This window comes from Gossypium arboreum, chromosome 11 (assembly GCF_025698485.1).
Source record: "Gossypium arboreum isolate Shixiya-1 chromosome 11, ASM2569848v2, whole genome shotgun sequence".
Classification (NCBI taxonomy): domain Eukaryota; kingdom Viridiplantae; phylum Streptophyta; class Magnoliopsida; order Malvales; family Malvaceae; genus Gossypium; species Gossypium arboreum.
Window position 1 is genome coordinate 1,347,973 of NC_069080.1, and position 128,087 is coordinate 1,476,059.

General features: G+C 31.0%; 17 protein-coding genes across 34 annotated transcripts; 6 read left to right on the forward strand and 11 right to left on the reverse strand.

Moving 5' to 3' along the window:
- Positions 1–466: 466 nt before the first annotated feature.
- LOC108457359 (hydroxyproline O-galactosyltransferase HPGT1) lies at positions 467–4,120 on the forward strand. The gene is made up of 12 exons (XM_017756377.2): positions 467–887; positions 1,008–1,071; positions 1,144–1,193; positions 1,309–1,502; positions 2,012–2,075; positions 2,160–2,232; positions 2,361–2,481; positions 2,555–2,642; positions 2,723–2,773; positions 2,980–3,051; positions 3,138–3,250; positions 3,750–4,120. The coding sequence occupies exons 1-12, from the start codon at positions 772–774 to the stop codon at positions 3,770–3,772; spliced, it is 1,029 nt and encodes a 342-aa protein (XP_017611866.1). The 5' UTR covers positions 467–771; the 3' UTR covers positions 3,773–4,120.
- Positions 4,121–4,613: 493 nt separating this feature from the next.
- LOC108457360 (uncharacterized) lies at positions 4,614–6,881 on the reverse strand. Its single transcript, XM_017756378.2, has 5 exons — positions 6,553–6,881; positions 6,424–6,476; positions 6,177–6,341; positions 5,913–6,014; positions 4,614–4,901 (listed from the first exon to the last, which is right to left on the reverse strand). The coding sequence occupies exons 1-5, from the start codon at positions 6,761–6,763 to the stop codon at positions 4,767–4,769; spliced, it is 666 nt and encodes a 221-aa protein (XP_017611867.1). The 5' UTR covers positions 6,764–6,881; the 3' UTR covers positions 4,614–4,766.
- A 593-nt stretch (positions 6,882–7,474) lies between these two features.
- Positions 7,475–10,438, forward strand: LOC108453970 (ubiquitin-conjugating enzyme E2 10). Its single transcript, XM_017752239.2, has 5 exons — positions 7,475–7,809; positions 7,902–7,979; positions 9,119–9,246; positions 9,732–9,836; positions 9,998–10,438. The coding sequence occupies exons 1-5, from the start codon at positions 7,611–7,613 to the stop codon at positions 10,139–10,141; spliced, it is 654 nt and encodes a 217-aa protein (XP_017607728.2). The 5' UTR covers positions 7,475–7,610; the 3' UTR covers positions 10,142–10,438.
- A 408-nt stretch (positions 10,439–10,846) lies between these two features.
- On the reverse strand, positions 10,847–13,158 carry LOC108456373 (probable WRKY transcription factor 53). The gene is made up of 3 exons (XM_017754966.2): positions 12,389–13,158; positions 11,695–11,820; positions 10,847–11,583 (listed from the first exon to the last, which is right to left on the reverse strand). The coding sequence occupies exons 1-3, from the start codon at positions 12,718–12,720 to the stop codon at positions 11,043–11,045; spliced, it is 999 nt and encodes a 332-aa protein (XP_017610455.1). The 5' UTR covers positions 12,721–13,158; the 3' UTR covers positions 10,847–11,042.
- Positions 13,159–15,462: 2,304 nt separating this feature from the next.
- Positions 15,463–18,141, reverse strand: LOC128284328 (uncharacterized). The gene is made up of 6 exons (XM_053022323.1): positions 17,614–18,141; positions 17,293–17,365; positions 17,053–17,202; positions 16,767–16,893; positions 16,156–16,495; positions 15,463–16,080 (listed from the first exon to the last, which is right to left on the reverse strand). The coding sequence occupies exons 1-6, from the start codon at positions 18,139–18,141 to the stop codon at positions 15,463–15,465; spliced, it is 1,836 nt and encodes a 611-aa protein (XP_052878283.1).
- Positions 18,142–25,716: 7,575 nt separating this feature from the next.
- LOC108455109 (putative RING-H2 finger protein ATL21A) lies at positions 25,717–28,809 on the reverse strand. The gene is made up of 2 exons (XM_017753718.2): positions 28,057–28,809; positions 25,717–26,272 (listed from the first exon to the last, which is right to left on the reverse strand). Exons 1-2 carry the CDS (start codon positions 28,745–28,747, stop codon positions 25,845–25,847), a joined length of 1,119 nt encoding a protein of 372 aa, XP_017609207.2. The 5' UTR covers positions 28,748–28,809; the 3' UTR covers positions 25,717–25,844.
- A 717-nt stretch (positions 28,810–29,526) lies between these two features.
- Positions 29,527–30,388, reverse strand: LOC108454628 (uncharacterized). The gene has a single exon (XM_053021982.1). It carries the CDS (start codon positions 29,985–29,987, stop codon positions 29,637–29,639), a length of 351 nt encoding a protein of 116 aa, XP_052877942.1. The 5' UTR covers positions 29,988–30,388; the 3' UTR covers positions 29,527–29,636.
- Positions 30,389–31,454: 1,066 nt separating this feature from the next.
- Positions 31,455–34,681, reverse strand: LOC108454648 (uncharacterized). Of its 3 annotated transcripts, none has more exons than XM_053021980.1 (6): positions 34,375–34,680; positions 34,216–34,269; positions 32,878–32,951; positions 32,375–32,492; positions 32,077–32,135; positions 31,455–31,660 (listed from the first exon to the last, which is right to left on the reverse strand). In XM_053021980.1, the coding sequence occupies exons 1-6, from the start codon at positions 34,462–34,464 to the stop codon at positions 31,630–31,632; spliced, it is 426 nt and encodes a 141-aa protein (XP_052877940.1). In that variant the 5' UTR covers positions 34,465–34,680; the 3' UTR covers positions 31,455–31,629. The 3 variants fall into 3 exon arrangements, with proteins under 3 accessions (XP_052877940.1, XP_052877941.1, XP_017608667.1); XM_053021981.1 differs by lacking the exon at positions 31,455–31,660 and adding an exon at positions 31,725–31,961 and having other exon boundaries at positions 32,375–32,487; positions 34,375–34,681; XM_017753178.2 differs by lacking the exon at positions 31,455–31,660 and adding an exon at positions 31,725–31,961 and having other exon boundaries at positions 34,375–34,679.
- Positions 34,682–36,392: 1,711 nt separating this feature from the next.
- On the reverse strand, positions 36,393–39,421 carry LOC108454259 (uncharacterized). Of its 12 annotated transcripts, none has more exons than XR_008274637.1 (6): positions 38,967–39,418; positions 38,762–38,855; positions 38,565–38,674; positions 38,139–38,196; positions 36,852–37,678; positions 36,393–36,628 (listed from the first exon to the last, which is right to left on the reverse strand). XR_008274637.1 is itself a non-coding variant. In XM_053022178.1 (5 exons), exons 3-5 carry the CDS (start codon positions 38,880–38,882, stop codon positions 36,553–36,555), a joined length of 480 nt encoding a protein of 159 aa, XP_052878138.1. In that variant the 5' UTR covers positions 38,883–38,892; positions 38,967–39,032; positions 39,198–39,421; the 3' UTR covers positions 36,393–36,552. The 12 variants fall into 12 exon arrangements, 7 of the variants coding, with proteins under 7 accessions (XP_052878138.1, XP_052878137.1, XP_052878135.1 ...); XR_008274638.1 differs by having other exon boundaries at positions 38,762–38,858; XR_008274639.1 differs by lacking the exon at positions 38,762–38,855.
- A 1,494-nt stretch (positions 39,422–40,915) lies between these two features.
- LOC108456886 (uncharacterized) lies at positions 40,916–47,622 on the forward strand. The gene is made up of 5 exons (XM_017755619.2): positions 40,916–41,948; positions 43,966–44,869; positions 45,133–46,492; positions 46,581–46,664; positions 46,917–47,622. Exons 1-5 carry the CDS (start codon positions 41,420–41,422, stop codon positions 47,589–47,591), a joined length of 3,552 nt encoding a protein of 1,183 aa, XP_017611108.1. The 5' UTR covers positions 40,916–41,419; the 3' UTR covers positions 47,592–47,622.
- Positions 47,623–49,878: 2,256 nt separating this feature from the next.
- Positions 49,879–56,594, forward strand: LOC108456733 (uncharacterized). Its single transcript, XM_053020897.1, has 5 exons — positions 49,879–50,953; positions 52,879–53,782; positions 54,040–55,399; positions 55,490–55,573; positions 55,763–56,594. The coding sequence occupies exons 1-5, from the start codon at positions 50,434–50,436 to the stop codon at positions 56,456–56,458; spliced, it is 3,564 nt and encodes a 1,187-aa protein (XP_052876857.1). The 5' UTR covers positions 49,879–50,433; the 3' UTR covers positions 56,459–56,594.
- Positions 56,595–57,339: 745 nt separating this feature from the next.
- LOC108456734 (uncharacterized) lies at positions 57,340–59,972 on the reverse strand. The gene is made up of 4 exons (XM_017755362.2): positions 59,578–59,972; positions 58,256–58,756; positions 57,915–58,061; positions 57,340–57,674 (listed from the first exon to the last, which is right to left on the reverse strand). The coding sequence occupies exons 1-4, from the start codon at positions 59,680–59,682 to the stop codon at positions 57,585–57,587; spliced, it is 843 nt and encodes a 280-aa protein (XP_017610851.1). The 5' UTR covers positions 59,683–59,972; the 3' UTR covers positions 57,340–57,584.
- Positions 59,973–84,670: 24,698 nt separating this feature from the next.
- Positions 84,671–88,210, forward strand: LOC108457501 (probable pectinesterase/pectinesterase inhibitor 34). Its single transcript, XM_017756616.2, has 3 exons — positions 84,671–85,900; positions 86,389–86,525; positions 87,386–88,210. Exons 1-3 carry the CDS (start codon positions 84,915–84,917, stop codon positions 88,081–88,083), a joined length of 1,821 nt encoding a protein of 606 aa, XP_017612105.1. The 5' UTR covers positions 84,671–84,914; the 3' UTR covers positions 88,084–88,210.
- A 4,158-nt stretch (positions 88,211–92,368) lies between these two features.
- Positions 92,369–96,955, reverse strand: LOC108454331 (calcineurin B-like protein 4). Of its 5 annotated transcripts, none has more exons than XM_053022338.1 (9): positions 96,724–96,955; positions 94,923–95,071; positions 94,315–94,397; positions 94,159–94,218; positions 93,886–93,994; positions 93,420–93,472; positions 93,266–93,346; positions 93,062–93,174; positions 92,369–92,685 (listed from the first exon to the last, which is right to left on the reverse strand). In XM_053022338.1, the coding sequence occupies exons 2-9, from the start codon at positions 94,999–95,001 to the stop codon at positions 92,601–92,603; spliced, it is 663 nt and encodes a 220-aa protein (XP_052878298.1). In that variant the 5' UTR covers positions 95,002–95,071; positions 96,724–96,955; the 3' UTR covers positions 92,369–92,600. The 5 variants fall into 5 exon arrangements, with proteins under 5 accessions (XP_052878298.1, XP_017608238.1, XP_017608235.1 ...); XM_017752749.2 differs by having other exon boundaries at positions 93,949–93,994; positions 96,719–96,954; XM_017752746.2 differs by having other exon boundaries at positions 96,719–96,954.
- Positions 96,956–109,588: 12,633 nt separating this feature from the next.
- Positions 109,589–111,902, forward strand: LOC108456771 (pentatricopeptide repeat-containing protein At3g49240, mitochondrial). Its single transcript, XM_017755426.2, has one exon. It carries the CDS (start codon positions 109,728–109,730, stop codon positions 111,633–111,635), a length of 1,908 nt encoding a protein of 635 aa, XP_017610915.1. The 5' UTR covers positions 109,589–109,727; the 3' UTR covers positions 111,636–111,902.
- A 387-nt stretch (positions 111,903–112,289) lies between these two features.
- Positions 112,290–114,762, reverse strand: LOC108456772 (E3 ubiquitin-protein ligase SINAT5-like). The gene is made up of 3 exons (XM_017755427.2): positions 114,138–114,762; positions 112,886–113,272; positions 112,290–112,808 (listed from the first exon to the last, which is right to left on the reverse strand). The coding sequence occupies exons 1-3, from the start codon at positions 114,405–114,407 to the stop codon at positions 112,455–112,457; spliced, it is 1,011 nt and encodes a 336-aa protein (XP_017610916.1). The 5' UTR covers positions 114,408–114,762; the 3' UTR covers positions 112,290–112,454.
- An 827-nt stretch (positions 114,763–115,589) lies between these two features.
- On the reverse strand, positions 115,590–126,025 carry LOC108455111 (structural maintenance of chromosomes flexible hinge domain-containing protein GMI1). Its single transcript, XM_053022182.1, has 37 exons — positions 125,604–126,025; positions 125,479–125,511; positions 125,141–125,227; positions 124,991–125,046; positions 124,416–124,499; positions 123,993–124,065; positions 123,784–123,839; positions 123,567–123,672; positions 123,382–123,450; positions 123,146–123,232; positions 122,706–122,756; positions 122,447–122,582; positions 122,276–122,337; positions 122,079–122,207; positions 121,775–121,865; positions 121,633–121,667; positions 121,297–121,372; positions 121,008–121,190; positions 120,692–120,850; positions 120,544–120,565; positions 120,344–120,452; positions 120,132–120,248; positions 119,709–120,026; positions 119,491–119,600; positions 119,146–119,323; positions 118,956–119,064; positions 118,763–118,857; positions 118,461–118,559; positions 118,239–118,305; positions 117,972–118,057; positions 117,607–117,888; positions 117,392–117,535; positions 117,196–117,310; positions 116,831–117,035; positions 116,531–116,722; positions 116,087–116,407; positions 115,590–115,981 (listed from the first exon to the last, which is right to left on the reverse strand). Exons 1-37 carry the CDS (start codon positions 125,943–125,945, stop codon positions 115,693–115,695), a joined length of 4,773 nt encoding a protein of 1,590 aa, XP_052878142.1. The 5' UTR covers positions 125,946–126,025; the 3' UTR covers positions 115,590–115,692.
- Positions 126,026–128,087: the final 2,062 nt, after the last annotated feature.

Below are 128,087 nucleotides of genomic sequence, written 5' to 3' on the forward strand. Positions count from 1 at the left end.
TATTAATTGAATTTTGTGTAATATGTAAAATGTCAAATTGACATGATATTACATTTGCAATAATATATTTGCCGTATTAAATTTTGAAAATAATAAAATTTTGTGTAACAAATTTAAGAACTATCATTTAGTTAAATTTAAAATTTCAAATGTCAAAAGTATAAAGATTAAAAATATCAAATTAAAGTAAATAGATTAAATCAATAATTTATAATGTAGTATAATGACTAATAGCTAAATTTAATATAATTCAATTGTATTTATATATTGTATTATTAGGTAATGCACCTGAGAGGTCCTTATATTATAAGGATTAAAATCAAATTAGTGCTTTTATGATTAAATTTATCAATTTAATCCATACAGTATTAAAAAAATAGAATAATGTCAGATTGAAATATAACTAATATTTACTCTCTAAAATCACTGTTTAATAAAATTAATATTTTAAAAAAATTAAATGAAATATTAAGTCGAATGATATTACAGTATTATCATGTCCTGATCCAAGTTTCCAAGTGTATTTAAAACCCAGAAAATCCTGAAAGATTTGAGGCTTTGCAGTTGCAGGGCGTTGCACTGAAAACCCGAAAAGACAAGACCGACAACCTCGGAGAATTGCTTTCAACAGTGACAAGTCATCTTTTAGCCAGTCCCTGAACCATACTACGATACGATACCAGATCATTGAAAAAAAACCCAGTACTTGGACTTGGATCTACTTCTCATTTACATCACTGAATCTGGGTATTTTTTCTTCCATTCAAGAAGATGATGCAGAGTAAGGGATCCAATAGCAAAGTATCAAATAAGGTGTTTCGAACACGAATCTCTTCGTTGTTGATCTCCATGTTCGCCATTTTTGCTTCTTTTTATGTTGCTGGCAGGTCAGTTCTTTAATTTCTATCAGACCCAAGTTTTTTAAATTGTAATTTAAATTCATTTTACTGATTAAAAATCCTTCTTTTTTTCTTTTTCTTTTTTTTCGGCTTCTATGTGGAATTTAGATTATGGCAGGATGCACAAAACAGGGTTTATTTGATAAAGGAACTTGATAGAGTAACAGGGCTGGTGAGAATTTAGCTGTTTTTTTTTTGGTTGGTTTTGATTTAATTGATTGAATTGCTGACTATTACACTTTAGGGTCAATCTGCTATATCAGTGGATGATACTTTGAAAATCATTGCTTGCAGGTAAGGTGGAATTTTGTTTTATTTTGACTTTTGAGTACTAATTTACAATGGGAATTTCTATTGCAATTTTCAACATTAATATTTTGTTGAGGATTGGCTTCTTTTTTTTGTATAGGGAACAACACAAGACATTATCTGCCCTTGAAATGGATCTAGCTATAGCTAGACAAGAGGGTTTTACTTCTAAGCGTTCATCGGATACTAGCGGGGCTGTTTCGAATAGAAAGCCGCTGGTAGTAATCGGAGTTTTAACAAGATTTGGCCGTAAAAACAACAGAGATGCTCTACGTAAGGCTTGGATGGGAAGCGGTATGAACACTACTTCATTCATTATTGTATTTGTTATTGGTGTGTAAATGGATTTATGTTCTTTCAGAAATTGGGAAACGGTACGACCACCTGCTCAAAATGCTTGTTTAATAGGTCCCATTTGTAGCTATTAGTCTTTAAGGGGATATATATGCATCCCCGACTGACAATTTATGTGCACACAAATGGGAAGCGCTATGAACACTTGGCTTTCCATTACTCGTTATTGTATTATCTGTTGGGTTAGATTTTGTTTGCATTAGCGGATTGTTGTGTAAATGGATTTATGTTCTTGTCGGAACTTGGGAAGCGGTATGAACACCTGTTCATAATAGGTCCTGTTTGTAGCTATTAGCCTTTAAGGGGACAAGTTCAATATATGCATCTTCAACCAACAATTTAAGTGCACACAACTAGTTTAACATGTATGCTGTATCATGCATTAGTACTGAGGGACAGTAAGAACGATTTTGAGATTGCATTGATGACCTGAATTGTTAATTTTCCAGGTGAAACTTTGAAGAAAATGGAGAAAGAAAAAGGTGTAGTTTCACGATTTGTCATCGGAAGAAGGTATAATTTTCTCTTTCAATAGGGTCTTGCAAATTTATGATGATGGTAGAGCTAGAATCATTCTTAAGTTGCATAGCTTTCCAGTGCCGACCTTGGGGACAGTTTAGACAGGAGCATCGATGATGAAAATAGGCAAACAAATGACTTTATCATTCTCGTAAGTCAACAGAACACTCCTTATGCAAGTATTACTTTCAGAAGTCGGTCAAAAGCAGTTGGTATTGTTTCAAAAACTCGGTTACCAATTCATCCGTATAACCATTTCTATATACTTCCCTTAAACAGGACCAAGTCGAAGCACCCGGAGAGCTTCCAAAGAAAGTCAAAATGTTTTTTGCTCTTGCTGCAGATAAATGGGATGCTGATTTTTATGCAAAAGTCAATGATGATGTTTATGTAAATATCGGTTAGTATCACAATTGATGTGATACAGAATTCTCAATTTTGAATCTTCACACTCTCGACTTGATGTTTTCCAGATGCCTTGGGAGCTACACTTTCGTCTCATCTAGACAAACCTCGTGTTTATATTGGCTGTATGAAATCTGGCCAAGTTTTCTCAGAACCGTGAGTTCAACTTAGACATATATGAGTTTGATATATTTGAATAGCCTTTATTTCTTCTCATGCTTGCAAAATATTGGCAGGAGCCATAAATGGTATGAACCAGATTGGTGGAAGTTTGGTGATAAAAAATCGTAAGTTTTACCGCCATTGATATCATCTTTGAATTCTAGACCAATATCTGTTAATATTACTTATTGCCTACACTGTCAAGATCCGTGTTATCAGTTTAGTTGTAAAAGCACTTCTGCTTTCCTGATTCTTGTACTGGTTATTGTATATTGATATTTGTTTTCCTTCCATGGAGTACGTTCTCTTATTTTTTTCGGGTGTTGGACAGATATTTTCGCCATGCTTCTGGCGAAATGTATGTCATATCAGGTGCTTTGGCTAAATTTATTTCGATAAATAGGTCAGGGCCTTTACTCTTTGGTGTTATGACTACTTAAGTTAGGCTGTTATAAAGCAAGAAGTTGATCCTATTTCGTTGAATTGCAGATCTCTTCTGCGCACTTATGCCCATGACGATGTCAGTGCTGGGTCGTGGTTTATAGGTCTCAATGTCAAACATGTAGATGAAGGGAAGTTTTGTTGCTCATCTTGGTCCACAGGTCTCTTCCTCTTTCTCCCTTTTTCTATTTGATGGCATCATGGTATGCATAATTAATATAGATATTAGTATCCAAACTTTACTACAAAGAACAAGCTACGTTGCTCCAACTCTTCATTTTTTTTGAAATATTCATATTTGACTCCTTTTTTCCGACCCATATGTGGACATGGGTCTGTGGATATACCTTCCTAGAACCCTCCAATGCGTGAAAGAACTTTATACTCCTGTCACATGCATATCCATGTTTGAAACTTACACTCAAGTCTGAGTTGCTCAAAGAACAAGTAACAAAAGTAGGAAGTATTATTTTCCTTACTCCTTAGTGATAGCCATCAGATAGTTTCAGGTATAGAGATCCCAAAACAGAGAACATTCTTCTTGATAGATCCTATGTACTCTTCATTCTCCTAAAGTTCCCATGTCTGACATTCTTGCATCGGTCTTCTCAAGGTAAACTAACATGTATTTCCTTTGTTTTCCATTGGATGTGATTTCAGGAGCTATTTGTTCTGGAGTATGAGTTTATTTACCGATCCCGGAAAAGCAATACGAGCCCCAATGTTATATATATGAGAGGATGTATCTTATTTTGATAAAAGAATTGCTCCTTAGAGTTTTGATTAGAGGGCTTATTACTTGCTCAATACAAGTTGTTTTAAACTGCCATATGATGAGCCATTGAGAGCATGGTTTGAAACTGACACAGTGAAGGGGCTTATAGATAATAGTAGATTTAAGAGGGTTATATTATTCATTTTTCTTGTATAAGTTCATTCTTTTATACAGGTAGAACATATTGGATACATGATTTATTCTAATGTTAGGCATCGTTTGGATTAATATATTAAGTAAATCTATCTTACCCCGACTCGAAACTAGTGTGGATACAAAATTGTGCTCTTTTTCTCTCATGTTTTCTCGTATGATGGAAATATAATATTTATATATTCAAACATTTTCATATTCATGTTGGTAAAAGTTTCATGAAAGTCCTACTAAAAGGAGGTAGATTGTAATCTATCTTTTCTACTCAAAAAATAAATAAATTAATCTCTATATATGAGATTGACAGAATAAAAATTGACATGATTGATAAAATAATCAAATAATGATACATAACATGCTATAGATCAAATTTTAACAATAGATATTAATAAAATTTTTAACAAAAAGATTTGTTTGTTCTTTAATCTACATGCAGGGGCCAATTTAGCCCTTCATTTGTCGATTAAAAGGGAAAATGCAATTTGACCCCAGTTTTTGGATGATGATTGGCAACAACTTATAAATGTATTCTCCAGAACAATACTTTAGGGGGAACAATACACCCATACATACAATTAACAACAAAGAGGCAATAGTTATAATAGTAATGTTTGTTCTTTATTAGATACGACAAATATTGTAGGATGACTATTTGTACAATCTCTTTCAAAGCAGCAAAACACATAGATGGCAGATTATCATTCCAGTTTTCATTGGCATACAAACTATTTTGGTTTATTTTAACATACTCATGATGAGCTGTTAAGGAAATGAGCCAATGCCTTGTCTGTGTCATTGTCATACATGAGTAAGGCTTCAGCCACATTGTTTGATGAGAACCCCATTTCTCGCAGTAGGTTGTAACCGGTGACAAATTCCCGAACCTATCAAAGGACCGAAACAACATAAATATATATATATGAAAGACGTGCTTTAATGAACACTTTATGAAAATGCCAGCTGCATATCCAGAAGAATTGATGAAATGAAACTATTCAAGCTAAAGCACTTGGAGAAATTTTCACCCCCATCACGATATGCAAGGAAACTAAGACATGGATCATGAAAACCAGTCATTTCTCCTAGAACCTTATGGAGCCAAAAGAGAAAGAAGATGGGGTAGCAGTAAAGAATCTGAGCATGCCATTAAACGAAATTACTCTCTGCTAATCATGAAAATGCAGGTAGACAGGATCCTAATCATCCCTCCAAATCTAGAGCATAAAACACATGTTACAATTATTTCGTGTATCCCCAACAGGATATAAAGGAAACCAAGTAATGGATCATGAATATAAAGGAAACCAAGTCATGGATCATGAAAGCCGGTTATTTCTCCCAGAGAGGTATGAAGCCAAAAGAGAAAGGAAACAGAGTATAACAGTAAAGAATCCGAGCATGCCATTAAACCGAAATTACTATCTGCTAATCAAGAAAATGCAGATAGGATCTTAATCATCCATGATGACTATGTATCCTAATCTCAAGCATAAAGCACATGTTACAACTATTTCGTGCATTCCCGACATGCTACAAAGGAAACTAAGTCATTTATAATGAAAAGCAATTAATTCTCCTAGAGCAGTATGAAGCCAAAAGAGAAAGAAAACACAGCAACAGTAAAGAATCCAAGTATGCCAAAAAACCGAAATTACTCTCTGCTAATCAAGAAAATGCAGGTAGATAGAATCCTAACTATCCATGACGATTATGTATCTGAATATCAAGCATAAAGCACATCTTGCAAAATAAAGACATCTGAGTGATGAATGTTTCAAAGTAGACCCAATCAAGCTCTAAATTAGGACTATGATTAACTCATACACTAGATTCTAATAACAATTATCATCAGGTTTTTCTACTACTTTGATGAAGGAACATCTTTCAACACATACCTTGGTTGGATTGTCGCCATAATTTGCAACCGCAACGGTCACTGCTTCTCGGCTGAGTCCAGAGGCAATGTATTTGCTCACCACAGGATCTGAGTTTGCACCCTGCACATTCAAATCATTGTTCTGTTTCTTCAAAGAGAATCCCTTAAAAGCTCAACCAATATGAACCAATTTCATTAAAACAAAATCCTAAAAAATGTCATCACAGATAAACCATCGAACAGACAGGTTACAACGTTAATCAAAGACAGGTCTAAAGCGTACCGTTGAAGAAGAAGTTTCGATAGGCTTGGAAGAAAGGTTTTCCAAGCCAAGCTTACTCCAATTCATGTTTTCTTTTTCTGCTTCAGCCAAAATTTTCCTCTCAAACTCGAAATCAAACTGAAAATTGCTTCGAGGAATATCCCCAACTTGGGGAGACAACTGAGGCTGCAAGAAAGACAAATTAATTAATAGGATAAACATATTCATCTTATTAAAAACCCCCAAAATGAAGCGACTGAGAGCTTACCGGAGGTGTAATACGATATTCTGGTTTCAAAGCAACCCTAATGCCCAATCCCGCTGTCATAAAACAAAATTAGAAAAAAGAAATGAAAAAAAAAGTAAAAAAAAATTATTTTTAGGGGAGATAGTTTACAGGAAGAGGAAGGCGAAGAATTCTGGTGGAAAGAAGAGGCGCGAGTGGTGGGAGGGGCAACACTGTGAGCGGCGGGTTGACCACCGATCCTCGGGTACATTGAAGATCCGTACATCGGATGGGTAGATGACGATGAAGTGGGTTGTTGCCGGTAAATCGGGATCTGCGCCTCGTACGGTGGACCCGTTCTGTTCCTGAAATCGTAATCCATTGCGAATGTGATCGGAGAGGATGAAAGAAAATTTTGAAATAAAGGAGGAAATTATTAGGAAAATGAGAAAATGTCTCAGTTTGCGAAGCCTTTACATTTTCTTCGATGATGATCTGACGGTTACGTACGCGCCTACGCAGTCAGGGAAACAACTATTGGGTTAATTTTTATTTAGTCCCGAAGTTTTGTAATCAGTTATCACTTTGGAATTTGAAGAATATTTTTATTCAATTAGGCCCTTAAAAGTCGTAAAATGTTATACTCCTTAATCCAAAATTTTCTGCCCTTAAAAAATTAAAGCTGATATGGCGAGCTAGGAAAGCATCGCTTTGCATTAAATATTTATTATATGAAATAAATTATAAAAAACTACATCCAATATCATTATACTATAAGTTATATTTTGATTATTGTAATTCAAAAATTATAAAATAAATATTAAATTATTCAAAATATTTATTTAAGTTATTGAATAATTAAAATCGTTATCATATAACATTTTCTATTTCCATCGCTGCCACTGCTTAAGACTTTCATTCCTTCTCTTTTTATAATTCAAATTTTTTCGTATAATATTTTTAAATATTATAAATTTATAAATCAAAATTTAAATAATTTTTATTATTATTTAATTATTAAATTAACTTAAATCTAAAAATATTCTATTACTCTTCGATAAATACTGATACATTAGGACGATTATCAAATTGTCCTTTCAATCACGTCTCGTATTTGAAAATGACGAATTCCTATGTATTTTTATATTATTATATAATAGAAGAATTATAATAAAATACTCTCGTTTATTACTGAAAAAGAAAAACTCCCGTAAAATGAACGCCAAGTCATGGACCCACAAGAGAATAATAACTCAATCAGAAACGCACAACAGAGGCCGGTCCACCCATTTATAAAATACCGCCACTGCAAGCGATCACAAATTCTCTCATCTTTTGTATTTCGCCGTGGTTTTTCTTCTTCATTTTCCCCTTTCCTCGATCAAAATCCTCAGCTCTCTTACCGCCAAAGGAGGATCATCTTTTCAGGTTCGGTATCTTCGTTTCTCGCTTTTAATTGTTCCTTCTTTATTTTTTTGCCTTTTTTTTTTAAAAATTGATCTATGCCGTATGGATTGTAGGTTTTACGATGGCATCGAAGCGGATCTTGAAGGAATTGAAGGATTTACAGAAGGATCCTCCTACATCTTGCAGCGCTGGTATTGCATTCTCTCTCTGTCTCTATGTATATGATTTCCTTTTTCGCTGTTTTTATTTTCATTTTCTCGATTATTGAATTTTTTTGTTCTTATATTATTGTAGGACGGTAGATTTCTTGGTATATATGTTTCGGATTTAATTGAGGATTGAAAAAATTATTTTTTGGTATAATTATCAGTGATTTTCTTATAAAAAGTTAATAAAAATAATAGTGATATTTATTTGCGATTATTTGGAAGTGATTTCGATTTCATGTTACTGTTTTTGCCTCATATCCGTGTTGTCTGTGTAAGTTGTTTTATTCTAAAAATCAGTCAAGGCCCATCATCAAAAAGAGGAGCAAATGTAATTTTAAAATGTCTGAGAGAATGGAAAAAAGGTATTTCAGTATGTTCAAATGGAACCTTTGATGAATTAAATTTGTCCATGTACATTGTCTTATCGTGTTTCAGTCGATGTTGACAAAGGAATTTGATACATTTTAGATACTGTATGAATTGATGATAATGATTGCATTTTCATCGTGCGAAAGCATCATCAAATGGAAGTCTTTTGCTTTGGTTTAAGGTTTGAAAGTGTGCCACTTCAAAGACAGAGTGGTTGGAAGGAATATATATATTTCCCCTTTTCAGCTTATAATAAGAGAAAGGGAAGTGAAAGCTTTAATATATTTTTGTCAGATGATCCTCAGACCGTATCTGTATCTGATATGTCTTGTATCGGCCTGATAGGGTGAACTAGGAAGAAAGCCTGTAGTTTGTCCCAACCTCTCTCTGTTATTTAGTTTATGACCATAGTTGATTGCTAGTGCCTTAACGTCCATCAAGTTGAATAATAGTTCTAAACTGGGTTTCTTGTTGGGGCTATGGTTCCTTTGTTGACTGTTTGTTCTGTTTTATGTGCTTTTCTCAAGCAGCTAAGAATCGTGACTGAATAGCAGGAAAATAGTTTTCTCGGAATATGAATTATCGTCTAGTTTCTAGATAAGCAATGTGATTATCATTTTGCTTGTATGGTTAACATTGCATACTATATTTTCTATATGCACATGGATATTGTTCTGTATGTATAAGTGTTCTGAGTATCATTGAACTGTTTTACTTATATATTGCTTATGGTTCATCGGACAATGTTGCAGGTCCTGTTGCTGAAGACATGTTCCATTGGCAGGCAACAATCATGGGTCCACCAGACAGTCCTTATGCTGGGGGTGTTTTCCTGGTGACCATCCATTTTCCTCCAGATTATCCCTTCAAGCCTCCCAAGGTACTCTCTATTTGCATCTTTTGTCTACAACAGTCGTAGGTTTTTTACTTTTGTGACATTTGCAAGTGCATGGAGAATTCTTTTGTTGTTTAAATGCTTTTGAGGCATTGATCATTCGCATTTATTCTATGTTCAAAGCTACCTCTACAATCCAGTATTCCATCTTTCTCTGGTATCTACTTTTTATCAAATTTTGAATAAATTAAGGAGTGTGCAATGTGATGTATGACCTTTAAGAGTGAGAAATGCTTTAATGAGCATGATTGAAGCCTTCATTACCATTAATCGGTTTTTAAGCTCAGGTTCACATGAAAATTGGAATGCTATTATTTGGTTAATATTCTGAAAAGCTTGAAACGGTGGAAAATATACAAAAATGAAAACCGACATTGCTCTGGACGGGTAGATTTCTTTTATGTTGGTTGACCAATGATATTGTAAGAAGTTTCTCTCTAACATTTTCCATGTGATGATGGATTTTGCAGGTGGCATTTAGAACGAAAGTATTCCACCCTAATATTAACAGCAATGGGAGCATTTGCTTAGACATCTTAAAGGAACAGTGGAGTCCTGCGCTAACGATATCCAAGGTGATTGTCCTTGAAATATCTCGATATTCATATTCGAAACTTCTTTTATACATTTAGCACGATCCGACCATAGTGAGCTACACAAACCTGCTCATCTCAAAATATGAACTCAATGCTAAAGCTAATGAGAAATGACCATCTGTTTAATATGTTCTTGTTAGGTACTGTTATCAATCTGTTCTTTACTGACGGACCCAAACCCTGATGATCCATTGGTGCCGGAGATTGCTCACATGTACAAAACCGACAAGAACAAGTACGAGACAACTGCAAGGAGCTGGACGCAGAAGTACGCCATGGGCTAACGAGCATTGTTGTGTGCAAGGGGAAACCCCCTTTTTTTTTTTTTTTCTTTTTTCATATATTCTGGTTTTTAAAAAAGGTCTATGCATAATGAATGTTTGTTCTGTCATTTGAATCCTAAAACGAACTTAAAAGGAGGTCAACAACATGGCTTGAGTTTGAAAAAAGAAGAAGCAATTGTTGCTTTTTCTAATGTTGAATGTATGCATAAATGTGAAACTTTGGAACAGAGAAATTTGTGTCCTAACTCTGAAAATGTTAACAATTCTCCTTAATCATCATAGTTATATATTTGATAATTTGGGTCAATGTCACGGATAGTTTATACTTTGGAATTTCTTTAGTTGATTCTAATTGATTAAAAATTCGTTGGACCGTTGATTATTTTACGACTCTGTTTCTTTTTTTTCAACTCAAAACAATTCAGTCTTAGTCAATATTCATTGATTGAGATTTAATTATATTTTAATATTTCTTGAACATTGATATCAGTTTCTGGCTAAAAGACGTTAATATAAGCTTTCAGATTGTTTAAAATATGATGAGTTACTTGAGGTTGTATAATGTATTTATCTATCTATACTTAATTATAATGAATTCAATATTTGAGGCTAATGTATAAAAAAAACAATAATTATTTTCCACCCCAATGTTATGTTTCACTTCCAACTTCATCAAGACCCAATGTATGAACTAAATACTATCAATTTCATTCGTGATTTTTTATTCTTAATTTTGATTCCAATCCTGTTGAAGAAAAATATTATAACATTGGAAAAGAAACAGTCTTCATTTGCTATAAGAAAATCTACGACCTTAAAAAAAGAAAACCTTATTCAAAACTGAGGAAAAGTAGTCATCATTTTCTCAAAGTAAATGCAATGAAACAGAACTTTCTCGGCACTATCCATGGCGAAAGAAGCCATTATTATCAAATGTGAAATTTCCATCCAACTGATGGAAATGATCCAAGCCAACAGTGGGCGAGCTCGTTACCGAAGCAGCAACAGAAGCTTGAATAATCTGATCATCACAAGTTCCAAAATCAAAGTTAGTCCCCGATGTTGCCGGCGATACGAAATTACGGTTGTTGTCGATCACCGAAGGCCATGAAAACACAACGTTTGACGTTGATGAAGTATAAGGGATTAATGAAGCGTATGTTTGATCCTCTAAATCTTGGGTTTTAACTTTAAGGCCTTTCTGGAAGTTAAGAAGTAGATCTTGAGATGATGATGATGATTGTGGTTCAACGGCTGCCATTAAAGAAGCAGAAGGTCCTTGTTCTTGGTTTTTTTCAGACATTAGATGTGAGGTTACGTTACGACAAGTATGGGTTCCGACGTAAGTAATGTCAAAGATTGTTGGGTCATCGTCTGATCTTTGTACTTGCTTTGTTGCTAAACAACCATTAATGTTTCGATGTGTGCATCTGTAGTAACCTCTGCAACCATGAAAATCATTCTTTAATTAAGCTATACAGCTTTCCACCCATGTACATATATATATATATATATATTATAATATGGATTTATATTTATTTGGGTTGAAATACCTGGGAAATCTGGAGCCGAGAATGTCTTTTTGTCCGTATTTCCTCCAACTGAAACCATCATCAAGAGTTCCCTCCAGGGCTGTCCCAGGTGTTACTCGGACTTGTTGTGTCCATCTCGGTGCCTTTCTGCAACATAATTATAATGATGAATCCCCTCTATTAAATAATTGCAAATATAAAAGAATGTCATCCATGTCAAAATTCATCGTATATACAAACATTTATATAGGTAAAAGTATTTATGAAGCCCCTCTATTTTAGAGATTGCATCAAATTGGTCCTCTATTATTATTATTTTAATGCAATTCATCCTCTATTATATGGATTAATTTAGTTTATGTACTGATAAAAAGAATTAAATTAAATTAAATTCCAACATAGTTTACATTCTTATATAAAAAATATTAACTCTGTTGTAATTTGATTTGATTTAATTTTTTACTAATAAAAAATTAAATTAATCAATTTAATAGTAGGACTAATTTGATGCAGTCTTTATAATAGGAGGACTTTGAAAGAATTTCACCTATAATATGTAAGTCAATGATGTTTGAACCGGATTGATAGATGGAGAACCGAGTATCAATCTAAAAAATAATATTGAATTGATTGGACCGATTGGTTGGGTGAAGGATTGAATAAATTTAATCGGTTCACTGGTTCCGTTATAAAAACATTGATGTATACCATGTACCTTTTCTTGGAAGCATCGGAATCTCTGAAACCCCGGTCAGAGTCTTCACTCGGTGGACTTCCACAGCGAGAATTCGGTGACTCCGGCATTCTGATCACCGGCGTTAGTGGCACAACCGCCGACGCCGACGAAGTGTTAACATTGCAATTCAAAATCGAAAGTGCTTTCTCATATGAAGCTTCAATCTTTTGAACTAACACTTCACGAGTTTCAATATCATAAGACAAAGAAGAAGCACCATTAAGATGTGCTTGAAGTTGCCTAGCTACCTCTCTTCCCTGAGTTAACTCACTCACCAAACTCCTTTGTTCCCATTCTCCCATTTTCTCCATTAATAAAATATAAAAACCAGAAAAGCAAAAAAAAAAAAAAAAACTATAAGGACCAAACAAAAAAGAAGATCAAAATTACTACCAGACCCAGATTTCTTTTTACTCTTAAGTTACAAATAATATATAAGTATATATATATGTATATGTGTGAAGGTATATAAAAAGTTTGCAGAAGCGTGTTGTAGAGAATGGAAATCTGGGTGTAAGCTTAAAAGAGGTGTTTGAAGTAATAAATAAACAAAAAGGGGATCATTGATTTTTCTGTTTTTTTTTTTTTTTTTTTGGATTTCAATGAAGGAAAAAAATGAGGAGACTGAGGACTGGTCTTTGGTCATAGAAAATGTGGGTTTTTTTCAAATCAAAAAATGCGAACAAGGAAAGTCCAACTTGTAGACTCTTTCTTCCTTACAATATTTTTTTGACTTTTAATCCCTAATGAATACTAAAAGCATCGTTTTAGTCGTTTTCTTTTTTTGTGCACAGTTTGGGTTAGAAGATTCCTGGTATGGTGGTATCTAAACGGAAAAAAATAAATTAAATAAATAATAAAATTATCGTGGAAGTAATAATTCTGTGCATTATGTAGGCTCGTTAAAAGATAATTCATCAACCAAATTTATAGATTTTACAAAACTCACATATCTCTAACTTGATTACAAAAATTTTAATTAAGAACTCATTTTAATCTGTCCCGAGTTAAAACTCAATATTCAAGAATGAAATTTGTGGTATAAAAGATTGAAATGAGGAAGAGGTCGTTGTCCGGTGTAGTTATGGGCAATGGCCTTCGACGCGTTGGATCAGACACAGTGAGTGCGCTATATCACACCATTGGCTGACTTTCTTTTTCTTTCTACTACAATTTTAAAATAAAACAATGAGTGCTAAATTGGGTAGTTTTCATTTTAGAAGATCCAACGTGTAACCCGGTTTCATTGAAATTGAAAAGTGGAAAGAGGGGTTTCTCAGATGTTTCATTATATTAGTAAATAGTAAATGCAAAATCGAGAGTAATGAAGATGATTAAAAATTAGTATAAGAATTTTCAAGATCACGGCAGCAACAAATTGCTTCAACACGCGATTACCAAAAGCTCCAGACAAGGCTAACACGCACCTCCTACCCTCCAACAACTTCCTGGTAATATCATCAACAATAAATTTTCACCAATCATAACTTCCAATTTAACTAACACATATAAAGGAAAATATTTGTTTTGGCTTTATTAAGACAAGCTCGATTTTTGGCTTCTTTTTTTTTTACAAAAATCACTCTAAATTATCGATTTGAATAGTAATCTTCGGTGCGGTCGTTATCCTTGGCTGCACCAACGTCAAATCAGTAGTCAATCATTGGGACTTGGATTAAAAAAATATTTTTAGTAGGTGTCGTTATTATCATTTATGTATTTCTTACACGGGAAAAAATGCATATATTTTGATTCTTTAAATAATGGAAAAAGAAACATTTTTCTTAATAGTTGTAGCCAATTTCATTGAATAATTTGAGAAAAAAATTGGTTCAGTAATTAATGTTGGTTGCATCGTTTTTTTTGTTAGAAGAAGTTTGCTTTTTTTTTTTTTTTTTTTTTTGACATGCCATTGATGTTGGCAGGACCAAGATAATTTTGTCAAAAAAATTGAATTTTTTTATGGTGCCGCCCTTAGCATTGGTTGCACTCAATAAAATCAAATATAAATATTTTTTTATGCCGCCAAGCTCGCCAAGCTCTGTGGCATAACTAAAAATATTTCAGCTATTTTATCTCATTAGAATAATGTATTTTTATTTTAAGTGTTACGATAAAAAAAAAACTTATTCTATTTAATTAAAGCGAGAAAAAAATTTGATTGAAGATGAGTAACCAAAAGTTGAGTGTATGTGTTTATTTCAATGGGAAAATTGTAGGGGAAAAAAAAGAAGTTAGTTGTATATTTGAAGCCCGACACAAGTTACTAATGCGATTCAATAAGAATATAAGGTTACGTTTGGTTGGCTGTAATGGAATAGGGCTGTAATTGAATAGAGCTGTAATGGAATAGAGCTGTAATAAGTAATTCAACTGTTTGGTTGAATGGAATGGAATAAACTGTAATAGTATTCTTGTGTTTGGTTGAATGGAATGATGTTGTAATAGCATAAGGAAAAAACTAAAATGACCGAATACCCTTAGCGAAATTTTTTAAAATAGATGATTATTGTTATTGTTATTAAATTTTAATAAGATTATTATTGAAAATAATTTAATAAAAATAATAAATAGTTTAACCATATTTTAACATAATTATTATTAAATATAATTTAATAAAAATATAATTTAATAACATTCTTAATATAATTATTAATATATGAATTAAAAATCAAAATATATAGTACTATAAAATATATATAATCTACTTTATTATTTTTAAACTGCAATACATATTTAATGTGTTAAAATATCATTATTGAAACAAATAATTTAATTATTCTATAATAAAAATAATTAAATATTAGAAGTAATAAATAACTCATTGCTAAAAAGTAATAAATAACTTGAAAATTACTTTCACATTCAAGCATAATATTCATATATTAACAAAAAGTTACATGATTTCATTAGTATATATGTCATAATCCATATGTTTTAAAATTTTACAACACCAAAAGTTACATCATTGTAATGACATTTTATCATGTCATTATACCATCCAAATATTACAAACACAAAAAGTTATCAAAATATCAACACAATCATGATTTTTAATGGTCAGCAAGAAATCTTCTGACCCATTCCAATCGCACAACAGAAGGTAAACTAAAAAAAATGAACATTTGCGTTGGATGATCTGGAATTTTGCTCAATGCTCGATAGCGTTCATCCTCAGTTAAACCTTCCACTTCACATAATGTTGGATATAATTTCAGAGCACTTTCTTGAATGGTCATTTCTGACTTTTGTTGAATTACCACTTCGGATGCAATACTCTTGCTGATTTCAAGGCCAACGGTCCGTACATTTTCCGCCAATAAAGCGGCAGCATCATTAAATGAAGTAGAAAAATCACTTGCATCAGAAATCTTTTTTTTCTTCTTTGAAAATGCAGAATCACCTTGGTTTCTAGCTAGTTGCGGTTCTGGTTGAGGTTGTGTAGCTGAAAGATCCATGTCATCTAAAGAAACATCAGCTTCGGATCCATGGAAATCGTTTCTTTCTTCATGAGAATTTGTAGCAGCTACATCTTCAACATTTATTTCTTCAATAATATCAGCAGCTGTTTGAGCATCTTTTCCAGTGGCTCGATCTTTTGCGTAAATGGCAGTAAGTTGGTCATAATAAGGGAAACTCCGATGTCTGAATTGAGTTGCTTCTTTATGACTCTATAAAAATTAGAAATTCATATTAGATATAAGTTTTGTTAAAATAAGATAATAAAGACTTGAAATAATTCTTACACTTATATATGAGTTCCAAACCGCATCTTCAGCAACAACAAGCTGCCTATGCTCATCCCAACCAAAGCCGCTATTGTTTTTTCCACTAAGCATGTCATAAACGATTGACCAATCCCTTTTCAATGTCCTAATCCTAGATTCAAGATTAGGTTTAGCCTTCAACATGGCATTGGGTAAAACTTTTTCCATCATTTTTTCTAACTCATTTAAATAGCCGGCTTTGAATCCCGTATCCGCATTAAAGGTTCCAGCATTGTGCAAGTCGACCATACAAGCAACCAACGCAGCATCTTCTTCGGAACCCATTTCCTTTGGTTCCTCGAGAACTCGGGAAGAAACACTTGATTGGGAAAACCGACATAACTATCTTAAGAAAAACGCAAATGAAAATTAAGTTCAATATTATGCATCAAAAGGTCAACACTTTATAAAATTATAACACATGATGAATCAAAAGAAAATAAATTATCATTCAACAAGTCTAGTACAATACAAAAAAAAAAACAATTCAAACACCACCAAAGTTTCATAAACTAGATATATGAAATAACATAAACAACTTAAACGTTTACTATTTTTACCCTAAACCTAACTAATTTCTAGATGCTTGCCATTCATCGAACATTTGGTTGGCTAGTTCCATCCTCCAAGTAGCCCATGCATCCGACGGATGAATATTTATAATATTCGGTTCATCGTCATCTATCACATTACTAGGTAATCCTTCTCCCAACTCTTCTTCAATAGGATCAAGACTCATATAGGTTCGAATAAAATTATGGAGCAAACAACATGCAATAATAATTCTATTGTGCACCCTTACAGGATAGAATGATAGACTCCTAAGTATTCCCCATCTAAGTTTTAATAGCCCAAAACATCTTTCAATAACATTACGCGCTGAAGCATGTTTCATATTGAAAAATTCTTCCGGAGTACTTGGCTGGTAACCCTGACGCCACTCATTCAAATGATATCTTTGTCCTCTAAAAGGCGCAAGAAATCCCTCACAATTTGTGTATCCAGCATCAACTAGATAATAACAACCTATAAAAAGAAACTATTTGTCACGGTTAATTTCCCAAAAAAGTATGATCTTAGAAATTAATTTAAATTCCTTTAATTTTTGCATTTTACCATGAGGAACTTTTAGTCCATGTCTCCTACTTATGGCATCTCGAAGAACTCGTCCATCAGCAACAGAACCTTCCTAACCAGGAAAAACATAAACAAATTGCATATCAGGTGTACAAACACCTAACATATTTGTTGCTATGTCACCTTTTCGTGTTCGATATCTAGGTTTATCAACTGTTGGAACCCTAATCTTGATGTGGGTTCCATCTAAAGCACCTAAGCAATTCTATATCACATGTATAAAATCTCGAGTTAGAATATTATATTTAATTCCAAATTGAAAAATTATATACAAGCTATATATAGAACTCACTCTAATACCTTAAACCATTTCCACATTGGGTCTGTAGAATTAGCTGTAATTGGCTCTGCCTTTTTAAATAACACATCTTGTAAGCATATGACAGCATTTAAAACATTGTGAAATGATCTGCTAACGGTTTTCCCGGACCTATTAAAGTGATGCTTGATAACTCGATTTTTAAGGTGATGAGAAATAATATGTAAAAACATTGCCACTTGCTCATCAACAAGCATGTTCCTTGATGACTTCAATTCCCCTAAAGTTTGTAACATCTCACAAAGTTTAAAAAAGGTAGTTCTATTCATCCTAACTTGTTCAATACACGTCTCGTCACTAGCATATACAAGTCTTTTCACATAATCTCGTTTTGCATAAAAATCTAAAATATAGGATCTAATCCTTGGTCTATAAGTATGCAGGCTATGAATGGCACCCAGTGCAACTAAGAACCAATTCGCAACTGTACACATTTGCAACCATATTGTAATAGCAAGACCAATTCTTTTACGCCTCTCATTTTGTACTATTAAAGGTAGACGAGCCATTACTGCAAGATATTAAAGTGTTACATATCTTCAAATCGTAGTAAACGGGTCACATTTCTCCAATACTAATTTCAATAACAGTAAAACAAAATCAAAGAATTTAATTGCCAAAGAACTTACAGTGATTCAGTGAATACAAAATGCTCAACTCTGGGTGAGGCAACAATCAAACAAGCCAAATAAGAAGAGGAAGCAATAACAAACTGTCAAAGAAAAAATGAGCAATACATATTAATAAATAGGATAAGTCTGTTTAAAAATATATTTGCTTATGTATAAGTAAATAATTTATCAAGCATTTACTAGTGTATAATAATAATATCATTTTCAAAGTTTTAAAGTTTGTTGCAATTGAAATTCGATCTTATTTTCAAAGAATTTCATGTTTATTTATATAAATACAATTATCCAAATAAATGTTTATTTAAATCACTCAATACTTATACTCCTTCACTTTATAATTGTTAAATCACTTTTAACATTTTACATGTAGTCATTGAAATGTTATAAATATTTTACATGTAGTCATTTGAGATTTATAAGCAATATTCTCTATGTATATTTATGGAATTGAAAATTTTATAATAATGATATAAGTAATAAGATAAAGTACATGAGTGTAAACTTTTGAATCATGAAATAAGATCATTATTTTTAGATATTTTATAAATAATATTCTATAACAAAGATATGAAATAATAAAGTACTAATAAATATATATATATATATATATATATATATATATATATAACTGTTTCACATATATATATGTATAACTCAATTCACAATTTTAATAAAAATACATTTTAATAAAATTATAATCTTTTGTTTTGTATTTTAATAAATTAACAAGTGTCTTAAAAAGTATAACAAAATGTTAAAAAAGAGATGCCCGACAATTTTTAAAATTGTTTGTGGAATAAAAACATATTATTAGTATATCAAATACTAAGTCATTATTTATTTGAGGAAAAAAGTATAATAAAAATACATGTAGGAATGTTAATTGAGGAAAAAAACAAAAGATTGATATGAAGGCATATATGCCAAAATAGTTCTTTCCCTTTCTTTTAAGGTGCAAATTGCAATTTGTTTTATATTTGCCCTTAGCCTTTACATCTATCTTTTATATTTGCCCTTGGCTTTTACATCTATCTCGTCATCTTGATGAAATATCTTAGGAATTCTCATTACTTACATCAATCCTCATAAATGGTAAAACAGATCTTTTATATAATGCCAAAGATATTGCTTATCAATCTTCTTTCAAACTATCTTTGTTAGCGATATTATTTGATAGTTTATATTTAAAAAGTTGCATTATTCCTCCCAATAATTATGCAAATAATAGATTTATGCAAAACAATACCCAAAACAATACCCAATAATTATTGTACGAAACCTCTCTTGCCCAAAGAAGATATGCAACTTGATCATTTTTCTATCAAGCTCTATGGTCCTTATCTTGAAGTCAATTCGCCAAAGAAAACACAACATTATTAAACCGCATCGTTCATTCTTAATATCTCGAATTTATACAAATGATTACTTAAGGATTCAAAAAGGTATCGAATGGATGTTATACCGATCGCAACTCAATAGCAATATGAGAAGCATAAAACAATTCCTCAAGCTAACATGATGTTATACTGATCTACAACTCAATAGCACTTGGTACAAGGATTAAAAAGCATCAGAAAGTTCCAACCATGGATAGAAAGTTTTAAGCATGCAAATATTTTATTTTTAGTACAAGCAAGCAATTATATTACGGGGACCAAACCGTGTACCTCGTGCCAATCAAATTGAAACCGGCTAACCATACAAATAGAACTTCCCGTAATATATGTGTGTAATATATTTTCCTTTCTGCTATTCTGGTCTTATTTTAATTATACTCTTTTATAGAAGTCAATAATATCCATATCCATCTCCATATGTCGCTCCCTTGCCCTCTCCTCTTAGCAATCTCCTTATTTAGGTGTTAGAATTTGGATCCTTGAGTCTTTCTCTAATAGGTACAAAAACAAAATTTTTGTTTTCCCTTTGATGTAGTCCAGAGTATCCCTTCCGAACAAATGCATTAGAGAAATGACAAGGTACTGAAATACTTGGAACTGAAACAGCTGTTAGCACTCGTAGTTTTCTAAATGTTTTCGAATTGTATGCTACATGTCTCATCTAGTCATGTCATAAATGCATTTTAATTTTATATATAAACAAAAAAAGCAACATTTAAAGTGATGATGATTCTGAGAAAGTAACATTTTTTATATAATTCTCACCGGTAATAAAAGAAGCAATTCAATCAATATGACATTTATGTTCTCCACATAGACATACGATAGTTCAACTTCAATTACAAAAAGGCAAAGATGTGACATCCGATCCCATTCTATCCTAGCAATACTAGCACTAAGCAAATCCCCAAACCAAATTCTCCATCCATATATGCACTCATAAAAGAATCTTACATATATATATATATATATATATATATATATACACGCATCTTAAGCCATTTTTAAAACAAAGTTTATGAGCACATTATCTGTTCTTAATCATTGAATTATGTTTGTGTTTTTTGACTACTAGGGCAGATCTTAATTTCAACTCAACAAATAAAAATGTTGGACACGAGTTTCTTCCAAAATAGGAAAAAAAAATTTAATATAAATAATTTTTGTAAATTACCATGTAACTAACATTTCACACCAAAAAGTTGCAGATATAAAATAATGATAGGCAGCAGAATACAAGTAATAACAATATAGTCGTAACAAGATTAGTTTTGGCGCACCAAAATGGGTCCCTAGAGAAGAACATGTACCCTCGACATAGTTTGTTCACCCGCAGCATCCAAAATGGGAAAATTTTTGTTTTCCCTTTGATGTAGTCCAGAGTATCCCTTCCGAACAAATGCATTACAGAAATGACAAGGTAATGAAATACTTGGAACTGAAAGAGCTATTAGCACTCGTAGTTTTCTCTGCTTATTTAGTTTATTCTATTAGGTGGTAGTTTAGGCCATATACTAGCCACTTTTCTAGTGTCCAAAAGTTCAATTTTCATTTAATTCTATAGTTTTTTCAAACTGCCCCATCCGTCAATATCTATCTTCTGCCATCTGCAGAGAAAAATTGGAAACTACCTGATTCTTGTTTCTTGTTTTAGTATCTTTTATTACACTTCCTTTGATCTTTGAATCTGTCTATGTTCATTCCTATTTTGTGCTACAATAGAGTTCTAGATTTCTCCCATCTTTGAGTAGAATTTTTCTCTTTCAAATGAAAGCTAAATTATTCATGGTTATCATTACATCTTAAATATTTTTATGGGCTGCTTACTTCTCTTTTTTAGGGGCTTACAATCATTGCATTCAATGATAGACATCTGAATGCCAAGACTTTACGGGAAGTTCTTAGTCTTGGTCCAACTTTTGTAGTGATGAAGTTTACGGAAAGTACGTATTTTATATATATAATTTTTAGTACAAGCAAGCTAGAAAGTTATGCTGCTCCCGGAAAAGTTCAGTTGAAGTTACCAATACCTATATGAGAAGTTAATCAACAGTGTTTAATGGCTCATGTATCCTATGTAAAGACTAAAGTAATTGTGCACAACCAATTAAATGATTCTCCTCAAGACTAATATAGCAGCTTCTAATGGCTATAAAATGTAATGCCAGTCAGTTAACCAAGGCATGTCCTATAAGTCTTGAGTGCACATTCAGGGTGTAGGAAGACTTCTGGAAGTTGAATTTTCACCATTTTATCTCTTTTCCCCCCCGAGCATCAGTTATTAATCATTACAAAGGAGCATGTTAACAGAGCAAAATATCCTAAAAAAAACAACTCAGTAAAAGTTTGAACGAGCAAAAGAACGAATCCTCATTTCTATCTTTGTCCTTCCAAATCTAATAACATATAAAAGAATCATTCTTCTAGAAAACAATGGACACAAATAAAATAAACACCAAACGTTTACTTTAAGAAGTGTATATAGATTACCTTTCTACCTTCACTCAGTTTCTGCCTAACTATTTGCCCCAATGTTGGCTGAAAAAAGGAAAGAGAGATGTAATTTACAAACAAACTAGATAATAGAGAATATCTTGATTAAGCAAAGTGTATTCTTGGGGATCTGGGATAGTTAAAGAAAAGGGGGTCTTAATTAAGACAAAGCAAGATTACCTTGTCAGCGAACTTCTTCACTCGATTCAGCACCGATTTAACATCTGGGTGTTTGATCGTTAGCCCTTTCCTCTCACACCGAAGTCGGAATTTCAAGTTGCGTTTTTGTTGAGAGGAAATTGAAATCGTTGACCTTGATTTCAATCGGAGCTTGAGGATACTGAGAATCGATGGAATCACGTGAAAAAGAGGGAGAAGGATGAAACGAAATGGGAATAAGACTGAAAAGAGGGAGAAGGGTGGAGGAGAAGGGTGGAACGAAATAGGAACCAGACTGAAAAGAGGGAGAAGGGTGGAACGAAAGAAGGAGAACAGATGTGAGAAGGGTAAACTTGAACAATTTTCACGCTGAATAGGTATTCCCTTGGGGGAGTGCTGAATTCTAAACGGTGATTTAGCCTTGAATAAGGCTGTAATGAATATGGATGTAATAGCCTATTCAGCCAACCAAACAATGAAATAAGGTTGGGCCACTGAATAAGGCTGTAATGGTTTTATATTACAGCCAACCAAACACGCTGTAAAGCTAGAGGAAATGAAGCAAAAAAATCAGTGAAAGAATAGCTCCCCATTGTGGAAGGCCTTATCAAAATTATTCTACAAGTTTATCAATCTCAATAGATCTATGGAAATTTACTGAAGTGGAGCTTGTAGATAATGTTGACTTGGCCAATATGATAGAACTTTATTGCTCTAATGAGAACGTCAACACCCTATCAATTCAGTTGTTCGCTGAGTTAGATGATGTACAGTCTGTTGAATATGTAACTCCAATAAGTCAACATCGCGAGGTTGATTTTGATTTGAATGTCAGGTGGGAAGATCAATCGGACAGTAGGGGGACATCGCAAATGGCCGAAAATCAAACTATAGTAGGAGTTCGTATTACGACCCTGTCTTGGGTCACCGCCTACAGATACATTCGAAGGTGATCTGAACCGATTTAGATGGTGGGGAAAGATCCGATAATGATCATGATCCTTCCTTGAAATTGTATTTTTTATCAAATCACCCCAAAATGGATGGAAAATTTAACGTTTGTTAACTTAATTTGTTGCCAAGGCATACACGTGGATTGTCAAGTAGATAACATTTAAGCATTTCATTAATTTTTTAATATTTAAAAAAATTAAAAATATTTTTATAATTTTATACTATTTTTAATTATTTTAATTACTAAAATATTTTTCTAAATTTTAAAATTTAAAAATGAATTAAATGTTTTAGGTCATCAAAGTTAAAAAGATTAAATTTTCCATCCATTTTAGTTGATTTGACAAAAAATTTTAGGGCTAAAAAAGATGAAAAATTAAATGGAGAACTAAAAAATATTTTTTTTGAAAAGTTATAGAGCCAAATAAATCATTATGACTTTTTGTTTTAAATATGTTCTAAAGTCATATTCGAATTGACATCTATTGGGAATCAACCCGGTTAAGCAACAAACAAGTAAAATTAGTAAAAGAAATTGAGAAATTGAACATACAAATTTAACGTGGAAAAACCCCTCCAAAGAGGATAAAAAATCACGGGTAAAGATAATTTTACTATAATGGCAAAAGAACGAAGAGTAAAAAAGATGGAGATAAAAACTAAACCCCGAAAACAAAGAACCCTCAAAACATAAATACAAAATTCTCTAAATTTGTTATGAGTTCTAATCTCTAATGGGTGTATTTTCTAAGGTTGCAAATGAGCCTATTTATAGGCTAAATTCATAGGTCAAATAATAATAAAATAATTTAGACTAATCAGAGTTTGATTGAAACAAATAAACAGAGTTTAACTAGAAGATTATTTCTTAAATTTGACTAAAATAGGAGTCATACTTAACAAATCTCCACCTTGACTCATATTTCCACAATGCCATCTTTGCCAAAGCTCGCCACAAGCCTATCTTGAACTATGCAGGGAATTAATTGAGTCGAATCTGTGCTTAGAAATTGGAAGACTTCTAGCCTTTGACTTGTCCACTGTTAAATCAAAATTAACCCAAATCTGATTTTCACAAACACAGTACCCTAATTTTTCAAAGCCTGTATCCAAAAGAGAACCTCTATTCAACGAAATGATCATACATTTTTCCCTCATGTGACCAAGTTGGCTCTGCTCCAAACGAGTTGACTTTGATTCCATAACGGATGAGGGATGTCCAATTTCACCAGTCACTGTAGAACCTTGCATAATATAAAGACTACCGGTCATTTTACTTTTTAACAAAACGAGAGCTCCACGAGATACCTTAATGCCGCTTGACTCGATGTTGATTCTGCATCCTTTCAAGTATAAAATACTTAAGGAGATGAGATTCTTTCATAAATCAAGTACATACTTGACATCTGAAAGTGTCCTAATCGTCCCATTGTGCATCCTAATTTTAACAGTACCAATACTAATTACCTTACTGGATGAATCGTTTCCCATGTGCACAACTCCACCTTCAACCGAACTATATGTTGAGAACCATTCTCTATTGGGACACATGTGGAAAGAACATCTCGAATCTAGGATTCACTTGGACGTAAGCTTGGAGTTATTGTTCATTGACACTAATAAGAAATCATCACCGCTTTCATCGGGCAAATTAGCACCAGCTATATCTTCCTCGTTACTCTTAGCAGCTCTTTTATTTCGCAGTTTATAACAATCTGCTTTTATGTGACCTAACTTTTTACAATAGCGACACATTTTGTCTCGCTTATTTGATGCTACCAAAAAGGAAGCTTGCCTATTTGCCTTGTTATCCAAACCAAACTCATTGTCGAGTTTGTCTCTACTCAACAAATGACCCTTTACATCTTCAAACGAGTGTCTCCGTCATAAATCAGGGTCTCCCTGAAAGACTTGTATGAAGAAGGTAAAGAGTACAATAATAGCATAGCCTGATCTTCATCGTCAATCTGAACCTCAACGTTCTTTAAATCATTTAAAAGAGCAATGAATTGACCGATGTGATATCTAAGAAGCTCACATTCGTTCATGCGAAACGTAAATAGGCGTTATTTCAACACTAAAGAATTAACCCGGTTAAGCAACGAATAAGTAAAATTAGCGAAAGAATTTGAAAATTTGGACACACAAATTTAACGTGGAAAAACCCTTTCAAAAAGGATAAAAAACCATGGGCAAAGATAATTTTACTATGATGACAAAAGAGCGAAGAGTACAAAAGATGCACATAAAAACTAAACCTCAAAAACCCAAAAATAAAGAACCCTCAAAACGTAAACACAAGATTCTCTAAATGTGTTATGAGTTCTAATCTCTAATAGGTATATTTTCTAAGGTTGTAAAAGAGTCTATTTATAGGCTAAATTCATAGGTAAAATAATAATAAAACAATCTAGACTAATCAGAGTTTGATTGAAATAAATAAATAGAGTTTAACTAGAAGATTATTTCTTAAATTTGACTGAAATAGGAGTTATACTCAACAACATCTAACACGTAAACTAATAATTAAGGAATCATATATTATACAAAGGTTTTAAGAAATAACAAATAGAAACATCATGAATCTTGTGTTGGTGGATATGACCTTTCTGGAGAATTCCTACAAATGGGGCAAGTAGCATTCAATCGGAGCCATTCGTCGATGCAATCAGCATGGAAACAATGTTGGCAATGGGGTATACTTTTGAGAGTTTCATTAGGCCTATATTCAGACAAGCATATTGGGCAAGTGTTATCATCAGGTTTCGGAAGGCGTCGACTCTCGCCCAACACTATTCTCGGATATGATTCTATAGTTGATCCATCAAGGCCAACTACAAGCATGGGTTGCGGTGTGATCGTCGGATTAAACTCCGCTATAGGACGGTGTGGTGCAACATATGACTTGACCTTACTACAAATGTAACATATTAGACATGAGATACTTAAGAGGGTTGGAATAGTAGCACCCACTGTGATTGCATATTGGGCACTCCTTGGAATACCTGATAATGGAGTTTTGACTAGTGAGGTTTAAGGGTATACAACATAATTATAACATCAAATGAATATGATATATATATATATATATATATATATATATATATATATATAGAACTAATATGAATTATAATATAATTAGGATGGCTAAAGTAATACAAGGATTGTATCAAATTAATCAATTTATTATTAAATGGATCAATTTAGTTCCTATATTATTAAAAAGAATCACATAAATACAAATTATAACAGACTTAACATTTGATGTAAAAAAATCTCGATTTTTTTCAAGTGCGATTCAATTCGAACAAAATATTTCATTTACAAAACCATAAAATTGTAACAATATTAACTCCATTAAATAGTAAATGATATATTTTTAAACAATAAATCTTGACTTTATTTCAAATTGGCATTATTAGATTTTTTTAATAATATAGGGACTAAATTAATCTATTTAATAATATAAGGACTAATTTGATACAATCTCTATAATATAAGGTCTCCTATGTACTTTCAGATGATTAGAGTGTAAACAAACTCTAGAAAAAACAATCCTAGAAATGAAAATGAGGCTGGCAATGACATTGAACAAGGGCAAAAAAAGGGGGCAAACAGTGGCCTTGACCGAAATGAAAAATTGTTTACATATCCCTTTAATTAATATAATAATAAAATTTATTATTTTTAACCCTAAAACAATTTTCTAAAAAATAATAATATTGTGTTATTATTTTCATTTATGTAATTGCTATGAATGTCAAACCTGATTAAAAATGTACAAGTGTCTAGAAATTGATCAAATCAAGTCTTAGGCCATTTGGTAGGTCAACGACATTTTATTATTTTCTAATTTGTCAACGCCTATCTGTCAGGCTTTGCTCTAAATCGCATTGGGGCACTTCACTAAATTTAATTCTTATTAACTCCACTTAATTATAAAATTTAAATTTTGAATATAAATTATTAAGTATAATAGTAAAACATATTTTTTTATAAAAAATTATGAATGACCACAAATTTTAAATATAAATTAAAATAATTATTCAAGGTGGTGGGAGGGGAGGTCGGCCAATAGACTTGGGAAACTCAACCTTTGGCCCTTTGTTTTGAAGTATTTTAAGGTATAATATATGATAAAATTATATTTTAATCTCTCTAAAATAATATTTTTTTATTTAATTATTTAAAATATTATAAAAATATAAATTATTAAAATAATAAAATTATATTTTAACTATCATAAAATTATATAATTTAATTTCACCCGTTAAAAAATTCTAACTTCAATACTTTTAGATTTAAAATTCTACCGCATGTGAATATTATCTAAAAACATTTTGATCCATGTTATGTCTTATTTATGATTTGTAATGATGAATTTTATTTTGGGTAAAAGTATCACTGATACCTTTATAGGAGCCAGATTACATTTTAATTTTTTATTAAAATGGTCAAATTAATCCTTATACGTTAGATCAAAGAATAAATTAATTATTTTATTAAAAATTCTATCAATTTCTACTGTTAAACATTAACTAAACATTTACATGTGAAATGCTAGTGCATACTTTATTTTGATATACAAGGAGCAGTTTTAAAGATAGAATTTGATGAAAATTTTAATATGATGATCAATTTACTGTTTAATGTGATGTATAAGAATTAAATTATTATTTTTTAATAAAAGAGAAAAAATACAAATTGAGTGAATGCAAGTACCTCCATGGTTTTATAATAATTCGAATGCAATGGATATAATGGTAGTTAGAATACAAAGAATGTTTACCTCGTCCTCGAGCACTGGAACAACTAATTTCATTAGTTGAATTGGGTTTCAGCCCACACTTGGCGCCCCTCGATTCACACTTACGGCAATTGGGATTACTCCACATTAGCCATAGATCATCGGTGAGGTCCGACGACGATACCCCTCCATAAAAAGGCCACCCAACAGGTACCGAAACGGTGGCAACTCGTCGGCACGTCGACAATGACAAAGAATCAACCACCTCATTCGACGAAGTAGCAAAAACCGTGTAATTATCACCACTAAGGCAACCAATCGGGTTCAACCCATACCTTGAATAATCCAACGTACAATTGAAAAACGTATAATCTTGATCATAAACAGCCGTAAATGGTGACCCAGAAAAGTTAAGCGAAAGGATTCTTTGGGGAAGACAATTGTTAGGATCGTTGACCCATATTTGTTGTGCGCCATAATCAATCGCTTCGATGGTGAAATTTCCAGAATATGGTAGCTGAAGTAACGTTTGGGTTGAGTTATAATTACAAGATAGATCGAAACCTGGAAAGCCACATGACTTGGGTTGGCGGCCGATGAGACGAAAAGGGAATCGAATCAACGGTGACGATTTGGTGCTTTGGCAGACGGATTCGGCGCATGGATCCATGGTGCTGGTTGCAGAGTGTAAGGAGAAGTAAACGATGATGAAGAAGAGTTTGAGAATGTCCATGTTTAATTTGTTTGAAAGCTTTGAAAGTTGAAATTTATATGGTCTTCAAAGCTTTTGCTAATGGCGGTAAATGGAATGAGTGTAAACTAATTATAAGATTATTAAATTAGACTATTCAATTTTAAAAAATTATAAAATAAATATTAAATAATTTAAAAAAATTATTTAAATTATTAGATTATTAAATTTTTATTTTAAAATTCCATCAAAAAATCTTAAGTGGTAATTTGATAAACGATATATATTTTAGATCTAAATTGATATAACAATTACTATTAAATATCAAAAAATTATTTAAATTAAATTATTTAAATTTTAATTCGTAAATTTATAATATTTATAAAAAAAAACTTTCCAAACAGAAAAAATCATACGATTTTAACATCCCAAAAGCCATTGGAATTACAAGACCCCCACTTGATGTCATTTGAAAAAGATATTAGCCAAATAGGCATTTCATCGAATATTTTATGGGCAATAGTCAACCGACCCAAGTGGGCGCTCGGTTGAATTGAAGTAGCTGCCATTGTTACAAAGAATTTTTAAAATTAAAATAAATCTAAAAATTTCACTTAACAAGCATGAGAAATGGAAATGAATATTCTTCGTTAGCAATGCGTGCATGCTTATTAAAGCATGAAAAATGATGTAAGACATCTGAAATTTGACTAAAATAAATAACAATCTAACATTTTCGCATCAAATTTGAGAAATTACACAATCGTTCGATTAAAAGTATCAAATTGAACTCTCATAAAAAACAGGGACTAATAGCGAAATTTTAACAAAAAAATTATTTATCATTACTCCAACAATTTTTTTTATTCTCCGGGAAATTAAAAATCGCTGATTCAATTCAGTTTTACATTCATAATAATTAAAAAAAAATTCAAAAGTCGGAGCAGCGACCATTCCGTTCCCAATCACCGTAGCGAGTGGGTTCCGGGCCTTTAGGCCCGCCCACTTCCCCCGTCTCTTTATTCACGTGATCACCATCTTCACCTTCATCTTCTTCTTTATTCACAGATTCGAGATTCTCTTTCGCAGCTTCTCGATCTCCCTCGTTGGATCTTTCTTCACGGATCAAGTGAGTTTCCTGAGCAGAGGAACATACGAAGCGAGTCACGGAGTTGTAAGCTGAACGAGTCACCGACTCTGATCTCGAACCAGTGAAAGACGGTTTGGCTATGGAGTGCTCCGAGAGTGACGCGAATAGGCGGCTAAGGCTGGTTTTCGCCATTGTTGCTCTGTTTCTTTGGTAACTTCAAGCAGAGAGGAAAGTGTGGGACAAAAGAAAAACCTAACCTTTGGTTCCTTTGAAGGGATTAAAAAGAGGAGTGAATTGGAAAGATGAACACGACGTCGTGTTGGAACATGATGCTGCCGCCACGTTTTGATGCTAAATAAATGCAACGTGTAAAACTATAAAACCCGGGTTTAGGCCCAAAAGTTAAACTTACAAGATCGAGCGGTTTTGAGAGAAAAGCTTAGTAGGATGGAGGGGAGAATGGTTGAAATGCAATTCAGTGGATGGCATGGAGCCCTGAACCATAATCAGGCCTTATTCAAGCTTTACTCAAAATCGAGGGGTTAAACAGCATATCCCGTAATTGGTGATTGTTGCCAACTAAACGCATCTTTGTTGTGCGCCCATTGAATAGGGCCTGAATTTGATTTAAACTAAACTTGATGATGAACCGAATCATAATCCAGATTTGTCTAACCCAACGCGAATTTATTCCCTTGTAATCTATTTCTGGTAAGTGCAAATATTTTTTTAGTTCCTTACTCATCTGGACTTACTTCGAGGTTTTTGTTTAGGATATGAAATTTAGATGGATTGACCGCAAAATTTCTTCCTCTCATTATTGCAGCTGGTCTAACCATTGGTTGGAGTTCACCGGCTGGTTTGTCTAATAATGCCACTATACCAGAGGCACGATTTTCTGGAATACTCTTAGGAAGTCTATCAACTTTAGATTCAATTTCTAAGAGACAAATGCTGGGATCATAGTTTGACTCGTGTTATTTATTTCTCCTCTTATGTCCCTAAATTCATCACCCACATTATTTACGTGTTTAGCAGTCGCTTCACAGTGATAGTCGACTTTTTCTCAATTAATTGGATTTTATTGTCCAATTCACCGAGTTTTGCAAGAATAAACCCAAAGCCTGACATAACTTCTCGACTTCTGGTGTTAGAATTTTCTTAACATCATCAACTATGGCTGCTAGTCTAGACGTGATCATGTCTTCAGCAGTTCTAAGATTCAGAACCATCTGCTCCACTTGCAAATTCTTCTGTTGCCAGTTTAGCTAAGTAATTTAGCTGGGCAATAGTTATTCTTTCTCCATGTAAGCTGCTAACCGCTGGGAAAGCAAATACAGGGGCGTTATGTGGATCCTGAGTTAGCTGCTGCAACTCATTAACCATGCTTGTGTACAGTGTCAGAGTATCGGGGCTATGCCACTGGATTTGAGGTAGACCTTGCTCTTGGAGCGTCTAACATGGTTCCTAGTGGTCATCAAGGTTTAGATCTGCCACAGAGTCTAAAGTGGGGCAGCTACGGTTTCATAGTTGTCAAACCTTAAGTAAGTTTTTCCTTCTCTAGTGGTATAGAATTCAGCAGTTGTTGGGTTTTCTTCAGTTTTACTAGAGGTTTCTACCCTTGTTTTATCGCATGGTAGGCCTTGTCACATCATCAGATTTTAATTCAAGGAACAAATTGAAAAAAAAGTTATCAGACTAATATGGACCAATAAAGAAAAATCAACAACCGGTTGTTTTTCTCAATTTCTGTTTTTTGTCGGTTCTGAGCAGTTCACTCAAAGACCAATTTTGGACCGATAAGCAAGTCGACTTTCAATCCGACCGATTTGGTCTACCAGACCAATCCGGTTCTCCGGTAGTACCTAAAAAGTCAAGATGAGTGAAATCAACAGAAATCAACTCGAAATCTATCACAAAAATAGAAAATAAAAAATAAAAATCTGAGATATAAACAATGTTCGATTGCCAAAGCAACCTGAAAAACAATATTTTGTGGCAACTAAGACCAGTACACACTTGAGCAAAGCAAAAAAATTAATGCACTCCAAAGAACTTAGATGAATGGTGTTTTTCCTTTACATAATCTAAAGCTCAGTGTCACAAAATCGGACCATTAGGTCGGAAACAATTCTCCTAGCAAATGGAATATAGCTCAGACAGTACCTGAAAATGCTCAAAGTACACTGATATAAGCAGCAGCCAAGAAAAGTTTGTCTGGGATCTTACTGTAAGAATAGAGCCTTGAACTTTAAATGATAAATGTCAAAGGCCAACTTACCAAATAAGGGCACAAATCTCACATATGATTGCAAGTAATGTCAAAATCTTGCTTTGAATCTGCCAGATGACAAGTTTAAGAAAATGGAATGTGAGTCCATATAGTTCCGATACTGTAAAAAACTTGAAAGTAACACAGAAACTTGAACGAATAGCAATGATGTATGTGCAAACTTAGTAAATGAGGTTTAAACTCAGGATTTGATATAATCGGACTATGGAGTTTTCAGAGATTCAAACTTACTTCGATTACTAAAGGTTGCCAGAATTTATCTACCCTATCATAGATTCAAACTTACCCAAAGAGCACAAATGAGAGCAAGAATGACAAATCCAATGTAAATCACTGTTGCATAAACACGAACGGAATCAAACATCATTCGTAACTGTTGCTCAGGTCCCATGAGGAATGCTGTGCTGCCAAAGGGTGCCACAAAGTTCAAATATAAGAAAAGTTGAGAAGCAAACAATTTAGTAGAAGTTGAACTGTACTAACAGGAACTCATTGAGACCTTTTCATTGACTGAACATTACTGAAGCTGCAATGGATAGGTTAAAAGTTCCGGAATTGAACAGACATTAAACTACTAGATTGCCTGGATTGGTAAAACTGGTTTCAAAAGCATAATATATGAAAGTCAAGACACAGTTATGCCAATTATGCGACACTCAAGGAGAAGGATCACTAATGGTTGAAAGACTATTCCTTAGTTACAATGTCCACAAGCACCTTTTATGACTCAAGTAAACCAAATCATGTGTTGAGAGCATAATGTGGAGATGAAGGCACCATTGGACCTACCTTCCGACTGCCAAGACATTGCCAAAGGTGAACAATAATGCGAATTTGATTGGTATGGCAAACACAATAAGTGACTGCAAAAGGAAACAAAAAAGTTGCTAGATGATGTCATACATATATCAAATACGGAACTTGCTTTACAATTGCTACCGCACTATATCGTTCCCCAAGATGAACCAACAAAACATGTGTAAGAGACAACTTGATACAGCTTGCTCTTTTTTGTGGAAGTGAGGAGGAAACTAGAGATCATATGTTTTTTTCCCTTGTGCTTTTAGCTAATAAGTACAAGACTAAGTTCTAAAAGCATGCGGTGTTCCTCAACCATTCTTGTGAATTCGTTTGGGCTTAAAGAATCTGTTATAGTGCCTGTATCTACATGATCTGGGTAGAGATAAATGGTAGAATGTATAAGAAGGAACAAAAAACCTGTGGATGAGCTTGTAAATTGCATTGGAGAGAATGTCATTATGATTTCTTCAAGTGACTCAATCAATAAGGATATTTGCTCTAAATGGGGAAACAAGTGAAAAAGACTTATTCAAAACATACTATTTTCATCTTTAACTTTCCTCTTTTGCTGCTATATGCAGCTATTGAACTTGAAATCATAATAGGGCTTCTCTGTTCTTTCTTTGGGTAATAAAGGATTGGATAAATTACACTCAATGCCACTAAACTATTAGTAAGTTTACGTTTTGGTCAAACTTCAAAAAATTACAAAATGATTATTGAACTATTCGAAAGTTTTCATTTAAGTCATTGAATTATTTGAAAGTTTTTCTTTAAGCAATTGGGCTGTTAAGTTTTTCTTTTAAGTCCGATTAACAAACTCCAAGCTACAATTCGAAGATAAGTACAATAAATCAGCATCCATTGACAAGTAAAAGAATATATTTTAGATCCAAGACAATATGACAGTTAGTGTCGGAGGTTGGGGAAAAAGGCTATTTGGATTTTTGGCTATTCATTAAAAAAAAGTTGAAATGTAGAAGAGAAGGGAAAGGAGAGCTTTGGTGCGAACAGAAAATGCTATAGAACAGTGATTTTAATCGTCTAATAACTTAAACATAAACTTTCAAATAGTTCAATGACCATTGTGTAACTTTTTTAAGTTGAGTGACTAAATGTAAACTTACTACTAATTTAATGACCTTAGGTGTAGTTTACCCATTTTATTTCAATCGATGAACTGTAAGTATCACCAATCAAAAATGCTAATATACATCGAACCCTAGAATCTAAACGTGTTGGATCCCCAAATAGTGATTTTTTATTATACATCCAAATTTCAAATGAAAGAAAAGAAAAAATGCTTAAAGAATTGAATGATCATACCAGAAACATAAGAACAAGACCCGAAAGTAAACAAGCGGCGGATGCGTATATTCTCTGCATCAAACAAGAAATACCCAAAATTTGAATTTACTGAAAAGAAACATAGAAAGTGAAAATTCCAAGTGTTCGTAAAAAAAAAATGAATGAATGAATTATTACCTGCGTAGTAGAGAGTGAGCATATGCCTTCAGAATTTTCATCTAGGAAGCTTTCAGCTCTGTCTTCTTCATCATTCCCCATTTTCCACATTTTTTAACTTCAGACTCTTTGACTGTTCTTCAGATTCTTTTTCCCTATCTTTTTGCCGTTTATTTTCTGTTTTATTGTAATTAAATTAACTGATCATCACAAGACAGGGATGGCTAGAACGACGACGGTTTATTCTAGAACGAAAAGAGAAAACAATTTACCCAGGTTTTTAAAACTGGAGCGATAATGGAATCGATTTCGTTTATCGATTTAATTAAATAAATAAATAATTTTTATAAAAATAAAATATTAAAACCGATTAATCGGTTTAAAACTTTTTCCAGATTAGTATCTTAAATGATTCTCAACCTAATTAATTTGGTCTGATTCAAATAATTATAACTGTAACTATATATAAATTTGTTATCAAATTCAATTCAAAACTCATGCTTCGATATTTGAAAGTCGAGATACATTCAACACTATAGTTTGAAGAAATGTTAAATTTCGAATTACTTTAAACTTATTCCATTTATTACTTACATTAATTTATTGTGATTGAAATTGTTGATATAATTGTAACTTTAAAATAAATATTCTAAAATACATATATTCCTCAATTCCTTTCATACTTAAATATTTTAAGTTATTACAATAAAATTAATCTCAACTAAATTAAAATCCAATACAAATTTATTATACTCATGAAACTGAGTAACTATACTTTCAAGAAACAAACAATACTAAAATGAAAAACTAAATAAGCAATAATTTCGAGAAACTTGATTTTAAATTTTTAATTTAGGTTTTAAGAAATATATTAATTTTTGGTTTTAAATGATTTTATATAAAAATGTTTATCATTATTTGACAAACATTCTTAATTTTTTATAAAAATTATTTGAAAATAAAAACACAATATTAATTTGAATAAATGATGTTTAATAAAGTTTGAGTCAAATATTAAAGCTCAAGTTTTGACTTTAGCTTTACCTCAAGCTCATTACAATTCAAGTTTCACTCAACATAGTTATACCTCTGAATCAAACCACATTAAGGCCACGTTTGGTTCGATTTGTAATAGAATAAAACAGTAATGGAATAGAACTGTAATGGAATAGAGTTGTAATAAAATAGAACTGTAATAGCAATTCAATTGTTTGGTTGAATGGAATGGAATAGAAGCGTAATAATATTCTTGTGTTTGGTTGAATGGAATAAAGTTGTAATAGCATAAAAAAAAAGTTGAAATGACCGAGTACCCTTAGAAGAAATTTTGTTAATAGGATGATTATTGTTATTAAATTTAATAGGATTATTATTAGATATAATTTAATAAAAATAATACATAATTTAACCCTATTTTAATAAATTTATTATTAATTATAATTTAACAATAATAATATATAATTTAATAATATTCTTAATATAGCAATTATTAAAATATAAATTAATAAAAATAATATATAATATTACAAAATAATATACAACCTACTTTATTATTTTAAAATATAATGCATAGTTAATGTGTTAGAATATTATTAGCAAAACAAATAATTTAGCATATATATCATAATCTCTATGTTACTTAAAGAATAATTTAAAGAATATATTGTCTCAAATATTTTTACTCATAGACAGATATTGATATACAGCAAAAGAACTAATAAAATTGTTATATTGTGTATATATATTTTAACATATTTTCGTTAATTTATTTATGCTGCTAGACGTGTATAATATAAAAATTTCATGTAAAAGTAAAATGAACAATATAGATTTAAATTTGTAATCACAAACTCTCATGCAACTTCATTTTACATGTGCCAAACTTCACAAAGAACATTGATTGAAAGTATCTATTCACAAAGAATAGCATTAAGGTTCCTTTAAAATATTGACCGAGAGTATTCTATAGAATCAAATATGATAATACAAGACTATTTTAATCTAATATATATTAATAAAAATTATTAAACATATAAAGCTTCCTGCATCAATGACTGAATGTATTTTAGAAGCTGGAAAATACAAAGCAAGAATACCAATAGACTGAATATACTTGAATAACATGCAACCATTGGCTCCTCTTCTTGAAAATTTGTAAAGCTTTTGCAGTTGCAATCAATGGAAACTCAGTATCCTAAGCTACCCATTTGTTAAATCCAATAAATTAGTTACAGCAATTGGAAAATGACCAACGATGGCTACTGCATACACTTCCCTGTAAAAGAAAATAGTAATAATAACAACTCAAGGTCAGGGTCAATACAAGCCAACATAATAACATACAATAGTGAATCAAGGCAGAAAAGTAGTCACTTGAATATCTTTCAAGTAGCCTCTAAAATGAGATAAGATACAAATCAAAAAAAAAAAAAGAAAAGAACATATATAATGAGAAACCAAAAAGTGTTTGAATTCAATCATGGCAGAACAGTATTCACCTTGGCATCTTTCCCCCAATCCGTAATGTAAGATATAACATAAATGTGAATGAAACATAGAATGTTGAATCAATGGTGAAATACATCTGCATTGTTCATTAGATAAACAAAGGCATTAGAATTCAATCATGGCAGAGTGGTATTCATTTCGGCATCTTCCCCCCAAACCGTAACATAAGATATAGATACAAGTTGGCTAAAAGAGTGTCCAAATAGTAAAAGATGCGAGACAAGTTAAGCACGGCCATTGCAAACAAATCTGTTACTGCATCAACAAAGAGCTCTCCCTCAAACCCATACAATAGTGTCAATTTAATATATCAGCAGTACAGAAAAAAAAATGTAACAAGTACAGAAGACATTTAATTACAGTAATTGGAGATATAGAAAAATGTATAATGAAAACATAAAAACAAAGATATTGCTTTTCACTATATAAAAAAACCAGTGCTTCATGTATTTTACTTATCCTTTATTAGTATTTATCCTTTTTCTCTTTTGAATTCAAACCTCAAATGTATCTTACCGGATAAGACAGTCTGAAGTTTTACAACCACTGAAGGAAGACTTATATACATTATTATTAAGTTAAACTGAAGGTAGAAGTGCTTGGTCATGCTGAAGTTAAAGTTTCAAAAGGATAAATGAAAAAACAGCAGTTTCCAGTTGTGAGTGGTATAGCATCTACTTGGGGGGAGAAGAAAGTATGCCGAAGAGAACTTAGCTAGTTCATACAGAAAGAAACATAAATGGCTTCCATTCAGAGAATACAATATGAATTCCTCCATCATTTGGCTGCTTCATGGCACCAACATTTCGCTCAATAACTGGCATAATTGGCAGCACAATAGTGGGGATTATATCATCTTCATCACAAAACCATGACTTTGTCATTCCAGATTGCTAGGTATAAGGCATATACACTGCTGATATTAATGCAACTGACAACTTTAATATAAATAAGTTCAGTCTTTATCGAAGAAAATCAAGCGAAGTTATGTTCATCTAACAATTTCTACCAATCAGGGAACTCCCTCTATATTCCAGTAAACTGTCTTAAAAATTAACACTAAAAACAGTAATAGGGAGCAAAGTTATATTTTAGCAGGTTATAAGAGTACCACTAACCATTCCTGAAGAAGAACCGGCCCACTAGTTTTCTCTCAGAAAGGTAGGCCGGAACTTGAACCTCACCATGTCATAGATAACTAAGAACTGTCACATCTACATTGTAATGAGCAAATAAATATTCTTACTAGATCCCAAACTTTCAGCAAAAGAGCATACCAATTCTTTTCCACGAATTAGCAAATTGAACAGATTGACTGCTGCCAGATGAATACACCTAAATGTAAATATCATTAGAATTTATTATGATTTAGTAAATCATTATGGGGGGGTTGAACCGCAGATAATCCATGATAAAATTGCATAAGCACTAACTGGTAATAATAAATCTAAAATCCATAACCAAAAGCAAACAGAACATGCATATTCACCAGTGTAAAGCCTCCACAAGAATTCAAGCTAAATGAGTAGTGTGTTAATTCACAACTGTAAAATCTACTGCATATCTGCTCATATAATTCACAACTGATACAAGACTTGAGTTTAGAAATTCAATTGAGAGAACTTTACTCATTCAAATTGCACCTCTACATGCATGTATTTCTTCATGAGTCGAATAATAGATGAGGTGAATTTGGCAAATACCTGGCATTCCTTGTGTGGCTTGGCTTTTGAAATAACCCTAAAAATAATAATTTTCTTAAGATTTGAGCATCGTTTTAGCAGCTCCTCTACCCTCTTCCCTTTTTCTTCTCCTAAAAAATACGAAAAGGTATACATATACAAACAAATATCCGGTAAGGGAAAATATGTGCAGAATCGATTAGCTTCAGGTACTATACCTGAAGGAGAATCAAATTGGATGACTTGATTCAATTTGTCTATGATTTTAGCCGAATCTTTGAGAGGAGGAGTTGACTCGAATAATGAATCGATCTCCTCGTGAACAGTTGCAGAATCCATTTCAATTCCACTTGGACAAATCATCAGAAAAAAAAAAAAAAATCAATCAAAATGCAAAACAAACCCTAGTTGAATTGAACTTACAACAAAATCCAGTTGATTTGGCCTTCAAGTTGATCCGCTTCCTTTTAGATTGATTTGAGCTTGAGACTGTCGAATGACCAAAAGAAAACAAAAGTTGAAACCGTTAGAGAAAATTTAATCTAAGAAAGGGTATTTTTGGAGGAGAAAAAAAGGGTCATTCGATGGAGAGGTTGGAATAGCCATTCGGTACCTCCTCCCCGGAATGGCTATTTGGCGATTTTTAGAATAAACCTGTAATCTCCATTCGACGTTTTGAACATTCAGCTAACCAAACAACTGTTTTCCTTTAAAGTTTTGAACCGTGTCATAATGGGATAGCAATTCCATTTAACCAAACATAGTGTAAGAAAAATAGTATAAACGTTAGACTGAAGTTAAACCATGTAGGTCAAAAATAAAAACAAAAGTGAACATCGACAATAAAGTCCTGTGACAACGAAGCCAAATATAAAAGGGCACCAGCATCAAACATAACCTCTCTCAAACCTTCAAATCATGTAGAAACAAAATATGACAACAACACACCTTAGTTAAATCTTCGATGGAGGACCTTAGTTAAATCTTCGATGGAGGAGAGCCATTGATATACATCAAGGCAAAAATTGATATGTCATAAGAAGTAAATTTGAACCAGAAATTGACTAAAGCTAAAAAACAGTCGAAGAGTGTTGATACATAAAAGAGGTTGTGATGTCTTAAAATAATTCACTCGACTCAAATTAAAGACATATGGAGAGTTACATAATGATCGAAGGTATTTGGTCAAAGTTGAGATTAACTTGATGGTAGCAATAAGATGCTTAAGGTTTGATAACTTGCCTTTTTCATCGAGGCCTTAATGTATATACATGGGCTCCCCTAATTTAGAAATGCTTGAGTAGAATATTTGTACCAATAGGCATAGGTTGGTATACAAATAAGTGATGTTGAGGAATGTAAAGGACTTATTTGATTGGATAAGAATATTTGTTCCTAGGTCTCACTTGAAGTAGATAGGGATTCTATTAGGATCATGTTTAGCTAGGTGTTTTATTGTTTACCAAATATTGTTGCAACCGCAAAGTGTTCCTAAAATAGAGTTTTTACAATAATCTGAGCACATTATATGAGTTATGAGGTATAACAAAGATAGAAAAGGATGGGAAACTAATGGATGGGGTTGAGGTGGAGTAGAGAGAAGACGCAAGAGGCGGTTCGACCAGGATTCACGATGAGGTCATTTAAATAGCAAATCACAAGTAGATTATTTATTGAGTAAACTACATCTAAGGTTACTGAACTATTAATAGGTTTAGATTTTGGACACTAATCTTAAAAAGTTACAAAACGGTCATTAAACTATTTAAAAATTTTCATTTAAGTCATTAAACTATTTAAAAGTTTTTATAAGTTATTGAGCTATTAAGTTTTTTTCTTTTTTAAAGTTCGACTAGCGAGCTTTAAGCGACAATTCCACTATCAATATAGTGACTCGTACCTATCAACGTGTAGAACATGCATTAGATTCAAGTCAATCTAATAACTAGTGTTAAAGATCAGTGAAAAGCTGTTTAAATTTTTGTTCACAAATTCATAGCGTTTAAAATTGTCTCATGAGAAAAATTGAACTGTAACAGAAAGAGGAAGAAAACTTTTGATTGGTGCATGTAGTACGAAGAAAGAAATTCATACAATAATATTTTTAACAACCAATAACTTAGATAATTTTTTTTTAATAATTCAATAATTATTTTATAGATTCTAACATAAACTTAGTGGTAAAAGTAAAATTGGCTTTGTTTATCCTTATTATTTAGTTTACAAAATTAAAAAATAAATTAAGCATAAAACGGGAACCCTGCCCTCAACAAAGTCAAGGATAAGACTGTAATACAAACAAATTCTCAAGGGTAAATCCTGTCAGATCAACAAAATTATCCCAAGTCTACTCCAAGTCTTATTAGTAACTCCAGATTACTTGAAACCCGAAAAAAGCCCATTAAAACACAAAGACGCACCTCTTTTCTTCACTTCTTCAAAATCACATGCTCTTTTAGCAATTATCCCCAAAACGCCCCCATCTTCATTCGTCAAACTCAAACCCCCCAATTTCTTCCACCTCACCCTCCCTCGTAATTTCCCTCATTTTTCGATCTCATTCTCTTAACCGCCACCGCCTCCGCCTCCACTCTCCTCTAAATCTATACTGTACGTTAAACCGTTCCTTTTTGGCCGTGAGGGTTCCGACCGCCTTCATTCCCATTCAGAGCAATTAGGGTTTCCACTGTCGTTTTTATTCCGTCCGTTTCGAGAATCGACTGTAGTTACCTTGAAAGATTCGATGTTAGGGTTTTTATATTGAATGTTGATTTGAGATTGGTGCTTCATTTTTGTATCCGGACGGTTTTATTTTTATTTTCCGGTTAGGGTTTTTTTTTGTTTTGTTTTCGAGGTCGTGTAGTTGGGCTCCGGTGATGCCGCGAAGTTCAAGGCACAAATCTAGCAAACATAGTTCTAGGGACGCCAGGGATTACTCGGATTCGGAGAAAGATTCGGGCTTAAAGGAGAAGGAAAAGGAAAAGAAGAGTAAGGAGGAGAGCAGTGGTAGGTTTTCGAAGGAGCCTGGATCCGGTGAGAAGAGAAAGCTTGACTCTAAGGATACCAAGGAACTATGGATTTCGGGGAATGGAGATTATGTTGAGGAGTACAGTTCCTCGAAGCGGCGTAAAGATAAGGCAGATGATGGAGTAAGCGATAGATGGAATGGCGGTGAAGATGATGGTAAAGGAGAGAAGAAGTCTAAGGCTTTAAGTGAATCGAAGAGTAAGAGACGAGAGGATGTTGAAGCAGATGATACAAAGAGGAGTAAGAGTGAGGGGAAGCATCGGGAATATAGTCGAAAGGAGGAAAGGGATAGAGAAAGGAAAAGTAAAGAAGGCAAAAGTGATAGGCTGATTGAGAGTGAGGAACACCGCACTGTGAAACAATACGCCGAAAGAACTGGTAAGATAACTTATTCTATGGGCGTTTCTGATTATTTTGGTGCTGTTTTTTGTTGTTAGGTAGTGTTTATTGCGATTCATTGTTATATTATTATTTTCCCCAATTTTTTATTTGTTTTTAGGAGTTAACACCTTCTGAATTGAATAGGGACAATATTTATGTGATTTCAGAACCTTTCTAACTTATTTAACTTAATAACTACTGAACTGTGCTTATTTTTAAAGGATCTTCAGATCCTTTTGCGTTTGTAATTAATGACTAGTCATTGTTAGAAATAATAAATTTGTAATTTCTAGTATTGCTAAATTTTAATCTACAGCTACTCTTAATTAATGTCTCACAAATGCATCTACGGTTACACATACTCTCTTAAGAAAACAGGCTAAGTTGATTCTTGTTTTTTGAGGAAGTTCAACTTCAAACCACTTAATTTTAAATGTTAAAGAATTATCTAATTCAGGAACTTTATTTGCTGCATGAGGCAAAGAAGAAAAGTAGATCCTTTTTTTGCAGGATGAGAGGTTGGGTTGAGGAATTTAGAGAATAGTTAACACAGTCAAAATTAATGGAAGAAGATTTTTTCCAATAATTAGTTTTTATGATATCGGGATGTGTGGTTTTTTGCAAGGTTTTATATAGCCTTCTGAATTCTGTTACAAGGCAACTAATGTCGGCCTTCAAACTTGGTGTGTTGTTTTCTTTCTGAATTGACATGCACCCTATGTTGAGTCCCTAGAGCAATAATTTGAAAATTTTCCCTATGTTGCAAGGTTTCCTGTTTCTGGGTATTTCTTTGAAAGGAATCAAAATTTGAAAATTTCAGCGGTGTCTCCAGTATTTAGTTTTTTTTATTAGCTTCAAAGTGTTATTTTGAAAGTACTTTTCCAGACATGGTTCCCTGTTTTGGATGAGAGAATAATTTTTATGTAAATTCAGAGGAGAATTTACTTGGGCAAGCTTGAAGTTGTCACACTTCTTGAACACTTAGAAGTGCACTTAAATATGTTTTTTCAAGTATATGAAATCAATTTCCCCACTTAGGAAATCTTGCTTAGCTAAATTTGGTCAGAAAATGCAAGGATCTAATGTACATATAAATTCCATGGTCCTGGTTGCATCCTCCGGTTGAGCCTCAAATAACTTGAAGGTAATGAAGTTATTGCCTCAAAATTAATGGAAGAAGAGAGTTTGAAGGGAGTTTAAAAGTTGATAAAATATGATGAGAAGTGCTAACTTTTTACTGATAGTTCTGTATTAAAAAATATCTCCAATAAATACACCTTCAAAATCCTCAACTGGTAATGAAAAAATTTCATCTCACTAAGGTCATGTAGCCACTTCTGTTTTGCTGAAGATGTTTTTGTTAATGTGGTGAGCTGATCTTTGTTTGAGGCCTAGTATAAAAAGGTTTTGCTGTTTTGGCTCAAATATATCAGTGCTATGTCAAGATGTGTCAGGATTTTGGCACCTTCACTTTATTTCATACTTTACACGGATTTAAACTTCTTGTTAGCTTTTAGTAGACCATATAAGTTCAATTTTATGCTTTATGAATCCTAATATTAAGTTTATGATCTTTCAGTCCTCTGTCTTGTTTTCAGATTTCCTATTAAGCTTTTGATTGCTCTACAATTTTTGTTGTTGTATTTATATGTAGTCATTGCTCTTCTTGGTATATCATTACATGCACTTCCCATAGGTTCTTGTCTTCTGTTTGTGAAAAATGATAAACCATATGGTCATTGCCAAGTGGGGAATTTCATGAATTTTTGTAATTTTTGCTGAAATGAAAATTTTAACTTTTGTTGTGTTTTCTCAGTATCATCTAGTTGTTATTATTGTTGTTATTTGCATTTCGTGCACTGGAACCAGAAGTTTTTTCAGTTTTATTTATTTTTTAACCCAATAACTTCTTGTACAAGGTGTTCCTTTTATGTTGTGGGAAATAGTCGTTGTGAATAACTTGGGTCATGTTGGAAAATTTTATATATATATATATATATTTTTTTCATTTCAGATATGGATGTACCAGATCGGTTGCAAAGTCCTGAATCAGAGAGCCAGCTTGAGAGACGGCTTAGGAAAAGGAGAGATACTTCTGGTGATGGGGATAAGCATCTGGAAGATAATGGAGACATTTTGGACAAACAGTTTTATGTAAGCAATGATATCGGCAAGGATGGAAGAGCAAAAGATGAGAAGCATAAGGATGAGAGATACAAAGAAAAGTATCGAGAAGACATGAACTGTGAAGACAAGTGCCAAGATGATAAATTGAGAGATGATCGATCAGCAAGTGATCTTGCTAATAGCAAGTCTAGTGAGAAGCATTTGAGGGATGGAAAAGATGATGTGAAAGTTCGGCAGAAGAAGTCCAAGGTTCAAGATAGTGACTATGAGCGTGATCGTGACCATGATAGAGACCGTGATCGTGATAGAGACCGTGAGCGTTATAGGGAGAGGGAGCGGGATCGAGAGCGTGAGCGTTATCGTGATCGTGACCATTATCGAGAACGTGACCGCAACCGTGATCATGACCATGATCGTGATTATGATTCTCAATGGGATCGAGACCGAGATCATGATCGTGAACGTGATCGCCGTTACAGTGATCGGGACAAGGATAGAGATCATGACCGTGACGAGTTACATGATGAACGGAGGAGTACAAGATACAAAGACAGTAAGGGAAGGAAACGATCTCCTGATGATCGTGATGATGGTAATGATACTAAATCTCGGGGTGCTAAATTACACTACTCTGACATGGAAAATAAATCATCAACTTCTGGGAGAGTTGAGGTAGATGCTGATAGGGGAAGGTCTCAGTCACGCCCAGCCAATTTAGATGCTGCTATGGGCAGCAACAGAAGGAGAGCTTCTCCCAGCTCGATTTCCCATGGTGGGACTGATGAGTATAGGTAGTTTGTTTCTTTATCACACCCTCTTCAATATTGTCAATTCCTTATTCAATGGTTTAAATGGTAAACTGAGTAAATAAGGGATCTCAATGAGCTGTTAGTGTCTATCAGATTTCAGATTATTGTTTGATGAGTTAAACTGAATTTATTTTCTCATTGCCTGTGGCATATGACTTATTTTTGGTGGTTGTGGGTATGGCTGCACCCCCCTCCCCCCCAAAAAAGTGATTTATTGAGTATAATAGAGTTATTTTCTCTTGTAGACATTTGAAACAAGAAGATTCGAAGCATAGAGATCCAATGACAGAGCAGAGGTCGAAAGCTGCTTCATCAAGAGAGGTAACTAGTTTTTCTGAAGTCTCAGAGAGAGGTGCTAAGTATAGATCCATGGAGAAATCAAGTAGGGTGGATGAGGGCCATTCTGGGGAGTTACCAATTGAGAGGTCCTCGAGTTCAAAAGCTTCCCCAATGAGTATGATGGAAAGATCTCCTTCAACAAGTCTTGAGCGTAGATATACGAGTAGAAGTGGTGTTAAGCGGGGTCTTGATACAGAGGAGACAGGATGGAGTAGTGCCTCTGTTGGTGGCAGAGAAGAGGATAATAGACTTGGTCGAGACTTGCCTCCTGAGAAGCCTCTTTTGGATGGATCTTGTCAAGCAGATTCTGTATTCTATAATAGAGCCGGTCAGGGCAACTCATCTTTAATTCCACAGTCGCCTGGTTTAAGAGCTGGAATTGGCAGCCCATCTTTTATGGGTTCTCTAGAAGAAGATCATAGATTTAATAACTCTGGTCGTTACAAGAGGAGTGGTGATCTGAACGTTAGAAGAGGGCATGCAAATGCTTGGAGGGGTGCGCCAAACTGGCCAGCACCTCATCCAAATGGTTTCATCCCATTCCAACCTGGGCCACCACATGGTGGTTTTCAAGCTATGATGCCACAGTTTCCTTCTCCATCTCTGTTTGGTGTTAGACCCTCAATGGAAATTAATCACTCTGGGATTCCATATCATATACCTGATGCCGAAAGGTTTAACAACCATTTGAGACCAATTGGCTGGCAGAATCCGATGGATGGCTCTGGTCCAGGCCAGTTTCCTGGTTGGGATGGTCACAGTGTTAGTTTTAGGGATGAAGCACACATGTTCGGGGGTCCTGAATGGGACCAGAATAGGCATCCAGTGAATGGTCGGGGATGGGATACCGGTTCAGATGTGTGGAAGGGACAAAATGGTGATGTTGACTTGCCCTCAACATCTCTGAAAGAGGACCATCCTCTGCAGGCCCCTCTTGATGTCTATGATGGACAGGAACGTCAGAGGTCTCAATATGAAAATGGCGATAATGATGTTCAGGTGAAAGGTTTTGAATTAAGATCTGATGTCTTGCCACCAGCAAAAGAATCTTCTAGATGTTCACCTGAGATTGCACACAAGGCACCTGATTCTTCCAAAATATCGAGTGAAGATGATGATGCTCGCTGTTGTCAACTTTATCTTTGTAAGCTTGACATTTCAGCAGAACTAGCTGGTTCTGCTTTGTATGATCAGTGTACAAGTTTGCTGAATGTGGAGCGAAGTAAAGATTTGGGTAAAGATGTAACAATGCTTGTGAATTTGAAGGTAGAGAACCCTTTTCTTCAAAATTTTCTGTCAATAGTTAATTTATCTGATCTTTGACTTATAATACCCTTTTTCTCTTATTTTTCAGAACGGTGGACGACCAGTACAAAATGCTTCTATTGATGTTCTGAGCCCTTCACTTATTCCTGCAACTAATGCATTTGTTTTTCAGGTATTTGTGAAGCTTGTATCTGTATATGCGTTTGAGTATTTCTAAGATCTTTCTTTTCTGTTACTTCTTTGGTGGGAGAAATAGAATTATGAAATGCTTAATAATGGTTATAAAAGCATGTATAAAAATATATGACCTGGGGAATGCTGTTACTTATTTTCCCCCAGATCAAACATAGTCATTTCTGCTTCAACTTTCAACTTCTGATTCTAAACTAATGATGGTGTTTCACTTATGTTCTCTGACTTGCAGAAAGCCATGGACCTCTACAAGAAACAGAGGCTACAAATTTGTGCTATTCCAAATGCCAACGGTGGGATGTTGGCATCTACTTCAATGCCCAAGGAGGAGCAAAGTTCTGATCATGTTGTCGATGAAGCAGAGGAGCCAGTTTTGATTTCTGATGCTGAAATGGTGGATTCAGATCAGCAGAAAGGAGACGCTGTTCTGACTTCTACTTCTCATGAGAATATGGAACAACTTGTTTCGATTCAAAGCAGAGAGTTACCAGATCATCTGGATAGCCTTTCTCCAGAAAAAACAGAACTGCCAAGTAGTGATTCTGGTCACATGGAGCCAGGGGTGCCTAAACCAGTTTTGAATGGTGATAAGGCAGAAGAGACCAACACCGAGACTGATCAGATAAATCCAATGGATGTAGTTGAAGATTCATTGCGGTCTCTTGATGATGCAGCAGAGGCAGTTGGTTTGCCTGCTGACGAGGAAAACTCAAATGATATAAATAAAACCGAAGGTAATAGTACTGTGTACTGTGCCAAGGAAATACATGCTTTTGATGATGCAATTAGTGGTTCTTTAAATGATTCTCCTAAGGTATCAGGTGCTTTGATTCCCGGGTCAAATGAGTCTGGGTCGGAGTTGGTAATTTTAACTGGGATACATCATTCTCCTGAAAATACACATTGAGACAATTTCTATATCCATGTTCTTTTTATAATGCGCATTTTTATTTTTTACTTTTGCTGTTTTTTGTTGCCTATGGTTATGAAGCAAATAAAATGAGATATATGCCATCTGGTTTCCTGGATTAGGCATATCCTTGCATCTTCTTCGTTCTTGATCTGCTACATTCTATTTTGATGCATTTAACATTTCTGGTAAAACTGCTTTTTATAAATTGCCATGATTTTGTTTTTATGTTTTCCTATTGATTCTCTGCATATAGCTGGACATATAATTGTCTACATATTTCAGGTCGGATTGAGTTTGGATTGTCATGAAATGTTTTAATTATGATGTAGAGTTTGTCCGCCCCGACTCATGAATTATGATACTTGTATATGGGTCAGTGTTTATAAATTGCCATGCTTTTGTTTTGGTTAAAATGTGCAATAAGTTCTTGTTCTGTTGGAAAATTTAGAATTTAGTACTTGTATTCTTTTTTCTTTAAGGAATTTAGTCGGGTGAACAAAATTTGACTCAACTTAAACAAAATTGAAAAAAATTTGAAATTTCGAGTTATTCGAATTAATCGAATTATGTGAGTCAAATTAATTTTTTTTTTTGAATTTTGAGTTGGAATGAGTTTAGTTTTCGAATTCGAATAATTTAAATAAATTAAATATTAAATCATAATATCAAATTCTTAAACTTTTTTACTACCCTTAAAAATTTTTACCCTCTTCCCATCTCATCCCCTTTTGTCCCAAACCCACATCCCACAATTTTTTTTAAATATTTCTTTCAAAATTTTATTCTCTCATTTACTTTCCTCTTAAAATTTTACTCCGTCAACCCTCAATTCCTCTAATACTTTTATTCCTATACTACCCCTTCTACTTCAAACTTATCTCCCAATTTTTTTTAGTATCCCCCCTCATTTTAGTCCCTCAACCTCTAAAATTTTTTATTTTCCTCTAAACTTTTATTTCTCACTTTTTGTTTCATATCAAAATTAAAATCATAAAAAACCCTAAATTTAAATAATAATAATTTTATTTATATCTACCATTTATATTATTAAATTATATTTTACATTTAGTGCTATTTTTATTATTAAATTGTTTAGTCATATTGAACCTTTATAATATTTTGTTAAAATTGAATTATTGATGATGTTATAAAATATTCGTGTTAAAATTTTACATTGGTATTAATTTTATATTTTATTTTTAAGATAATTTTATTAAAAAATCATATTTTTACATTTAATATATTTTTAATTTCAAAATACATAGTGACAAGAATCAGAAAATAATTGAAGCAACTAAACAAACAATGAAGCTAACTTGTATATAAAAGATTAATAAATAAATTATGAGGGAGTGAAAGTTAATAATAAATTTGATTACGGTAAGTAAATTTGGTTACGTTAGGTGATAATGATTATAAGGATTCAAAATTATTTTTTAATTTAATTTGAATAAATATATTCGATTCGAATTCCATCTCATTCGACTCAATTTGTGAAAATGTTAAATCGAATTAGGATGATAAAATAGGATTCATCAACTCGATTAATTTTAAAAATTTTCATCCGATTAAATCGAATGTTTACTCCTAATTTTTAAATTTTAAAATTCAACTTCAACTGTTAATGTTATACTCTTTTATTAAATTCAAGTTAATTGTGTCATTTATTTTATCTATATGACTATTAAATAAGTATATTTTATTTCAATTATTTTAATAATCTCTTTTATGCTTGTTTCTTCCACAAACAAAAAATATATATATATAAAACCTATAATTTCATAAAATTGAAAGCAAAAGGAGTGAAAATTAAACATTTAATAATAGCTGAAAAGCTTATTTGTACGTGGATTAACAGAACCGTTTTTATTGGATTCAGGTCTTCTTATTATATGAAAAACAAGCTTCCTATTTATAAATCAAGAAAATCTACAACTTTTTTTATAAATAAATTTATCTACATTATGGGTTGTCTTGATTATAACAAGAAAATGTATTTATGAAAATTAAAGTAACCATTGGAGAAAATAAAATTTTGGGTTGAATTCTAGTTGAATTCCTGGATTAAAACTTAAAATATATTTTAACTTTAACTTTAATAGAAACTAATGTTAGTTTTTTCTCAAACCAAATTATATAATAAAAATTAAAAGTTAAAATATACTTCAAATTAGAATTTTCTTTTTACTTGATACCCACGAAATAAAAGAAATATAATTTTGATCTCAAAAAAGTTGAGGGACCAAACTAATATAAAAAAATAAAATTTAGAAATACTCAGACAAGACCGTAATAGGAGGAAATATTGAGGGTTAATCCTGTTAGATGGACAAAGTTATCCCCAAGTCTACTTCAAGTCCTACTATTATCTCCAATTCTTATTTGAAACCCCTAATAAAAATATAAAGCTCATTATTGAAAACTAAAGGCATATACCCTCTTTTCTTCACTCCTTCAACATCACATGCTCTTTTTAGCAGTTATCCCCAAAACACCCCCATCTTCCTTCGTCAAACTCAAACCCCCAAATTTCTTCCACCCTACCCTCCCTCGTAATTTCCCTCTCATTTTTTCGATCCCATCCCTTAAACCGCCCCCACTCTCCTCTAAAAATCTATTCTTTCCGTCCGCCGTAAACCTCCCCACCGCCTCCACTCCTATTCCTTACAATTAGGGTTTCCACATTCATTTCTTCCTGCTTTTCGTTGATCGACGTTATTGGAAGATTCGATGTTAGGGTTTTTGTATTCAATGTTGATTTGAGAGATTGGTGTTTCATTTTTATTTTCATTTTCCAGTTAGGGTTTTTTGAGGTGTTGTAATTTGGGTGCCGGTGATGCCGCGAAGTTCAAGGCATAAATCTAGTAAGCACAGTTCTAGGGATTACTCGGATTCGGAGAAAGATTCGGGCTTAAAGGAGAAGGAAAAGAAGAGTAAGGAGGAGAGTAGTGTTAGGTCTTCAAAGGAGCTTGGATCCGGTGACAAGAGAAAGCTTGACGCTAAGGATACCAGCAAGGAAATATGGATTTCGGGGAATGGAGATTATATTGAGGAGTACAGTTCCTCGAAACGGCGCAAAGAAAAGGCAGATGATAGAGTAAACGATAGGTGGAATGGTGGTGAAGATGATGGTAGTAAAGGAGAGAAGAAGTCTAAGGCTTCAAGTGAATCGAAGAGTAAGAGACGAGAGGATATTGAAGGGGATGATACAAAGAGGAGTAAGAGTGAAGGGAAGCATCGAGAATCAAGTAGAAAAGAGGAAAGGGAGAGAGAAAGGAAAGGTAAAGAAGGCAAGAGTGATAGGTTCATTGAGAATGAAGAACACCGCTCTGTGAAACAATCCACCGAAAGAACTGGTAAGATAACTTACTGTTTGTTGGTTGTTTAGTAACAATTTAGCATGTACAGTTCTAATTATTTTGGTGCCCTTTTTTGTTGTTAGGTATTGTATATTAAGATTGATTGTCATATTAATTTTCCCATTTTTGTTTTTTAGGAGTTAATACATACTGCATTGAATAGGGACTCTATCTATTGATATATCACTTCGAGTTGCCCTTTTTGTTGGACTGTGCTAGATTTCTAATTTCCTTTTTTGCAAACTTGTAATCTATAGATTTCATAGGAAAGCTATTCTTTCGAATGCATCCATGGGTACGTCTATATATAATATATATCTACAAACTCTCAGAAGCATGTTAAGTTGATTGGGGAAGTTTAACTTCAAGCCAAATAATTTTAAGTGTCAAGAGTTATCTGATTTTGCAACTTTTATTTGCTCCATAAGCCAAAGAAGAAAAGTAGATGTCTGTTTTCAGGATGAGAGGCTGGGTTGAGGAATTTAAGGATTAGGTGACATAGTTGAGAAGATAATTTCTACTGATCAGGTCTTATGGTGTTGGGAAGGTATGACTTTTTCATTGTTTTATAGCCTTCTAACTACTGTTATGAAGAAACTAATGTCTGACCTTAAACCTGGTGTATTACAGTTTTTCTGCATAGACATGCACCTTGTGTCTGAGTTCCTAGAACAGTGGTGTATGGACCAGGATAAGAGTGCTTATCTTTTCCATTTCCTTTATCTTCAATATCAAATCGAAATTGTCGGTTAGCCTTCTGCAGTGAATATTCCATTTGGCTGGTTTCCTGTTTCTGGGTATCAGTTTGAAAGGAATCGAATTTTGAAAATTTCTTTGGAGTCTCCAATATTTAATTTTATATTAGCTTCAAAGTGTTATGATAGAAGTACTTTCCCATACATGGTTCCCTGTTTTGTATAAGAGAACAATTTATATGTAAATTGAGTGGAGAATTTACTTGGTTGAGCTTGAAGCTGCCACACTTCTTGTACACTTAGAAGTGCATTTACATGTGTTTTTCTAAGTATATGAAGTCAACTTCTCAACTTAGGTAATCTTGTTTAGCCAAGGTTGGTCAGAGCCCGCAAGGATCCCTTGTACTTATAAGTTCCATGGTCCTGATTGTATTTTCCAGTGGAGCCTTGAATAACTTGAAGGTAATGAATGTATTGCCTTGATCATGGTATTTCAAATCTCAATAAATGGCATGTTTGGACTTTGAAGGGAGTTTTGGACGTTGTTAAAATATGATGAGAAGTGCTGACCGTTTTATAAATAGTTCTGTATTTAAAAATATTTCTAATAAATATGCCATCTAAATCCTCAATTGGTAATGGAAGAATTCCTTCTTTCATAAGCTGTCATGGTCGTGGATGGTTATCTGGCTATGGTCATCTATCCACTTCTGTTTTGGCTTGGAGATGATGTTTTAGTCAGTGCGGTGAGTTGACCTTTGTTTGAGGCCTAATATAAAATTGTCATGCTGCTTTGGCTCAAATATATCAGTGCTATGTCTAGATGCGTCAGGATTTAGGCACTTTCTCTTTGTTTCTGCTTTTCACAGATTTATAGTTATTATTAGCTTATAGTAGACTAGATAAGTTTACTTTTATGCTTTATGAATTCTAATATTAAGTTTGTGATCTTTCCATTTTCTGTTTTGGATTGCTTTACATTTTCAGTGTTATATGTCATTGCTCTGCTTGGTATATTATTACATGCCCTTTCCACAGGATCTTGTCTTCTGTTTGTGGAAAATGATAAACCGAATGGTCATTATCAAGTCTGGATTTCCGGATTTACAGAGGAGTTTTTGTAATATTTGCTGAAATCAAATTATAACTTTCGAGGTGTTTTCTGTAAGTAGACTGTTAGATATTCTTGGTAACATTTTTTTTCCTTTTCTTTTTTCTGTATTTCAGATTTTGATGTACCAGATAGGTTGCAAAGTCCTGAATCAGAGAGCCAGCTTGAGAGACGACTTAGGAAAAAGAGAGATGCTTCTGGTGATGTGGATAAGCATCTGGAAGATAATGGAGACATTTTGGACAGGCAGTTGTCTGCAAGCAATGATACTAGCAAAGATTTAAGAGCAAGAGATGAGAAGCATAAGGATGAAAGATACAAAGACAAGTATCGGGAAGACATTAACTGTGAAGATAAGTGCCAAGATGACCGAGTGGCAAGCGATCATGCTAATGGTAAGTCTAGTGAGAAGCATTTAAGGGATGGAAAAGATGATGTGAAAATTCGGCAGAAGAAGTCCAAGGTTCAAGATAGTGACTTTGAGCGTGATCGTGACCATGATAGAGAGCGTGATCGTGACAGAGACCGTGAGCGCTATAGGGAGCGGGAGCGCGATCGAGAGCGGGATATTGGACGCGACCGAGAGCGAGAACGTTATCGGGATCTTGATCGTGACCATTATCGGGAACGTGACCGCAATCATGATCATGACAATGATCGTGATTATGATTCTCAATGGGATCGAGATCGAGAACGTGATCGCCGTTACAGTGATCGGGACAAGGATAGAGATCGTGAGCGTGATGAGTTACATGATGAACGGAGGAGTGCTAGAAACAAAGATAGTAAGGGAAGGAAGCGATCTCCTGATGATTGGGATGACGGTAATGATACTAAATCTAGAGGTGCCAAACTACAGTATTCTGACATGGAAAATAAATCAGCTTCTGGTAGACTCGAGGCAGATGCTGATCGGGGAAGGTCTCAGTCACGCCCAACCAATTTAGATGCTGCTATGGGCAGCAACAGAAAGAGGGCTTCTCCCAGCTCAAGTTCTCATGGTGGGACTGATGAGTATAGGTACTCTTTTTGCTTTTATCACGCCCTCTTCAATATTTTTGATTCCATATTCTATGGTTTAAATGGTAAACATAGCAAACAATATATGGTATTAAGTCAGTAATTTCTGTCAGATATTCAGATTATTGTTCGACAATTTATACTGATTTTATTTTCTCGTTCTCTGTGGCATTCTACTAATTTTTGGTGCTTGGGGTCTGGCCCCACCACTCTCCCTAGTGCTTTATTGAGTATAATAGACTTATTTTCTCTTACAGACATTTGAAACAAGAAGATTTGAATTATAGAGATCCAATGACAGAGCAGAGGTCCAAAGCAGCTTCGTCAAGAGAGATGACTAGTTTTTCTGAAACCTCTGAGAGAGGTGCTAAGTACAGATCCATGGAGAAGTCAAGTAGGGCGGACGAGGACCATTCTGGGGAGTTACCAATTGAGAGGTCCTCAAGTTTAAAAGCTTCCCCAATGAGTATGATGGAAAAATCTCCTTCAACAAGTCTTGAGCGTAGATATACGGGTAGAAGTGTTAGGCGGGGTCTTGACACAGAGGAGACGGGGTGGAGCGGTGCCTCTGCTGGTGGCAGAGAAGAGGATAATAGACTTAGTCGAGACTTGCCTCCTGAGAAGCCTCTTTTGGATGGATCCTCTCAAGCAGATTCTGTGTTTTATAATAGAGCTGGTCAGGGCAACTCATCTTTGATTTCACAACCTCCTGGTTTAAGGGCTGGAATTGGCAGCCCTTCTTTCATGGGTTCTCTAGAAGAAGATAATAGATTCAATAACAGTGGTCGTTACAAGAGGAGTAGTGATCTGAATGTTAGAAGAGGGCATGCAAATGCTTGGAGGGTCACCCCAAACTGGCCAGCACCTGTTCCAAATAGTTTCATCCCTTTCCAACCAGGGCCACCCCATGGTGCTTTTCAAGCTATGATGCCACAGTTTCCTTCTCCATCTCTGTTTGGTGGTAGACCCTCAATGGAAATTAATCACTCTGGGATTCCATATCATATACCTGATGCTGAAAGGTTTAACAATCATTTACGGCCAATGGGCTGGCAGAATACGATGGATGGCTCTGGTCCAGCTCATTTTCATGGTTGGGATGGTCACAGTATTATTTTTAGGGATGAAGCGCACATGTTCGGGGGTCCCGAATGGGACCAGAATAGGCATCCAGTGAATGGTCGGGGATGGGATACCAGTTCAGATGTGTGGAAAGGACAAAATGGTGACGTTGACTTGCCCTCAACATCTCAGAAGGAGGAGAATCCTCTGCAGGCCTCTCCTGAGGATGTTTATGATGGACAGGAACGTCGGAGGTCTCAATATGAAAATGGCAATAATGGTCTTCAGGTGAAAGGTCTTGAAACAAGATCTGATGACGTGTCACCAGTTAAAGAATCTTCTAGACTTTCACCCATGGTTCCACACAAGGCACCTGATTCTTCCAAAGTATCAAGTCAAGATGGTGATGCTCACTATTGTCTGCTTTATCTTTCTAAGCTTGACATTTCAGCAGAACTAGCTGGTTCTGATTTATATGGTCAGTGTATGGGTTTACTGAATGTGGAGCAAAGTAAAGATTTGGCTAAAGATGTAACAATGCTTGCCAATTCGAAGGTAGAGAGGACCCTGTTCCACATAATTGTCTCTCAATATCTAATTTATCTGATCTTTGACTTAAAATACCCTTTCTCTCGTATTTTTCAGTATGATGCACGACCTGTGCAAAATGCTTCCTTTGCTGTGCTGAGCCCTTCACTGATTCCAGCAACTAATGCTTCTGTTTTTCAGGTACTTAGTGAAGCTCATATCTGTATATCAGCCTGACTGTATCTACGATCTTTCTTTTCTGGGAATAGTGTAGGTTTGAATTTGTTTTGGGGGAAGGGAACATAGAAGATCTTATATGGTAGTGCTCTTTATTTTGGAAACTGATTCTAAACTAATGATGGTGATTATCGAATGCTTTCTGACTTGCAGAAAGCCATGGACCTCTACAAGAAACAGAGGCTACAAATGGGTGCTATCTTAAATGTCAGTGGTGGAATATTAGCATTTGCTTCAGCGTCCAAGGAAAAGGGGAAGGAGCAATGTCCTGATCATGTTGTGGACGAAGTAGAGGAGCCAGTTCTGATTTCCGATGCAGAAATGGTGGATTCAGCAATGCTAGATTCAGATCAGCCGGAAGAAGCTGTTCCATCTGTTACATCTGACGAGAATATGGAACAGCTAGTTTCAATCCAAAGAAGGGAGATACCTGATCATCTGGATAGCCTTTCTCCAGAGAAATCAGAACTGCCAAATGCTGATTTTTGTCACATAAACCAGAAGGTGCCTGAACCAGCTTTGGATGGCAACAAGGCAGAAGAGACAGACACCGAGACTGAACAGATGAATTCAGAGGATGTAGTTGAAGGTTCTTTGCGGTCTCTTGATAATACAGCAGAGGCTGTTGGTTTGGCTGCGGATGGTGAAAATTCAAATGATACAAACAAAACTGAAGGTAATAGTTCTGTGTACTGTGCTGAGGAAAGACATGCTTTTGGCGATGCAATTAGTGGTTCCATAAATGATTTTCCTAAGGAATCAGGGGCTTTGATTCCTGAGTCAAATGAGTCTGGGTCTGAGTCCGTAATTTTAAGTCGGATACATCATTCTCCTGAAAATACACATTGAGACAATTTCTATATCCATGTTCTTTTTATAATGCGCATTTTTATTTTTGCTCTCCCTGTTTTTGTTGCCTATGGTTATGAAGCAAATAAAATGAGATATATGCCATCTGGTTTCCTGGATTAGGCGTATCCTTGCATCTTCATTCTTGATCTGCTTTCTCTGCTACATTCTATTTTGATGCATTTATCATTTCCGGTAAACTGCCGTTATAAATTGCCATGATTTAAGATAGGATGAAGGAAATGCTCTGCATTTTATAATATTTATGTCGGGGCTGGACATATAATTGTGTATATATTTCAGGTCAAAGTTTGAGTTTGGACGGTCATGAGATCCGTTAGTATCTTCTGTGAGTTTGCCTTAAAACTTAGTTACCTAATGTAGATGTTTTTGTCTTCACTCGTGAATTATGCTCTGCTTGTATTGGTTATTCAAGTCAGCAAAACTAAAATTAAAAGAAGTTGCAATAAGAGTTTGTGTTAATGTCTTCCGAACTTGTTTTGTGCAAAAGTCAACTTAGATCTGGGTTTTGTGTATAATAAAATATTCATGTTGCAGCCATATGATTCCAAAAGGCAAGGTATATCTCTGGTTAATAGGACAAAAGCCTCGTGCGATTTATATTGCAGTGAACAAAGTTCAATGTTCGATAATTTAAATAAAAACTCAATGTTCGATAATTTAAATAAAAACTTTTAAATAGATCAATCATATTTTTTTAACCTTAATGGCAACAATGTAAAGTTACTAATAATTTAAATTTAGTGACTTGCCCTTTGTAACATGTTATATTATACCAAAAATATGGAAAAGGGCAACTTAATAAGAACAAAACTCGATACTACATAAAACAACTAAATATGAACAGACAGGATCAAAGATGGAGCAAAAACATCATGACTTTTATACAAACACATATTTATATTAACAAATACAAATTTCTGCTTTGCCATTTTATTGAACAAACACTATGTACATCCGACTCGGCCGGCCATCTCTCCATTATTACGGCGAACACGACTAGAACAACTATTTCTCAAGACTTTGGTTCTTGTTTATTTTAGCATTACCTCTTTAATTAACCTCGTTGATCCTAGCTACTTCCTTCCCGTCGGTAACTGTTTTATTACCTCTTGGAGTGGTCGGATTCTTCGGTCCTTGCGAATCTTCCACGGATCCTTGGTTGACTATCGGCAAGAGCCTTCCGGCAAGCATACTGTACAAAAGAAGACTGTATATGATGAGTTTCGGTACAAGAAAAACAGGGTTAGAAATTGAATAACACAGACTATGTTTCCCGACAATGGAAAGTACGCATTTTTGATACATTTTCAGCATGGGTTTGGAGGATATATTTTGAGGATATGATATGATCCTCCAAACCCAAGCCAGATATATGTAACACTGGTACCAGAGACCCAAGTAACAAATGCAAGTGAATATGTGTTTTTTATACCTTGATTTTCCTTCCAAAGTTCCTCTTTGTCTTCTTATTGCGGTATCTCGAGAGCTTTTCCCTTCTATCTTCGTTAGAACAGCAGCTGACAATTGAAGGTCTCTCGACCGGAGAGTGAATGATGCTCACGTTACCATTGCCGAGAGTCTGTCATAAAACTCGGTATTAATAACCAACCCCATCATGTGGAAATGGCCAGAAACATCTTTTTTTTTTGGCTACTGGACGGTTTTACAAAGACAATACATGCACGGTGATCAACTAAAGTTTCACTATCACTTGATTCAGGTAGGTTTTTATGATTGTAATAAGAAAACGATGCGAAAACAATTAAGGCTGACCTTCATATCTCCTTCGCTAAACGCTCTCCTCATTCCGTAAACAGAACTGAAATCCATTCCGGTAAAATCAAGGAAATTAGGCTTGATAGCAGCCTGTTGCATCCATTCCAGCGAGCTTAAACTACCTGAGCTAACACTTTTCGAGAACGCCACATCACACGACATTTCATTTTCTTGATTCCAGTTTTCATCCACGGGAATCTTGACATCAATGACCTCCGCCGCCAACGGCGTTTCAATCGCCGCTTGTGCCATCATATCCTTTTCGCACTCATACAAAACTTCTAAAAGCTGCTCGTTTTGAAACGATTCAATATCCGCAGCTTTAAGTTCTTGCGAAGTAATAACATCTTCACCGCACGAGATTAACGATGATATGGCTGCAGTCATCGGATCAAGGCTTACAATTGGTTCTTCGATGATTGGTTCCGGAGCTTTGAACAAATCACCATCACCTCCCAAATCATATTCCGATATCGTCGAGGTCGGAACCATGTTGTTCTACGATAAAAACAAATACAAAACAAGTATCATTAACCATTCAATAACATTAGTACAATCGAACAAATCACCCCACATGGGACATATTAAACTCGAACTTGAAGATTATAGCACAAATGTTAGCATCTTACCATTTCCGGATTCGATTTTATAACAACTTACTGAATCTTAAAACATATATGTTCAATATTCAATACCTAATTCAGACCAACACAAACTAAAAAATAAGTTCATATTTTTACCAACAAAATTATCACTAAAAAGGATTATGTCTGGTAATGGTTTCTTTCCACTTTTAGTATGCTTATATGTCTTTAAGACAAACAAATTACTAATAGTGACAGTTTTCATATATATATATATATGTATATGTATAAAAGTGGGCTAAAAAGTGAAAACCCCATATCAAAAAAGTTGAATAAAATGGTAGAAATCTTCAAGAACACTGAATTTCATGACATGGAAATCAATTTCCAATTATATTCCCAACTTTTCTTTTCCTTTTTCCAGTTTCCACCATTTAAAGTTTACCTTTTTTTTCCCATTTCCAGCCATGTTTGGTTACAGAGAAAAATTTTCTCACCCACCCAGAAAACATAAACCGTGAACTCTAAAGCTACCAAAATACATAATTTTGGAAAAAAAAAAACAAATATTCCTTAAAATCGAAATCTTTTAACAAGGGAAAAATGAAGTTCCATTATAAAAAAACTACTTCCAAAAAAATTCGAAATTTTAACATAAAACACAAAATTGTCTGCTAACACACACACACAAAAAAAGAAACAAAGATTCAGAGATAGATTTGAGATATTCAATACCATTGAAGCATTCGGTTTCTGGGTTTTACAGTAACCTTCAAACTGCTGAAAATCTTGAGCAAAGTTCTGCATGTAAGGAAAAAACAGCCCTGTGTCGGCATACATGTTTTTTTTTTTTCCAGCTACAATAAAAAAACACAGTTTCCTTAATTTTTCAAAGAACACAACTGTTTTTTTTTTTTGTTTTGTTTTTTACAAAAGAGTGTTCAAACAATTCAAGGAACGAGAGAAAATTTGGGGGGTTTTCAATTAAGGTCTAAAAGAAGAATGCGAAATTTATATATATTTATAAGAATCAGAAGGGTACTATTAAGCTAGTTGTAAGATTTTTAGAAAGAAAAAAATAAAGTGATGTGATACTATAATAAGGACAAGGTGTTAAAGGACATGTACTGTGTTCTGTCCTCATTGTTCTTAATCATGCTCTTTTATATAACTTCGTCAGAATTATAAATTTATTATTTTGATTAATTTATTAATATAATAATATTAATTAATTGAAATTAATTTTTGGTAGTATTGTAGGTGGAATTTTATTATACAAATGAATGCACTGAACCTGAGTTCCGACATGTTTGTGGTGTGGGCTGGAGTCAGTGCTCATCGCTCTCAGCTATCTTATAATATAATATCATATGTCAGATGAGAACAATTTTTTATCACGCGGTTTTTGTGCGCGTGTACATTAGAATATTTTTTGTAACTTTTATTTTATTTATTTTATATAAGTATAAACAAATAATTTTATTAAAAGGTAATTTTGGCGTGTTTGCTACAAGTCAATTTGAGTTTTGTCTCATTTTATTCTAAAATAAATATATTAATTTTGTATATTTATTTAAAAATAATTTGATTTTTCAGTTAAAATTTTATCTATTTTGACAATTAAAATTAACATGATTAATAAAATAACTAAAAATTACACGTTGTGTGCCATGTGTACCTCATTATAACATATAAGGATAATTTTTTAACAATAAAAATAGATAAAATTTTTAATAAAAACTAGTTTGCTCTTTAATCTAATGTACAAGATTAATTTTCTCATTTTTTTTGTTGAACAGACCAAATGTAATCCGACTTCTAATACAAAAATTTTCATGGTACTTTTATCCATGAATAAAAAATAGACCTTGATATCCACAAGGTTGAGATTTTAGAAATTTTGATATCTTAAGTTTTAGTCCCCACTCATATAAATGTATGGATTCTTTTTTAGATTTGTTCCAGTTAATTAGTTAGGTAATTAGTTAGAGTTAAGCTACTTGTTGAATTGGTTATTCTGTTCATTACTTATAATATTAATCATATTGGAATTGTTGTAATTTTAGGGGGGAAAAAGGCTAAAGTGGTAAATGAACATTTTTATTAAAGAAGTTATATTAAAAAAGAAAAAAAAGGTTACACAAGGCTGAGAAAATGATTACTAAACTTTAAAAAATTATAAATTGGTCATTAAATTATTTTAAATTATCAAGCTATTAAAATTATTGTTGTATAACTTTTTTTGTTCTCATCTCTGGTATCAATCGAAAGGGCAAACTTCACCCCTTCTATAATTTAGTTTTTTTTTCATAAAACAATTTTCAATGTTACGATTTTACGAATAAAATTTAAAAAACTTTCTTCTCCTGTCTCTGACACCAACCATCAAATCATGTTGAATCTAAGATATGTTATTCTGCTAATCGATGGGCATTGTTCCACCATACTGCTCGTTGAATCGTTGCTTGAAGCACGATGGTTGGACTTTTAAAATAAACAACTTAACAATTCAATGACTTAAAATGAAAACATTTGAATAGTTTAGTGAATATTTTATTACTTTTTTAACGTTGAGTGACCAAATTATAAATTTACTGATAATTTAATAACATTAGGTGTAGTTTACTCGTATTATATATAAAAGCAATTATTGGAAAAACTTTTGAACTAACCGAATAATCTTAATTGTCCATTTAAAGTATTATTAAATTATTATAAGATTAGGATTATAATTCTTAAAAATTTATATAAATACTTGGTCAAAAATAAAATAATAACAAATTTTATTAAAAAATTAATCAATAACTAACTATATATACATATTTATAATAAGTTTGTTAATAATGTAAAACTATTAATGTGTTAATTAATTATGTAAGTTTACAATAATTACAACTAAAATCTCTTACTATTAAATACATGTAAGTTAATTAATTGTTTTTGTTGTTGCCTTCTCAATAATCATTTTTTATCTTATTCTAAAAATTCTTTAATGTAATGCATAAAATCACATGCAATATATTTAATATTTAAAAAATATTAATTATATTATTAAATTAATATAATAATATTTAATTTTATTATTGAATGGTGAATACATTTATAAAATTAGGATTTACCATTATAAAATAAATAATTCAACCTTTTAACATTTAAGCTTTTCTTTTCAATCAATTAGTAATTAAAATTACAAACAAAAAAAACTTCTATTATTTTCTTCAATCTTTAATTATGTTTTCAATTTTTATTATTGTAATATTTAAATTATCAAAATAATCAATATTTTTAATATTTAAAAATAAATACATAAAAGTACATGCAATATATTGACTGCAAAGAGGAGAGAACAAGCAATTGGTGATGTGATTTTTGTGTATATTTTGTCTTCCCATCTCTTCATTAATCTCTTGAACATAAATACACAATACACCAAAAATAATCTGTTTTTCTATGACAAGATATTCTTGGGATAAATATCATATTTATAATGTACAATTTGATATATGAATTTTAATTTGGTGTAATTATATACGTGAAATTAGGATCATATTTCATATATATATATATAAAATTTTAATTTTGATTTAATTATACACATTTAAAAAATAAATACATATATTTATCTTCATATTAGATTAATATAAGTGTTTGTGTATGTAATACATCAACATAAAATGATTATAATTTAATAATGTTGTTAGTAATTCATAAAAATGAATCAAATTAAAATTCCATATATAGAATTGCACAAAATCAAAGTTTTACGTATAGCTTTGATATCAGAATTTGATTTTTTGAATATATTTTAATTTTTATATCATAAAAACATTTTTTTTAAATATTATACTTGAACATTAATCTCAATGCTTAGAGCTACCCATAGTTCCTCCTCAATCCTTAAATAGGAGGATAATGTGCTTCAGCACACTCGAATCCACATCCTCCTACATCAACAATAATGCCAATATCAATCAAACTAATACTCAATCAACTTTTTAAAAATATTTTTAAAAATAAATAAGAAAGAATAATACAAAGTTAGAAGGTTTCAACACTTTTATATAAAAATAAATAAAATTAAAATAACTAAATTCTACTTAAATCTAAAGTAATTATTGATCTAAAGCTTGGAGACATGCTAAAATGGATAAAAATGATTGCACTTATAAATTGAAAAGTTCTAAAGAATTGTTCTAAAAAATGTGTCCTTTTTTTTTTGTATATTTTCTTAGAATAGAACCTTTTTTTCCTTGGATATTATTTAAGAATTTAACATTACTTAAATGGAAATGTTACTAAAAAGGAAAGGTGGAAACTAGAAAGGAATTTGGTTCTATTAAAAGAAAAAATAAATTTAGCTTTGCTTCATTAGCACTGCAATTATTGTAGGCAAGAAAGCAAAGCTATATTTTTTATATCTTGTACATATTTAAATGCTCTAGAATTGAAATGGGTCTGAGGTGTTTATGGGTCGAGTTTGAATTTAAATCAATTCAGTTTATTTTATTTTTTAAATAATAAAAATATTTGTACACTAATATTTTTTTTAAACACTAAAGCCAACTATTTAAATTGTCTGAGTTGAACTCTTGATTTTTTTTAGAATTAAATTTTAATTCTGATTTAAATAAAATAAAAATACTTATAGAATCCATAATTTGAATTTAAAAAGAAATCTTATAATGAAATATCTTTTAGTGTTATTTAATTAAATTGGTTGTTGAATTTGTCGGTCATCGATTTAATTAAAACATCATTAAAAATTAAAAAAACTTGATTTAATTGATTTTTTTCGATTCAACTAGTCTGTATCAATTTTTAATCTAACTGATTCAAAATCATTCTTCAAATCAATATACTCCAATCAAACCGACAATATTAACAGGCCTGATTCAAACATCTTTGGATTTTGCTTACTCAAGGTTCAACTTTGTTTGATCTATTATATTTTAAAAGAAAATTCTCTAAACCTTTTAAAAATATAAAATAAATTTAAAGAAAATTTGTTTTAATTAAATAAAAATTTAGATTGAATTTAATGGAAAGTTTTAATTGTTTAAAAGCAAAGGCCAATCAACAACTGATTTGAAGGCTTAATCAATAAAATAAATAATTTTGTGTTCAAGTATTTTTGAACTATGAGTTTAATTCTTAAGTTTATTTAATTATTTTTAAAATTAATAGATTTACATTTCAATTTTTATTTTATTTTAATAAAAATTATTACTTACTTTTAAAAGGTGACATTTTCATGTTCTCAAACCCCAACCTTACATGTGTATATATATAGACATATTCTAAAAGTCATATAATTGATAATAATTAACACTTGGATTAGAGTTTAGCAATAAAAATAAAATAATCTATTATTTAAAAATAATTATTTGATATATTAGTAGTGAAAGGTTTTAACTCCACAAAGCAGTATGTCCTTAAATTATAATTAAAATTATTTAAAATAAATAATATATATGACAAAATCTCAATCTTACTTATTGAGTTGAAATTTATACCGCTAATATACCAAATAATAATTCAAATTATTTTTCATGTTTCTAGATGTTTTATTTATTTATTAAGATTTTGATTAATAATACCGACTACAATAAACCTCAATATTCAATAAATTTAAAACTCAAATTTCATCATATATATATATATATAATTAAATTAAAATTAAACTTTAAACTACATAAATTTTCCCGCATAAATATTTAAATAAAAATTTATATAAATTGAGGTTGAATTTGGTAAATAAGCATTTTATTAACAAGTTCACATACTCCATGAAGTGATATTACATATAATAATTTATTAACACTTAGATTAGCTTTTAGCAACAAAAGGACACAATAAGCTAATGTTATATATTATTATTACATCTTTCTTTTCATAATGTCTTTTTTCACTTTAATTTGTAATCAAAGATGACATTATACCATGTTTGAAACAGACAAATATATGTGCCAATCATATGGATTCATGGACTGTCCACAATCTTTTCCCAACTTGCATTTTTCCATAGCCTAATATTGTATTAATATAATTTCAAAATAAATTTTATTTTGATTTTTAAAGTTTAATATGTAATTTTGTAGTTACATTTGATTTTTTTAATGTACTACTTTTTTTTTCAATGTGGTATATATATTTAAAAATGTTATATATTTTTTATAGTCAAGGGTGAAATCAATTTTTGGGTAAAGTGAAATTTATATTATATTAACTTATGATTTCATCAACTTTGAAATAACTAAATAGAAATCTTTTCATTTTTGAAGGGACCAAAGTGTAATTTTACCATATAATAATTCGAGGACTAAGAGACAATTTTTCCATTTGAGGGCCCCCCTAAAGTCATCCATGTTTGTACCTGAAGGCAACATTGTTAACTATCTAGTATTTGATTGGGGTTTTAGAGTTGACTTGATCATAATTCATAACTAGCTAATAATATTAGAATTTAATTTTCATCAAATCAACTTTAAAATTGAATTAAATACTATTACGTACCAAAATATATATAATACGCGTTAATAAAAATATCAAACTCATATATCAAATGATATATTGTTTTTTAATAGATTACATATTGAAATGATTAATCAAAGAAAGTAATATTAAAATATAAATATTTAATATTATCATAAAATGATAATTAAGCATGCAATATAAACAGAAGCCTAATGTGAGTGTTGATTTGAACCTGAAAAAAACATATCCATCAAGATAAACCTTGCAAGCCATATCTTTAAGGAAAGTAATCAACTTTACAGCTCCTAATAAGAATTTGTAGGCTAAAGGGAAGCAACAATAATCAAATCCTAAGTAATGGATAACAAAATACTAATCGAGTTTCAGTTTAATTTTTAAAAGATTGAACATAATTTCTTTTTATTATTTTTGGGACTAATTCTTAAAGGATGAACTAAATTTTTTCATTTTTTCTGAAGGGCCAGGCGCTTGGCCCTTTACATTTGCCAACGTCGCATCAGCATCGGATAAAACAAAAATATAATGTTGGATTTTTAAATAAGCTAGTTTTCTTACCCATACACATACATGTATGAATAAATTTATTTCAATATAATTAGATATTAATTATAATTATTATAAAATTTTATCAAGTTTCAAGCTTATAGTTTATGGTTTATAATGAATTTAGAGATTCGATTTAAAATTTAAGGTTTATGATTTATATATAAAATTTTAATTTTAGAGTTTGTGTTTAGATAAAGTTATTAGAATTTATATACAAGTTGTCCATTGTTTTTTAGTTAATTAATGATAAAATGTGATATTGTTGTTTAGTGACAATGCATGGAACTCATGTTCTAACAGTACATCAGCCTTTAGTTGTGTTGAGGGAACTTACAGTTCTTTTGGACAATGTTTTCTTTTGGATAATGTTTTCAAAGTGTTTTCTATTGAGTAGCTAGTCGGTGAAGCTCTGTTTCTTGTCTTTGTTGAGAGCCCCAAAGTATTTACATAGGTGAGCGTCTTGACTAATAGAGATACAACTTACAAGGTTCACGGGATAAGTATCAATATAACACATAATAGTAATTATGTAAATCACTTATGCACGAGAGACTCGAATTATCAATCTAAAAGATATAAGGAACTTACATGCAAGTAGGGTACCATTGCTAGCATATCTCCATCAATTGAGACACTCTTCCTCTATAAACCTTTAAAAACTATTTCAATGGAGATAAGAGACAAATTTTATCAGAAGTTCAATTGATGACCCAATAAATAATACTTTTTTTCAAAAGAATTTAAACTCTCTCAATAATTTACTTTTTTTAAAGTATTTACATTTTCTAATATAAATTTAGGTTAATTATAACATGTTTTACTGATTTATACATGGAAAATTTCTAATATATATATATATATATATATATATATATATATATATTCCTTTGCCGCAACTTTCACCTGAGAACCTATACACTATAAGCAACTTGCATTTGAATTATATTTATAAATAAGTTCATACTTTTATTGTATTGTATAAGGGAACGAAGGTCAAGTGACTTTAATCTCAAAATAGAAAAATTATTTATATATACTTAACTTTTAGAAAATTATAAATTAGTATTATAGTAAAATTCTACTTTAATTTTTAACAAAATTATTCAATTTCACCCTAAATCGATTTCTTAATTTTCCCTTGATTATATTATATTATAGGTTAAAATATATCTATAATCTCTGTACTTTTTAAAATTACAATTTAATCTATATATTTATATTTTTAAGAATTTAATTTTTCTATTTCTTACGTTTCAAAATTCAAATCCAACAACTAACGCTATTAAAATTTTTTGTTAAATTCAAGTTAATTATAATATTATTTTAAATTACATAACTACCTAGTGAGTAATTTTTATTTTAAAATATTACAATAAAAATTAATAATATTAATAGTTAAACTTAAATTTTAAAAATATAAAAATTAAATTCCTAATTTTCAAAAGAATAAAGAACTGAAAGTATATATCTGGTATTATGTAATGTTGAATCCAATTCATTGGTAGTTTGAAAATAAAGAAAGATGAATGATAAGAAAAAAGGATATTAAATATGATTTCAAGTTGCAGGTCAAATCCGTCAACAAAATCAACTTGTTGTGGGCTTTATTAGCTACTTGCACTTGCACTAGTATTGATACTAATATTATTTTAATTATTTATTTATTACTTAAACAGCAAGTTGTTTGCTTTTGGTGGCTGTGGGTTCAAATATTAAATCAAATCAATCAAAATCATACTCCTTAATCTAAGGTTCTAATTATCTGTCTCTAAAAACAAAAAACAAAAAATCACAGGCTATGAGAATCTGAAATTGACCTACTTCCATCTTTTTCTACTGTTTTTATCCTACGCCTACCTTAATTTGTTCGCCACAAATAATGTATATTTACGTTTTAATTTATAATTTAAACCATTAAATGGTGTTAATACGATAATATTATTAGTGAATAAAATTTTATATATAAAATTATATAAAATTAAAATTGTGTATGTTATTGCATGAGAACTTATTTTATGTACCAATCTCACCATATTATTTATGGTTCATTTTAATTATTTAATAATATTTTAATAATTTTAATATTTTTTTACCTTGAACTTTAAAAGGGTTTTGAGTTCAAGTTTAAGGTAAAAAATTATTAAAATTATGTGTTAATGATATAAAAATTTTTATTAAAATGCCATTAAATAATTAGAAATGGACCATAAATGATGTGGTGAAAATAGTTTATAAAATAATTTCTCGTTATTGCACATATTATATTAAAGTTCATGTAATAATAACGGTGAGATTAAATATTGTAATAACAAAATGAGTCCTTGAGTTCGAATGTATAAATAAAAACTAAAGACAATAAATTAAAATGTGTTCCAGTTTATTTGATATTTATAAAATTAATAAATAATTATAATTATTTTAAATAATAATTTTATTAATAAAAAATATTTTCTTTTCCTGTGATACTAATTTTATAATAAATGTGCTTATTTCTCGGTCAAAACATAATTGAGATGAAAATCAGAAAGATCCATATTAATAATATAACATGTAATAGTTGTTAAGATAAGCTTCAGCCGTCATTAACCCTAAATCCAATCTTATTATATTATTATTTTTAACACATCTTAAATGCGATATATATTATTTTATAATTACGTTTTAGTTCTCAATTTTATATTTTTATCAATTTGACCATTTTTAGTTAAATTTGACCATTAACATTTCATAGTTAAAATATTAGTTTTTTGACGATTTTGATGTGGCAACTCTCGTGACAATCTATGTGCACTCCATGCTGACATAGTACTATCACGTCAACAAATAACTAAAAATTATAAAAAAAATCCCCAAAAAATCATAAAAACTTAAAAAATTAGCATGTAGTACACGTAGATTAGCATATAGGTTTCCATGTTTAAAATTTTTACGTTTAGTCTTTTTAAAACTTTTATTTTAAAGATTAAAGGTCAAATTTAACTCAACGAAAAAGAATAAAGAGCAAATTTATAAAATATATGAATATTAAAGACTGAATTTATCTTTATACAAAAAATAAACATGACAAAAATACAAAAAACATGGAGCCTGAAAATAAAGCATGTTGAATATTCTATCCCTTCGATGAAAATTTTAGAAACGTCTGGGCAAATTCAAGAAATTGAATCAATATATATATATATTTATATTTTTGTGATGAAAAAATAGCTGTAAAAAAGATGGATAGATTCTGATAAAAAAAAGATTATTCAAATTCTCTATCAAATTGGTTAGCCCTATTTCTCCACATTGCCAAATTGAATTTAACAAAGACTGTATGTTTTTCTTTACAGTTTTTCCTACTTTTGTCCTGTCTTTGAAACAGTAACATCAAATGTTAAATTACTTGTTTAATGAGGAAAGATAAGTTTAATTAATATCAAATTCTACTGCCCCTGTTTAAACCAAATCTTTGTATATTAGAGTGTCACCTCGTCAAATTTAATGAAAATTTATTAGCAATTTTATCAATCGAATTTTAATTTTAAAATTAAATAAATAGAAGGATTAAATTCTCGAAATTATAAAGAGATGAACTAAATTTCAGGAGTCCAAAGAAGTACATGGACCTGGACAAAATTAAACCATAACTATTAATATTTTATTTATTTTACTTTATTTCCTACATAAACATGATAACAATCGGGAGCATAATTAGTAGGGCTGGCAGTGTTCTTCGCCCTTTAAAATGATTTTTTTATTTAGGCTTTTAATTTTTTAAAATTTTAAATTAATAAAAATAAAATTATACTTTGACCTCTTAAAATTAATAAAAAAATTTTAATCCTTTAAAAATTATAAAAATATATACTAGTAAGCTGGTAAAATTATATTTCTATGATAGTAAAATTAAAATCCTCTTAAAAAAGTTTTCTCACTTCGCCCAATAACAATTAACATGCCCTTGCTTTTAAAACAAGAGAAGATTCGAGCTGAAAGCAATGGGATAAAACTTCAAACAATTCACATTTAGGTTTCGCAATAGCAACAAAAAATTAAATAATTTATGTGTAAATTGCACTAAAAATTATTAAATTATTAGTAAGTTTATGTTCTGATCACTCAATTTTTAAAAGTTACAAAATGATCACTGAACTTTTTGAAAGTTTTTATTTACATCATTGAGGTGTTAAAATCGTTGCCGTGTGGCCATCTCTTTTCACACTATCTATACCAATCTAAAACTTTCATTCCCCTTCTCTTTTACAAATTAGTTTTTTTTCATGAAATAATTTTGAACGTCATGAATCTACAAACCAAAATCTAAACAAATTTCTTCTACTCATCAATAGGCACTGACCGTCAAATCTTCTCTTGAAACTTACTAGCCAAATTTAAAAAAAAAAATTAACAAGCCAGTGACTTGAATAAAAATTTTTAAATAGTTCACTGATCATTAAATTAAGTGACCAATATTTAAATTTATTAATAATTTAATGACATTAACTACAATTTACCTATAATTTCTTAATCCCTTCATTTTAATTGTTTAATAATAATAATAATAATAATAATTTCTCTTAAAGCTTTGCAGAAAATTGAAGCTGATTGTCACTTTCTTGGGACAAATTTTCGCATATGAGATGATGGAATTGTTTTAAATAAAACGATGGATTGACGGTAGACATTCTGTTTTAAACTATTGGATTTATTCGTTTAATTTGATAGATTTTATAATTAATGAGATTATTTTATTTAAATTAGATTTTGTCAAAAAATTAATTAAACATCAATTCATTTGGAAATGATCAAAATATTTTTATATAAAAATAAATTATATTACTATGAGAGTTTTTATGATTTTATGTTTTATATAAAATTTAAAAAATTTATATCGGTGAGATTTGAAAAATATAATAAAGAAATTATACAAATTTTAATAAATATATTTATAGTTTAAATTTAATAATAATATAGAAATATATATTTAATATTTTATCACTTTCTAAATAATAAAATTATTAGGGATCGATCAAGTTAAGTCTGGACCTTGAATTCATTTTTTAAATTAAATCGTAATTCAAGACCTTGAATCAAGTCGTAATTTTTTCAAAATTAATAAAACAATTCAAGACCTTTAAACTCATAATTTACAAATTTAACCCAAAATTTCATAATTGATCTCAATTCAGAATTCCTAATTTCACCCGCGATAATGCTAACTCCAACGTCTAATGCCTACGTGGACATAAGTACAACTATACCATCCTCCAACATAGTTAAAATGTTTAAAAGTTACAAAATCATTTTTTAATTATTTAATTATATATTTTTAGTCAAATAATTAGGGTGTTTCATTTTTACATTAAATAACTGGTGATAAAAAAATTTAAATAATTGAATGATTATTTTATAACTTTTTATAATATGCGACCAAAAAAAAATTATAATTAAATGATGTCTACTGTAATTTACCCTAAATTTAAACTCAAAATTTAACATTTAATTTTTTAAAAATTTCTATAAAAGAAAATAGTCAACATTAAAATTAGTGGCCATTGGTTGTATCTAAGATGTAAAAGAGAAAGACAAAAATTCAGAAAAAAACAGTGAAACACCCACTGAAAAAGGATTTCACTTTCACAAGTTCTGTTCCAGTTTCAATGTTTCGTCAAATAGCTTTCAGGTTTTTTTCCTTTTGAAAAAAAAAAAAGATTCATAAAGTGTTGAATATTAATACAGAGTTGGGCCGTAAAGGGAGAATTTCAACTAAATCCTTCTTTCTTTTATTCTAAAAAAGAACAATAATGAGTGAGGGACCGTATATCGTATTATCCATTTTTGGATGACTACTGTGACAGTACAAAGGAACTTAAAATACCAAACAGTAGTACATTGGCAAAATTGTAAGGAAAACTCTTATGTCGGACTCCAAAGTGAATATTAAATATAAATTAGGGTAAACTATACCTAATGTCACTAATTATTACTAAGTTTGAGTCTCACCTTGTGTAATTGTGAGTTCTTACATGGAGTTATTTCAACAGTTAAGTCCATTTTGATATATTTTGATATATGTACATTCCTATTCCATTTCAATACTATCAAAGTGGACTTAATCGCAAAGTTTAAGAACTAAAATAAACTTAATTACTAAGTTTAAGTACAAAAATGAAAAAAAAAATACATGTAACAAAGTGACCCTACTTGTTGAGCTGAATGGCTAAAAATTACATTAACCCTAATACATAAGTATGTATATAAATATCATGGAGGCCCATGTTTTAGGAGTCAATTTGTATTTTATTCATTGTACTTAAAAATTAAGAAAATTAGTCATTGTATGTTAGATCAATGAGTAAATTAGTTATTTCTGTTAAAAATTTCATCCATTTCTACTATTAAAAATTGACATAGTTGATGGAATAACTAGGCAGCTGCACATGGCATGCCATGTGTGCCTTATTTTGACGTATATGGACTTGTTTTTTAATAATAAAATTTGATGGAAATTTTAACAAAATGGTCAATATTCTCTTTGATCTAACATACAAGGATTAATTTGTCAATTTTTTTAGTAGTTGGGACAAAATGTAATTTGGCTCCTAATATAAGGTTCTCTATGGTACTTTTACCAAGATTAGATTTGATATGTAAAAGTACCACAGAGCCCATTTACTATAAATTAGATTGCATTTTGCCCTATTATACTAAAAAAGATAGGCAAATTAGTCTATGCATGTAAGGTCAAAGAGCAAACGGGTTTTTTTGTTAAAATTTTCATCAATTTTTACTATAAAAACTAGTCATTATAAGTTAGCATGAGGTGTACACAGCATGTCATGTATAACTGTTTGGTGCATGTATACTATATGCTCACATTTTGCTTATGTACTTCTGTTTGCTATTTGATATGTATAAAGATTAATTTACTTATTTTTTAAATAAATAAAATAAAATAAAATCTATTTCTTAATATAAGGTTTTCAACATACTTTTACCGAATTAATATTGATATGAATTAAAGAAAAATGATTATGGTTAGTCGACTTGCATATAGGTATGCATGGTTCCAAAAAAAAAAAAAACACTTGACTTACATGTGTTGCACTTAGTTGACGTTTTTGTCACGGAGTAATACTTCGAAACCAATTAGATATCTACACGTGGCGAAATTTTATCGGACGGCATAATTTTCTTGGTGGACTTTAGCTGACAGAATAATGAAGAATGTCTTAGTTACACCAGCTGGTTGAATCCATCCAATTTAATTTTGTTTTATTAGACAAAAAAATAATGGGTATAATTAATTGAATCGACCCCCCAAAAAAATTCATGGTTTTAATGCAAAAAGAAAAACCCATAAATTTTCAAAGGAAGAGAATTGAAATTGAAGGGAATTTGCCTCTTGTGAATACCCAAAATCCACTTAGTTGACTTGGAAAAAGTAAAAAAGAAAGTTAATGGAGGCATAAGGTGAAAAAGAATCCACACATTTTATTGGGTAGCTTTAGCATCTATTACAGTAATAAATTTTAATATAACTTTGCATTTAAAGATACTAAAATTTGTCAAAAATGTTTGACAAAAAAAATAATTATTTAATTTTAAAAAGTTATTGGATGGTGGTTGAATTATTTTAAAATTTTTATGTAAGTAATTGAGCTGTTAAGTTTTTTTTTTAAAGTCCGGTTAGTAAGTTGCAAACCCTGATTTAACGATTGGTACAATGGATCAGTACTCATTAGCGAGTAGAAAAATATAACTTAAATTCAAGTTTATCTGACGATCAATGTTGAAGATTGGAGAAAAAAACTGTTTGAATTTTAGTTTACGGAGTCGTGATATTCAAATCAATTTCATGAACAAAATACAAAATTGTAGTAGAGAAATAGAAGAAAAGTTTTCGATTGGTGTAAGTAGTGTGAACAAAAAAATCCATACAAAAATAATTTTAATAGTTCAATAACTTAAATGAAAAATTTCAAATAATTTAAAAACTATTTTCTAATTTTTTCTGAAGTTAAATGATTAAAAGGTAAACTTAGTAAACAGAATTGAGGAATTTAGAGAGCTGGAACCAGAAAAATATGAATGAGAAATGTGTTGAGAGAGTTGTTTAAGAAAACAGCTGGAGGGGATTGTTTGATAGTGCCTTTTGTTTCTTGTCATTATAATGTGAAATGGAATTGTAGAATTTGGTTTTTTTAGGTAAAACGGGACCCTTTTGCATTTCAACCCTCTCTTACATGGCCCAATGCACCATCCCACTTTTTTTTTTTTTTGGATTCTTTTTTTGCCTTTTGGATGCAAGCCTCTATTTCATGGGAGTTCTTCTCAACAAAACCACTTGATATTGACTTTAAAGGCTCTTGTTTTGAGTTCCTACCCACCCATTTTCTTAGTTTTTTTTTTTTTGTCAATTCTCAGGGTGGGATTCTCGAATTGTATCAGTTATTTTAGAGGTAAAGAATTGAAATTCAGGTGATGTGAGAAAATATTGATTCAGATGGATAGTATGGAGGTTATTTAGGTCATTTAAGAAGTATTTTTATCAACATCTAATTCAGCACTTAATAAGTCAATGAAATTGAGATCATATTCTCAAAGAAGAGAATTTGGAAGGTAACTATATCATCAAGATGGCTTTTAACATGAATGAGGGTTGAATATTACTAAATAACTGTGTTTAATTATCTGTTTCTTTCACAAAAAATAAATTTATCCTCTCGATTTTTCATATTTTGAAAAAAACTCTCATTAAAGGAAAATGAGAATTTATCTATTAAATTTTGAATGTTGTGAATCAAAGTAATAAAATAATTAAGATTAAAATGATAAATGAGTAAATATTATGCTTTTATATAAACATTAAACTAGGGTTTTTACTTTTTACTCTTAACCTTGTGTAAAAAAAAACGAATTTTTACTTCAAGCTAGCAACATTATTACATAAGCCTTCAATCTAATTTTTTGCTATTAGTGATGTAATAATTTTTTTTTTGTACTTTAGTTTCCAATATCAAAGTCATGTCCATTATCATCGTTTGCGATAATGACAAAAATTATTGTATCAAACAAAGTTCAATAATTGAATGAATTTTATACCCAATTTTTATATGAATTTAGATTTATCGGTAGTTTCCTTTGTAAGTAACCCTATTGCTCCATGCACTGCCAATTGGGGCATAAGGAGGAGGGAAAGAATTGGGAAAATTTCAACATTAATCACTCAATTAGAGTTAAGTTTTAATTTTGATTATTTAATTAAAAAAGTTACAATTTAATTACTATTCATTAAGTGATTAATTGGGTCAGTTTTTTTTGTTGGTATAATAACAATTTTAATCCTCTACTTTTATACTTACATTTGACCCTGATTCTGTATTAAATTATAAAAGAAAACTAAAAATTATTTTAAAAATAAAAAAAAATTCAAATTCCCTGTTACTGAAGAGCTAATATTTATGGCAATGGTGGAGATTTGTTGTTGCAATTACCTGGCAGCTTCCGGTGCATCATCATCATTTTTTTGGAGTTTAAGGCTTATTCTTCATCACCCAATTCGTATTTTATTTATTTATTTATACATATTACTTTTTAACAACAACACATTTGGGATTTAGAGTTTTTATATAGAATTTTTAAATTTTTTAATAGTTTTATATAGAAATAGAGTTAAATTGATATATATATATATATATATAAACCGATGTCTAAAATTATTATCACACTAATTAAAAAATGTTTCCAACTAAATTTAATTTTTAAAACTAAGTGATAAAAACAAAAATTATCAATTAATAATGAAAATTATCCAAAAAATTTTACTTCAAACGGAAAACCACACATTAATCTAATTCGTAAAAATATCCAAATCGAAAAACACCAGAAGAATGTAGAACGTCTTTTTTTTTTTTTATCCATGGTTGAATCCTATCCGTAATTGAAAACCCTTTTTTTTTTTTTAACGAAGGATTCAATAATGAAGTTAAGGTGTTCGATGAAATGATTTCTCATATTCCCTTTGTAAAAAAAGACAATAATTGATTGTTTTAAGCGAAGGAATTAGTAAATGCAGAACAGACAAAAAAGAGGGGACCATTACAGATGTTGGCTGTAGAAATATTGAGACCATTAGCTTAGGGAAATGGCGATGGGAATGGTAATGGCAATATTCTCTTCGAAAGGGGGAGGGGGGAAGGACCAGAGCAGCTCATCTGATAAAAACCTGCCCCGAAATCGGACAATGGAGTGAGGGTCCCGACTAACTTTTTATCGAAAAGGGCTTGTGAAAGGGTGATCGATATGTGCTTTTATGGGGCACGTGTTGTTGCTTGGTTGAATATTGAAGTGGATGTTTGTCGTCTTCTAGCATTTTTTGTCTGCTTGTGCTATTTTATCATTATCGTGTTCGACGAAATTCCTCAATGGGAGACAAGTTTTAGTGAAGGAGTGCTCATGACTCACGATCATGACGAGACGTTTCTTGGGTTTTAGATTTTCAGAACACGGTCGATGGAGAGCTAAGATGAATTTTAGCTCGAAATTGATTTAATTTCTTGAGAATTAAACTTGTTTAAAGTTTGGGTTTGCCGTTTTAAATACATGTTTGAACCGTTTTGTTCACTTAATTTTTAAAAATTATAAAATTATTATTAAATTATTCTAAAGTTTTCATTTAAATCATTGGGCTGTTAAAATTGTTGTTATATGCCTTCTCTTTTCTCATTTCCTACGCCAATCGAAAGTTCTCATTTTCTTTTTTTTCTACATTTCGTTTTTTTTTTTCATAAAATAGCTTTGAACGTCACGATTCTACGAATCAAAATTCAAACAACTTTCTTCTTTAATTTTCGACACTGATTGTCAAATCGTTTTGAATTTAAGGTATATTCTTCTACTCGTCAATGGGTACTGATCCACTGAAATAATTATCAAAATTGTGGCTTGAAGCTCGCTATCCAGACTTTAAAAAAAAAAACTTAACAACCCAGTAACTTAAATAAAAACTTTTGAATAATTCATCGACTTAAATAAAAACTTTTGAATAATTTAGTGATAATTTTATAACTTTTAAAATTATATGACCAAAATATAAAATTACTAATAATTTAATGACTTTAAATAAAATTTACCCTTTAAAATAGTTAAGCTTGGATTCAAGCTTTTACCCCCTTTTTTAAGATTAATGATGAAACCCAATGGTGTTTAAATGTAGCTCATCAACAATCTTTTAAACTAATGACAAGATTATCGTAGTGTAGCATAAAAGTTTGGGTTTAATCGATGATACATTCCCATTCGTTTGTATAATTATTTAAATTAAAATAAAATTTAATTTAATTTAATTTTAAAAAAACACTATGATTTAAAGAACTCAATACAAATTACAAGGCATACTTGATCGTTTTGTGATCCAATGGGTGCAAGTAGTGATTCACTAAGACTTGTTACCTCATTGATTATTCGATTGAAAAAGGAAAATAGAATTTAGTTGGGGGTCTTACTTGATGAAGCTTGTATAGCTCGCAAGTCGAGTTTGAATATTTTTAATGTAAACTTAAATTTGAATAATTTAATGTTTTATTTCTATGAAATTTGAGTAATTTTTAATCAAATTTGAAATTAAATATAATTTATTGTTAATGTTTCAGCTGCAGTTGATTCAATCTAACTTAATAAATCACCATTATTAATATCATTTGAACTTGTTGATAGAAGAGAAGGTGAGGGGATAAGGTCGGATTCACTGGTATAGGGTGGAGAGTCGACAATGAAAAAGAAAAAGGAAAGGAAGAAAAGGGAGAAAATGACTTGGAAAAGAATACCCGTTCCCTTGTGCGTTTGGTCTTATATATCGAATTGCCCTTTGTTTCATAGTGTGACATGGTGAAACTGTATGGTTGTGCAGACAAGTCAGAGGTTAGGTGCTAAACAAGCACTATTGTTGCAAGTTAATTGTCGTTATGGTATGTGTTGCGCGGACCTGTTTGTGTTGTAAGTTATCTTGTTTTAACATTGTCATCCCTTAAAGCGTTAGATGACAAGTAAACTCGTTTGTCCTTGAATAATTGGTTACAAATAAATAGTTTAAGCGAAGTTCCAAGAGATTCAATGCAAACCATTCACGGGTCTTACCACATGTCTTTTGTTGGTCAAGTATAACAAAACCTAATGTGTAAAGTGTCAATTTAATTAATTATTACTTAAATGGTAAAAAAAAAAAGAACTAGTTAGAATATTTTTCTTAATGATTTATTTAATAGAATCGAATAGATCGATCCAATCAATTAGATCAACAAATTAATTAATTTAATTTTATTTATAGAATTTAAAAACTTCACTAATAATATACTAAATATTTTCACGAAAGTAAAAAGAACCTAAACTAATCAAGGCAAATCAACATGCCTGCTTCCTACTATAACAGGTCATGTTGTCAAAAGTCCTCAAAAAAGTTTATCAAAATGTATGAAATCTTTAATCCTAAATCCTAAATCCTAAATAAAATCAATATCTATGATACACGATATGTATCGTCAAGTACAAACCAGTATCATACTATAGGTTTTAGCTTAAAACCGGTAAATATTGATCGGTAAGATCGGTACCAACCACCGTATATGTATCCCATAAAATTGTGGGTTCTTCGCATAAGAAGAGAGTAGCTAAATATGGATTGATAGCTTACAAGCAGCTTGAAGGCCTGGGCTGAGTATTCATAATTTTATTGGAACATAGAAAATATATATCCCTTGTAAGAAAGACCCTTTAAGATCTCTGGGCTTCTGCTAAACCTTGATTGAATGTTGTGCAGTAAAAAAAATAAAAATAAAAGATTATGTCTGATTATAGCTTCTTCTTTTTTTCTACTTTCAGTGTGCACACACTAAAAGGACATGAAGTACTGTGTTCTGTCCCCATTATTCATAGGATATATTCTTTAATATTAAATGGACAAATTTAATTTATATACTATTAAAATAATCAAATAAAGTTAAATTAGAATGGAACTAACATTTATTGTTTAAAAAATTATCAATTATTGTTTTGAACGGATTAATATTTTTAAAGTTTTTATGATTCGTATACAGTATATATAATCTTTTGTTTAGAATTGAGCTACAATTGAGAAAGATAAATTTCAAGTCATTTTTATATAGTAAATGTTAACTATGTTACAATTTGGAATTATTTGATTCATTTTAATGGTGTAGGGACTAAATTGATACATATAATAATAGAGAGACCAATTTGATCCAATCTTTATAATATAGGATTCTCCCAAGTACTTTAATTGTGAGAGATTTCTTTATACTTATTTCCGGATATGTATTGGATAATGATGTCAAGAACATGTCTGAAATTTCGAAAGTAAAAAAGTATAAAAAATAACGATCAAATTAAAGAACAAAGTTTAAATCCAAATCTGACGCATAGTACAAAATTAATAACAGAATTTAACTTAAATGAATTTAACTACTACGATTTTGGTTAGAACTGAGTTCAAAAAGAAATAAGACTAAAACTGACCAAACTAGAATAAAGAAGTTAAATCTATAACTTATGCATAATATAGGGATTAATAGTAAAATTTGACCTTGAACATAGTGGCTAGATATGGGTGGGTCGCTTACAAAAGTGGACCTCCTTGAAGGCCTAGGCCAAGCACTTAAAATTCTAGGCTTCTGCTGAGGCTTAATTGATGGGCTCAAAAAGCCCATAAAACCCTATTGATTCCTTTCTTTTTTTTTTTTTTTTTCTAAATGATCCATTGGCAAAATCAAAGATAATAGTGGTGATTTTTTTTTTAATGAAAAAGTTCACTGGATTAATATTAATTGTGGTCTATGTGTATTTATAAAAATAATTTAAAGTTTTAAACGGTTTGTTAAGCTTTTAAAAAATATATTTACATTAGTAATAAAATACACATAAACTGTAAATTTTAAAAGGTTACGAAGTCTATCCTATTAAAATTTTAATTATTCAAATCAATTATTTCAATAAAAATAAATTAACTAAATTTTAAAGATTAAAGATGAAAATATTAAAAAACATAAGACCAACATAATAAAAAAATTAAAAACTAAAATTATCCTTATGTGTTATTTTTAATTTCTATAATTAGTGCTTCCACTATTTTAATTGTTAGGATTTAGGTATGTTAGATATCCATTTCATGTATTTAATATATATTTATACATAACTTGGTATTAACCACTGATATTGGAACTAAATTAGATCAGTCGGATAGATCAAAATTAATTAGAACATCAATTAGGAGAATAAGATTGAACTAATTGAATTATTTTTAATAATTTTTAATTAAATCGATTATATAGATCAAATTTATAAATCAATAACTTCATCAATTTGACCGCTAATTCCATTTTAAAAACATGAATACTTCCCTTAAGGTTGCGTGCCATTACCTTTTTTCTCTTTACCAGATAAACTATTCAAATCTTATTTTGTCTGTTTATAAGCACCACCTTTTTGTCTAAAGATCGCCACTAAGCAAATATATCAGTCCATAAGAAAAAGAAATTGCTTTTTACCCATAGGATCCAAGATGCTTGTTTCATTTTTTTAGAAATATTAAAAAATAAATATTTTATTGGTTGAAATTATAATTTACATCCAGCTGGCTTAAATTTTAAAAATGTATTATTTATTTAATATAATTTAATTAAAATAAGTTGAATCGTAAAAAAAACTCGTTTTTAAACTAATGTAATGAAAAAAATAAATTACATACATATTGTAAAGGTGGAGAAAAAGAAATGGATGAAATTGAAAGATGTGGAAAGGATAATAATTAAAATAGTTGATAATGCATGCATAGAATGTTGGAGAAGGCATAATCTAAAACATTATATTACAATTAATTAAGTACTAAATTAAGATAATTATAGGTTTTTAATTATATAACAAATAGGGTTAAAAACTGGTTAGTGTTCTTAATTTATATTTTTAAAAATAAATATATATAAATGAGATAAATGTCAATTTTTAATCTCGTTTGTGCAATTAAAAGAAATTCCGCCAATTATGTATCAAATAATAATATATAAATTAATAGTATAAGTGCTTCTTTAAATAAAGAGTAGTGATTTAAGGGTTTTTTTTTATAAATATATTAGCCTATAAAATTCTTATTCTTCAAGCATTTTGATAGGTAAAAGTACTATGGAAACGAAGAGTCAGAATGTATTTGTCTTATTTACTTAGAAAAATAGGTAAATTTGTTATTGTAAGTTAGATTAAAGAGTAAAATTATATTTTCAGTTAAAAATTTCATTCAAATCTATTGTTAAAAACTAACGTGATTGACATAATAACCACGTGTACCTTATTGTGTTGTACATGGACCAAATTTTGACAATAGAAATGAAAAAAAGAAAAGAATAGGACAAATTTGTTTTTTTTTAAATCTAATATACAAGAACTATCTTTTTTTTTTTGAATAAAATGGACAAAATGCAATCTAATTCTCGATAGGGGTGAGCAAAACTCAATTCAATTTGAAATAATCGAAAAAAATAAAATTTTGAGTTAATCGAATCAAGTTATTCTAGTTATTTGAATTATACAAGTCAACTCGAATAAGTAATTCGAGTTTCGAATTCGAATCGAGTTGAATTTTACAATTCAAATAACTTAAATAATTCGAATAAAAGATTAGTATAAATATTCTTTTGATCCTGTTAAGTTTAAAATGAGAAATTGATCTCTCTCAACAAAATTTAAAAAAAAAATTAAAATTAAAAATATTTATAAAATTCCAAAATCTATATTTCAAAAAAATTATAAAATTTCAAAAAAAATCTAAAAATATATAAAGAAAGTTAAAAATTAAATTTTTTCTAGATTAATAATTTTGGACCTAAATAAGTTGATTAATGATTCAAGTTTGTCATACTAAATTATTTTTTATTTTGCTTTGAAAAACTTCCAAATATATAAAATTTCAAATTTATATGCTCTAATATAAAAGTAGTTATATTGTAACAATATTTTTATTTAACATTTTAATTTTTTAATTTAATTGAAAAATTTCACTTGTTTCGATTCAAAAAAGAATGATTGAATTAAAATGATAAAATAGGACTTGTCAACTCGATTAACTCAAAAATTTTTATTTAATTTAACTTAATTCGATCGAACACTTACCCCTAATTCTCAATATAAAAACCTCCATTATATTTTTACTTATTTGGGGACCATATATGTAATCTTCGTGAAGCACTAAACTATAGTATTGCTTTGATTACTTTACTTAAAAAGAGGGCGGCATAAAGCAAAGAGAAGCAAAGAGCATAAGGACATACTTTATAAAATTTACATGGCACGACGAGTGACAATGCCATGAAAGAAAGAAAGAAAGTGTTTTAATATATTCTTGTTGGCTAAGCAATTGCACAATTATTGTTTCTTCATTGTGCCTCATCTACCCTTTTTCAGTTCCAATAATTCACCAAAAATTTTGAAAAAAGGATTCTAACTTTATTTTTATTTATTAGTTAATATAGTATTTATTTGAAAGTTTAATTTTTTTTATTTAATTAGTATTTAAACTTGAAAATCACAAGTCGATTTTGACTTTTTTAAGTACCTGATTACCACTGTTAAAAAAAGCCGACATACACTAACAATCAATAGCATGTTGACATATGGTAACCTTATATCTTGACGTGCGGTAAATTTTTTTAAATATTTTTTTTTAATTTTTACTTTTATTGCGTGTTAAAAATATAAGATCATCATATCTCATCATAGTATTGATTGTTAAAACACGCCGTTAAAAAAGCAAATGATCAAATTTAATATAAATTTAAAATTTTTAATCACGAAAAATGAAAATATAGCCTAACTTTCTTCCCCGTGAAGCATTAAAGTAAAGTAACTATTATCTCTATACTATTTGAAGTATTTCACATGCCTGATTACCATACATGTTATACAAAATCATGTTCGCTTCATCTAAAAATGCATTTCCCAAAATTCACTGTCATATTTGAACTGTGTCAGTCAGATTAGTTAAATTGAGTATTAATTCAAAAAATTATATTAAATTGATTGAGTCGGATATTAATATTAATCGATTGAATAGTTTTATTTATTTTTATTAATCACCATATCACTTAAAAGGAGTATCGAAACAATGACTTGTCATTCTAAAATCTCGCCCAACTTACGAATCACATGGCCACTACAAAATCCCGAGAAAATTCGCATTGTATAGGTTTGTGTTAACTCTTATCACTTCCAAAAGTCCAGTGACCAACTCCCTAAGTTTAAACACAACCACGCTAGGTTCCATCATGTCGTATATGGTAGCATTTTATCAAGGTTCTCTACAACTTTATCTCTGACCTAGAGGTGTTTATAAGTCGGATTGAGTCTAAATATGATATTAATATAATTTAAACTTATCCCAGTCTAACCCGGCCTGAAATATTAACTTAAAATTTTGCCCAAACTCGCTCATATTTGTAAAAGATTAACCCATATTTATTTTAGAACCGTCCATATTATATTTTAAATATTTTTAAAAATATTTATTTTATTTTAATATTAATAATTTTATTTTTATTTATTGAAATTTTTATATAGTTGTCTTAACATTATTTTAATGTTTACATTAGAATATAATTTTATTTTTTAATGTATTATAAATTACATAACATATAAAAATAACATAATATAAAAAATTATGAACTTAAAAATGAATTGAGTCATGCCAAGCTCAAGAATCGAATGTTTAAGTTCAGGTTCAACTCATATTTTAAATAAGCTTAATTTTTTTTGCCCAAACTTATTTTTCAAATCAAATTTTTTTCTTAAATCTTCTCAAATTTTAAACTAACATTTTAACCTAAACAAATAACCTAACAAATCTGCTGTATATAAAGTATTCATCAAAAGAGTCCACTTCAAGATCTTCATTCTATAAAATCCCTCACCAATCACCATAAAAATTTCAATAAAAAAAATCCATTTAAAAGAGTAAAAAAGAAAAAGAAAAAGAGAAAGAAAAGAAAACCCCACAAATCCACTAAAATTTTAATCAAAAAGTTCTATGAACTTTCTTAATTCCTTAATCATATCTCAATCGTTTATACTTTCCTTAATGCATCTTATCATTATTTATATATTTTTTAACTTCTACTTTTAAAACCCAAAAGATGATAAAAGTAAAACAAAGTGAGAAATCTAACTAAACTACTCCCAAAATTATTGAATTGTTAGTGAAATTATGATTTAATCATTTTAAAAATATAAAATACTATTAAATTATTCAAAAGTTTTCATTTAAGTCATTAGGCTGTTAAAATTATTATTATATAGCTTTTTCAATTAAAACCGCCTGCATTAATCAGAAGCTATTATTTCCCTTCTTTTCTACGATTATTTTTTCTCAAAATAGCTTTGAACGTCACTGATTTACAAATCAAAATTTAAATAACCTTCATCTTCAATCTCTAACACTAACTGTCAAATCGATTTGGATCTAAGATATGTTTTTGTATTCGTTAAAGCGTATTGATTATAATCCACTGTACTAATTATTGAATCGTCGTTTGTTAGCCAAACTTAATTGTTTTAAAAAACTTAACAGCTTTGTGACTTTAAAAACTTTTAAATAGTTAAATAATTTAAATAAAAACTTTCGAATTATTTAGTGACTATTTTATAACTTTTTAAAATATAATAGTTAAAATATAAATTTACTAATAATTTGATTACCTCAAGTGAAATTTATCCGTACTTTTTCCAATGGGAGTTTAATTTCTATGCCCTTGACCAATGGGCAAAAACCAAAAAGTGCTGAAAGTAGAGGACAGCTCATGGTTGCCCACATAAGCCTTCAACACCGACCTTCTTCTCTCTAATTTTCCACCATTTTTTCTTCTTATATAACCCCACACACTTTACTCATTGTTTATGAACATTCATATATGATCATGTAAGTAGTTGTAGTAGTATTTATAGCTTTTATCTTTATCTCATTACTGACCCAAATTGAAAAATAGAAAAGATCAATGGGATACGACTTACTCCGACGACCGGAATTTGAAAGTTCCGGTGATCACCGGCAACAACGTGAAGAAGAAGGAGGAGAACCCAGACCTGAAAACAAGAAGAAAAGGCTTGTTATCGTTTCGGTTATTGCTTTGGGAATGATCGTTGTGTCAGCTGTTTGTGCTGGGCTTGCAATCGTGCTCCGTGAAGGAGCTGCCGACCGTGTTGGCGGCGGCGGTGGAGGAGGCGTATTGATCCACCGGAAACCCACTCGAGCTATTTCCAAGACGTGTAGTAAAGCTCGGTTCCCGAGTCTCTGTGTTAACTCACTCCTCGAGTTCCCTGGCTCACTCACTGCTAGTGAGCAAGACCTTGTCCACATTTCGTTCAATATGACGTTAAGGCACTTTAGTCAAGCTCTTTATACGACAGCGTCGATCTCCTACGTTCAAATGGATCCACGAGTACGGTCAGCGTTCGATGACTGCCTCGAGCTTCTAGAAGATTCCGTCGACGCACTCTCCCGTTCTCTCTCCTCCGTCTTGCCTTCGCAAGACGGCGGTTATAAAGGCAGCTCGTCCCAAGACGTGATGACTTGGCTGAGCGCGGCCTTGACGAACCACGACACGTGTACGGAGGGGTTCGAGGGAGTGAGCGGGACGGTGAAGGACCAAGTGGCGGCGAAACTGAGCGACTTGGCGGAGCTCGTGAGTAATTGCTTGTCGATTTTCGCGGCGAGCGGCGGAGACGATTTCGGTGGAGTGCCGGTGCAGAACAGGAGGTTGCTGGCGTCGGGTGACGATTTATCGGGAGAAAATGTCGACGAGGACAAATTCCCGAAGTGGCTAGGGAGGAAGGAGAGGGTACTGTTGAACACTCCCGTGTCGGCGATCCAGGCTGATATAATCGTCTCGAAAAACGGTACCGTTAAGACGATCAGCGAGGCGATTAAAAAGGCGCCGGAGAATAGTACTCGGCGGATCATCATTTATGTGAGGGCAGGAAGGTAAATTTATGGGTTATAAGGAATATAATACCATAGCCTTTTTTCGTTTCGGCCTTTTAAAGTTTAAAAGCGAATTTAATATTAAAAGTTGGCGTTAATTAAACTGAAAAGTGAAAAATGTTATGTTTTGATAAAATTAAATTATATATTATAGTGGTTTTTTCCATATTTTATATAAAATTAACAGTTTTTTTTAAAATTTCAGTTTTAACATTTAAATTAAAACTTTATATTTTATATAATTTTCTAATAAATATGTATTTTATATATTTTTCACCATAATATTTTAAAATTCATATTTAATGCATTATTAAGTATATTTTATATTAGATTAAATTATTTAAAATGCATTCTGTGATAAGTTTAATTTTTGTTTTTATTGATTTTGTATTAAAATAAAAAATGAAAACACTTTTATAATAATAAGTTTAATTAGAAGTTTGGTGTAAGGATAAATCGGTAAATTGAGTAATGGATTTTATTTACAGGTACGAAGAGAAGGATTTGAAGGTGGGGAGAAAGAAAATAAACTTGATGTTCATAGGGGACGGGAAGGGTAAAACAATAATTTCAGGTGGAAAAAGTATTTTTGACAACATCACCACTTTCCACACGGCTGCCTTTGGTAAATTCTTTTTACCTTTTTCTTATTTATAAAAAATTATTTCATATACATGAATTTTACCAACAAATTTAGGTATTTATTTATTAATATAATTTTTTTTATATTTATAAAACATTTGTCACGCTTTTAATTCATTTATAAAATCTAAAAATTTACCTTTTATTTTTATTATTTTTCTTTAAATCCTCATTCAAAAAAGAAAAATGGGACCAAAAACCTTTTAAACCATGCACATGGGAAGTTATTCTAGAGGGACAAAAGCACTGGCGATTCCTATAAGCCAATGTTCATTGCACCTTATCCTCTCTATTATTATTTTTTTTCTAATTTTTTCAAAATTTTCAATTTTTAAGGGGTGATATTTGAAATTTCTGGAGAAAAAAATTTGGGTTTCTTTTAATGTTGTTTTATTTTTTTTAATTCAATTTGGGATGAAAATGAACTTTTAATGGATCCATAATACATAAAAAAATTGTAATATATATAATCACAAGTTGAATTGATGAAAATTAACTTGCAAGGTGCCAAAAATGTATGCCAAAAATGTAATAAATACATACAATGTTTTTTTCAATAGGAAAGTGTTGAAATGATTGGAAATGTTATGTTTATGGGTACAATTTGAAGCTAAAATAGTGACATTATTGAAAGTGGGTCACGGTGTTATCTACCATTATTAATGTGTTATTGTCAAATAATCAGCTTTAATGACATTTCCCTATTTCTAGATTTTGAATTATGATGTCTCCAATATGGATAAGTTTAAAATTTCTTTAAAAAATTTATTATGTATTTTAAGGATCATTGAATGACCATATACTAATGTTTGCAACTTGTATGTATTTCATTGATTGTTTCAGCTGCAACCGGGGCCGGTTTTATTGCAAGAGACATGACATTCGAGAACTGGGCTGGACCAGCTAAGCACCAAGCGGTGGCTCTTCGTGTCGGGGCAGATCATGCCGTGGTTTACCGTTGTAACATTATCGGATACCAAGACACTCTCTACGTTCACTCCAACCGGCAATTCTACCGTGAATGTGACATTTATGGGACGGTTGATTTCATTTTCGGTAACGCCGCCGTGGTATTCCAAAACTGTAGCATTTATGCTCGGAAACCGATGGCCTTACAGAAAAACACCATCACTGCTCAAAACCGAAAAGACCCGAATCAGAATACGGGCATCTCGATCCATGCATGTCGGATTCTACCAGCATCGGATCTCGTCGCATCCAACGGTAGCTTTGAGACGTACTTAGGGCGTCCGTGGAAATTGTACTCTAGGGTTGTGTTCATGTTATCATACATGAATAATCACGTACACCCCAAGGGATGGCTCGAGTGGAACACCACATTCGCCCTGGATACACTATATTACGGTGAATACATGAATTACGGGCCAGGAGCGGCGATCGGGCAACGAATCGGGTGGCGGGGATATAGGGTTATTACTTCCGAGATTGAAGCAAGTAAATTTACAGTCCAACAATTTATCTACGGATCATCATGGTTACCATCAACTGGAGTTGCTTTCTTGGCTGGTTTACAAGTTTAAAGCTTGAATGTTGTTTCACATTTTGTATTTATTTTAGTTTGGTCCATCTATCCACAACTATTTTTTTTATATTTTTAATCAATTTAATAATTCTAAATTCTAAATAAAAATATATACAAATGTCAAATATTGATGCATGTGCTTTATTATATACAAGTGTCACTTATGTTTCATTGAGTTGATTCCACCAAACGTCTTTAAATTATTGTTCTGATTTTAAATCGATTTCTAAAACATTAAAATATTTTAATATAAATCTTCAAAGTATCAATGTTGTACATAGGGAAATGTAATTACACCATTATAGAAGTCAAATCTTTATAATTTTTAAAGGTCTAAATTAAAATCTCAATCATTTTAGAGGATCAAATTACAATTTTATCTTTACTAATTTATCATTTTATACATTCTAAAAGGTAAAAAAAATAGATTTCTAATTTTAAGATATCAAGGCCCTTGCTTGTCCCTTCTTGTAATGAACTGAAAGTTACGGTATCGAAAATTGAGTCTTGAGTATCTGTTTCGTGAAATTAATTCATGAATATTTATTAGAAATATTTATGAATTATAGTTGAATGGTTATTTAGTATTTAATTAAGTGAAGTAGCTTGAATTTAGTTTAAAGGATTAAATTGCATACGATATAAAATTTTAATTATAGATTAAAGATTAATAAAGGGACTAATCTAGCAATTAGACCCTAGTGACATGTGTGTGTTAATATTGAATAACATGTGTAATAGTTGGTAAAGATATTAAATGTGTTAAAGTAGTTTTTCTTATAGATTAAGTTATTTTATTAGAATAATATTATATTATTAATATTATTATATTGAATATAGATTTATGAGTAAGTTAAAAAAAGAGAAAGAAAGATAGAAAAGTTACAGAGAGCAAACGTGAGAAAGAAAGAAGGAAAGAAAGAAAGAAATAGAAAAGGAAAATTTGAGGATTAAGGCCCTAAAGTTTAATTGGTAAGTTGTTTTAGCTCATTTTCTTATGATTTTTATGTTTATGGATGCCTAATTCAAAGTTCTACATGTATGAGGTTAAAATGAAGAAAAATAGAAAATTTTAGATATTGATTTAGTTGAATAAATTGAGGTTTTATGGGTTAAATTGATAGAAATTGAAATTAGAAGTGAAAATTGAGTGATTTATTAAAAGAATTCTAAGTTAAGTTTAAATAGGGATTAAGTTGAATAGAGCTCAAAATTTATGTTTTATAATGAATTTTATGAGTTAGAAATTGTTAATGGGTTGATTAAAAGAGAATCAAGCTTAAGTTAAAGAAAAAAGATTAGTAATGGAAAAAGGACGAAATTGGAATTTTTGTAAAAGTTTGATAGAAAGTGAAAATGTGTTTTATGAATTAGTATATTGATGATTTTAATTGTATGATTGTTAGTAGCAAACGTAATAATCGGATACGTCATTAAAGAAGGGAAAGAGAAAGTGAACGAAGATATCGATTAAATTCGATAAATAGTGGTTTGTATTTCTATAAACCGAGCTTAATCGTTATTGCTATATTTGATATTTATATTGTATGAAAATGTGAATGAGGTAAGTATTTTTACCATATTGAAATGAATGTGATTTTGAATACCCTATTAGCGATTGTCGGGCTAGTCGGATATAGTTGACATGTCATAGGAATTGGAAGTATTGGGATATTCCGACATTGAGTCGATGAGACACTATGTGTCGACTCATCGTTAAAGTTCGGATTTGTTCCGATGAAGTACTTTGTGTACTATAATGTTAAAGTTCGAATTTGTTCCGATGAAGCACTATGTGCTTATCCCGAGTGTAGGTTGGATCCGTGTATCCGTCGCTGTCCGAAAGTTATGTTAATAAGGGTAAATAAAGTAAAGATTATTAAAGTCTTGATTGATATTGAATAATAGCAATAATGTGTTTGAATTACCATGTTTTAAAGTTGATAAAGCTATTGTTTATAGAAATACCACCGAGAGTATTCTCACGTGACAGCTTTGTTTCCGTCATGCAGCTAGGTTTGAAAGTATAAGGACTCAAAGATACAAGCCGATCCCGAACTCAAATTGGTGAAGTTTCTATCTTTTGGAAAATGGCATTGTACCTAGGATGTCTTTTGGTCATTCTGAAAGTATCTAAGTTGTTAAGTGATATTTTGGTATGTTTTGTAAATGTTACCAAAACCTTAAGTATGGTATGTTTTGATATGTTAGTGAAGAGTAATAAGAGGAATTGTTGGTAAATGTTGTAGAGAGAAGAAATGAAGATGTTATAAACTTAGTTATCAACATTTTTTTACTAAAACAGATTTGGACAGTAGCGGTAGTCCAACTTTGAAAATATACCAAAAATAGTATAATTTGAATTAGATAATGAATAAAATTTTTTATTGAAGCTTAATGAATCTATTTTTATATGGAAGAAACAAAATAGGTAAAAGAGTTGTATTTTATGAGATATTTACGTTTTGGTGAAACAGGGTTAGAACAATTTCTGGATTCTCTGTTCTGACTTTAGAAATTCACCATAAATTGTGTAATAAGAATTAGGACTCAAACTTTATTTGTATGGATTCCTTATTGAGTCTATTTTTAATTGAAATAAATGGCATAGTCATTGGATTTCTGTACAGGAAGAAATTTGATTCGTAGTGCACAAGGGTTAGAGTAGCCGAACCCTGAAACAGGGGAGACTTCTTCTAATAAACTGTACTAATTGGCCTGACCAAAAATTCTAGAAAAAAATTAGTAAGTAGATATATGAGTCTAGTTTTAGGGAAAATTTACGGAATGGGATTTCGAGTTTCTTAACTCGAGATATGATTTTTTTAACGACCGTGACGCAGATGGATAGTTTACTATGAAAACTGTTTAAGTGCTAAGATAAGTTTTGTAATGTCTCCAGCTTGACTCAGGCAACGGTCTCGGGTAAGGGGACGTTACACTTCCCACCACCGCTCATTGTATCAAATCAAGTTATTTGGTCTACCTATCTATTAATTCAAATGTTAAATGCCAATTTAGATATAAAGTGAACAATATTTAAAGCATTTTTGATTAAATTGTAAATATTTGTGTACCTATTATGTAGACAACTTGAAACTGACTTTTTAAAGAAAGAAAACAATATCATCAAACTTTTTAATGCCTCAGATACAAAATATCAATGTGGTAAGTACACACGAATTTACAATTTGATACATGTATTTTAAATACAGTCCACTTCATATCTAAACTAGCATATAATCTCATAATTGTCGGTTAAGCTGACGAAATGACTCAATTGATATAATGCTAATTTATTTTAAGGACTCAATCAACATATTTTATAAATTTTGAATTCAATTCAAAATTTGGATCCTAATTCGAGGATATTCTATGAAATTAACCTAACTTGTTTCAGTTCTGACATTATGTGTCGTCCCATTGGTTTCCCTGTACTTGTGGCTGCAACTGTGTTGGGCATGTGGGGAGTCTTGGTTTATAATCAAAACTCAATGTCGGTGACTTGAGTAGTTGAGTAGAGTAATAAATGTTTATTGCTTACTAGTCCTTTAAGTATACTATATTTAAAACTCTCGTTCAAATTAACGTCACCAGCCGATTGAATACCAAATTAAAGAATCACTCTTTTTATAAAATAAGTAGTTATATTATTATGAGAATACTTTTTCTTTTCTCTTTTATAATGATTAAAATACTTGAGAGATCCCTAAACTATAGGAATTAGATTAAATTAATCTCTATTATTAACAGGATCAATGTAATTCCAGCACTATTAAAAAGAATTAAAATAAATCTAAATTATAACAAAATTAACATTACTATATAAAAATGTTTTTAAAATTATTCTTTTCGACTACAACAGTTCAATTTCATACAAAATAATTTATTTATAAAACTAAAAATTTTAAAATATTTAACTCTAAATTATATTCTTTGAATAGTAAATATTAACTCATTTCTAATTTAACCTTATTCAAATTTTTATTAATAAAAGAATTGAAATTAATCAATTGAAACTTCTCATGTACATTCAGATCATATATAAACCTTTAATAAATATATTTATTAGATAATTTTTCTCAGTTTACTTTAAAACTCTTTTCTTCTTTAGATAATTTTAATCCTTCCTAAAAATTATGGTAATTTCAATTTGGTCCCTACGAATATTTAAATTCAAAATTGTGTCAATTACAGTCAATAAAATTTGAAAACAAACTAAGTGGTCATATCACCATAGCTTTTATCACAAAATATATCAAAAGAAAAAAAAGAGAAAACTGTTCTTTTCACAAAATTTTCTGATACTCAACAGTAATATGAACATTCCCAAAACATATAAAACAACACTGTACATACAAAAGAGTGCAAACCCCAGATTTTGAAGAACGTTTAACTGCTGATCCATTTGCAGATTGTGATTTTTATGAACTTTTGGTCGTCCTTCGTACTCGGGATTCATCGGCTTCATAACTTAATTAGATTAGTGCAAAACGTTTTGACAAAATCAGATATTTAATCTCCATTAACGGAGACGCTAACATCCGAATCTTCGATTTCGGGCAGAACCACGAAGCTGGGGAATGCAATGCTTATATCCCTGCAAAAGACACCACAAAGATTTTGAAATTAAACTAGCTACATTGCCAGCGGTGAATCTAGGAAATAAGTTGGGAGGGGCTAATGGAATTCTCAAAAAATTTAAGAGTTTAATGAAAAAAAAATTAATAAAATTTGAGAGTCTAATTAAAACTTTTAAAATTTTGTGAGCTTAATTAAAATTTTCAAAGAAAAAGTAAAAAGTACAATGAGAAATTTAAAATTTTTGGAGGGCCTAATTAAAATTTTCTAAAACTTTTAAGGAAGAAATGAAATTTTTTCAAGATTTTGTAGGGGCCCTTGGCCACCATTACTCGAGTACAAGGGTATGTTTGGGTATGCATTGGGTATCAGTTTAGCAAGATAGATTTACTCACTTCAAATATGGGAGAGTCATGTTCTTTATGAGAGATGGATATTTTGATACAAATGCTTTCCACTCTTCTAGATCGATTTTGCCGTCACCTTTTGTGTCTGCTTCGCTAAATGTCTGCAGAAAACACAGAAATAAAATAAGAGTTAAGAATGCCGGTATCGAATACGAAGATATTCGATAGTTGATCGGTCAGAGATATCTGCACCTTATCGACAATCATCTCAACGATGTCTTCCGAAAGAACCAGTTCCGATTCATGCAGAAGTGCCAAAACCATTTCCTTCAACTGCAAGTCAATGAAATATTTTAGTTAATATTGACCATATACGTGTAAACAATAGTAACTCGATGATACGAACCTCCTCATGCTCAATAAAGCCGGTTTGTCTTAAGTCGTAAAGCTTGAATGCAACTGCAAGAAGGATTTGCACAACTAAGAACATAATTCATGAAGAAAAAAACTAATAATAAAAGGGTATTATGAAAGCACCTGCAGTAGGAATCAGATTGCAGTTTGCCCCCTTTTACTCATAAAATGAGCAAATTGGTCCCTATACATTAAATTGCAGAGCAAAGTAGTTCTTTCAATTAAGATTTTCATCTATTTCTACTGCTAAAAACTGACGGAATAACCAAACAATTACACCTGGTGTGCTACGTGTACTCATTTTGATGTACAAGGACCAATTTTTATAATAAAAATGGATGAAATTTTTAACAAAAGGATCAGTTTGCTCTTTGATTTAACGTACAGAGCAAAATGCAATTCTATTCCTAGTACAAGGGCCTCTATGATGCTTTTGCCATCAAAAAGGTTGCCCTTACATGCGATTTTGTCAGCCACAGGTGCATTGGGATGAAAGATGCCCAATGATCTAACGAACTCACCAAACTCGATGACCCCATTACGTTTGAGATCGAACAAATCAAAAACCTGCAAATTTAGAGGTGATGATATAAGAAAAAGAGGGGACAATAACATTGCAGACATAGAAAACGTTTGTGTTCGAGTGATCTGGCATCCCAAACAGTTAACGGTTTGGTAGAAAAATAAAGTTTGATACAGAATACAAGCAATGTCGAGCTAACATTACACACCCTGTCTGCAAAAAGATTCCTCTGATTTCTGTTCTTGAAGAGGGCTAAATGGAATTCTTCCTATATAAAAAGGCATAGAATTTAACAAAACATCAGAGAAATTAATTAATGTTTGCTTATGGCTTGATTCAAATCGTATATGTCGAATGAATGTACCTTGTGAATAAGTCCATCTGCAATTATCGAATTGCTTAGTTTCTTATAAAGCTCCTCCAGGGACTCTACTTCACTAGCCGTAACTGCAAACAGACATTATCATCAGATTTGAGTATTAGATACAGAGTATAAATCTGACCAGAGGTGAAGCCAAAAATTTTTCCTAGAGGGGAAAGAAGTAAATTATAAATGTTTGGAGGGACCAAAATGAAAATATACTACTGTACTAATTTGTATTCTTACAATTTCTAAAGGGACTCTAAAGCAATTCTACCACTTTGGGAGGGGGCCAAGGCCAGCCACTGTATCTGACATGGATATGTTCAACTTTTTCAAAGTTATTCCCTGTATCCGTACTCGGGGAAGTGTCTAAAGAAAAAAGCAAACAAAGGCAAATTTTGATAGCATATTCTACGTTGAATATTAAATATTGATACGGATACATTCGAAAATTTTAAATTCTTTCATATATTTAAAGAGTCATACGGTTGTACCAACGTCCAAACATGTGTTTGATATATGACACAAGTATTTTAAGAAAAAAACAAAGAACTAAAGCAACATAAAGGACATATTTACAAGCTACACGAAGTAGAATCGTTACTCACAAGGTGTTTCAGCAGCAAGAACACTTGGATCTTCATAACCATGTAATTGTTTGCTTCTCTTCGAGCTTGCACAGCCCATGACAACAAACCAACGTTTATACAATCCCAAAAATTGTCGACAGTGCACTCATTTGCTACAAAAGGTTCACCTGCCAATACCAAAAGCATACATATATTTATCAACAATCACTATTTGGAGATTCATATCTTATAGTAAACCTATACCTAAATAACTTCACCTATGATCACCAATTACAAGCACCATTATTCGAGATTTACGTGAGTGCAACTGAAGATCCTTACATTTTCATATCTCAAACCATATCTAATCATGCATCAAATACAGATATCTTAAGCCCAACATAACCATTTTATAGCAAGTAAATGGCATATATCTAATGGGACCATCAATGAACAAACAAAAAAATACATACATCAATTACCAGTTTGAAAACACCATTTCATCCTATTCAAAGACCCCACCAACAAAATTGGTTGGAAAGTCCAAAAGATTACATCACTAAAAGATTTTTGATTAAACAAATCAATCCCTTCTTTTAAATATTTGACTAAAATAGTAAATGGACTTTGATAAAAAGTTTACTATATGACAAAACAATAACAACAAAAATAGGCCTTGAACTTTGATACCGGCGGCAACTTGGTAAGTGGAGAAAAAACCCAATTTGAATATAAAGAGCACACTCAATACAAAATCTAAACTAGGATGCTATAACATCTTTTAATACCATAATTTGGTAAAAATATCCTGGAGACCGTTGTATTAGGAGGTAGATTACCTCCTCTACTAAAAAAAGGCAAATTAGTTACACATGGTGTTCTATGCACACCTTATAGACCAATTTTTATTAATAAAAATGGCTAGAATAACAAAGGTACCAGTTTGGTCTTTGATCTAACATATAGGGACTAATTTGCCCATTTTCTGAAATAGAATAGGCAAAATGCAATCCTAATTCTTAGTACAAAGGCCTTCATGGTACTTTTACCATGATAATTTATCATCCACATCACCACTTTCGTAAAGCCTCTAACTTATTTTTTTTCTTTTGCCACAAATGAACAAATTGAGCTACGCTATGGTCTTTTCTCAGCTGGAGAAACATCTAATCATTGAAATTAATGAGAAATTTCTAAGCAAGAGATTTGAACTTGTAATAAGAATCAAAAGCAGAAAACAAATTCGAATACTACAATTGGGACCACCGACATAATCACATCAGCATGGCCCAGTTTACTGAATATAAAATCCCAAAGGAAAAATTTTTCACCGACCTTCTTTTTCCTTTTTGTTTTTCTTAGAAACCAAACAGAGATGCTGTATTCAATTTGTTTATGTGATTACTAGATTTTTATTGTCTTCTAACTACTATGAAGAATGAGCCATAAAAATCCTCGGGTGTTTCTTTAAAGCCTGTCATTTTAGCTTTTTATTATCGTTATTGCTTTTAAAGCTATAAATTGGGATTTTAATGAGAAACAAAACATTAAATTCTTCGATAAAAAGCTTTAAATCCTTAGAAACTTATAAAGTATGAAGATAAAAATCTAATGAAGCTGCCCGCATCTACCATTTTTTTGTTCTTTCTCATATTTTCTCAGGAAACAAACAGAACAAATCCAACTACCCAAGAAACTGAAGAAAGAGAAAAAAAATGAATGCAAAAATCCAAAAAGATATCAAACCAAGACTCGAAATATAAAACAAAGATAAACCCAAAACCTAGAAGCTAAAAAGAAAGCAATGTAAACAAAAAAAAAAAAAACCAGCTAACCTTACTAGATTGATGCGAGATTGAAAAACACTTGAGAGTTTTTGAGGTTTGTTCTTAAGCTTCTTCTTCTTTAATCTATTTTTGCTTTCTTAAATCTTGGAGATGGCTAACACTTAGCTTACGTTTCGATTATATATATAGGAGATGGGATCGAAGTTTGTTTGAGCCACTTGAATTCAATTTAGAGCTCTCTTTTTCTTAAAAGAGAAACTGTTTTCGCCTGCCAAATTGGATGCAAATTTATAAGAGCGCTTGAATAAAAAAAATCGCTTTGAAAATCACCCATTTTAATAAATAAAAGAAATCATTAATCCCTATGATTTATTTAAGATTTATTTATTAAGTGAATTTTAATTTAAAAATGAATGGAATTTTTTAAAGCGGTGAGATATAAATTATAATAAATATAAGGCTTAAGGGTGCAGTTAATTTTTTTTAAAAAGCAACTAAATTTTTTCACTAAATTGAGCATTTAAATTTTTAAAATGTATTAAAAGGAATTTTAAATTTAAAAATAACAATAATTAAACCCTTCCTTAACGACTCCTAGTTTTTTAATTAAAGTCATCACATGTCGCGATACGATTGTGATATGTGGAGAAAATGATAAAAATAAAAATTAATAAAGTTATAGAAAAATTATGAAATGATTCAGATAATAATTTTTATAAAAATATTTACCAAATTTTTTCTTTACATTTTGTATAATTTTTTAGAACTTTATAATATTTTATAATTTTATATATTTTATGATTTTTCTGATTTTTATAAAATTTATAATTTTTATTTTTACTATTTTATTTTTCTAATTTTTTAAAATTTTAATAATTGAATTTTATTAAAAATTAATATTATTTATATAGCTTTTATTGATTTTAATTTTTATAATTTTTTAATTTTAAATAAAACAGGGCTTAATTTCTTTTTTTTGAAAAAGTTTGAGAGTATTTTAATGTATTTTAAAAGTTCAAGTACCCAATTTAATGCAAAAAAAAGTAGGGACTTAATTACTTTTTTGAAAAGGTTTGAGGTCTTTTTCTGTATTTTGAAAGTTCAAGTGTCCAAATGGGTAAAAAAAAAGAGCTTAATTGCTTTTTTTAAAAAGTTTGAGTTTTTTGCACCTTTAAGCCTAAATATAAATTGAAAATTTATGTATTAATTACATAAAGTGATATTTGAAACTTCGATGTTGAAATTTTAATAATTTTTATATAAATAAATGTTAAATATTTATAATATAATATTATAATATAATCCTTTGAGATGATCACATTTTTGTTTATTTTAAATTTTTAATATTTAATCAATTTCTGTTTTTAATAAAACTCTCTAAACAAAGATAAATAATTAACTTTTCAACTTAATAATTTAATCTTAAGTTTAATATATAATTGAATTAAATATAAATTTAAAATATTTAATTTTAACTAATTTTTCATTATTTAGTAATTTAAAATAGATAAATGAAGAAGCTAAATAAAAATAAATACATATATAATAAGGATATAATTATTTTTTATTTCAATTTTACATAATAACTTTTAAACAAATTTATAAATTTTCTCAAACTTATATTTACAAATCATACGAGTATGTATATTTTGAGATAACTATCTTTTTACTTAATTTATAATTGAGTTAAATAGGTCATATATGTCAGCAAAATTTATTAATTAATTAAATAGGTCGTTTTTTTTTAAATTTAGAAAAATAAGTTGTTTTTTAGGAGAGAGTGTGAAAGTTTGTTTAGCTGGACAAGTTTTCTATTGACATGTCGAGAAAGAGCGTTCAATTGGAAGTGTTTTTTGAAGATTCTAAATAAAACGCGTTTAATTGGGCGTACTTTTCCTGACATGTCACCTGAAAGCTCATCTAGCTGAAAGAGTTTTCCTATCAACTATGCAAAAAATGCGCCTAACTGGATGCATTTTCACACACTCTCTTAAAAAACGACCTATTTGATCAATTAATTTTTTTCTATATTCAACAAGTTGTCTATCATTTTGTCACCTTTCAGTTGAAATCATCTCGATTTTTTTTTAGAAAAAAAAAATAAAATTAAATCGTCTAGGGGTGTTTAATCGGTTAACCAATCCGTATTACCATTAATCGAATTAACCGACTTTTTTAAACCTTTAATCATTAACCGAACTAAAATATTTTTAAAAAAATTAATCGAATCGAACTTTTTTCATTAATTCATTGGTTAATCAATTAATCGAAATTTATATATATTTTTTATTTTTACTTAAAACAAGTATAAAACATATAAAAAATTAACTGATTTAACCGGCCGAATACTTATATTTATAATATTATTTATTAAATTCGATTAATTTAGTTAACCGATTTATTTCAATGTAATTAAATATTAACTGAACTTTCAAAAAATTATTAATCAACTCTAACCTGATTAATTTAGTTAACTGACCAATTAATAAAATTAATTTAATTTTACCCAAAATTTAAACACCTCTAATTCAGTCCCTTTTGTTGCACTTTTCAGAGACCGAAAAATCTTTCTTTTTTCAATGAAATTGCATCCCATTCTAAAGATAGCAAAAAGGGTAAAACTACGCCACGTTTATTTTTATTTATTGCTTTTTGGACATTTAATTTTTTTTCAATGTTAATTGTATGAAAATAAATTACAACTTAAAAAATAACAGTAAAAAAAGAGAAACACGTGTCCTAGATTCCTAAAAGGACACGACATCAATATAAATTTATTTTTTACTTGTTAAATTAAACATCTACAATTCAATTAAAATTTATTAAAGAACCATTCATATTATTAATAAAAATCAAATTATTATAAAAATACTTTTATAAATTAATAAAATGTTCCATATTATGACATAATAAATTTTAATTTTTATATCTCAGCTTCAGTTTTATACAATTTTTTGAAAATAAAACAAATTATTATAATTATTTTATCTTTTATATAAAATAGCAACATGTGAACTTTCAAATCTTTTCACTTAATTATTTACATGAATTTAATAAATATATAAATATATTACCTTTTTTTCGGCAGCCGCCTTACAGTTCAATTCCAGCGCATAATTATTTTAAATTTAAAAAATTCAACGCTAATCCTTGCCACCGCTTCCCTACTTTTGACTTTGATGCGCCTGTGTTTTCTGCTTTTGGAAGAAAAATAAAATATATAAATATATTTTAATTTCTTACTTATCAATTATCATCCCCCTTCAAAACCATTTATCTAATATTGATTTATTTTAATCGTATTAAAAATTTTAAATTTATATTTTTATCTTAATCACCGACACGTGCTAAAGGTGACAACCGATTTGACATCTACGATCTGCCCCCTAAAACTCACATTAATATTGTAAATAAAAGTTTGCATGGCCTACCCTTAAACAAAAAGGTTTGCATAGCCTTTTGATTTTCTTTCCCATTTTTTTTTGTCACGTATATATATAATGTGTATTTATAAGGCTTTGATTAAGTTCATTTTTTAATAGCATCCATCAATTGAATATTAATCTGAACTTTTCTTGAATAATCTACAAGAAACTTTTTCATAGATTTGATTTTATTGTCATAGCTTTGTTTTTTTTTTTGTGATGATTTTTCTCCCATATAATATATGGTTGTGTTGTGATATTTTTCATGTGATTTTAATTTTGAATTTTGAGATTTGATTAAGAAGTTTTGTTAAAACATGTAATAGAAAAGAAAGATGTAATTAGAGATTAAATAAAGAGTAATTAAAGTTTCAAAAAAAATAGAAAATCAAGTTAAAATGATAAAATATCATTGAATTTTTGTATTAAGAGTTGAATAAATTAATTTGTTAGATCAAAGAATAAACTATTGTTTTTGTTAAAATTGATCTTTACACATGAGCAAAACATGTCAAGTGTAAATGTCAGCTTATTCCATTAATTATACTAATTTTAACAATAAAATTGATAATTTTTAACAAAATTATCAATTTATCTTTTGATTTAAGTCACATAATTTTATTTATTTATTATTTTAATAAAAGGTAAAATATAATATTACTCGTTATATGTGACCTACTACGTTAAAACTAATATGCGAGCCAATCGAAACACGGAAAAAAAAAAGCATTTCAAGAAAATTTTCATTTTATTTTTTTCATAATTTTTTGTCATTCATCAAAATTTCGTTCATAATTTTTTTCATATAGAATTCAAAAAAGATCTCTGACTTTTTTTTTTCTCTTTTTTTATTTTTCTCAGCAACCAAACAGAACCTGTATTCAATTCATTTATAATCGTGATTTCTAGATTTCTACTAACTACCAAAATATTTTATTTTCAGCTTTTAACCTAGAAATTTTGGATTTCCTCCTGAAAAAAACCATAAATTATTCAATAAAAAGCTTTAAATCCTTAAAACTTTTAATTTATAAACAAGAACATAAAAAAAAAGAACAATGGAGATGCCTGCAGCTTTATTTTTTATAATTTCTCAGCAAACAAACAGAAAATTTAAAATCCAGAAACCTTTAAAAAAAACCATGAAACAATAAAGAGGAAACCAATACTCGAGAGAGAGAGAGAAAAAAAAAGAACAGAGAAAATAAATGACCTTATTTCATTGATGCGAACTTGAACCCAATACTGGATAGGGCTAACACTTAGCTAATACGTTTCGGTTCGATATATATAAGAAGGGATTGAAGTTTTTTCAGTCTTTTTTTTCTACTTCTAATTTTAGAATTTCTTGCTTTCGCCTTCGTTTTTGCTAAAATAGATACAAAATTACAAAAATTTATAATTGGACATGTTGTCTGTCATTTTGTCACCTTTCATTTTAATCATTTCGATTTTTTTTATTTTTTAAAAATAATTTCTTTATAAAAAAATTAATTTAGTCCCTTTTGCTTTACTTAGCGAAAATTGCATCTTTTCTCTATAGTATGCCACGTGATTTTATTCATTTTTTTGTTTAAATATCTCAAATGAAAAAAAAAACAGGTGGCTTAATTTCATACGAGGGCACGGAGCCACGGACCGAGCACACGCTTGGGGTAATGTAATTTTTTCCTCTTAATTTGTTACTTAAGTTTGTATTGCTATATGGTGAATTTCAAATCTTTATAAAATTTAATTTTATGGACTAAAATGAATTTAATCGTCAAATCTAGAATATAAAAATTATATTAACCCTTATTATAATTATAAAATCTAAGGCTCTAAAAAAAGAAAAACACAGCCAAAAAAAAAGTTTGATTGAAAATTTTAAGTGTTTTTATATTCTGGTATTAAAAGTAAAAGACCTACTTTTTTAAAAATTATATAGTGAAGGTATGAAATTGCAATTTAACCCATTTGACTTGTTGGAAGGAAAAGTTCAATGGTTTTACGGCAAAAATAAATAAATTAATTGTGTTAATCTTGCCACCTCAAGTACTCATATTGTTTTCATTCTTGTTAAAACCTTTATACGTTAATACTAATATCAGATAAGTATTATCTAATTTTATTGACTATTTTACAAATAAATAATAATAGTAATAATAATATATTACTATATTTATATAAATATATATTAGTTTTCCAAACGTGAAAGCTAAGGGTTAGATTAGATTAGATTAGGTTTAATTGTTTTAGAAATGATAATTTTAAAATATCATAATTGATAATATAATATTATTGAGGATAAGATTGTAACTCCAACTCTTAAAATTTTCGACTAAATTTTTTTTCTCAATTCTGTTGAGAATTTAAGTGTTTGAAGAGATTGTGGTAGGTTTACAGAGTACGAGCATCTCATTGGACCTAACTTAAGTGATCTAATAATCAATGGCGAAGCCATGAATTATTTTAGAGGGGCGAAATTTATAAATTTTTTTAACAGGTCAAAATATAAATTTACTGTGTAACCATTTATAATTATATTATTTTAAGGGACTTAATATAATTTTATTTATTTTTTGAGGATTAAAGTATAATTTGATCATTTATTAATTTACAATTTAAACATTCTTAATAGGCTACGTAATAATTTTTCTATTTTAGGAGGTTAAGGGCTTGCCTACCCCAACAATGAGCTATATGTTGCAGGGCTAAGGTTCAAATGGTATACTTTCTCAACCACTAGATGATATACTCTTATTCTGTGAATTTGTCATTGATGCCTCTTCAAGCATTCGAGTTTAGAGGTAAAACTCCCACTAAAGATAATATAATTATTATATTGAGGGTTAAATTTAAAATAACAAGAAAACATGAAAATTATTATATTAACTTTTGAATGTTTTATTTTTGGTATTTTTCAATTAAATTTAGTTGATAATTTTTTTTTAGTTTTTAAGAGAAGGGTCACAATAAAAACAAAACTAAAAAATTTGCAATGTTGAAATTTAAAATTTTTATACTCAAGACTAAATTGACAAAATATATAAATATTAAATGTTAAAAATTATTATTATACTAATTTTAAAAAGGCAATAAATTAATTTTTCGTTAATAACTGTTGGTGACTAAAACATAATTGAAAAATCGAGTGATAGATTTTATAATTTTCATTATTAATCACTGTAAAATTTGTGTTACAAAACTTTATTTTTAAAACATCTTTTAATAAAGTATTCGAATCAATTGCTGGTGGAGAAGATCACCAACACGTGCTAAACGTGATAACTGATTTGATACCCCGTCTGCCTCCCTGAAGTCACATTCTTGTTGTAATGACAGTTTGCATGGCCATTTCATTGTTTGCCACGTATCTATATTTATTATATTATGACTATAATATTTGAAGAAATTTAGGTTAAAATTCGTTGTTGGTCGTTATATTTTATAAAATTTAAGATTTAATCTCAAAAAATACAGAATAAAAAATATATTTATGATTTTTTTTAAATTTTAAGAAGATAATACATTGAACCTAAACGACGACCTTTCACCATCTTTGTCTATGTTTAAAAAACAGTGTATTATCCAAAATAATTCAATAAAGATAAAAATAAATGAAATAAAATAAAGATTATCTAAAGGAAATAAAGCATCCCACTCATAATTTAGACTCTAATCCGCCTAGCAAATACTATTTAAATTTTGCATGAATTAAATGAATTAAAATATAATTTAAAACTGATTTGAATTAAGTATCGATTTAAAATAAGAAATTCAACTTATTAAAATATGAACAAATTAAATTAAAATTTTAATTTTTATGATTTTTATAAATTATTTAATTAAAATAGATAAACGATTGTGAAAACCTATTTAAAATTCATAAAATCATTTTTAATTATTAAATCTCAAACTTCTCACAGACACGTCACACGTGATAAACGTGACAACAGATTTGACACCGCGGTTCTGCCCCCAAACTTTCGAAAAAGAGAACAGTTTGCATGGCCCTTTGATTTTGTTTCCTTGTTTGACATATACGAATGATATACATAATCATTCCAATCCTTTATATAACAAAGTTTCATTATTATAAATATAATACTTTCAAAGGAAAAAATATATAAAATTCACACACCACAATTGTAATATGAAGAAAAAATGTAAAATTTTACTTTTACACACTAGCTGCTGCTGCCAACTCAGCTAGTAGTTGGAAAAAAATACACACTAACTCGGGATTAAAAATTATAAATATACAAATTATTAAACTTGTGAAATTATATTTTAACTCCTTATAAAAACACATAATTTAATTCTACCTCCCAAAAAAACTTTATAACTTCGCCACTAATCATGATCATCCTAAATATTGAAGGTAGATAATATTATGCTCTTAAACATGTTCAATCCCATATCCTTTAAGATGTTGTAACAATTACTGCAATATGTCCTATCCGCATCCCTATAGACCTAAATTTACTATTAATAAAATTGTTAAATCCATCCTAATAAATTATTAATGTTTCAAAGCTTCGAATAAGGTAAGTTTAAAAAAAAAACAATGAAATGTAGTGTAATGAATGTTTATTTCGTCCCTTAATCATGTAATTAAAAGTTTAATTTTTACTCATGGGAATAGAGCACATTTTATGTTAATTATTTACTTTTTCAGGAAACACCATAACAAAAATATTAATCATATTTGTCAATCTTAAATAACTTAATTACACTTAAAAATATATTTTCATATTTTAAAAAATAATAAAATTAAAAAAAATTAATATCATGAGATCCCCAAAATCTTTGAAAGCTAGTCGATGACCAATCATCACCAATGTGTTGTCCGAAAAATAAAAGCAATTATGGGATCCATTTATCTAAAATCAAGTTTGATGAAAAAAAAAAGATTATATAAAAGTAAAGAAGCATTGCTACTCCTTTATGAGCAATAATGCAAAAACTCTATTTAGGCTTTAATTTGATGGAAAATGTGGATATGATATTTGACAATATGATAATTAAATTAGTCTCTAATTAGAAATGAGAGGAATTTTGCTTTTTTATAAAAATACGAGCACCCTAGATGGGTTGCAAATTGTGAAATAATTCTACTTTAGTTAGGAGAATTTTTAAAACTTCTGAGCTACTAGAATCTTCAACATATTCTCAGAGAAGAGAATAAAATTATAGACAGGATAGTCAATCTCAGGCGAGACAGTGAACCGGGGTTGCGGTTAGTTGATAAGAATCATATGATGAATTTCCTAATATTTGATACTTGAGTTGTAATTTCTTTTCACAAAAAAAAAAATAAAGTGCAAAAACTCTATTTAGGCTTTAATTTGATGGAAAATGTGGATATGATATTTGACAAGACGATAATTAAATTAGTCTCTAATTAGTAATGAGAGGATTTTGCTTTTTTATCAAAATACTTGAAATTTTTATTATTTATAAAACAATTCACTTTAAAAATTATGTATGTAAATTATTTATTTTGAAGAGTAAATGTTGGTGATATCATTGTCATTGGTGTCATCATCTTCAATTTTAAAAAAATATTTTTAAGGAATATATTTGATAATTTAAATAAAAATTTATATAGTTTTTAAGTTTATTTTTAAAAAATAAAATTTGGAAAAAATATTTTTGTTATTCTTATATTTTTAAATGTTATTTAAATTTAATTTCAAAAGAGAACAGACCTAACATGCAAATAAATCAAAAGTTTGAAAGCATGTAATTGGTTCCCACTAGGAATGGCATCACCCTTTTCTCATCCAATCTAAAAAGGGTAATTGCTTCATCAAGTCCCTAAACATTTTATATAATTATATTTCAGTCCAGTGTCGTCAATGGCAACAGCGACACTCAAAAAAGTTATTTTTTTTTAAACTAGAGGCGCTAACACCAATGGCAATGGCGTCATCAATGTTTACTGTTCAAAACAAATTATTTACGTACATAATTTTTAAAGCGAGTTATTTTTTGTAAGTAATTAAAAATTTTGGATCATTTTTATAAAAAAAGCTGAGGGTTTTCTCTCAAAATATAATTTTTAAAAATTTAAAATTTTAAAACTATTTATAAAAAGTAGATAATTTTTAATTTAGTCATAAGTTAATTTGAATAATTATACTTTGTTCCTCTCAAAAAATTAATAATATTTTAATTTAATCATTTAAAAATTATAAAAATATGAGTTGATGCAATGGTGAAATTACATTTAACTCTTATCAAATTTTATAACTTAATTCCTACCGTTGAGATTTTTTTCTAATTTTACCCTTGCTTCGATTTAATGATTTTAAGAGAATATTGTACGAATTGTAAAAAGAAAAAAAATCTTAAAAGACTTGTATCAAAAATACATCTAAGGTTATATCTTTCCTTTGACTGCTACCCACTTTGGAAAATTACTGTTAAGCCTTCAAAAATAATAACGTTTCATATTTGTCATTATATTAAAATAATTCTCCCACTTGTTAATTCTTGTAATAAACCAGCTTTGTTTCCTGTTCAAATGACAAAATCCCCTTCATTTAATTTGATTAAATTTATATCCAAAATTAAATTAATATCAATGTTTCAACTTGCTTTTGTTTCTTCTTTTGTCTATATATTCTATTTTTAATAAATTTTTATTTTGGATTTTTCCATTAAAAATGCTTACATAATCTGATTCGGTGTCTACGTCTAGCTTTTGGCGGCCCATTTCAATCTTTATATATAATTTATTATTATTATTTTATATATTTATATGATTGAAAATCGTTTGTCAATTCTTTCGCTCTTATTTTCCACAGGGAAAATGTCGAAACTTGGGAGTTTTTTTTTTTCTTTGTAAAATAAAAGTTGATTTTATATAAAGTTGTTGAGTGTTGGCCTTTCATGGCTTCTTTTAAAATAATAATATTATATGAATTAAGTATTAAACTCTGACTATAACTCTTTCTTCCTATCACAAAACTTGATATGGATTATCCTATACTTATTATTTATTATCGTAATTATCTGCAATTTATGGAAATCTAAACTTATTTAAGAGTTAAATTATTCGTTTAAGTTTAATGATTGGTTTAAAATTTGAGAATGTGGATAAAAATATTATACACAAAAATTGGACTTGAGCAAAAAAAATATGAATTGGACTCAGGCTAGAGTCTGTTTGAACTCAACCCCTTTTTTTTATGTTTATAATGTATTATATTATGTAATTTATAATAGTAGAAAATTGAATCTGTAGTAATATATAATGCTATAATGTAAAGAGTAATATTTCAATGCACCATCAATAAATAACATCATTAAATTAAACAAAAAACATGGAGGACTTGTAAATAATACTAATAATTTATTTAAATATAATTAAATATTTAAGTCTCCGCTGTATTTTTTATATAATAATGAAGTGCATAAGACTTATGTACCGATAATGCATACAATATTCTCTCATAATGTAAATATTTGAAAATTGTTAAGTTCTTTATATATATTTAATAAATGAAATAATACAAAATTATTAAATACTTTTTGTAAAATGAATATAAATATTATTGAACAAAATTTTAAACTCATGTTTTGAGTCAAACTAAACTTAGACAAATATAAACTATATTAATATCATGCTCGAACTCGACTTGACTCACGAACACCTCTAACATAAAGGAACGAAGCAAAATTTTTATGTGAAACTATTATATTAAATTATAATTTTACAATTTTTTAGAGGAACTTGTATATAAGAAAATTTCAAAAACAATTTACCATTTTAGAGAGATAAAATTTTATATCTATTATTGTGCTTCTTTTTTTTTTTTTTTCGTTGAACTATAAAAGAATGACAAAATCCTAACAGCAATACAATTAACACAATTTAAACCCGAACTCCACTTAAAACAATAAATATTTTAACCATCATGCTAACACATAAAATTCTACTCTCCTCCGTATCTAAGGGCAAAACTTTTGCCTCCAAAAATGTGACCCCTAAATATACTATAGGGTATTAATATTTTATAAGTTTATCTAATGTTTTTGCATTACGTCTAGGAATATTAAATATAAAATTTATCGAAGCCCCTAACCCTACAACCCTATGTGATTAATTTGGACCATAAAACTGAAATGGCTTAAAATATATTCTAATAATATGACAAGCTGCACGTCACAAAGCGTTGTTTAAAAAATTGGTTGATTAAATTAGTTTGGACTTTTGATAATTCAAATCGTTTAAACTATGCAAATAAAGAATTTAAGTATTAAATAAATAATGTTAAACTTAAACAAGTGTCAACCTGATTATAAAAATTAAATTACGTTTCCTTTTCACAAAAAAATATAAACTATTAAGTAAATATCTTATCTTTATCTATAAAAAAACAGACCACAACTTATTTTTTATTTTTTTCCAAATTATGACGAGTGTGTCAACTTGTAGTATACAATTAGAATTGGCAATTCATGCATTGATGTTATGGTTGTATATATATAGCTGTGTTTGTGTTATTTTATATTTATATAAATTTTGATAAGCTTTTGTATTTGCGTCATTTTCGTGTATATTCGTAGGTAGAATTTTATGTAAGTTTGAATTTTATTTAATTATTTAATTATTTAATGTTAAATATATATTATTTGTTATGGGTTGTTTATTGATTAATAATAAATATTATGTACTGTAGTTAAAAATTATATAAATGAATTATGATAAATGTAATGTAATTTAGTATATTTAATAGGTTAAAATGTATGAAAAATTATTTTAATAAAATATTAGTAATTATATTTTAAAAATAAAATATATTTATGTGCGATTATTTCAATTTTCACTTTCTTTTTTATTATGCTCGATTTATAAGAATTTAATAATTATAATGATTACTTGAACATGCCATTTATACGTAAATTATAGACAATTACACTTAAACTCATATATTTTTGCATTCATATTAAGCTAGACAGTTTGCTTAGTTCAACTTCGGTTAAGTTTGGATAATTTTTTTTTTTTGTCGTGAGTGAGTTCAAATTCAAATTGAATAATAAAAATATTTTTAAAATTTAATTTAATAAAAAAAATATAAATATTAATATAAAAAAAACACCTTCAATGTTTTAGCCCTGAAAATGAACCGACATGGTTGAATTTGAAAATTTTTTGAGTTTTTTTTTTTTTTTTTAAAGCTTTACCATTATAAATAGAGTTCATTCACAAGTATAAATATATGTACAGGTAATAACAACGTTAAATCAAACTAACATAAAATATAATCAACAAAGAACTAAAAAGAATATGAGTAAGACTGAGATGCGTGCATAAAAAGAGACTCGAATCTGAATGTTAAAAGAACCGAATTTTCTCAACAATGCCACGCCTCGTTGATAGTTTATATGGTATATTTTTTATTGTCGTCTTGCTATTATGTTGCAAATTTGGGTCATTTTCAGATGAAGTTGATGGGCTATAAGGCTGGCCCAAATACTTCCTTAAGACAAGCCGAACCATAATTTTAGACCCGACCCGATCATATCTTTTACCAAATCTTTCGGGGTATTTACCATTTAGCCGTCCCTTAAACCCTCATCAAAACCCTAACAAATCAGAACCCAAAACCCTACCTTTTTCCTTCGTTACATCGCAAAAGATGGCCCTTTTCAAACCAGCCTTCCTCAATCACCTCAAAATCCTCGCCCATCCCCGCCACCGTTCGCCGCCCTCTTTTATTGCTCTCCGCTGCCTCTCATTTAGCACCCCAGAAGAAGCCGCCGCCGAACGCCGCCGCCGCAAGCGTCGTCTCCGAGTCGAACCGCCACTCTCGTTTGCCCAGCGCTCTCAACAACAGGCTCAGCAGGTGGCTCCACCGAAACCGATCCAAAACCCGAACGCCCCTAAAGTTCCCGAACCCGTCACTGCGCTAACCGGCAACCGTCTCAACCTCCACAACAAGATCTTGAAGCTCATCCGTGAAAACGACCTCGATGAGGCCGCTCTATACACGCGCCACTCTGTTTATTCCAATTGCCGCCCCACGATTTACACTGTCAACGCCGTATTAAACGCCCAGCTACGCCAATCGAAATACGCCGATCTCCTCTCCCTGCATCGGTTCATAACCCTAGCTGGAATTGCCCCAAATGTGATCACACACAATCTTATCTTCCAAACTTTCCTCGACTGCAAAAAACCCGATACTGCCCTCGAACATTACAAGCAGTTCATCAATGAGTCCCCTGTGAATCCTTCTCCTACTACTTACAGGATTTTAGTGAAAGGGCTTGTGGATAATGGGAAATTCGAGAAGGCTTTGGAAATGAAGGAGGAAATGGCGGAGAAAGGTTTGGCTCCTGACCCTATCGTTTATAGTTTTTTAATGTTTGGTTCTGCCAAGAACGGTGATTCAGATGGGATTTTTAAGCTTTTTGAGGAATTAAAAGAGAAAAAAGATGGGGTTTTGGAAGATGGGGTCGTTTATGGGAGTTTAATGAACGGGTATTTCATGAAGGGAATGGAGAAAGAAGCTAAGGAGTGTTATGAACAAGCTTGTGGAGAGAATTCAAAGGTTAAAATGAGTGCTGTTGCTTATAATTATGTTCTGGATGCATTAAGTAAGAATGGTAAATTCGATGAGGCTTTAAGGTTGTTTGATAGGATGAAAAATGAGCATAGCCCTCCTAGGAGGTTAGCTGTGAATTTGGGGAGCTTTAATGTGATTGTCGATGGATATTGCGCTGAAGGTAAGTTTAAGGAAGCCATTGATGTTTTCAAGTCAATGCGTGATTATAGGTGTAGTCCGGATACTTTGTCGTTTAACAATTTGATTGATCAATTATGTCGAAATGGATTGTTGTGTGAAGCTGAGGAACTATATGGTGGAATGGGAGATGAAGGGATTAGCCCTGATGAGTATACTTATGTTTTGCTGATGGATGCTTGTTTTAAAACGGGTAGAATCGATGATGGGGCTTCATATTTTAGGAAGATGGTGGAGGCAGGTTTGAGGCCGAACTTGGCTGTTTATAATCGATTGGTTGATGAATTGGTTAAAGTTGGGAAAGTAGACGAGGCAAAAACATTCTATGATACTATGGTGAAGAAGCTTAAGATGGATGATTCGAGCTATAAGTTTATAATGAAAGCGCTTAGCGATGTGGGGAAGTTCGATGATGTGCTGAAAATGGTTGATGAGATGTTGGAAGAGGAAAGCTCTGATTTCACTGAGGAGTTGCACGAATATGTTAAAGAGTTGTTAAGAAATGTAGGGAGAGAAGATGATTTAACAAAGCTTATGGAGGAGAAAGAGAGAATTAAAGCCGAAGCTAAAGCTCGAGAAATTGAAGCTGCAGAAGCAGCCAAGAGAAGTGCAAAAGCGGCTGTCTCATCTATTCTTCCATCTAAGTTATTTGGGAAGAAAGAAGATGAATCTGACTCAACCGTGGCAAATGAAAATGGTGAAGTGCCGGATGAAGATGAGAGTGAAGGGTCTATTGAGGAAGCTACCGTTATGGAGTCGGTTTCAGATTCGAATCCTGTTGATGCAAAGCAACCATTCTGATAGCAGGAAGTAGCTCCGTTGTTTTGAAGGATAAGGTAAGATCTTATATGTTCATTTATGGACTCAATTTTATCAGCTTGTGTATCTGTAATTAGGGGATTAAAGAAAATTAGGTTCTAGAGTCACTCTCTGATTTCTAAATATTGATGGCAATACTGGTTGAATAATTGTTGTTAGAAAGATCAGAGAGAAGCAATTGAGACTTGCCATTCAAAATTATATGATGATATGAATGTAATGAATGATTATGAGGGACTTGCAGATCAATTTTCTTCCCAGCCAAGGCAATTAATTAAATGAAAAAAAGGTTAAATCACTATTTGGGGCCTGAACTTGACAATTGTTGTCACACTAGAGTTTGAATTTTAATGTTTTCAAGGACTAACTTGAAAAAAAAAGTTCAAAGTCTCGATGTGGGAATAATTGCCTAGTTTAGGATCTAACTTGGACAAAAAAAGTCTAGGCCTCAATGGGATAACTGGACAAAAAAAATTCAGGTCCCAATGTATAAAAGTTGCCAAATTCAGACCTCAAAATAGTGATTTAACCTAATGAAAAATTACTAATATCCACTGAGAATGTTTAAGGTTTGGCACAGGTTCAAATCTGAATATCGCATGAACTTTTATGGTCATATTATCGCAAAACTAAAGCTTGGAGAAGAAGATAATTCTTATTTTGCACATTTGATAAAAGCTGAAAACTTTCATCCATTACAACATGCCGGAAAAGGGTTCGTAGAGGTTGAACACACCGCAGAAACAGATCGGAACAGATGAAAAGGAAAAAAGGTTATCAAAATTAATCCACTCAACTACATTAGTTTGGTATGCACATGTTGGCATCTGGATTTTGTTGTTCCTTCCATATTCGTCCAGTAACCCTCAGTTTCAGCTCCTTTCTATCCCCACCGGAGAAGAAAAGTGCCATGTTTCGTTGGATAATTAGACCATCATGGCTGTCCCTGACTTTCCGGTGACTATCACGGATGCTACGTGGGGCGCCTTCCCATATAAGTTTCCGTCCGTTTGCTCCGACTTCAAGGCTGTAGCTATAGTTCCTAGCTTCCGTCTCGTCACCCATGAAACGGATAAATGCCATGTAAACTGGAGCCATTCCCAACTGGAAGGCTTCAAAGTGTAGGCAGAAATACTGACCAAAACAATGGAATACCTGACAAATAGCAGCAAATAGGATTCATGCTAGGAGACTATTACAGACCACTAGCTATAAAAGATAATAGAACTTACTGTTAGCATCCATGTAGCATTTTCAACTTCCCGAGGATTGGATTTCACGTATCGATGATTAAATGTGCAGCCGGTGTGCATGTCGACCTTATGATCATCCCTCAAATGGGCAACAAGGAAAGGGATATCCCCAACAACGGAACACTCTGAACCAGCATATGGACAATTGTATGGTCTGTAGATGCAAATCCCCTCGTGTTTGAGTTTGCTGTAATAGGGGAATATTTCCGGGCACCCCAACTTGTAGTATTTGCAAGGTAACTCAAGGGACTCGGCGACTTTCTCCAATGCTAAACATCTAATATCACCGAGTTCCTGCCGACAAGTTGGGCACCGGTTGTGTACTCGTATTTTACAGGTAGAACAAAGTGTATGTCCATTGTGGCACTGCAAAAAAAGCTCTAGTGTTAAAAGAAATTTATATCTAATATTTACAGATCTCAGTGTCCAACATAACATATAAGATAGGAACATCTCAAACTATTCCAATGTTTCTTCTCTCTATTAGCTAGAGAGAAGCAATTGACAAGCACAGTTTCAGCTATGGACTTTACCCATTGTTAATGAAGAAAAACATGTAAAAGAATATGCATGTTGATGAACAAATATGGGTTTTGCGGTTGATGACGGGTTTGCTCGGAGGTCAAAGGTATTTCCAGAGGACGAGGTGATTTTTGGTAAAACTATAATGGAAGTTCATTATTCTATTAAGAGTAAGTTAATCATTTTTATTAAGAATTTTATCCAATTTTATTGTTAAAATTTAGGAATTTTATCCAATTTTATTGTTAAAATTTAGTGTTATTGATAAAGTACTTAGATAGTACACGCGACAAGATTATTTATACCTTATTCTAATATATAAGTATCAATTTTAACGAAAAAATTGATGAAATTTAAAAAAAAATTTACTTTGTTATCTAATGAATAAGAATTAATCTGACAAATATAATTTAATTTTTAGTAAAAACGACTCCATGATATTTTTAAGTGAAATGGAGACCCGACGAAGTCTTGCAAGCACATACAATCATGTTACAATTTAAAAGAAACCGCAAGAAAAAAGGTTCTTCCCTAATTAATAATCAGGCTTAAGAAAAATCTGAACATTCAAATCCCAGATTTAACATCTTTCATTGCAATAAAACATAACAAAAAATCCCACCCAAATACACAGCGACCCAATCAAAATTCAACAAAATCAACAACAAAAAGAGGCAGAAAAAAAACTGCAAGAGAGACATGAAAATACCTGATGAATTGGTGGATACATAGAATTGGTGCAAACAGGACATTCTAACAATTCATGGACACTAGCAGCCGGAGCAATCGCCGTTGGACCCACGATATTGCTAATACTATTAACATTATTAGTGCCGTTGTGATGAGGCTTTGACGATGAAAATTGATGATGAGGGGCATGACGAGGGTGTGGGTGGTGGAGTAGATTATGGTGAGGGATCTCATGATCTTCAACAATTTCATCTATAGATGATACGCACCCGGTAGTATCCGACTCCATTTTTGTACAGCGCCACCCCCAAATCTCAGATTTCTTATAAATTTTTTTGAAATACACCCAAAAACTCCAATGAAAATTACAAAACAATCCCCCTCACCAGTCACCACTATCACCCCAAAATAAAAAATAAAAAAAAATTCTTTTCTTGATCCTCTTCTTCTCTATAAAGTTCTCTTTTAAAAAAAAGAAATAGAAGTTTGAAGAAGAAGAATTTGAGGTGAAGTGAGAGGGATGAAGAAAAGTGTGGAGATTTGGTAGAAAAATAATAATGGATTCAAAAGAACCAAACAGCCCCTTCTTCTCTCTCTCCTTTTAAAAATACTCTCTTCCTTCGTTTTCGTTAGCTTTTTCCTATATTTATTTATTTTGGTTAAATTTTAATATTAGTCTTGTATTTTGTGTAAATTATAAATTTAATCCTGAATTTAATTTCCATATAAAAATTTACAATTCATCAAGTGATGCAATAAATATATCACCACATGTAATATAATATAATAAGAATTTTTTTTTTAAGATTAAAATGAGACATGTAAACTGATTTATATTGATATATGTAGGAAACAAGTATTCGCTAAGGGGTTTTATTTCATTGGGGGTGGAGCTGAGGTTGTCTCTCAATTTTAAAAAGTTCGAGAGCATTGACAGGCGATGGTTTCATTAAATAAAAATGACTGGTCAAAATGAATCATTCGTGGTATACTCAATTATCAAAGAAATTATAATTATTTAATATTTATAGGGTTCAGACCATAACTTATAGATTCTTCATAAAATTTGGAGACAAAATCTTGACTTTATCGAACAATTCAAAACGTAAAAACTGAATATTAAACATTGATATTAAAAAAAAACCTAAAGAATAATCATAAAAAGCTTAATCACAAGTCACAACAAGGTGGCACAAATTATGAGCCGGTGAAGGGTGCAATCAAAGTCTTGCACTTTATGAACAATATGCTTACATTTTAATACCGGCAATTATAAAACTATCTTCCATATATATATCATCCATGGCCGAATGCTGGCATACAACTAAGAAAGCTCCATTTATTTAATATAACAAAAAAAAATCCATTTTTGATACTAAAAAGCAAATAAAGAAGATTTAAAAAAAAAGGTTAAAAAGTCAAAATGTGGGCACTGCAAAGATAATGCAAAAGCTCCTATGATCTTTTATAATGTTTCAGCTGTTGTGAAATTACCATATAGCTAAAAACATATATGAAATTAGAACTTACCAAAAGAAAAATCTGTATACGAACTTAAAAACATGTTTTAGGATTTAGATAATCACCTTGGAGGGAGTTCCGAGCCGTTGGGTGCATTGCGATGGGGTTGTACTCGGAGTTACGGTATCGTTGATTGCATCATCGATGTTATCTAAGTACTTCTGATATTGCTTTTGTTTCCTGTTGAACTTATGGCGAGCTCGATCAAGTTTTTCGCTTGCTACATTGATGCCTTGCAAAGTTGTTCTTAGCTCCAATTGTTTTTCCTTGATTTGTTCCATGATTTTCTTTCTTTCTGGAGAGACGTTCGTGATCTGAACAGGGAAATATATTTCGGGGTTCCTAGAAGATGAAGACTCAATGAATTAGACATGTATAACAAAAGAAACTTACATATTCACAAACATGCATGCATGCTCGTATGGTGTGAGAAAGAGTTTTGAGTACCTGAATCCGAGTGATATAATGCCATTCTTTCTCAGAATCCCTCCGTCCAGAGACACAGCGCCGTGTGTTATGCAATTACGAGCATTTTCCATCTCTTCTCTTGTTTCATACACTTGAACCTTGCTGAAAAGTCTGTAGAACAGAGTCTCACGCAGACCGTGGCCAGATTCGGTCCTGTAATCTATATGAGGGTGCTCTAAGTTAACCAAATTAACCGCATAGCCAATAAAACCTTGAGGGTAGTTTCCACTTAGTAACCGAGGAGCCGGTAAGATTAGCTTCCTTTGAGGGTCATTGACTTCAACCCCTCCTAGATAAGGCCTGCATGATCGTTACATGAGTCAAAATTCATTGACCGCAAAACAATCATATCCCCAAGTCTTGCAATGTCTATAAGAAAAGTTTTAATAATCTTGAAACCAATAGCTATCATGCATGCCATACCTTATATCTTCAAGGCATACTACAAGAAATCTGCCACTAATAGATTTACTAAGTGCAGTAGCTTCTGCGTGCAGACCAAGCCGAGAATCAACTTCTCCTTTATGGTCATACTGCTCGAGGGCAGGTGCTACTTCATAGGATTTGCACACAACAGCAACCATTTGATCTTCACCCAAGTACTCAGCTAAAATCCTACAATGGAGAAAAACAAGGTAATCCATGGGGTTGGAGTTAGAGAAGGATTTTATGATATTTCATTTTGTTTCACAAGAGATTTTTTAAAAATAAAGCAAAGCAAACCTGCTTAGCTTAACGGAGCCAACTGTTCCGAGTAGGGCTACAACACCTACTACATCTTGCATGACATCCATCCAATGTCCTTGAGCAATACTGCAGAGAAGAGTAGAAGCTGCAGAATGACCTCTTCCCTTGATTAGCTTCGTTATTTCTTCTTTCGTGGACAAACAGTCCAGATCTTTCACTAATAAATCAGGTTCCAGAGAATCTGCGAAAAGTTGCTGATAAACAAATACATCGTATTTTCTAATATGATAAATTTACAAGGAGAAACGAGAAAACAATGAGACATCTTATAAACAAACCATGTTCATTATACAAATGATTGGTTTAGAAAACAATATAATAAAACATGCTAGAAAAACAACCTTGCAATTCAGACATATAGAGCTCGATGTCTGTCTTCCGGTTATTAAGAGTCTTCAGATAATTTTCCAATTTTCCAACACGCTCACCATGTTTACATAATTCACTCTTTAGTCCCTGTTCGAGAAACAGTCCATTTTAAAAATTCAACTGCAGTTACATCGATAAAATCTGCACCCTTTGGACAGGACACCTTACCTCGTCATATTTCACTAGGGCCAGTACGTTTCCTACATTGCCATTATTGAAAAATGGTGAATTCTGCAGGAGCATCAGCTTTCCATCTGAAGACTGGACCTCATTCTCATCGGTGTCAACATTTGGAGCATGAACAAGAGAAATCTGCAGAAAGAAATCAGCAATTTTGCTTATGAAATAGTAATCAAAATATAGACACAAGATTTTTTTCCAACCTCGACATCGCAATATAGCTCAGTGTATCGAGAATGAAAAGCTTTGAAGAAAAGGGGCCCTTCAGTTTGAGGAAGGGGTAAAGAAGCTATGTTGCAGCGGCCATGCTTGAATGCATAGCGAATGGAATCATCTATTTGATGTGATTCCGACTTAACTACCAGTGTATGGAACCGGCCACACTTTTCATCATCATGAAAAGTTCCATCAACATCCCCCTTCGAGTCTATAACTTTAAAACTTATATTTTCCAGTGTAGAACCAGCAAGGCAGTGCTCAGGTATCTGAGAAAACATTATAGTAAACAGAAAAGTTTATGGAAATATTAGCAATGATGAAAATGAAACAAGAGTGAATAATTACTGACACTTGATGATATTCGTAGCTCCCTTTTCTCGGTTTGAAATGCTTGCTTGAAAGTTACTTTATCACCATGTAAAATAGATAGAGACACTGCAGGAGCAAGGCATGCAGGAAAAAAAATCAGCTAAAAGTATAGTTACAACTGATCTGGAAAAATTAATAGAATTTGAAACTAACAACATATGATTTATATTGAAAGGAAATTCACTGTCTTTTCAATGGGACAACTTTGCCAAGAAACACCAACTATCTAAAGAAGGAAGGTACATACCTTGTTTTCCATAACCTGCAGTGACTTTCAGTAGGCCTCCAAGGTCAATGCGTCCAAGGTTATCCACCTAAGAACACCATCATGCTTTTATCTCAAAAAGTGTAATTTTGACTATAAGTTTTAGCATCAAATTCATGAAAAATATTGAACATGCAGTATAAATTAGTACGACACTTTTATTCCCCCTTTGAGAGCCGACAAAGAGAAGTTTAAAGAACCAACCTTATGCTTTGAGCCTATTAGACCTGGGATGCTAAAACCATTCAATTGGAATTGAACTTCTAATCCTTCTTCAACATGATTTCCATACACATCGAACATCTACAAAAGCACATTATAGTGCTAGTAATATGAAGACCACATGTCCAGTGTATAATTTCAGATTACAATCTTATGGCCTATGTGCTACTGTTTCCACTCACAACCACAGAAAAAGGTTATATGAAAGAGAGAAAAATAAAAAGAGGCTCTCCTTCTGTGTGTAGAAGCAAACAATTTGCATTAAAATGATAACAAAGTCTCACCTCTAGCACAAACTGCTCAATTACAAAACCTGGGAGTAATTGCTTTCCAGGAAGTTGTGAACTGACTTCGATACGGTGTAAAGCTCCAGGAGTAACTAATATGCGCAAAAAAAAAACAGTAAAACATAAATGATTAGACTTGTTTCTAAACTAAAGCTTTTGCTTGCAGAATAATTAATGTAGGGCAGTATACCTTGACATTCCAAAGGAATCGATGTCGACTCATCTTGAATATATATCATCAAGGTGGCTGCATAATTTGGCCGGATTGAGTCTAACCCATTAGTTTCAACCATGACATCCTATAGAAAATTATTTGCACAGTTTTAGGCATATAAATGTAATTCCTTTCAAGAGGCAAAAAGATTTATGAAAGAACATACCTCGATAACAATGGCCAACTTATCAGACGAAAGGGATGGCTTCATCTTGACCACATCAACACTCAAATATTCATTCATACCGAGAGTGATCTTTAAGTCAGGAATGGAGGTAAATGACATTCGGTTGTCATATATGTCATAGCATGCAATAGAGAAGGGTGGAAAACATGAACCGACCCTGTCCAATGTCCATAGAGTAAGAGAAGGGTGGAAAAAATGACCTCATTTTAAACTTCTACAATGTAGTTCTAAATGAGAATATTTGTTGATATATACATTAACTTCATTTGTCAAGGAAGTTGCTAAACACCCAAATCCAGAAATCATATCCTCAAGATTCCCTACCTTACACTATAAGATGGAAACCGTGTATCACCCAGTAGCTGCCACTTTCCAACCTTTTCTGAAGGAACCACCGTTATTGTTAAATTGTAATTCTGACAACGAGAATGTTCCTAATAAATGTGAAGCTTCCATTAGATTGCATGACCAGAAGAAGCTTCAAAACATATAGTATTGTATAAACTCAAAAGTAGGAAAAAGAGTTCTCTTGAATTACTCACACTGGAGAATGAAAATGTATATGCACCTGCTTTCTTAAACAAGTGAGGGAACTTAACCCCAAGTGGAAATTTATATAAGCCATGAAACCCTTTGAAGGATGAAGGTGCTATGCGAAGCGAGTTAATTTGTTTAGCATCTCGATGGTTCTCAGTTCTATATTGTACTTTCATTAACATCTCTAAATTAGTCTTCACAATGTCCTTCTGGTCCAAGTAATTTGAAACCTTAGAAACCTCGAAACTACTCGGACGAAAAACAGCGACAATGTCGTCTGGAGGGGTTTGTCCAGCAGGTATCGTGAGACTGGTTGGAAAAGCCTAATACAAGAACAGCCAAACTTTCTGTTATGAAAATGCCAAAAACCATAGGCCAACAGATAAAACAAAGGAATAGGAGGATATCACAATTGAATATCAACCGACCCCATCGATCCCCAACCAATGACATTGTTTCACATTGAGCAGATCAATTCTTGAGGGAGTCTTCTGGTTGTGTTTCTCAAGTTGACGCTCCCAATCAGAATCATTAATGGCTATGCACTGCAAATTGCTCAGAATTGAGCATGTTACTCAACCATATAACGCAGTTGCTAATAGGTTTCACAGTAGTAGAAGAATTTACGGTAAAAGTTAACCTTTCCCGAATCAATCACGCTAATTGGAAGAGACAATGAATCCTGAATATTTAAATTGGGTGTTCCACCCTTTACAGAAAGTTCACAACCATTTTCTGTACCTAGTGGCCTTCCATACAGAAATGGACATACACATTAGTCATTACTAAACAAGATTAAAAGAAATACAAGAAACTTAGAAAGGAAAACTATAAGGTTACCTGCATATAATCCGAGCTTCTCCTATAGAAAACAAATAAATGATGCACCAATCAATCAAAAGCCACTTAGATGTACAAAATTCAATAACGAATTATAAGACATTAGAAAATGGGAGATTGAGCTTCTTTGCTTTAATAAAATGCTTACCACCAGAATCCCCCTCAAATCCTTCAATCAAGAAATATTCTATTGTAGCATAGACGTTGTTCTTATAACACCCTGCATATGCACCCTTGAGAACTTTGATTTTCTGGCCACTTTTCCACAATAATTCCTTTCTCTTTAGAGCTTGATGAACCCTTATAACTGCAAGTTGAAAAGAGGCAATAGTACATGTAAATAATATCTACTAAAACGGAATGGAAAGAAACATGTCAACTACAAAGACAAGACGTAAGGAAAACAATAGCAGATCAATCAAACATGCATTTATATGTCAAACTGCTTAAGAGAAAATACATACCATCAGATGATATTCCTAGTGCCTTCTTGTTCAAGGGATTGACAATAAGAACAGGCGGATCCTCACCAGAGTCGATTTCTTCATCATACCTATGATGCATTAGAAGAAGCCATTCCCGGTACTCCCTTTCCAGTTGCACAGGTGTTAACTGTTTTCCATCTCTATGAATTTCAATTTCAACATCTATAGATTCAAGAATATTCAATTAAAGAGGATCATAAGCAAAGTAAAATTAACAAATTCAGCATGGAGCAAAACAAAAAAAAAAAAAGAAAAAGAAAAAGTTCACCTTTTTCTTTGTCCTGAGGCCTATTGCCAAAGTTCCTTAGAGCAATGGAGAAAGGACTATGGTGTGCCAAATCAGTCTGGAAAAAATACACAACATAAAAATATTGTTAATTAAACTTGTTCAATCCATCACCTGATTGTTAACTAAAATGCACCGTAAATGCACACACTAAGAATGAAAACCGTCATGTAGAGCAGCAAGCCAGGAATAACTCAAGCAAGTTAACTGGCAACAAAAATTAGAATAGAACCATAGATATTGGCGTAACAGCATGCTATGAAAAATTCAGAAACCATGCTGGTGAAACATATATGTAGGAGACAAAAAGTTGCTTACTTTTGAAGGCATTGGATTAAATCCAGCATCAGTCTCTGCAACCAAAAAAGTGCTTGCTTGAAGCATAATGATAATAGAGAAAGAAAAGGAACATTACAAGTAAGCATATAAAGGACTTTCTCTTAAATTTAATGCACTCTACCAACAAAGCATTTAACTCTCAAGCAACATCGTTTCAACAAGTGAGACTGATCTCCCTTTCTCTGCCTGAAATCCATAAAAGGAAGTATTGCCTGTCGTAAAGCAAATACATTATGAATTAATTATTGGAGTTTTTAACCAAACAGCATTACCACAAAGAAGCACTAATACATATGAATTTAAATGATTATAGACGAATAAAAAGTATCTCCTCGGGGAGGATTCTTAAAAACGGAGATACCACAATTACAATGTAAGATATATGAAAAACAGCTTGACATTCGCAAGCTTGATAGGAAACTAACCCAACGAGCATCTGGAAGTAGACGACCAAGTCGACGAATTGAGACACGACTATAATTCTCAAAGTTTTCTCCAACTCCACATCCTTCAGCATCCAAACTCTCCAAAATCCTCTCAATATTCTCCTTCCCCTGTAAAACATTATTTATAGTACTTCTGCAGAGCCTGGCTACAAAAAGGAAACAAATCATCCAAATACCTGACGGATAGGAAAATAAATACATTTGAGGCGTGCATTTGCTATTTGAGGAGCCCTTGAACCTGGAAAATAAAAAACCTCAGCAGCATAAGACCAGGAAAAATATGGTTGTTCCATAAGCAGCAAGAATGGCATCAACAAAAGCAGTAAAACAGTAAGAATGATAACTACCTGAAGCACTGGTTGAAATTTTCTCCTTCTTAAGGGAAAAGCGCATTAATAGAGTAAACTCAGGACCATTGCAAGAATGCAAGTTGGTGGTTGCAATTTCACCGCCTTGAATTTCAGTTAAATCAAGACCATTAACCTAAACAGCAACAATATCCTTTATTACTCCCAAAATGACTTCCCACACAGTCCACAACTTGACTATTAGGAGTAACAACAAAAGCCATGTCAAAATTAATAAGTTACTGCCAGATTACTAAACCTGGAACCCAACAGGTGTAATAGTCCTGCCAACGTTGGACAACTCATCACACTGCAGGTCAACAAATTGTTACATGAACGCAATTAGGATTTTGACTAAAAGTTGAAACTGAAAATGTTACTACTAAATAGTAGGTTAGAATAGATGACAATGAAATTCAAACAAATGCTTACAGTTACTAGTTGAAAGCTAGAACAGATTCCAACATAAAAATATAACAGAAAAGCACATACATATATGTGCATACACCAGCCAATTTGGCAGGTATAAATGTAATTGGAAAAAATTTCCAAAAGGAGAAAGGATGATGCCCATTTTTAGTATCAACAGAACCCAAAATTCAGAAAAAGAAACTCAACTAAATGAGAAACATGTTGCCATGTTTCGTTGGCAAAGCTTAATTAAATCACAATACATGAAGTCAAAGGATAAACTCACACCTGAATATATGGGAAGTATATGTCTTTCAGCTTACATTGGAGCTTAGATATGTCCAAGTTTTTCACTACAGGATTTAATATCACCACCTGTGAATACAATAAATACATGAACTGAGACAAATAAAACGCAAACAGCTCACCTAGCTAAAATGATTCTTATGCACAAATAGAATGCAGGATCTAACCTCAAAAACAACAATACATGAAAATTAAAGGGAATATACAGAAGAGTAAACCTTTGTAAAGCTCCCATGGGGTGATTCCTTGATTTCTTCATCAAGAGGATCCCTAATGCCTCCATCAGTCTAATGTAAAAAGATTTTGATGACATAATGCAACAAACTTCTGAGAAAATTTCATAACAAAAATAATTTCTATAAAAACTTATTCTTTAGGGAAATTAATAATAAGACTATCTTACACTCCAACTACATTCAGAGCCAGAATTGCCAAGTAAAGCCTCTCGTGCAAGACGTAACTTGTAAACTTTCTTGGATTGTTTTGTCTTGGAAGAGACTTCAACACAGCTATATGAAGACGGGAAAAAATATAACTACAAAATCTATTAATTCTCTAGGAAATGATTCTATCAGCATAAAACAGAGGAAAGGACATGTGGTTTGTCAAATAGGTCATACCTCCCTAGATGCATAGATGCAATAGGTCCTCCATATCCAAACATGCCAAAAAAGGGCTGCATTGTTATGAAAGCCAAAGTGAGAGCTTCTAACCAACATTAGAATCTTTGTGTGCAAACATAAAAGGCAAGCTTCAATTATGTCAAATCTCAGACAGAGATACTAATGTGTCTAACCAAAGAAATACATGAGTTTCACAGATTTTGTACCACTAAGAATGGTGGTTTGCACCCTATTGCCTGTTGTTTATATAACCTGTTTAGAGAGGCACCCATCTTTCCCCTGAATAAAATAAGTGAAATAAACTTGAATTCATTAGCAAAACTCAAAAAGAAAAACTATAATTAAGAAACACAACCAGTAGAAGTCTATAGTGCATATTTCCTTCCAAAATATGTCCCACTTAAGTTCGAAACTTTGAACCATGAACAAACCGGTGTGGATGGATGAGAGAATATCTAAAAAGGCTGGTTGAAAAGTGTAGCTGTTGAATACATCAAGCATAACTTAACTTCTGTCTTACCTGACTACAGAAGAAAAGTAACCCAAAGTGCCAAGCCAAGAAGTCGTAGCCAAAAAAAAAAAAAAACATAAATATAAAAGAAGAGAAAAAGGACTTCATATAAACATACCACTTCACAATAGAGTTTTCATCACTGTTGTCCATTCCAGGTCCAGTGTCAAAAATTGAGATTCCACTCTCAAGAACAGCCACACTTCAAAAACATTAAAATAGCGATTAGCCATAAAAAGTATGATGAAAACAATTTATTTTTTATTATGAGGAAAAGCAACACATCATAAAAAACACACAATACATAAAGAGGCTAGAATATTTAAGACTCCATTTAAATACATATAGGCCTTCGGGAAACTCTGGCGTAAATTTAAGAAAACAAATCAATGTGTATGAAAAAGACAGATAACAAACAAATTCTTAACCACATCATATATTAACGAAATTGTTGGAATAATCTAAGTGAGAATAAATCATACGTCTAAAGCTCAAGGCATTGGCCATAATCAATAATCTCAACCAGTCACATATACAATCAAATCATTAGTTTCATTACACCTTCAGTTCACTATCTGAAATTAATTTATTCCACAACAGAATAAGTTCAAGCTAAGAACAAAATACAGCCATACACTGGTTCAGATATAACCATCATTAAATAAACCATCAATTTTACAAATAATTTCAAACCTTATCAATCTCCTATGGTTTACATCATTCAACCACACTGCCTGCAAGGAATTGTCCTGTTAAACCGGAAGGAAAGTGTAAGCACCAATTTTAACAACAAATTAAACATAAAAAGAAAATCCAGAATCTCATAAGCGCGATCAAACTTACAATCAAATCTGCAAGAGCAGTTTCAAAAGTGTATTCTTCTGGTAACTCCATTAACAAATCTGTATCCGGGGTCAAATCCCACATATTCTGAAAACCAACAAATTCATCCAAGAACTAGTTATGGTTTCTCAGTAAAATACATGCCAGTTTTACTAAGTTATTCACTCATTCTCAGGTGTATATATGATCTTCAAAAGGCCATCACATGCTCATATCTAGTTATGTAACATACAAATAGCCATAACAAAGTTACTTGCAACTCATAAACAATAAATAAAATAAACCAACAATTTTAAAACGACAGTGATCCCCAAAATAGAAAGAAAAAAAGACACTACCTCAAAAGTATTGGCGAACTTTCCAGAGCCATCCTGATTATCAAAACAAACAACAAGTAGTAAGTCATAAAAAACACATGCTTTTACTTCTATCATGTCTTTAAATACATCTAAACAGGACTCACATGAAGTTTTAAAATATGACACTTGTGCTGTTTAAAACACCGCAAATCAATCCTGCTCCTAGTTTTAACCCCATTTATATCCTCGAGACATAACTTTTCATTCTTCCAATCTATCATTCTTTTCCTTTTAAACGAACCAGATTGACGTTTAACCATGTCATAAGTGTCCTTAATCAACTCAATGAAACCTTGAAATGAGATTTCAGACTCAGTGTTTTTCAAAGCTAGTCCAACACTAGTCCCATTGGGTAACAAAACTTTGAAACGGAGAACTTGGTCGGAATCTTCATCATCAAAAGCCAAACGCCTCTTTAGACCCTTAAAATGGTCCTTGTTTTCCATGATCTTTTCAGCAGACAAACAATGTTGTTATATATAAAAAAAAAAATGAAGAGAATAGTCTTGGGACGTAAAGGAACTTGTTGTGTTCCTATATATGCTATAAAAGAAAAGGCAGCAACTGTGAGATTCTAGGTGATGCTCATGCAAAATAGGGAAAGGAAACTAATCGTCTTTGTTGGACTTTAATGGACTACTCGTCTCCCTAACCCCAATGAAACATGTGTGATTTTGGTCTTGGTTATTTCTTTTTTTGGTGGGCTTGAAGGAATATAAGCTATTGGTTCATGGAGTTTTCGTGCATGGTTTTTGGCCTCTTTTCTCCTCCTAATATATCTAAATTATCATTTTGGTACCCATACTATTTTTATCAATTTAGGGTTCAGTTTAGCTTATGTAATTTGATTCTATAATTATTGTTACCCAAATCCAAAATTCTTTTAAAAAGAACATTAAGCCAACCAATGGCATATGGCCATGTGTCAAGAAAAAATTAAAATACTTAATACTTTTTAAATTTAAAAAAATCATAAAACCAAAAGATTTATAATCTATTTTTAAAATTAAACAAATATTTTAAAAATCATGAACAGGTGAAACTTCAAACAAAAATTAAAAATCATAAAATTTTTAAAAATTATTTGTTTGGTATTTTTGGTTTTAAAAGGAATATGAATTTATTTTATAATTTTATGGAAATTTTATGAATTTTCTAATATTTTAAATGAATTTTATTTTTTATATGAGGCAGCATTTGATAGGATGAAATGATTTGTTTTAACATAAATTATAAGTTGGGTAATAGGTATACAGAATAAAATATAAGAGTCAAATTAATATAAATAAATAAATAACTATCAAAGTGATAATTAGGTATTGATTTCAAAAACTAAAATAATAACTATATCATACGATTTTTCTTTCTTTTTTTTTTAATTATAAAAGGAGAGTAAAATTCTAATAGTCTTCGATTAGCATGACTAAACTTAAACTACATTTGAAATAATAAACATCCTAATTATTAAATCAATACACTAAATTCTATGTCATACGATTTTAATCTCGATGATTTGATAATTTTAACATTTAAAGGATGTTATCCATTTGAATATATTTCATAAAATCATGTGATTGATAAATTATAAAAAATTAATAATAGTATGATTTTGGCCATTGGTGTAGCATTGAATGGGAGTGGATAGAATTAGATTAGTTAAAATGTTAGGGAGGTTTTTTCAATTATTTAGTTTTAGTTTTGTTGAGGGATTTGTTGTTAGTTTCAGATGAAGTTCTCAATAGATTTTTTAACACATTCAATATTGTTTTTGGTTGAAGTTTTATCTTTCAATTTTGATAATAACTTGAGTGTTTTAAGTAGCTTGAAGAGGCAGCATATTCAATGGAGTTGGAGGTGCTGCATAGCCATTTATTACAGTGGAGGCATCTATATTAGTAGTTGGATTGCATTTTACTCATTTACTCAAAAATTAAGTAAATTAGTTATTGTACATTAGATTAAAGAGCAAGTTGATCTGTAACGACCCGAATTTTACCGTTACCGAAAAAGTATATTTTCGGGTCTCCGTTTCTGAAAAATGGATTTAATAAATATTTACGAAGTCAATTGAATGGTTAATTAGAGTTTAATTAAGTAAATTTAGTTTAATTAAGAGTAATTAGGAAAAATGACTAAATTGAATAAAGAATGAAAGTTGAATTGTAGATTAAAAGAAAATGAAGAGGACCAAAATGGCAATTATGCCATTTGTTCTAAGTGAGGCGGCATAAACATAAAAATATGAGATTTTTATGTGTTAAAATATATATTAAATTATTATTATATTATAGTATAGTATATTATATATTATATTATATAAATAAGTAAAGAAACATAAGAAACAGAATGAAAGCAAACGAAACAGAGAAGAAATAGGGAGAAAGAAAGAAAGAAAAGAAAAAGAAAAATTTGGGTTTCAAGGCTCAAAGTTTAATTTGGTAAGTCAATTAAGTCATTTCTTCTTAAATTTTGATGTTTTAGAAGCTTTGGAACAAGACTTTGATGAAATTAAGTTGATATTTTGAGAGTTTATAGATTTTCAAGTATAGTTCATGTTGAATAAAATAGTGAATTAAGGGTTTAATTGA

What these genes read in the sequence shown, in the direction of transcription:
- LOC128284328 (XM_053022323.1), bottom strand. Translation starts at nt 18,141, where the DNA reads ATGGCTCGTCTACCTTTAATAGTACAAAATGAGAGGCGTAAAAGAATT. An exon ending in CAATGTGGAAATGGTTTAAG is followed by an intron (nt 17,366 to 17,613) that starts GTATTAGAGTGA and finishes TTTCCTGGTTAG; the next exon opens with GAAGGTTCTGTTGCTGATGG. An exon ending in TTTGGAACTCATATATAAGT is followed by an intron (nt 16,081 to 16,155) that starts GTAAGAATTATT and finishes TAATTTTTATAG; the next exon opens with AGTCATAAAGAAGCAACTCA.
- LOC108453970 (XM_017752239.2), top strand. Translation starts at nt 7,611, where the DNA reads ATGGACCCACAAGAGAATAATAACTCAATCAGAAACGCACAACAGAGG. An exon ending in TCCTACATCTTGCAGCGCTG is followed by an intron (nt 7,980 to 9,118) that starts GTATTGCATTCT and finishes ACAATGTTGCAG; the next exon opens with GTCCTGTTGCTGAAGACATG. An exon ending in CTGCGCTAACGATATCCAAG is followed by an intron (nt 9,837 to 9,997) that starts GTGATTGTCCTT and finishes TGTTCTTGTTAG; the next exon opens with GTACTGTTATCAATCTGTTC.
- LOC108457359 (XM_017756377.2), top strand. Translation starts at nt 772, where the DNA reads ATGATGCAGAGTAAGGGATCCAATAGCAAAGTATCAAATAAGGTGTTT. An exon ending in GGCCAAGTTTTCTCAGAACC is followed by an intron (nt 2,643 to 2,722) that starts GTGAGTTCAACT and finishes AAATATTGGCAG; the next exon opens with GAGCCATAAATGGTATGAAC. An exon ending in AAATTTATTTCGATAAATAG is followed by an intron (nt 3,052 to 3,137) that starts GTCAGGGCCTTT and finishes GTTGAATTGCAG; the next exon opens with ATCTCTTCTGCGCACTTATG.
- LOC108457360 (XM_017756378.2), bottom strand. Translation starts at nt 6,763, where the DNA reads ATGGATTACGATTTCAGGAACAGAACGGGTCCACCGTACGAGGCGCAG. An exon ending in AATATCGTATTACACCTCCG is followed by an intron (nt 6,342 to 6,423) that starts GTAAGCTCTCAG and finishes TCTTTCTTGCAG; the next exon opens with CCTCAGTTGTCTCCCCAAGT. An exon ending in ATGGCGACAATCCAACCAAG is followed by an intron (nt 4,902 to 5,912) that starts GTATGTGTTGAA and finishes GTCCTTTGATAG; the next exon opens with GTTCGGGAATTTGTCACCGG.
- LOC108456733 (XM_053020897.1), top strand. Translation starts at nt 50,434, where the DNA reads ATGCCGCGAAGTTCAAGGCATAAATCTAGTAAGCACAGTTCTAGGGAT. An exon ending in CAATGCTTGCCAATTCGAAG is followed by an intron (nt 55,400 to 55,489) that starts GTAGAGAGGACC and finishes CGTATTTTTCAG; the next exon opens with TATGATGCACGACCTGTGCA. An exon ending in CTAATGCTTCTGTTTTTCAG is followed by an intron (nt 55,574 to 55,762) that starts GTACTTAGTGAA and finishes TCTGACTTGCAG; the next exon opens with AAAGCCATGGACCTCTACAA.
- LOC108455109 (XM_017753718.2), bottom strand. Translation starts at nt 28,747, where the DNA reads ATGGACATTCTCAAACTCTTCTTCATCATCGTTTACTTCTCCTTACAC. An exon ending in TTCCAGTGCTCGAGGACGAG is followed by an intron (nt 26,273 to 28,056) that starts GTAAACATTCTT and finishes CTCCATTATCAG; the next exon opens with GTATTCCAAGGAGTGCCCAA.
- LOC108454331 (XM_053022338.1), bottom strand. Translation starts at nt 95,001, where the DNA reads ATGGGCTGTGCAAGCTCGAAGAGAAGCAAACAATTACATGGTTATGAA. An exon ending in GGAATCTTTTTGCAGACAGG is followed by an intron (nt 93,995 to 94,158) that starts GTGTGTAATGTT and finishes CTAAATTTGCAG; the next exon opens with GTTTTTGATTTGTTCGATCT. An exon ending in TTGAGATGATTGTCGATAAG is followed by an intron (nt 93,175 to 93,265) that starts GTGCAGATATCT and finishes TGTTTTCTGCAG; the next exon opens with ACATTTAGCGAAGCAGACAC.
- LOC108456886 (XM_017755619.2), top strand. Translation starts at nt 41,420, where the DNA reads ATGCCGCGAAGTTCAAGGCACAAATCTAGCAAACATAGTTCTAGGGAC. An exon ending in ACAATACGCCGAAAGAACTG is followed by an intron (nt 41,949 to 43,965) that starts GTAAGATAACTT and finishes TTTTCATTTCAG; the next exon opens with ATATGGATGTACCAGATCGG. An exon ending in GGTGGGACTGATGAGTATAG is followed by an intron (nt 44,870 to 45,132) that starts GTAGTTTGTTTC and finishes TTTCTCTTGTAG; the next exon opens with ACATTTGAAACAAGAAGATT.
- LOC108456734 (XM_017755362.2), bottom strand. Translation starts at nt 59,682, where the DNA reads ATGTATGCCGACACAGGGCTGTTTTTTCCTTACATGCAGAACTTTGCT. An exon ending in AGAAACCGAATGCTTCAATG is followed by an intron (nt 58,757 to 59,577) that starts GTATTGAATATC and finishes TTTTTATCGTAG; the next exon opens with AACAACATGGTTCCGACCTC. An exon ending in ACTTTGGAAGGAAAATCAAG is followed by an intron (nt 57,675 to 57,914) that starts GTATAAAAAACA and finishes TCTTTTGTACAG; the next exon opens with TATGCTTGCCGGAAGGCTCT.
- LOC108454648 (XM_017753178.2), bottom strand. Translation starts at nt 34,464, where the DNA reads ATGTGGAAAATGGGGAATGATGAAGAAGACAGAGCTGAAAGCTTCCTA. An exon ending in GTCTTGTTCTTATGTTTCTG is followed by an intron (nt 32,952 to 34,215) that starts GTATGATCATTC and finishes TTCCTTTTGCAG; the next exon opens with TCACTTATTGTGTTTGCCAT. An exon ending in AATGTCTTGGCAGTCGGAAG is followed by an intron (nt 32,493 to 32,877) that starts GTAGGTCCAATG and finishes ACCCTTTGGCAG; the next exon opens with CACAGCATTCCTCATGGGAC.
- LOC108454628 (XM_053021982.1), bottom strand. Translation starts at nt 29,987, where the DNA reads ATGGCGAAAACCAGCCTTAGCCGCCTATTCGCGTCACTCTCGGAGCAC.
- LOC108456771 (XM_017755426.2), top strand. Translation starts at nt 109,728, where the DNA reads ATGGCCCTTTTCAAACCAGCCTTCCTCAATCACCTCAAAATCCTCGCC.
- LOC108455111 (XM_053022182.1), bottom strand. Translation starts at nt 125,945, where the DNA reads ATGGAAAACAAGGACCATTTTAAGGGTCTAAAGAGGCGTTTGGCTTTT. An exon ending in ATTTGAGGGGGATTCTGGTG is followed by an intron (nt 120,566 to 120,691) that starts GTAAGCATTTTA and finishes TGTTTTCTATAG; the next exon opens with GAGAAGCTCGGATTATATGC. An exon ending in ATACATTTTCATTCTCCAGT is followed by an intron (nt 119,601 to 119,708) that starts GTGAGTAATTCA and finishes CACATTTATTAG; the next exon opens with GAACATTCTCGTTGTCAGAA.
- LOC108454259 (XM_053022175.1), bottom strand. Translation starts at nt 38,906, where the DNA reads ATGATTTGTCCAAGTGGAATTGAAATGGATTCTGCAACTGTTCACGAG. An exon ending in AGCCACACAAGGAATGCCAG is followed by an intron (nt 36,938 to 38,564) that starts GTATTTGCCAAA and finishes TGAACAATGCAG; the next exon opens with ATGTATTTCACCATTGATTC. An exon ending in ATTGGGGGAAAGATGCCAAG is followed by an intron (nt 36,629 to 36,851) that starts GTGAATACTGTT and finishes TTTCTTTTACAG; the next exon opens with GGAAGTGTATGCAGTAGCCA.
- LOC108456373 (XM_017754966.2), bottom strand. Translation starts at nt 12,720, where the DNA reads ATGGAGAAAATGGGAGAATGGGAACAAAGGAGTTTGGTGAGTGAGTTA. An exon ending in TCCGATGCTTCCAAGAAAAG is followed by an intron (nt 11,821 to 12,388) that starts GTACATGGTATA and finishes ATTATGTTGCAG; the next exon opens with AAAGGCACCGAGATGGACAC. An exon ending in CTCGGCTCCAGATTTCCCAG is followed by an intron (nt 11,584 to 11,694) that starts GTATTTCAACCC and finishes TCATGGTTGCAG; the next exon opens with AGGTTACTACAGATGCACAC.
- LOC108457501 (XM_017756616.2), top strand. Translation starts at nt 84,915, where the DNA reads ATGGGATACGACTTACTCCGACGACCGGAATTTGAAAGTTCCGGTGAT. An exon ending in ATTTATGTGAGGGCAGGAAG is followed by an intron (nt 85,901 to 86,388) that starts GTAAATTTATGG and finishes TTTTATTTACAG; the next exon opens with GTACGAAGAGAAGGATTTGA. An exon ending in TTTCCACACGGCTGCCTTTG is followed by an intron (nt 86,526 to 87,385) that starts GTAAATTCTTTT and finishes TGATTGTTTCAG; the next exon opens with CTGCAACCGGGGCCGGTTTT.
- LOC108456772 (XM_017755427.2), bottom strand. Translation starts at nt 114,407, where the DNA reads ATGGAGTCGGATACTACCGGGTGCGTATCATCTATAGATGAAATTGTT. An exon ending in TGTATCCACCAATTCATCAG is followed by an intron (nt 113,273 to 114,137) that starts GTATTTTCATGT and finishes CTTTTTTTGCAG; the next exon opens with TGCCACAATGGACATACACT. An exon ending in ATGCTACATGGATGCTAACA is followed by an intron (nt 112,809 to 112,885) that starts GTAAGTTCTATT and finishes GCTATTTGTCAG; the next exon opens with GTATTCCATTGTTTTGGTCA.